Genomic DNA, 144,179 nt, shown 5'->3' with positions numbered 1-144,179 from the left:
GAATACTGGCCTGACGATCCATGTATATAATAAATTTACAGCTAAATTATTTATTAACCGATCAAGTAAGTTATGTACTCCATCTCTTCCGGAAATTTGCTTACGGACATAATTCCGGTATATAAAACGAATTAATCAAAAACTGAATATTAGTTCGGTTGTAACACCGAAAATGAAATATTGAAAGCAAGAAATCAACCTGATTAAATAGTAACGTTAATTACTGTTATTATTAACGTAGTGAATATATTTTGTTATTTTTTTGATTAATTTAATAAGAAATTAAAACCACGACGAGGTCTTTCTTAGCATTTTAAAATAAAAATTACTAACGGTTTTTCTCATAAGACATTTAAATATCAGTGAAAGAAGTGAAAAAAAATATATTCGATGTAGATGGTTAATTTACTTGAGACCGTTGAGGTTTTTGTCTATACTTGGCTGAACACCAGTAGGCCCATACGTTGTAGGTTAGAAGCTAAGTTCTCTACTACACACACTGCATAGAATGAACATATTCACGTGCCGTTATCATTTCCATCGACCCGTGACTCGTCCAACTACTGGACTCTTGTCTATTGCCGTCAGTTCAGACCAGTATCCGTTTTCTTTGTTCTTTTTTTAGTTTAGATTCAAGAAAGACGTCGTTTTTCTGTAATTACATCCTTATTATATTAAACCGTAAAAGAAGAAATATATCAACTGAAATTGAATTCTATTAGGCCTATGTTTTTAATTCCTTTTTTTTCTACTTCAACGTTTTTTTCCTATTTCAAATTATTTTTCGCTTATTATTTACAAACATAAATTTTTATTTTAAAGACAAATAAATCAGAACTTATAATAACTTATAAAATCCAAAATATTCTCAAAAGGTTATATCAGATGAAACTTAATAAATAAACGTTTACTGATAAATTAGTTTGATAGATTTCTATATAGTACGTATTTTACTCAAATGATTTAGTTGAGCCAAAATCATCGTAAAACTATCGACATTGATACGAAAAGTAAACTGTTTCATTGTTTAAAGGAACTGTCAATTTTGAAGCGTAATTTATATAAATAAATAAAAACAACTGTATTATTAATTATACTAGTGGCCCCTTGCTGCTCTCCAACGTTATTACTTCAAAGTAATGTTATATATTTAAAAAAAAAACGACTAAAAACTTATGGATGTGTGCTGCTCTACTGGGTTATTATTGCAAAGTAGTATTATACGTTATATATTTAAAACATCGGCTGAAATCCTATTCAATTTACAACACATCTCAATCTCCTTGTTTTCCCTGTTCTTTCCAACCACAGATAAAATGCGTGCTCAAAACCTACTTTCCATCGGGCTGATTTTTGTTTTTTATTATTTTGTTCGGAATGGTTCGCAGATGTCATCAAGTATCGGCGGCCCTTCGAAGTGATTTTCCTGTTAGTTATAACCTCAGAAAGTTCCTTAATTAATGAATAAATATGGATTTTTTTAAAATTAGGACTCTTGTTTGGGGCTCGATGACGTTTGACGACATATCTGTTAGTCACTCAGGGCAAAATAAAAGAAATCAGACCGATCCGTCCAGTAGAACGTCCACACCGACTAGAAATAGGTTATCAACCCAACTTTTATTAATATACACTGTTTCTAAAATGGTGGGCTAAATTATTATATAAAAATAACAAAATGGTGGACAGGGTGAGAACGAAGGAGAAATTGCCATTTTTCCTAAGGATATTTTTTGTTTAGTTTTACAAGTAGAATCCCAAAAAGTATAGCCAGTCCAGCATTTTAGAAACACTCTGTATAAGATTTATAAAATTCAGAAGTATAACACGTGACAATCAACCAGATTAATTATTTTTGTTAATTAATTAATAATTCAGATAAATGAAGATTAATAATAGATTAACACAATTTATACTGACTGATTTTTTTCAAATTAAGATTCTTGACATCTCTACATTACAGCGTTTTTGATTCGGAGACTAAAAAATCTGTATCCCTTTCCTTGTAATGACTAATATAATTGTAGCTTATTACATCTATAAATCGTCTGTCTACGATGAGACGTTAATTAAAACCTAACTACAGAATTGCGGTATGAAACATTATCAAAGGATTCGTCAGTACAATTCAACCTTCCTTTTTTTGTCTAACCTTCGGGACCACCGTTAGGTATTGCTTCAGAGGATGAGATAAATGATTTGTAGCGTGTGGGAAAATGCCATGCCATGTGTGGGAAAAACCCGGGAACTCCGGATGAAAGGCCGAGACGCTACCAGTCGCGTCAAGGAGGCTGGCCAACCTTCCTAGTTAGAAGGAAAAAGCTACACGTTTGTTCTATTACCGTACTTTATCCAGATCAAAACATAATTATAAGTTATATAAATCATGTGATAGATGTAGTTTTCTGCGAATAACAAACAAAACCTACTCCGACATTTCCTGGAAATTTCATGGTCGTCTTTAATCAGATCAAATACAAAACTGAAAAAAAAAATACAAATGGATTTATTTATTTATACAATAAACAACTGCAATACTATAACCAGTTGAGTTAACTTGATGGCAATGATGAGAAATAATTTACTTGGTGTGTGAAAAATTTCTAAGCCTTACTGGGAAATTTAAACCCAGAAACATCTGCATGAAAAACAGAGACTTTAGTATTCTTCCACCAAGTTCAGACCGCATTAGTAAATAAACACAATAATTTTGAGACTCGCGAGACCTCAAAAAGATGAAAAATACAGAACTACGGCATTAGATACGTTATTTATTAATAGTAATACTTTTCACTATTACATTTGGGATGGTAAAATTCATAATATGCGGCAAAAATATTTTACATACAAGTAAAAAATTTATAATAGATGTAATTATTTATTAATCAGATGATTTATAACAATGAGCAGGCGTTATTTGTTTTGAAATTTATTTGTTTAAACCAGTTACGTTTAAAAAAAAAAACAGTTACTTCTAACTGGTTCAGATACGGTTTGACAATATATTAATTTTTACATTATTTTAAGCCTAGATCGATCTGATTTTTGACATATATATTATACAATCCTCATCCTCTAAAAAAGTGGTTAAAATCTACACTTACTGCTACAAGTTCCACTTCTTAAAATGGTCATTAAATTAATAGTTACAACTAAACTGGAAACGATTCTAAATATAAAAAAAAAAAAACAAATAAAATAAATTTGAATTTAAAACGGAACAGAATTACGAATTTTTGATAAGCTGATTAACATTTTTAATCGTTAGCCAAAATAAAAGTTGTGTTTTTTTAAATATGTACAGATATTCACTTGAATTTATTTGTATAATAAAATTTATTATACCTCTTTAATGTTTTTTTTTTTTATGTTTGTAACAAATACAATTCTACTTTTAGAGGAAATAAGTATTAATATGTAAAAATTATTTAGGTTGGGCCTATATTATCAAGAATTAAAGTAGATGAATAATTTACTTATCAATTAATTACGATGCAATTTATAACAGATCTTTATTTAAATTATATAGATAAATATTAACGATAAAAGAAAAGAAGATTTCCTTTAATAGCAATTAAGTTTTATTTTGGTTAGCAATTTTAAAGAATTTATAAATCGATTGAAGAAACCCTTATATTATATAATCGTTAAATCTTCCGTATCAAGTGTGAATTAATTTGTTTTTCTTAGAACTAACAAAAGTGATCAAAATTAACTACAGGTTACATGAACGAACATCACGTAAGAAATCATCAATACACCTGGCTAATTTAACTTAAGAACTACGTTAGTTGATATATATATATTTTTTCTAATTTTTTACTATAATATTAAATTTTTTTAAATTTTATCTATGAAAATTTAATTTTTATGAAATTTTTTATGTAAATAGAATTTAAACTAGATATTATCAAATCTCAAAAGAAAAAAATAGATACACTATAATTTATACCATTACTAAGATAATTTTATGGGCAAGAGATCATTCGTGTATTCTATTAGGTATATCTATCGCCTATATAACGATATAGTTTTCTACGGATAACATAAACCTCATAACGGAGACGGTAAAGGTAAGAGCGACGGGATAGGGCTGTGAGTTAAGTGATAGATCATTAGTACTTGATGAAGAAAAACTAGAAGTATATTATATGCGTACATTTGGCTCAGAGAGAAGGTAATGGAAACTATTTCTCTACTAAGCCTGGCATGGTATGCTTACTATTCTTGAAAAATTACATTATTTTTGAGAATAACTTGTGAATTACATGCATAACGGTTTATATCCTAAGACTTGAAAAAAAGGAAAGTGTTTTACTTTTTATTTCGTTTTTGAAATCGGATTATATTATGTAAAAAGAGAATGAAAATAGTTTCTTTTAATTTGAGTCTTTAATTATTTTTCCTTTGTTTTAAAGAAATATGTTCGTTTATATTATAATATTCGTTTATAATATCCCAATTATCTGCGATAATAACCGGGAAGATGATCGCGAATAATCCAAAATCATAGCAAAATCTTGGTTGATGCAAATATTTAATAAAGTAATATGTGTTAAAATTACCGAATACTGTGCTGCAGAACAGTATTTACAGCATTAACAGTATTTTCTGTGAAGTCCATTAAAGCTTGACTTGAAAATTATGTAAAATCAAATTGCAGAGTTTTGCAATTAACTTAAACGTTTTTCGTATTTGATCAACAGATGAAATAATAGATTTTGTCGCATTGATTACCTATATCGTAAGTGACCTATTCTCCATTATAAATTTTAGAAGTTTTTTTGTAGAAGACTTAATACTCTTATGTTTGTACAATGCCTTTGAAAAGTGACTATATGCCTATATAAATACGATTATATAATAATCATATGTTGAGAATTCCATTTCGTATTCGCCAAATAATGATTTCTACAAAGCTTGGTAATTCTGTGTTATGTGCGGTTTGCTTCCGCAAGCCAGCCCAGGCTGGTGATCATGAGACGTGAAGGTGTGTCTGATTCTTTGTTGCCCATTTTATATTCGTCGCCTTTGAATGATTGAGACTATGACTTTACAAATGCGCTAAAAATGATGTTAACTTTAAAACAACGAATATTTCTTGCTGAACACGTCTTTGATATGCATACTGAGTACACGCAATGACATACCAATTTACTGTTAGATTTCCAGGTACATTGGTTTCTAATTGATATAATGTAAGAGCGCTAATAGAGAAATTTAGAGTGACGGGGTAGGGCTATGCGCTAAGTGGTAGATTAAGAAAAACTCGATGAAGAAATACTGGAAGTCATATTATATGCGTATATTTGGCTCAGAGAGAAGGTAACGGAAATTATTTCTCTATTAATCCTGGCATGGTATGCTTACTATTCTTGAAAAAATATTATTTTTGAGATTAACTTGTGAAATACATCAGAACTTACATCGATAATAGTTTATATCCTAAGACTTGAAAAAAGAGACGATTTTTATTTTTTATTTCGTTTTTTATTATTAATTTTTAATGTTTATTTTATTATGTAAATTTTAATATATATTTTTATGTTTCTATTTACTTTTCATTAGTTTTCTTAATAAATGTATTTACTTCATTATGTGGAAGGAGCTAACACATAAAATAGAATGCTTTTAATCTTTTTTTTTTAAATAACTAGGAAAACCAATTATCCACTGTTATTTTTTTTAATGAATTTATAATGATTTGATACAATTAAAATATTAGCGTATAACTATTTAAATAGAATTTTTCATGATTATAATTATTATACGTTTCTTATAAGGAATCCAAAAATGTTTTAATATTTAAAAATCAATGGTATAATATTATAATCAGGATATTATTACCATATTAATAAGATTGTAACATAAAACAATATTAATTCAAAATGAAATCTGGGAAAGTAATAATAATAATGTATAAAAAAGAAAGATTAAAAAAAAAGTTGTCCTATTTTGTCTCAATTTATAAGACCAGGAAGTTGATGTTGTAGAAGGTGGATGGCCCAAGTCCAACAAGAACCCGACAGGTTGGTGAGTCGGGCAGATGTAAGAGTGGCCGATTTAACTCAGGTGGGACCCGCCAGCGGCGAAAAGCAAAAAAAAAAGAACAAGTAAAAGAATAGAGAGGGAACATATAGGGTGTACTTTTTCATGCATCTTTCTTATAAAAAAAAGATTGTTTTCTTGCTTTTTTTTTGTATATGAATAAGGAACGGACCTGAGGTAGCGAGGGGACATCTGCTCACTTCGTAAATTTCCGACGGTATTCGTGACTATTCGGGCACGTGCCGGCGCGTGTATCTTGTGGTCCTCTCCCACTTAGTATTAGACTAGAACGTTTTCTTCTTTTTTATTAATATGTAGTCTGCATATTTTGTTTCATTTTTTTTTTTTTTAACTAACTGTTTGTAAGTCCCCTTGATTGTATATTAATTGTGGTTAACGGAAAATATTATTTAGCTTTTCTTATTCTAAATACATTATTCAAAGATATATTTTAAGACAAATATGTTTGATAAGATGCATTAAAAATATATAAATTCATTCAAAAGTGTTCGTATACTTAATTAGCTAACAGCAATGTTCTGGGTGTTTTTCTGATTATAAATTACTTCCGCAATTATTTATAATTAGTTTTTTATCTAGCTTCAGATAAAAAAAAGGTTTATCGTATGCTATTAAATTAGTAATTTAATTTATGTAATTATTTAAGGTTGTAAAACTTGAGCCAAATTAATGTTCTGCAGTTAAACTTGTTTAGTTTCAGGCTGATCAATTACGAAAAAGTGCCATTGATTTAATTGTAGTGATTACACTACACCTGCAACATAGGTGCAAATTAAATACATACATAAATAGAAAATTTAAGTCGACTGTCTATACATATTATATGATTAAATTTAAAAATTTTATTTATTAATCTTTTGTTTTTTGTCTTTCAAATAGCATAGTAGATTATATCATATTTACTTGTTTGGGATGATAAGATAAACAATGTAAAATACCATACTTGTCCTGGGAATCGAACTCATTAGTTATAAAAATAAAAAGGCTGTAAGGTTACCACAACGACAATAACTGACCGGTTAAGTTGATGTAACATCTTTTTCTTCGATAGTTAATATCTTTTGGAAAAAATTTAATTTGAATAAAAGATAATTTGTTTTTTTACGTAGAAATAAACAAGAAGAAAACATGGATGGTGAGGAAACTTTCTTTGGAAACGTATTGTACCAAATGAAAAAACTGATAATTAAAAATTAAGAATTTTTAAGAATATATATTTTTTTAATTTAGTAATTTTTTTTTATTAGAAAAATAAAGTGAAAGGATTTAAAAAGAAAGTTAAAAATACGACAGGAATCGAAGATTAGAATAAATGTGTATAACAAGAAATTCAAAAAGTAAAATATACCCAAAGTATTTAAAATGAATGGTTAGAGGGAATATAAAGGAAACGAAAGTTGTATAAAATCATTAATAGCTTTCATTTTTAATACCTAAAAACTCGAATATTTGAAATTTATTTCGTTTTTATCACCAGAAAATGCACTAAAAAATATTTTAAAATATTTAAAAAGTATATAAATAAATATTTTTAAAAAAAATATACGAAAAATATATTGAACTAGAAGTGCAGTTTGATTGTTAAATAAAATCATTGACGAGTAAAGAAGGCTATAAATAAATAAATAAAATGTAAAATAAATAAAATAAAAATTTACAAATAAAATTAAAAAAAAAAAATTAATAAGTGTTTTAAATAATTATTATTTTTGGGAGAAGTACAAACATGTATTTCAAATTGTATTCATAAAATTAAAATTTTAAAACTGTTGACTTTACTCTAAGAAGTATTGTTTTTAGGCATTCCAAGTCAGAATAGAAATGTTAATACAGTTAATAGAAATGTTAATACAATGTTAACAGAATAACAAATGTTAATTTGATACGATCTAAACTTCACACTCGGACTAGTTAATCTGAATGTACATAAAGTGAAGGAATAATTTGAATTTTTAACCTTAATTTCTGCTACCGAAATAGAATAAGATATAAATTCTTGTTTTAAAAATATAAATTACAGCAATCATACGTACACCACTCTCAATCGGTTCTTAAACGGTCATGAATTCAACATTTTAGTGATCCAGACACAGACACATACATATATATATATATATATATATATATATATATATATACGCGCACCCGCGAGCGCACGTACACACACACACACACAAAACAAAATTATGTTTTGTTTTTTGCTCATATTAAACAAATATGAACTTAAGATTTTTCGAAAACTTTTTTAACTGAAATATACTAAAAGTGCTTAAAAAAATAATCGGCATCAAATATTTTTATATTCACAATAATCTTTATTCTCATCTTTTAATTGGAAAATAAACAGAAAATAAATAATCTTCTCCTTATTATACACTTCTAAGTGTATTTTAAAAGTTTCTGTAATAGACCAACCAAAGAACCTTTCGTGAAATAGTTTTCTTTTACGAAAATAATTTTTTCTACGACTGTATTATAACGTTTGAATTACGCGGTTCAACCGCGTAATTCGGTCTGTGTTCTACCGATCTATAAAGTCTATTATTTTCAACTACTGACCAATCAGAATCGGGTATTGTTTTATCAGCTGTTTTTACTTCCTTGTACGAAGTTAAGGAAGTACTGTGATCGCGAAAAAAGTCGGTTTTCAAATTTTAACGAAAATATCCATTTTGACCATCCCTGAATCCATTTTGACTAGTTTCGGTGGGACGTGTGTACGTACATACGAGGTGCGACAATAACGTAATGAGACTGATTTTTCTTTGCAAGATGTGGCAACCCTACAGCTTGTGTAGGCACACCATCTTTGACCTTGGTCTATAAGCTAATCCAAGCGGCACATTGATGCAACTGCTCAGTCGTGAGTTGTGCTGTAATAAGTGAACACGTGTTTGTGTCTCTCGTCACAGAAATGAAACCACAAAATATTGCGCAACGGTATGCCATTTCTTTTTGCGTTAAATTAGGTGAAAACGCGACGAAAACTTATAGTAAGCTTCAGAAGGCTTTTGGAGAGGAGGTTATGTCAAGAGCTCAAGTTTTTCGGTGGCATAAAATTTTTAGTGAAGGCAGAACGAATGTTGAAGATGAAGACCGCAGTGGACGACCATCAACCTCACGGACAGATGTCAACTTGACCAGGGTGCGTGAAATCGTACGATCTGATCGAAGATTATCCGTGAAAATGATTGCAGAAGAACTCAACATCGATCGAGAAACGGTTTGTCTAATATTAACTTAAGATCTTGGTATGAGAAAGATTTGTGCAAAAATGGTCCCTAAAAATCTCACACAACAGCGAGAAACACAGAAAAATGTGGCAGCCGATCTGTTAGAGCAAACGGAAATTAATCCAGATTTGTTGAGCCGTGTTATCACTGGCGATGAAGGTTGGTTTTTTCAATACAATCCAGAGACAAAACGCCAAAGTTCGCAATGGTGCTCAAAGGGATCACCCAGACCAAAAAAAGCTCGCATGTCAAAGTCAAAAGTGAAATGCATGCTTGTGTGCTTCTTCGATTCCAAGGGAATTGTTCATAAAGAGTGGGTGCCTCCTGGACAAACTGTTAACCAATATTTTTACAAAGTAATTTTAGAAAGACTTCGTAAACGAGTTCTTCGTGCCCGTGCCAACATTGCTGATAATTGGATTCTGCATCACGATAATGCCTCATCCCATACTGCTCTGTCAGTACAGCAATTTTTAACCTCAAAACAAATTTCAGTACAACCACAGCCACCTTATTCACCAGATATCACTCCGTGCGACTTTTTTCTATTTCCAACAGTCAAAATGGCGGTCAAGGGACACCATTTTCAAACAACACAAGATGTCCAATAAGCTGTGACGAGGGTCTTGGAGGATATCACAGAAGATGAGTTCCAGAAATGTTACCATCTATGGCAGAAGCGCTGGAATAAGTGTGTGCAATCAGAGGGGAACTACTTTGAAGGAGACAACACTAAACATGACTAAAACGGTAAGCAACATTTTTTCTCACATCAGTCTCATTACTTTATTTTCGCACCTCGTATGTATCTCGCATAACTCAAAAACGAGTAGTAGTAGGATGTTGATTTAGGATTGTTGTAACATCTAGTTGTGCATCTTCCCTTTTGGTTGTAATCGACTGAACCAAAAGTGTCCAAAAAAGCCCAAAATCCAAAAAAAATCTGGATTTTGGACTTTTTCTTAACTGCAGTATCAAGCTCTTATTGAGAGCTTTTAAATGATATATCATAAGTGGTACTTATTTCCATTGGTTCCAAAGTTATAGCAGAATAAAATTTTAATTAATAAAATATTTGTATCTTACAACGGGAAGGCTACATCGGTTCGAATCAGACTTCATCTTCTTTTTTTACCTTTTTTTTAAAATTTAAATATATTGATTTATTAACGTCTGATTGTAAATAAAATTTAGGATAAACAATAATTCAGTGATAACAAGAAAAAAAAATATCAGAAGTTATTAATGAAATAAAATTTTATACACTATTCATTTTAAAAAAAAAATGTGTATATGTAATTTAATAGGCGTACAAGGAAGTCACGTAGTAGCACATCAGATTATTTTTTTACTTTGATTTAATCCGATTTAGTAATTAGTAAGCAGAGATTAATTTGAAAGTACGGCAATAAGTAACCAAGTTTCTATACTACACTTTTTATCCTTTTGTTAATTATGTCGGATTCTGAGGAATAAATATCTTTAACTTCGATCTATTTTAAAGAAAAGGTAGAACTTATGACTAATAACCTATTGCCACAGAAATATATTGTTTAATGTATTTTTTTTTTATTAAAAAAAAAAATATTCTCATAGATTTAAATCAATAATCGCAATATTTTCTCATCCGTAAAAAAATACGGTATACAACTCTCTATAATGGCCTCCTCTTGCAAAGTTTACCACACTCGCCAAGGCTAGTGTCGTAACTTATTTCGCATTCGTGCATTAATGGCTATCATTATAGAATCGTTGCATAATGTTCTAATAATTGATTAAAACCCTATAATAAGGATGATGACATAAAAAAAAGATGGTTTATGCGAGTATTATAATAAATGTTCAAAGTAATTAGGAGTCAAAGAAAATAATCATTCGATAAGTTATAAGGATAAGTCACACATCTTGGTGAGATGGACTTACAAATAAACAAAATAAAAAAATAATAAAACAAAATAGAAATCTAGTGGATCAACATCGATAGATATATGTTAAAGTATTAATTTTTTAAAATATTTATTTTAGTTTTAAGGAAGATATATTTAAAGAATGTTTTGATAAAAATATAAAGTGTAGTTCATGACAAAAATAAAAAAAGACATAAATAAATTAACTTAAAATAGCTAAGAATAAAGAGTAAAATTATTTGAATAGTTTCCTAGCTGGCAATTTACCAACGAATCTAAGAAGTTTACATTATATCTTTGAAGTTGTTATCTGTTCACTTCGGTAGGATCCGATATTGTTTATTTACCGATCAGGTTTGTGTCAGTGATAAACGTACCAATTTTTTTGAAACTGAATACCACCACCAACGAAACATTTCTATTTTTGTAATGCACTTTCTGATGAATGCGTTATGTTTATTTTTATTTTAAACATTGTATAAATAAATAAATATATATATTTTTTCCTACTCAATAATAACTATCTATTTTTGATAATATTCATTTATATCTTTATAAATAATATTTAAGTAGGTTAATCTAACTATAAAATTAAACACCGAAAATAATTATTAATTAACTGTACAATGAAAGATACACCGACTACTTTCATTTTCATTGAAATAAGTTAGCATCTCTAGGCTCAAACTGGTTGGTCCTAAGATATTTAAGCATTATTATCGTTTAAGCATTATTATCGTTTAAGCATTATTATCGTTTAATTATTATTAATTATAATTAAGCATTATTATCGTTTAAGTATTGATCTTATTTAATAAAATTCACAATTAAACGTTTCCGTTCAACGTCGTGTGATATGCCACGAGTTAAATTGTAAATAAAATAATACGTAGTAATAATAATAATAAATAAAATGGATAAACTATTGTTTATTCATCTTTTGAAGATAACAATGAATAAGAAAATTGATAAAAATTATAAATAAATAAACCATATCTTGTGTATTTTAATATAATTAGATCTGATCAAACAATAAAAAAAATATAAATAATGTAATTATATGGGTATTATATTTTGTTATAAATGACAGGATAATTTCCTTTTAAATTAATTCCTTTAATTCCTTTTAGATTATTAGTTTAATAAATAAAATATGAAATATAATAAAATTCAATAATAGCGACGCTAATGAAATAAATTGAAATAAATAATTCAAATATATAGGTACAAAATTACAGGACGGATATATCTAAGTATGATTAAAGCGTCAAGTGATTTGGTTATTATTTGAAAAGAATAAAATAAAAAAAAAGGGACATAAGGTGATGCAGAAGGAGAACAGCTGTGCGAATGAGAGCAAAAGCAACAGTGGTAGCTGTAGTAAGTTGAGGGATATTATAAAAAAGAAAATATAAAGAGGCTTGACAGATGGTTAAGGAAACAAAAGAAATTTGATGTAGCATCTTCAGCTGCAATATGGCTCAGTAGTCATTCTAGACTGAATATACATTAACGTACTTCAATATACAGAATATATATATAACCAATATTCAAAACAAGAAGGAATGAAGTGATTGAAGTTCTGAAGAAACCAACAGATAATGGAGTTTTTATTTTAGGTTCCTGTGAAATAAATAATAATAAATTGCTCCTAAAATATTCGCTGACGGATGTTTTTATTATGAGAACTGATCTTGCTTTGACTTCACCGGCTATTATAAAATAAAGGTAATAGGGTATTCAAATTAGATTTTTACGTGTCAAAATTAACTTTCGTTAGGTAAGTCATATAAAAAATAGGAAAAATTCAGTAGAATGGAATGAAATACTTTTCCACCCTCTCATTTTTCCGCATAATTTTCAAAATGGTTGCGTCCAAACTTGCCGAAATACAGTTTTTTCGTTTTAAAGAAAAACTAGACGTTATACAAAAAAAAAAATTTTTAAATATAAGTGCAGAACATTTAAAAAAACTTTTAAGCTCTGCCCGATGTCAATTGATCAACAAATAAATTAGTTATTGCAACAAAAAAACCGCTAAAAATAACGTTTTCTTCAATTATTAATATCTTCAAAATAAAAAAGGATTTTTTGACGAAACTTCCAGAATATGTCCTTGGTCCTTGGTGAGCGGAATAAGTATCTTTTTTTGACTTATGCAAAATATTCAATTGCTTTTGCAAAAATCGAGTTTTTAAAAAAAAAAGTTTTCTTAATATTCGAGTAACTCATACTGTAATGCAACTACGTGGCCCATCTGGGGCTTCAAACTTACTTTAAAAATTGTACTAAGCTGTGGAAATAGTGCGCGTATTGCAAAACAATTGAAAATATGCGAAAATCGATCAAAACATCAACTTTTTTTTCGGCTTGAAAAACTTAAATTAGTTTTTTAAAGTTGGAATTCCATTGAAATAACATTATTGCCAGACGATAGCTGCTATTTTTTCGACAATTAAAAAAAAATGTCTCTACTACTTACTGGAGCCAAGATAATATTTTTTTCATTTGTCAATATTAAGGTCTGAAATTTTCACACGTTTTACTCGAATACTTGTACTTTAATATAAAAATTATTCCGCAGCGATCGATTTTGTTTTTTTCACTGTAAGCTGAATTATGTTTGACCCTGTAAAATACTTATACCATTCGGCACGTTGATGCGCGTGGTGGGCAGAGAAAGACTTCGACTTGGTTGACAGACTGGCTAAAGACTTAATTTTGGCAAAAATACGAGGTATTTTCGACAATGTGATTGGCCTAAAAAGAAATTAGCTTGTTTCAATGATAATGATATAAAACACATGTAAATCACTTTTACTATTACGGTATCCAGATAAAAATTTAATGTAAGGAATGATAATTTTTGATGCACCATACATTTTATAAGAAATAAAAGAAAATAAAGTTACCGGGTTCATATCGCATTGATTAACCAATTATTATTTTTTTATTAAAATGGATTTTATAGTAGTATTTTAAATAATAGCATCCGTACTGTAACAAAATGATTGTAGGTAAATTGGCATAAAACAGTCGAAAATATATTTATGTGTTGTCAAATCAAAAGAAGGCTGTGACGTCAATTTTTGGGAAGATTAGTATTTTACGTACCTAAGTCAGCGTTTCTCAACCTGGGGGGTCACGACTACCACAAATTTGCGGTGATGTGTAAGGGGGTTGCGAAATTAGACTACAACTTAAACATTATTAAACTTACATTATTGTTTACACGTAAACAATAAGTCATATCATAAGAAAAAACATTAAATATTATAAACATTTTACGTACATTATTTTATAAGAAAATAAATTAAAGAGATGGTTGCATTTGTTTATAATTTAAAAGTTTCATTCATTTGTTTCGTTCATTTAAAAGCAGCCCGCTGAAGGTCACTGCTGTCAGTTGGTAACTGGGCCCCTTACATTTGACTCAATCATAGACTGTATGTTGTCAGTGGCAGAGAGGTTTCGTGCGGTAACTGCTTTTGTGACACGGATACTCCAGCACAAAGCCAGGGAGGATGGGTCAGCGTACGGTTGAGGGACAGCCCCCTGCGGAGTTGCCGTTTGTCTGTGCTTGCACAGATGAGCAGCAGTGATAAGGCACTGTGACTACTCACTCATCCTTTCGTGAAAAACATCAAGACCCGGTGTGAATGTCCTACAGAGAGTGCTCTCACTAGAGGCATTGGTGTCAAGACCGATTCCCGGTTTCTGGAGTGGGTGCAGGAACGACATAGTCGGGCTTGGATACCTCATCCTAGTAGTTAGAAGCAGGCAATGAAAAGATCTAACTAGCGGGCTGACCTGTTGAACAGTCCGACGGGGTTTTCATTACCTGCCTCCAACTCCTATGGCGAGGTAAGCCCGACTTATGGCCGGTGGATGGAGAGGCTCGTTTGAGTAGACAACCATCTGGGCTGTGCTTCGTTGTGGAACCGGCTCGCAGGGTGAAAAAAAAACCAAGTTTCATTGGGTTGGGTGGTCGGAAATATTCGTTATATGTTTTATTTTTGGGGGGGGGGGGGTGGCGTGGAGCTAAGGAGGTTGAAAATCGCTGGCCTAAGTTAACTAGAGATAGATTTTTCGTTTTTTATTCACTTGCAGTGTGCCAATTTCCCATTAAAATCTCTTGTTAAACTATTCAATATTGTGAGTTTAATTAATGGTAGTTTGTGTAGGTACAGACATGGTTTACAGAAGCATGGATAGAGCTAGTTATTTTTTTCTTCAATTGACGAAACGTGAGTTGATCACTATGAGCAAGAATCGAAACGCCAGAATAAGGAGTGAAATACTCGAGATTTCCAACGAACAAAAACATTCAAGACTAAGTCATCAGTGGGAAAGATTATGTAAATCGTTTTTTGAGACGCAAAAGACTTTACTGTAAGACTTCATGGAAAAGTGAATTACATCCAACAGCAAGAATTTGAAAATAACCTGAAGCCAGCAATTCGCAAAAACCTTCATCCAAGTTCTATTATCGAGGAAAGTGTTGTTGCATGACAACGCCCACACCGTTCAAACCATCAAGTTGAATTTTGAGGTACTGGAACACTCTCCGTAGAATCTAGATCTTGTCCCTGTAACTTTCATTTGTCTGGGCCGTTTACGAATGTTTTGCGAAATTATCGATTTTCGACAGACTTAGCCGTGTAGGAGGCGGTGGAAATATACTTGGCGACCAACCGAAAACCTTCTTCTTGGAAGGAATGTGGACCGCTGGACCAAGCGCATTGCCAAGGGAAGTGACTTTGTAGAAAAATTATGTACTTTTTAAACCCTACCATTGTGTAAATAAATTGTAGAACGAAAAGTGTAAATAGTTTTTCACTCGCCCTAGTATATATGACTTTCATAACCTATTCTACTCGTAAAAATAATGGAAACATTTTATACAAACGTATGTTTGTATAAAATTCCAGCATGACCTCATTTCACCAGGGTAGCTGAAATCCAAGTCAAATCTTTCACTAGCCATAACGCGCAGACGAAGTATTTTAGAACATATGTTTATATGAAGTATTTTTTTTAGTTTGAAGAGTAGAATAGGTTACAAAAGCACCGGGAGAACTTCGTGATACACTCTGTATATTATACAGAGTGTATATAGTATATATGTAGTGATAATAATTATCACATTGACGTATATTGTTATATACACTGACATATTTTACGGTTTTACTTAATTCTTTCTTCCGTTTGTAAATATTCATTGAATTATTATCTCCTATACTTATCATTTTTGTCTTTCCTAACATTCATTTTCATCTCATATTCTATTAAATAATTTTCTTATAACATTTGCTAATGTTACCGTATAATTAAATTTGTTTGAATGAAGCAAATATGTGTTATCTCAAATGGGAGAGATACTTCTCTCCGAGTATTGCAAATCACTATTTGATAACGACACATTATATTTTTTTCTACTAATACAGGATTCTAAAATTAATCTTGATTCAATATAAACATAAAATAGGCCATTTCCGGCCTTTAATCAAATTGATATCCATTATTAAAAGAAAATATTGTGATGGAATTCTATGAAAATACATAACTCATAAATTTATAGCACTGCAGATGATAGCTGTTAAATAATATTTGTCTTGTATTCCGCTGTTTTGATTACCTTGATGTAGTTGGAATAAATATTTTACGTAACAATATTATGCTTTACTTTATCGTCGCTATTTATTTAAATATTTTATTGCTCCCGATTTGTGAAAAATGATATACTTTTAGTGGTATATCAAATGGAAAAGATTAAATAATTTGTTGTATATGCAACAATTTTTTTTACGTCGTAGGACGGGAAAGCTCTACCAACTTCCGCTCGTCGATTAGTGAAAATAGTGCTAATTTTAATATTTGTAACAATTCCATACACGTAAGATGACTTCACTACACATGTGTGCGAGAGAGAGGTTAAACTTTCGTCTAATATTAAAATAAAAATTACATAAATATAAAAAAAAAGTATAATACTGTTGAGCATATATATATATATATAAAATACAAAGAGAAAGAGAGACTACACAAAAAATAATATAAGAAAAATATCTGCAAATGGGAACCAAAAATTAATACTTTGAAATACTCTCTAAGCTTATCAGTAACATTTATGATGTGCAGAATTCTCACTTTACGCAACAAAACATATATATTTCTTTTGAATTTTATTTCGGTATACTTCTATTAGGAAATTATTATTATGGTTTTTCATTTTCGATAAAATGTCTAAATTAAGTGTTAATTGACTCTGAGTTTAACTGATATTAGTAGTCGACCATAATAAATTCAAATTTCTTATTCAATTGTTTAAATTAATATTACAGGAAAAAATCAACGTGATAAAAAATGAAGATGCAGCAAAGAGTGTAAATGGTTGAACAGGAAAAAGCTTCAAAGTAATGAACGGTTTCATCAAATTAAAAGTAAAATTAAAATTAAATTCGCAAGTTCCCAGGAATAAATTCCTGTTTTAGAAACAGGAATTTATTATACAAGAACATTCGACCGCCAAACTTAGCAAATGGTGAGAATGTTATGGAAAAAATAAATTCAAAGGTTCGAATGGGTGGCTCAAAACCTTTAAAAAACACATTCGCGAAATCAAATTTGTTTCAGACAAGCGATATTGATGCAGTAATAGTGGAACAATAAAGTTACTGTCGCTACAATACGAAAAACCTTGATGATAAAACCTGATTATTTTTTAAATTAACGCTGTTCAAATCTTTGAATGAATGTCTGTTTACAAACAGGAAATACTCCAGTATTTCCTTTCAGGAAAGAATAACATGACCATACAAAAGCATGGAAATAGTCTTTTACATTTTTATTGAATAATGGCTAATTTTATAATGTTTTTTTTTTTTTGGGAAAAAAATAATGTGGTGTCAAATTGTGCTCAGCAAGGCTGGGAAAGAATTGTCACTCAGATATTTACTTTATTCAAACAAATTAAATTTCCGGTAAATTTGTCTCATTTCTACACTTTACAAAGGGAAACGTACTAAAAAAAGAAAAAAATTAGAAAGGCTAATCGCTTCCGCGTTGAAAGTTTTTCGCTTTATTAAGGGATAAATTCTTTTGTGAAGGGAATCATTGTTCGAAGAAGAATAAATCGTATAACGTTCGTTGATAACATGGTTTTTTAGGTTATGAAGCATAATTTATTGAAAAAATAATTAAAATTTACGAGAAAACGTAGTAAAGTTCAAAATTAATTTTTTATTTTCGAAAATTAGGTAATACTATATTTTTATAAATATACGCTATTTTTAAATTGATGAAAAATTTTTTTTTTTTTAATAAGTAAAAATTATTTTAACAGCCGAATATCACTGATAAACTAATCAAACTGCAGTGATATTTAAAAAACTATTGCGCGGTTCTGTGAAAAAATACCGATTTTTCGTTTCCGATCTCCTAACTATCTCGCACTCAGAAACGCACTGATTTTCAGAATACAGTGCACTACATACGTTCATTAACCAGTAGACCTTACACACAAGCATCAAATTTCAACTCACTCACCACTGTGACTCACTGCATAAGGGTGTATGAAAAATTCACCACTACACAGTCAACATGACCTCAATTTTTTTTTACCTTAAACTGAGCGTTACTGAAGAACGACTGAAAACATTTTCATCAAATTTTCACGTTCACAATTTCAGATAAAATACTATAGCATATCTAAATTTTAATTAAATTTATCTAGTAATTTTACATATTTTAGAGCCATAAAATTTATACATAAATGGTATTTCGTATTCTTCATATCTCAGAACGTAAGACATCAAAACGTCTGTTTTGCTACAATAAAAGATCGATTTTTAAAAGTTTTTATTTACTTTTTATTAGCTGTATTTACAATAATTTTCTTAAAATTAAATTCTCTACAAGTTTTTAACTAAATCTTCCGCATATATTAATCATTTAACAAAGCTATTGTACTACAAACCTAGAAAAAACTTGTTTTTCATACCGAATTTTGTGTATTATGTCGGAAAACCTTATAGAGTTACAGTTCTGGGACGTATTTTATCCTATTTTTGATCTCAAATTACATAAGATACCACCAACTTTAATCCTTAATTTTGGTTCCAAAAATTACAGTAGGGCTTCTTTTTATTAGAACTGAAATCTGAGCGAAAACTTTCTAGTCATAACTAACTCATAAACAAAGCGTTTCCATATCCTTTTTTACCTGTTTTTATTTCCTCCACTAAATGTAATAAAAGTTATTAATAATAATAATTATAATAAATTAATAAAAATTATCAGTTCTCATTATGCTGCAAAAGCGTACTGCCGGATTAATTGTCTGCAATAACTCGACTGTTTGTCAAAGGATATTTACAAATGAGGTTTCATTTTGTTCAAAATAATATGCTTAAGAAATCTTGTAAGTAAAAATTTGATGAAATAAATAATTACAAAGATATTGAAGATTAAAAAGATAAGTTTGCCGCCATTTTTAAATTTCTGAAGGTGATATTACGAAAATGTTTTATTTTGTAGAACAGACATTAGTTTTAGATTTTCAAAATTTAATTAAAATAGATTTACCCGTTCTTGAGAAAATATTTTTTGTTGAAAATCATTACATGATGTCCAGACGGAAAACAAAGCAAAATAGGATTTATGTTGATTCGAACTTTTATTCTCATTTCGGTGTCCTGAATCAGTATCTGAAGTTCAGGGAATACGTCCCGGAACATTCTGTATATATGTATATACTGGGAAAGTCCAATTTAAGTGAATGATATTTTCGTACACTTCATACCTCAAAACATAATGAAAATTCATTTTCACCCCTCATTTCCACCATTGAAAGTAATTCCGTAATTTACTTCAAAAGGTCAGTAAAGAAAAATACTACATATATATATATATATATATATATACAATACTATTATATGAATTAATAGATCCTTTTTAACGTACAACCTGCCAAAGGAGAAATATTTGTAATGTTGCAATGGCTTTCGTCTAAGGAATAGACTAAATAATAACAGAAATACTAAGAAGAAAAACTGATTGAAAATATTCTTCTGAGGGACACAGTTCAACGATTAAAAAAATAAAAGAAAAAAATATCTATATATTTTGCGTGTTCTATTATGAAAAGATGAATTTTAACCGACTGTTTAATAAAAAATTGGCCAATAAAAATTATCTAGTTTTATGGATGTAAGAAAAATTGTTAATTTTTTTAAAATTTTTAAAATGAATCTTCTTCCTTTTTCCTAATCCCTTTCAATGAACTGATAATGTTAGTTTAACAATAGAAATAGGTAACCTTTTATTAGGTTAATTTTTTTTATCATTTTTTAACGTTTTCTATGTACGATTTTAATAAAAAAAATATGATTTCAAGGAGGGACACGTAATCCTTAACCAGTAATGATAAAATAGTAATTTTCTTCAGTATACTACAATAAACTTCTCTCTCACTTCTAATCTTGTAATCTGAACAAGTTATAACAGAAGCTTAATGAGTTATAAGTATAAAATAATTAGCAAGAATCATACATTTTATATTGTGTGAATGAGTTATTGTAAGAAAAAAATTATTTATTTCTAAATATAAATGATACGTCATAATAGCATCTTTGAAATCAACAAATGTATTTTATATAATTTTCTGACATTGTTAACAATTGAAGGTTATTCTCACAGATGAATTATTTATATCACACTATTATAGTCTTATTATTACAAGAAACTATTAAAAAGTTATAAAAGATGAAAAGAATAATAATAAGAAAAACAAAGTGTAATTAAATAATTATAATGATTATATAATTTTTTTGTCATAAGCAAATTAATTTCTAATGACGCATTATTATACATGAAATTAAATATTAATTACTTTAAAAAAGTTGTCAAGTAAAACCTACGTATTATGTAACAATAATTTTAGTTTACTCTTCCTTTTCTTTACAATCTTTTTTTATCATTTTTTAAAGAATTAACTGATTAAAACATAAGTAGATTAGTAAAATTGTTTTATTACTTATGAATTTCTTTTTTTAAAATTATTTATTTAAAATATGCATACCAATAATCTTAATTTATTCGTAAAACATCCAGTTTTTCTTAATCCTTTCTCTCTCTCACTGTCTTTATTTTTTTATGATTTTTTTTTTAAAAACACCTAAATCTTGAATACATTTTTACTTCCTGGTACGAATTAAGTATTGTGATCGCGAAAAATATCGGTTTTCAGATTTCAACGGAAATATCCATTTTGACCATCCTTGAATCCATTTTGACTAGTTTCAGCATGACGTCTGTACGTACGTAAGTACGTATTTGAGTATGACCGAACCAATGACAATCCAAAAATATTTTATTTTGGACTTTTTCGTAACTCAGAAATAAGCTTTCATTTAGAGCTTTTCAACTATATATCATACATGTGCGAAATTAATGTGCTCCTTTTCGGTGATATAATGCAGCTACCTCCATTGGAGTTTTGTTCAACCTCCTTGGTGTAAAACATTAATACATTTTCGGCATCAGTTTTCAGCTTAGATCGTTTAGTTTTAAGTGATTTAGATCCACGTAAAGTACTGAATAATCCACACGATAAAAAAGCACTTGCTGAGATTGTAGGGGATTCAATAATGTGCTATACCTCGGTCAAGGCGTCGCTACGTTGAGTACTAACGACATATCAACAGTGTTAATTTAAAGAAGAAATATAGTTATCCGACCTTACGACAGACCGCAAAAGACCGTGTAATGTGATGCACGTACAAAGAATTATAAGATTTCCAAATCTATATATATATATATATATATATATAATGTATAATGGATCTGAAAGTTTTAAGACGAGATATCTCAATTTATATTCATTTTATTAATGGTGCTATATATCTTGTGAAGAAACCCATATAACCTGCCTTACAGAACACCATAAAAAATCAACTAACGTCACGCATTCATATACAATATCAGGATTCCCACTGTCACTACCTATTTACCTGACGGTCGATTTTCAGATATATTTTTTGTGTCGAAAACATTTTTAAACATCACGGTACCAACCACGAAGCGATCTGTTTTGAAGTGGGCGCTCAGTGGTCGCTTAGCGCAGTGGCGTCTCCTAAGAAGATTGTCAACGAAGTCGGTCTGTCTAAAGTGGAGAAAGTGGTGAGGAAACGACTGAGTCATCTTGAGGTAATATCACCCAGTATCCTGATAACGAACTGTCGAAGGCCTGCGAGGAGAAGCTGGTTAAGTAGCAGTCGTTTCAATTGACGGTTCTATTGGTGGACAGAACGGGTAGCTGAGAAGAGGGTGGTATGTATGCGTGCCAGGAGGAAATTGCAACGTGCTAACAGGAGGGATATGGTTGAAGAGGTGACATTGGTAAGACGGGAGTTATGAAAGAGCAGAAAGAAATATAAATATGAAATACTGGATAGCAAACGGACGAATTGTTTGAGCGCCTGAATAGTGACATATATGCCTTCAGGATTTTGAGTGGCAAATTTGGCAAAAAAACATCATGGTACCACTGTAAAAAGCAGCTGCATTGATAGAACAAGGTTTATTTCAATCGGATTAATAAGAAAGAAGTTATGTGCGAACAAATATAAACAAAAAATATACGGGTCGAATATATAACCTCCTTTGCTGAAGTCGATTAATAAAAAGAGTTCATCTATGAAGTAATAGCTAGCAATCCTTACCGAGTAGCTCAGGAACTCTTCAATTTAAGGGCCACAAACTGCCACCATACCGGGATATGATCATCAGAATATTAGAAACATTTTACTGTTCAACAGTTAAATTTGCATTAATCAGAAAAAATATATGTGGAAACAAAATCTTATTTTCCCTTGCAAATTAAAGAACCATATGTAAAGAAGTTAAGTCTTCCTAAAGATACGCTCTTTCCAAACTACATTCATTTATATCATAAATGTTCAATCATATTTCTACGAGAGAGTTTAAATTGGAGTATTTGACAAGGTTATTATTGGGCTTGTTAGGTTAAATTAGTTAATATCTATCAAAGCAGCTCATTAATACTTAAAAAAATCAGTGAATATCCTAGATATCACTTTAAACTTAATGTAAATTAGAAAATTTGTAAAAACGACTTTTTTTCAACAAATTTAGTTGGAATAAAAAATATTAAAAACATTTAAAAAACAGAATAAATAACCTACAAATTGATTTAAAGCAGAAATTTAAATTATATTTAAGTAATACTTTTGGAAGCTAGCTAAAAGAAACAAAACCTAAACGAAACCTTATGTCTCATATATAATAAAGCAATATCTACCAACTACTAATCCGGAACGGTAGCGTCTCCGACTTTCATCCGCAAGGTTTTGAGTTCGATTCACAATTAAGCTTGAAATTTTTTCACACGATACAGAAATTAATTTCTCATCTATCATGCAGAAAATTATAAAACAGCAACTCTAATTGGGCTTGTAGTTTTTAGGAATAAATAATTATATAAAATTCTTAAACAAACGGATGTAATGGAGTGAGTGAGTTAGAAAATAAAATTCATGATTAAACCGGAAATCTCCGTAATACTTACGAAAACCTTTACTTACTTAAGAGCATTACCATACATGTCCTAATTCTATACTACTTCCTTGTTAATAAAAGGACAGTTGCACATGTAGCTACTCCAACTTACTTCTAGGAATGTTTAATAAGTGCTAATATAAATTCGCCGGGTAAAGATTACAACATCCGAACAAAAAAAAAAAACACCTAACTATATTACCTTTTCTATGTCAAGATTTTTATATTTTAATCAAAATTTTAAAATGTAACATTTTTCGTTTTACACATTACCTGCAGTAAATGACAGGCTATCATAAATTTCAATCTACCAATAAGATTTTACGAAAATTAGTAACATTTCTATTACGTAATAAAAAAATACGTATTCTAGCCAATTGGGGGTCGTGGTACAGATAAAAATAATATATACACAGAGTGTACAAAAAAGAATGGGGATTCTAATTTCTCACGGATAAGTTTTGTTTTTTCTGACCGCAAAACGAAGTATTCGTTTTCAGTGCCCGGACAAGATATTTATATAGTAATTAAATAAATATTAAATACAAAATTGTTCAAAAAAATTAAAAACTAAAAACAGGTAATACAAAATCACAGTATAAATGGAAAGCGCCTATTACGTAAGCTAAAAGTGAAGTAAAATCACAATGAAATATTACATAGATAATAAATTAAAACATTAAAATAACCATCTGCCAAGCACGAAATGGCTTAAATAGCTGAAAAATTCTACAAAACCTCAAATACTTGAATATAAGTGGATGGCTCTATGAAATAGTAAAATTTTCCATGAAATCGCCTCGTTGTTTTTTGGATAAGGTGTTCAGTATTTAATTAAAGCTAGAATCAAATTGAAAAAATGATAGTTTAGATGCGCGCACGGCTGTAAATTGATTCACCTTTTTTCCACTTGACAGCGCTTTAACACAAAATGGTGACTCCTGAACAAAAATCTATCTGCGTTTTACAGGTCGTTAAACGTGAGTCTGCAGTTACGCTTCAACGTGTGTTCCGTAGAAAGTTTAATTGTAATCCTCCTAGTGAAAATAATATTCATCGATAACACAATCGTTTTGAAACAAACGAACGTCTATGTAACGGGACGACCAAGGGTGCCTAAAGAAAATAGTGAAAATGTCGAGGAATCTTAATGCGTAGTCCTACAAAATCTGAAGAATGCCGGTGATGACAGAGTAGAGTGTTTTAAGGAGATACGTACGTACGGGTCGATATTGTTTACAACTATTACAGGTTTTGAAGCCAAGCGACTGCGGTTAGCGTACCGACTTCGTGATCAAAATGTTGCAGTATGAAGATAATGACTCCTTTGATCTTACTGTGTTTAGTGATGAGTCAAAACGTAATCTTAGTGGAAAACTTAACATACAACGTACGTATTTGGTGGTCAGAAAATCCCTATGAACTCTTTCAATGCGAAAAGGACTTTCCTAAATTAATTGTTCCCTGTGCAACATTCCGAGGTAAATTTACAGGTCATGCGCCACAAGAGTTCCTTATTTGGATATTCTCCCACGTGGGTATTTCCTCGACTGCAAAATGGACCAAAGAATTTTATTTGGAAACAAGAAGGTGCATTTCCTAATTGGCATAACTTTGTACGGGATCGGTTGAATGAAGTTTTCCCAACCGTTGGATCTATCGGCAAGAATCCGGTGACAGAGCTTGTTTGCGGTGGCCTCCAACATCACTCGATCAAAACCAATGTGGTTTTCTTCTTTTGGTATTTTATGAAAGATCGTATGTATCTCCACACATTCTTTGAATGCCCGGAATATAGGACTCATAGGAGCTCTGCTGAGACAGCACACGGTTGCCTGACACTGTACGAATTGTGGTGTCATGCAAGGAAGCCAAAATGCTTGAATTTCAGTTTCAGGTCTTCGCTTGAAACTGAGAATGTTGGCCAGAGTCATCCGAGGGAGACAAGGAGCAGTCCAATGAGACTAAAGGGATAAATAACGACACCCTTAAGTAATGAAAAAGGGGTTCCGGGGTGGTAGCTAGAGAAATGAAGGTGGGTAGGTTGAATACGGAGTCTCACACACCGAGGGACCTAAAGGTGCTAAAGTATTTTCCTTTCCTTAAAAAAAAACCTTCAGATAATCAAACAAGACAAAATAGTAGTACACCTATTTTTATTATTATAATTAAATGACATTTTTTTATTAATCCATGTTGAAAATATAACTGAAATATAGAGAAGAGATGTACTTAAAATTTATACAAGAAAAAAATAGCACTTACACGAGTTGAAAGTTGCAGAAAAAGCAAACTCATTCAAAAAACATGAGACAAAAACGTTGAATTGATTTTTAATCAGTAAAAAGAAGAAAACATTACAGGTATTGAGAAAAAAAATTTAGACTGGCGTAAATATCCAAAGAGAAAAACATGACTGTATATTAACTAGAAGTTGATTAGAACAAAATTCTTGATGACATGGATTTACTGCTAAAAAGAAATTTTGTTCAGTAACAAATAAGAATAAAACAAAGGTAACAAATTGTGATAGAAAAGAGAATAATTAGGAAATAAATATTAAAAGAGGAAAACATAATACCCAAGAAATTAAAATTTTTCTGCCTAGAAAGTGAAACCACAATGGATGAAATAAGGTAGAGAAAACAGATTGGAACAAATAAGAAACAGCTTTCATGCAGAAACATCATATCTACTATTATAAAATATAGATCTAAAAATGTTTTTAAAAATAAAATGATACTCTTAGAAATATTTATGTGGATTTTACTGATTTACACTAGAAACAGTTTGACAATATTGGAAACAAAAAAGACAAGAATAGGAACCTCTGATGTATGATAATAAAGGAAGATATTGAAAATTTTATGGAAAAGAAGAAGTCTTAAAACTTTCGTTTTAAGACCTCTTAAAACGAAAGAGGGGTAGATTGAGGGTAGATTTCTGGTAAAATCTTGTAAATCGGTATACTAGTTTGTAATCCATATGTTAAGACATCTGGATTAGTAAATTTAGTAATAAAAGAATGTGTAGGGAATAAAAAACTGTAGAAGAAGACAAAGGAAATCGGAATTTATAAAACAGATAAGAGAGAGTAGTGATAAATATAGTGAGGATAAAAAATTAGCACAGAACAGAAAGGGGGGGGGGGGTATCAAATCAGTTAAATAACTAACGAATAAAAAAAGGATGAATTAGTAAACTAATGTTTAAAATCTCTAGGAACTGGATTAAAGAAATTTAATGAAAATTAACTTTTTTTACAAGATATTAAATGAAAATTAGTGAATCACCTAAGCTATTATTAGCTTTGAATTAATCTTAGAATGTGATTTAAATGAGAAAGAAAAATTTTGTTCTAAGAAATCTCTGAAGGGATAGTCTAGCGTTTTAAATATTTTTCCCGAAGAACAGGAAACTTTATTCTTTGAAGTCAGAGAATTATTATAAACAATTCGTTGTTATTATTTGTGTTTGTTACCGTATATTACTGAAATAATATTAAATTTTAATATTAATATTCAGATTGAGTATCAAAATTAGTCTATTTAAATGCGACGGGGTGAAACCACTAGTATCTTTTTTAATTTACATTGAAGTGGCATTATCAAACACCACTTCGTATTAATTTCCAATATTCCTTCATATCTATTTACAATGTAAAAGATCATAAGGTAGAAAAAAGGACAAGAAGAGCAAAAACGAATTCAAACCGAAAAATTAAGAAATACTTGGAAGACGAGAAAAGAAGCTTAAAAATGACATTTGTCTGATCACTAAGTTTTTCACATTTTTTTTTGCAAATAAAAAAACAGCTTACCAATATATTATTTTATTTCCTCAAACGTTTTCGGCTATTCTACCATCAAAAAGTGTCACAATTGTGACACTGTTACAAAAAGTATGCGATTATTTTAATTTAACTTATGACTTAAACATTTACAAAATTTATCTTATGAGGATCAATTGTTTTGTCTCTAATTTTATTATATGAATTTTATATTTATATTATATACTTTAATTCTAAATTATTATAAATTCCTTCTGAAGATGGCAGAGTAACTGAAAACGTTTGAGAAAATCAAATAATTTATTGGTAAGTTGTTTTTATATTATATTTATAATAATTATATTTTACCAACGGTGTTATGTTTGACAAACTTGATTTTAGAATTGTCATGTTTCAGAATTTTTTTAAAATTTATATTATTATTACATAGCTTTAATTATTTTATTATTATTATTAATATAACTACACAGCAACTTTACAATCTGTTCAGCAAGTTAATTGAACAATAATTAAATAAGATCTATATTTGAACTAACATTAAGTAATTAATGTTAAGGTATCAAATTCGTTGGATCGGCACCCGAATTATTTGGCGGTCAATTTATTGAATAACACGATCAGTGATTTTTCAAGATTGCTAAGGAATAATATTCTTGGTTCGCCTTATCGTTTCAATTAGGTACCTTTATGATGTGGCTTTACGGAGTGCTCTTCTATTTCATTTCGTTGTTATCGTTAAGTCACCAGCCGCTGGGCCTGTGAATACTTTAAAAATGAAGAAAGTTTTAGATGAATCGAAAACAAAATAAAATTGTTATTTTATAATATGTATTCTACAGTTCTGTAAAATAAAATTGTTATTTTATAATATGTATATATCTATTCTACAGTTCTGTTTATTGTGGAAGCAATAAGAGATTTGAAAGAGCTCAATAACTTAACAATAAAACTACTCTCTTAATAATAATTATTTATAATCCGAAAGACATGATGTCTCATATTTCTCCCAGGAAGATAATATGACTTGCTTGTGACCAATTATACAGTGAAGCTTACAGAATCCATTAATTCAGTAACGGAAGAAGGAGTGAAAGATAAAAAATAAAAAAGTAGGGGAGATAATGATTTTTGCTGTTAAGTCATCCGATTTTTTTGTTGTTTTACTTCATTCCATTTTATCATGTGCTAATCTCTCATATCACTATAATTACTAAATCCTACAGACAAAAAATAAAAAAGGTAATTGAGGATGTAGAATGGAGAAAGTAAGAACTAACAAGTACGGGGATCCATCCAACCAGTGAAATGAAAAATGACATAAAAATCCTTAAAAAAATTAGCCCCGCATCCAGTAAAAAAAAAAAAATAAATAAACCAATAATCAGATATAACAACAAAATGCAATGAGTGACATAATATAATTATATTATAATAATATAATATATTTTACTAAGATTTGAATTAGTGATAAAGCAAAAATAAATAAATCAATAGTTAATTAATTGCGTAAAAATGGAAAGTTCCAATAGAAAAACAAATCCTGCTTCAGAAATGTAAATAATAATTCTAAACTAATTTATCTTAAGTCAGTGTATAGATTGAACACAAAGTTCGCCTCTTAAAACAAAAACAAATAAATAATAAAAAAAAATAATCTGTGCTGAACTAAACATTAAAGGTCTGTATCTGTATAAAGAACTGCAGTGGCAAGTTCAATTAGATTGGCTGTAAAGTTGTTTACGATATACATAATAATACTGTCCTGAATACCGGACAAGAATTTTTAATTTAGTGACTTATTTGAAAAAAGTAACCTAGCCTAGTTAAAAGTTAGTGAATTAACACTTATAACCGATAGACAATTTATTTTAAGTTTTTAATCGAGGTAATTTTATACTGGGAATTGTTTGATTAATCAGATATTTTATTTAAAATAAAAACAAAAATATTGATACCATTTATTTATCCCTGTTTTAAAATAAATTTTATGACTGAGCAATAATAATTTTCTCTGAAGAAGAATAGAATTTATGATTAATAGATAATTAACATAAAATAGAGTTAATATTACAGAAGTTACGGAGTCATCAATATTTGTTTCTATTGTGTTTTTTTTTTTTTTGAGTAATGAATTAATTCACTGCAGAAGCATACAAAGAAGCATCTTGGGCATATGCTTCTTGGGCAAAGAAGCTCAATTGGAAAAATGAAAATGGAAATTTGTAGCGTATGAAAAATGCCATACCTGTTCGGGATTCAAACCGGGAACCTCCAGATGAAAGGCTGGGATGTTACCACTTGTTCTGTCCTAGCAATTTTCAGCTTAAGAATTTTTCTTTTACAAGATGTTAACAATAATATTTAACAAATATTAATTAAGTCTTCGTTTTAATCGCTCCATTATAACATGAAACAAAATTTGGTAGCTTTGCTCCAATTAAAATTGTTGTTACTGAGATAATAATTACTATAAACGTTTCTACTAAGAACACTATAATTTCTATATTGAGTACTGTTTACTTTTCTTAGCTTCATTATTTTATTATATATCTTGTCTTTAAAAAAAAAGAACATACGTCAATGAAAATGGAAAAATCAATGAAATTAATTCACAAATATGTTAAAGGAACATTTTAGAAAATTTAGACCTCTAAATTAAAAAGTAACAATAAAACGATCATAAATGAATAGATCAACAATCAAGCGGATGTCCTTTTCAAGAACTTCAATTTATTGAAAACCGGAAGTAGATAAATAAAATTAAAAGATACATATAACCATTAGTAACAATAAACAAGAAGAAGGTCAGGTAAGGCACGGCGTCAAATAAAAGGAGGAGCGTTAACTAAATGCTATTAAAGATTAACAGAAATTTAAAAGTACTAGTACAATAAGTTTTGACAATGGAGTGGTTCGGAAACCCATCAACATATAACAAAAGAAGAATGAAGTTAAGAAAGATAAACAATACTCAAAATAAAATTTATTCCATTTAAATTCAATACCTAAGTTTCATGTGTTTTTTTTGTTACTTTGATGTGTCCTTAATAAGTTTCCTGTAAATATTTTTCCTAAAAGGAATAAGAAAGAAGTAGGATTCATGGGTTTTTATTCTGAAGAGCTTTGTACATTAAGGAATTAACTATGTGGATTTGCAAGGGCTGATAAAATAAACTAAAGAGGAGAAGATCAGAAAAAAATTGTTAAAAGGTATTTTTATTATAAAAAAGATTGCATAACGTCCCGGATTTTCTCTTGCTAGATTTTTATTACAAAGCAATAGGGATTTAAAATATTAATAAATTAATTCATCCAGTATTAATAAAACAAAAAAATCAAAATTCTCAAAAGATTTATATATACGTGGCACTGATTTGAAATTCCAAAGTTTTATGTCGATTTAGAGGTATTCAACATTATTTCTAAAAGATTTTTGCCTCACATCTCGAAAAAACAATCAAAAAATCTTTGAAAATTATTTAAACTGAAGGGAGATAGAGCAAAAGAACAAAGAACATAAATTTAACGTTTAAAATGTAGGGGTCAATTTAAAAAAAAATAGTATTTTTTTGTTTTTATATACACATTGTAGGTAATAAATTTGATTTAATAATGTTTTCTCCAAAATGCCTATGAAGAAAATCGAAATTGGTTTTTCTGCAATGTACCCCTGAATGAATTTTGAAAAAAATTAATATGATCAATGTCTCGTGTGTATATATATTTGAGCCAAATTTTAAGAAAATCAGTTCAGTCAATTCTGAAGTATAAGGCCAAAAGCAATGTGACACATGTGCATATATATGTATGTACAATACTCGTATTTTTTTTTTGGCCATATTTTTATAAATATATATATATATTTTTTTTGTTTAGATAAAATTAGTTGGACCCTACATAAAAATTTGTAGAAAAAATTGATACCCCATTTTCGACACGATTACCATACTTTCTCTATTAATATATATATTTTCTATATATATTAGTAATAATTGCCCGGAAGGTGAAAAGGTATTTACAGTTTTACGTCTTACTGATATAATGTTACAACTCATTTTAGCTAAAGAAAACTCTAATATTATTATTATCTATCAACATAATTTTCAAAATTTTCCTTCAAATTAGATTCAGTTTCAACAGTTTTCCTATTGTAAATTTATCGCTTCCATTTGCTACTGTCCATAAGAATATTTTAAACAAATTCTTTAACCTATGTTTTATATAAGAAAATCTGTTTTCCTCATAAAAGATCTGTTCTCTTTTATCATCTTCACTTTATCAATCCTTTATTAGCTAACTTTATTACCTAAATAACAAAATTTTCTAACATCTTGCATTACAATATATTCTACTTCGGTAACACTGACTCTTTATTTGCCTCCTTTCCATGGAATTACATTGTCTTAAGTATAACATTTCTTATTTATTACTAAATTTTTGGTATAAACATGTATGATTAGTTTTTTTAGCTTCCGGGACCGTCGTTAGGTTTTGCTTCAGAGCATGAAATGAAATGGCAGTTTTTAGCGTGTAAAAATGCCATGCCTGACCAGGATTTGAAGCCGGGAACTCCAAATGAAAGGTTGAAGCGCTATCACTTCACCACAGAGATCGGCATAAACATTTTAAAACACATTCATAATAATCTACAAAACTAAAATAAAAAACAACATTTTTCGTAGATTCAATTACTGCGGAAAGTATTTGAAAGACAGTACATTACACGCTTTGGTGGTACACACCTTTAGCATTTATTATTATTATATTATACTAGCAGACCCGGCAATACTTCGCTATTGCTATATATATGTAGAGAGAGAGAGAGAGAGAGAGAGAGAGAGAGAGAGAGAGAGAGAGTGAGAGAGAGAGAGAGAGAGAGAGAGAGAGAGAGAGAGAGAGAGAGAGAGAGAGTGAGTGAGAGAAAATTATAAAATTGAACTTCACAAATTTTACCTTTCACTTATTCTCCTTCCCCTTTTCCCTTTCCAACTTTTCCCTTTCGCCCCTTTTCCTGCACCCTTCACCACTCTACCAGTTTCTTACCAGTTCCCCAATTTTTTACCCTTTCCCGTTTCCCCCTTTTCTCTTTTAACCTTTTCCCCGTTTTCCATTTTCCCCTTTTGCCTGCGCGTAAATCGGTACATTAGTATTTTGGTCTTTAGCGGACACACATACGAACAAGCCGTTTATATATATATATATATATATATATATATATATATATATATATATATATATATATAGAATAAAAAAGTCTGTATATTTGTTTGTTTGTTTCGTAAATATCTCGACACCGGTCCCACCTAGCGGGTAGAGTTTTTGCAAAAATATTTTCTTTTCACGTAAATAATATTCATATTCTGAACATGAATCAAATCGGTGATAAATGTAATTTTTCGAAATATCTCGACGCCAGCGCCACCTAGCGGGGCCAAACTAATTCAGAAACCTTTCCTGGCATGCGTCCAACCATTTCCCAAAGTTTCATCGCATTCGGATAAACGGTTTAGGAAGGTATAAGAGACATACAGACAGACAAACATTCATTTTTATATATATATAGATTAGTATTATATATTATTATATTATTTCGTTAAATTAATATTTATACTAGATAAAGTAACTGACAATTATCTGTAGATAATTACTTATTAATATTATAGATAACTGAGGATTTTGAATATAATATATACGAGCCCATCATGTGACAAGTTCCGTCACTGAAAAATTCTGGCCACCTTTCTCGAATCCAAGTGGACACAACTTCTTTTACCTCATCATCGGTGGTGTAATGATTACCTTTGAGATCGCACTTGCGATGAGGGAAGAAGTGGAAGTCGCTTGCGGAGAGCCATCAGAGAGTTTGCGCGGTACCCTTCGTGGACAGATTTTACGGTACCCTAATTTCTCAAAAATATTGCCTACTCGTTCATTAGATATACCTAACTGAATAGCGATGCGTTGGGTGTTTCGCCGGTCAATTTGAAGCAAATCGTCAATCTCATTTCGATGTTTCTCATCACAGAAACTAATCATCCGCTGAAAGGTGCGCCCTCAATTGTCGCTTTATCAGCTTTACATTCGCAAAATTTCAATACCCACCTATTCACAGTACTTCTGTCAACAATTTCACTACCGTAAACCGCTTTTAAACGATGAAAAATATTCGTAGGATTCACATTTTTTTATGTTAAAAATTTGATCACTGCGCGCTATTTTAACCGTATTGACATATTGGCTGTACTCGACTTCATTTTAACTGCAACTGAAAACAAACCGGTAAATGGATTTCAACGCATTATCGCAGGTTTGTAGAAGGGATTTTAGCTATCATGCGCTGCCACGCCCAACTCGATAGTACCTTTTGTCTCCGTGTAGCACGCTAGTGTACAAAATTTATCAGCCGAGCCGCGTATGTTAAAGATAAAAAATTAGCATAGAACAGGAAGGGATGGAAAATAGCATTAAACCAGTTAATAAAATTTAATTTCATAAGGATTAATAAAAGATTTTTACGTTTTTAATAATAACAGTAATAAATATTTATTATTATTATTATATCATGAATTAGGTTTTTTTTTGAAAATAAATAAAGTAATTATCTCATAGACCGTAATATTTATGATGTAAGCTTATACAAAACTTGTTTTCAACATTAATTACGTTACATATAAGAAATATTACAAAATAGTATAATTATAACTTTTTTTTATTTTTAAAACAAATATTCGAAAGATGTTTTCTTAAAATTAAATAATTGTATAGATTAGAGAACACTTATTTATTTATCAAGATGAAATTACAGTCTAATTATCTGTTCACGCACTCCATGGTAATAGTTTTCTTCCCTTTCATCGATACCAAAAAAAAAAAAAAAAAAATACACGTAACGGTATTCTGTAAGCAACTATACATAAATGATATTGCAGGTGTCGTGTAAAATTAATAAATAAGTAAATAAAGTATAGGTTATAGTAGAAAGCCGGCTTAAAATTTTACAGTATATCTAAGAAGGTATGTTAGCTTAACTTATACACGTTACATCTGGAAATTGATTCTATTATAAAGTTTTAACTTCTTATACTTCTTTTCAGAGTGCCTACAACTACAACTTCTCTTCTTGATCATCTTTAGTAGCATCCTTTCACCGGTTAAACAGTTGCTTTAATATACTACCAGTAAACCTAATAGGAACGATTCCTCTCCATGCCATTCCACAAGTATTTTATGTTGAAATATCTTTAGCCTTTAATATAAAACTAGTATAATATTAGCATAACGCTATCAACAAAACATAATGAACAATCCTGAATACTATAACGACAAATATCACGATTTCATCTTTAATGGTTTGAATAAAATTTGTATATTTATATGTGTAATACTGTTATTGGTTTATATATAACTACTTCTATCGTAATTTATTATTAATTTGAATATTAGATATAATTTATTCATAAAATGTAGGAAAACTTTCAGATATTTCTTATGTGTATATTAAAAAAAAAAATTATATTACTTACTTATATTTTATGAATAAAATTTAAGATGACTGCCTCAATGGTACAGGCTGCTTGCCAGTTATAAACGAAATTCCTGGGCTGGTTTCCCGGCTAAAATTTGGATAATGGAGTAGAATATGAGTTTTTTTTCAAAAAATTAAAGCTTTTTTATCATTATTTGAATAAAACTAAAAGTTTACAGTGATTTGGTTAAGTGATTATATGAAAATGAAACTACAGTATTAGAGGGTAGGGTTCAGGGGAAAGAAAGAAAAAGTTCGACTGTTTCTTATTTTTTTCCTGAACAGTATAACACAAAGTATTTACACCAGCAACATTAGTTGCTGGTATAAATAACTTGAAGAATCGGGGTGCTTATGTAAGGGGAAGAGTCAAAAGCTACCATGCACTTCAGAGGAAAATGTACAACGAATTCAAAAGGCTTTTCAGTGGTGACCGAAAAAGTCCCTCATATGAATTTTTGGTTGTGTTGAGACGACAATTGTATTTCAGACCATACCGATTACAACTGGTACATGTTCTTTGTGTAAATCATAAAAAATTGTAAAGATTTCTGTGCTCTTTGTTGATATGGAAGACAATAAGTTCTTTCAGCGGTTAATTTGTAGTAATAAGCATCATTTTATTTAAGCGGTAATGTTTTACGTCACAAATTTTCCATATGTGGCCTTAATACTCAAAGCAGTAATAATATAAATAAAAGTAATAACAGAAATAAAACTGATTAGTTTCAATTTTTATAGCGAACAAACAATTTTAACGATGTATTGGACAATATTTCCTATACCGATAAGGCAAGTTTCCATTTATCAGGATAAGTTCATACTCAGAATTCACGTTTATCGACCACCAACCATTCATGTTGATCGACTAACAACCAACATGCCGTAATACATAACCCACGTAACTCCTCTACGTAACTAGTGAATTGAAAAATGGATTGCAATATCCAGAAAAAGATTACTTGGCTAAATATTCTTTAGAAACAATAAATTAGCTCATTATTGTAAAATAATTTTCAAGTTCACTGAACAGCTAACCGAAGACGAAATTAACAATACTTGGATTAAACATGAAGGCGCGGTTGTATATACAGCCAAGAGGTTTATTAAGTTACTACAAGAGATTTTTGGAGATCGATTCATTTTTAAAGGTTCCCCCTCCTTCTTTGAACTTAAGCTCACAGCATTTTTACTCCTCAAGTTATGCATTAAGTAATATTTATAGAGGAAACATCCTTCAGGAACTTCAACCTTCTATTCATAATTTTAACATGTAAATTTCACGTGAACAACTAGTGATAGACTCCGAGAACAAGAAGAAACGTGTGCAGATAAATCTGGATATTCATGGGACCTTTTCCAACAATTACTGTAAAGTAAATCGATGTAAAGTATTGTTGTACTTTTGTATGACAGATGTATAATTACTTTTTTAACGCAATGCATTACTTTACAAATCGCATTATCGTCAGCTGCAATTAAAAAAAAAGTCGGCATAGTCAAGCTTACAGGAAAATGGTTGGAGTTACGACCAGAATCCCTTCAACACTCACTACTTTGACAGAACCCGACTCAAAGTTATAATAGCATCAATTTTCCATACGTAGAAGTTATCATGGAAAATTTTAAGCTTTTTTTTCCAGCTACACGCACGCGAGCACACAAACACATTCAAACATAATTTACTCATCTTTTTTGCATTGTTTTTTATGCATACTGGAAAATTAAATTAAAATCATATGGCTGAGAAATTTTATGATTTGGACACCGATGAATGACAGATAAAACAGATCATCGGTTGATCTCTTTGAGAAACCCTGACTATTCTTCGTAGATCGTTGGTTTTTAGAAAGAAAAAAATTATTTCCAACGATTGCTTGAGGGTGTGAATTGGAATATGTTTTAATATAAATTATGATTTTATCATCCAATATTTAAAACTGAGTACTACATTTAAGATTCAATTTTAATCTTCTTCAATCAATGTTTTAATAAAACTTTAAAAAAATGCCGATTTAAATAATGAGGGCGACTGCACTTAAAAATATTTATTTTAAATATACTTTCTGTCTTCTTTTTCATCTTTTCTGATACACAAGTTTATCAATGATAAAATGTTATTTTATCGTATCAATAGTTCTTAAACAGTAACAAATAGAGGAGAAAAACAAAGATGATACGAATTTAAGATTGTAAATTTAAATGTTTTAAACTCAAAATTATCATGTACAGACAAATATTTCAATTTTTAAAAAATCTGAGAATAAAGTTGCAATACTTTCTGGAATTGCTTATTTATTCTTATATTGTGGAAATATAATTATATATCAAAAAAATTGCCTAAAATTTATTTTTTTGTGTGGGGTAATTTATGATAAAGTTTAATCGTAAAATTATCATTGTATGTTTCAATAAACCAAAAGAGATTAAAAAATTCAAAGATTCGGTTTTTTCTGCTTCCCTTATTCCAGAATCAACTTCCAAGAACTTTTTTTTAATTTTCTAGATTAACTATGTTAAATGGGAGAAACTTAAAAAAAAATCCACCGAAAAATGTACAACCAATAAAACATTACCAAGATTTCTTTTTGGAGGTGAGGTGAATTATGATGTAATGTTATAGTACTGATTTATTGCATTAGTACAAACGTATATTTTCCACATTTTTTTTTGTTTTTTTGGGGTTCGTGGGTCATGAAACGACGAAAAATGAATAAAAACCATATCCCCATTTTTTGACTGATTATAATTGTTTTTTCTTGCAACATAGCTCTAGAGCTATGATGCCAAGAAAGAAAAAATGTAAATTAAACATATATACTCTAGGAAGTTCTAAGAAAATATGCACACTAATAAAAAAAGCTCGTGTGTATTTATGTACGCAGGTAAAAATTTATATTTATTTGACGTGAAAAAATAAAATCTTTACGCATTCAAACAAATTTGAATACCACGAATAAAAGTTTGAATAAATAATACCTAAATTAAATTCAATAATATTTATTTTTTACAGTTTAAAAAGTATTGAAGTATTCGTTGTCATATAAAAAAAAAATCATCGAATATATTTCGATTAGTTTAGTTCTATTAATTCTTCGAATGACGACTGAATAGGCACGAGGGTTATCAGCGGCTTATGGTATGAAAAATATGATACAAATAGTTTTATTTTCAAAATCAAAAATTTATCTGATATATGCTAGTTTCTTCATTAAAAATATAATTTTACTCATAAAAAATAATATTTACTTAAATATACCTCAAATCTTGATACGCAATTTAAATAAAAAAATAAAAGTTAATATACACTGCAATATAAATAAAGTTTTATGAATATGAACAACAATATTCACAGTTTCAAATATCCGTCTTCAGAAATTCGTATGTATAAATATATATTTATTACGACTCAATATCTGTTATGCTTACAACACGTGCTAGTCACTTAATTACATTGAACGATTGACTGAATTTGGCACTACAAGCGTGTGCATGCAAAATCCACTTGGGCCTGCGCAAATCTTCATGGTGTGTTACATCGGCGCGCGCAACTTCCGTAACTTGCTGAAAATACGATCAGTTTCTCCTAACGCGCGAATGGTGTATTGGTGGACTGGAGAAATCGCTTATCTTAGGCAGATTCTGCAAAATAAACGACGAATTAAGCAGATGCTCAGAATAGCAGGTGGACTGAGATTTGAAGAAGTTTAACATAAGATACATAGAGGCAAGAAGAACACTAAATAGAACAATAAGAAAATAAAAGACAGACCATTGGGCAAGGCTATGTGAAGAACTCGATAAAGATCCCTGGGGCATGGCTTACAGAATAATTACCAAAAGGTTCGGTAGGATTCTCCCTGTAATTACAAAAGAAGAAACAGAAAGGATAATCCCCAGCCTATTCCCGCCCGATGAGAGAAGACACACTGAATGTGAGAGCAGACGTTTTGCAATGACTGAGCTCTTATGCGCTGGATGTTTTTTAGCTATAAAGAAAAGTCCTGGTCCGGATTATATCCCAGGGGCAATTATTGAAACTTATTAATCAAGCTCCATGGGAGATGCTAGAGGTGGTCAGCCATGGACTAGTAAACAAGACTTTCCCGGAGTGTTGGAAGGAGGCGAGAGTTGTGTTATTACCGAAGAGCACAGATGAAAGAGGAAATATGACGTACAAAGCCTCCTGTACACAATGGGAAAGCTTGTGGAAAATATGCTGGCTGGGCGCATAGTGAGCGAGGTTGAGGAAGGCTTGGGCATAAGTCCAAATCAATATGGTTTCTGGAAGGGGAGATCCACGGTTCAGGCCATCAGTAAGATGATTAATTTGGCCGAAGAGTCTAGAAGAGGTACTTGGCGCACTAGACAGATTCCATTAATGGTATCACTTGATGTGAAGAATGCGTTCGGTACAATAGCTTGGAGACACGTATATATGGCCATGGAAGAGAAGAGAATCAGCTCGTACCTGCGGAGACAAGTTGAGGAATATCTTAATGAAAGAAGGTGTAAGATTAGTGCACAAGAAGATGAAGTACACTTCAATATGTTAGGCGGTGTGCCACAAGACTCAGTACTGGGCTCATTATTATGAATCCTGGTTTTCGATGGCATACTTAGTTTAAAGTATCCAGAAGGAATTCAGCTCATTGCTAATGCTGATGATTTAGCCGTGCTCGTACAAGCTAAAACAATGGAAGAAGTTAAAGACAAGACAAACCAGTTACTAGAAATAGTAGGTAGATGGTTGAGTACAAGAGGGTTACAATTATCTACGAATAAGTGTAAATATGAAAATTATCAAAAGATCCATGGGCCACACCACGGCTTTGAGGTATGGTGTGGTGCCATAAAGGACAAAAAAATGAAATAAACCTCAAAAGAACCACAGGTTAGCCTGACCTGCCATGCCGGTATATAGCCGGTAGGTGGAGAGGGCTAATTAGAGTAACGGACACTCCCCGGGTTGACGTAATACCATCAAGTCGGTCCGGCTCAGGAAAAAAAAAACGCGCCAAAAGCAGCGCAACTTAAAAAATTTTCTTTAATTATAAAACCTAGTATTCGTATAGTTAAATAAATTTGTAATTCACAAATGAATAAAGTGTAAACCATAACCAATGCATTAATTTTTACATAATTTCTCCTGTCACGCCATTAATGAATAATTATTATTATTATAAAAATTAATAAAAGTATTTATCAGATTGATTTTCTTCTATTTAATAATAATAATAATCATTGTTGTTAATAATATATAAACACTTTAAGTTGACTTAGTTTATTACATAAGGAAGAAAATAATTTATGGAACACAATTAAATAAATAAAAAAACAATTTTTTTCTATCTACTAAAATTATATAAATACCTTCAAGGTTTCACTTAAATGTTTTTCATATGTATTTATATACATATAAATATATATATCATATTGTTCTGTCCTTGATGTAATTACATTCTTCGTACACGATATTATTCTAAGGAAGTGTATGAATCATACAAGAAATAATACAGGATGATTATGTTTTTACTTTGAATTTTCTGAACTAATCTTCTATTTTAATGAAGATTATTTTTATTGTAAATATATATTAGTGTAAATTATCTCTATTACCAATAATATGCGATCAGTTTTTAAATTAGAAACTTCGTTTAAATCGTATGCTAACATTATTACTTTTCCATAATAACTACAACTAGTATTTTGTAAAATTTTGAGGCTAATTTTATCGTAGTACGATTTCGATATTTTTATTTATATTTTGAATGTAATTTACATGTTTTTATTTATTCCTTTTACTAATCTTAAATTTCAAAGTATAGAATTTTTCAAAAACTGACACGAGTATGAGAAAATTTATTTTATAAGATTCTTAGTATAAGAAATCTACAGATTAAATACGAAAGGAAAATATCGGTAATCATACGTAAAGTCACTTAACGACGTTTTTGGATTCAGGTAACATGAAATATCAATAAAGATAAATGGAAGGGTTAACTCTGTTTGTGTTTGTATGTATGTTGGATTTTTTTTGGTTAATAATTTGGAATTGCTCGGACAATCAATTTTCGAATTCGGCAAATTAACTTCTACATACGAAACAGTGATTCTAATAGTTACGGAGTAGAGAGGAAACAGTATTGGTCAAATCATGTGTTATTTTACAGGAGCTGTCCATTTTTTAAAATGTTTAATTTTTTAATTTTATTTTAATATTTTTTTTAATAAAAACTACCCGAAGTTTCTCCATTATCATTTCTGATTAGGATGAAAAGCTCAACATCTGGAAAATAATTATTTACCGATTGATTTTTTTTTTAATTATTCTTTATTTTCTTTCTGGTTTTTCCTAAACTTCTTTTTAAACACACAAAAACACGATTTATCCCACAACAGTGAAATTTCTGATTTTTTTTGTCGAAAAATATTGTTTTAAATTATATTTCATTATAGTTTCTTTTTTAATTATTCATTATTGATGTAAACTTGTTTTATTCTGAGTGGATACAACTCGTTTATAAAATATGTAAAAAAAATTCCTTAAATTTAAAATTGGCATGAATTATGCCTTGATGAATTATTTGTAGCGTGTATGAAAATGTCATGCCTGACCGGGATTCGAACCCGGGACAAATCTGAAGTTAAAAGTCGAATAGATAACGCACATCCGAATTTATTATAGGTACATTTTGAATTTTAGAGGTACTTCGGTCTTTAGGTTCAATCTTTTAATATCATCCCCACTGTCTAGTAGGTTTACTGCCAAATAATATGTATGGTAGATAGCCGAAGTTTGTATTTTGAAATGAAACATTGTATCTCCTCTCGTAAGAACAGTAATCCTAAATAATCTGAATCTCATTATTCCTTGAAAATCAAGGTGCCTCTGTTATACACCTTGTTTGATTCTTCTGAAACCACTGTAACAGATATCAAATTGTTCCTGCTCACGGGGCCCCACATTACTGATATTTTATCAAAATATTATAATGTTTTAAATTTTTTTTAATATTTGAAAAATCTCTGTTTATTCTTCTTTTCTCTTCAAAAGTCACTTGAACAGAGAAAAGACTATAACCCCGTTCCTGCTAAGTTTTTTGTACATACTCGTACATATATTTTTTAATAGATTAACAGACAATCTATCGATTTGTTATGTACATTTGTACTACCTTTTAAAGAAAATTAAAAAATTAAGCATTTAATCAACGATTTAAAAATTGGCGCGTAATTTCATATTTGTCCTTATATAAGAATGTAAAAGTTGGGGGAAGGCTTGAGTGTACGTTTTCTATTGAGATTCAAAACATTAATGAATAATAGATTTTACTACATGCTTGCACCACGGTAAAGCAACAGCTGGTACTAATATGCATAGTGAATTGATATACACTCGTAAATTTCACGAACCATGCATATGAGCGTGCTGTACACCCTCTCTGAATGGAGAAACTAGTTTTTTTTTTTATTCAACAGTTTTATTGTAATACACTCATAAGCTGCATTAATTCGTAACCAAATTTGATTTTTTTATATAACGGAATAGGCCAGTGTTTTTATTTTTAGTGCAAGCGTATGTGTATCTTGTGCGTATGTTTTAACTTCGTAGACTGTATACATTTTTCAAGTATTATAAGCATAAAAACCAAATTTTGATAATGATTATTTTAGTACAAGATTTCTATGGTTTTAAAAGTAAAAATAAAGTCTGTTTTTTATCATTAAATTTGTGTTAAATAGACAAATTACTATTAATTAAATTTAACCTATTTTTTTCCTGTGGTAAATTTATTCGTTTAAACCAATACTTTTAAGCTATCGCTTTCAACCCATTTTTAAAGGGTAGTAGAGCTTGTTTATTACGTTAGCAACAATTACAACTATTTTATGATAATATAAGACCTTGGATAAAGTTAATATTACTTGTAACTGGACTTTAATATAAAAAATAAGAAACGTAACTGAAATTAAAATTTTGCAAAATTAATAGGTCTGTCGGAAGTTTTCGGTTGGTTTCTTAGTTGCTAAACTAAAACTTGTTAAGCCTTTTTAAGGATATTTGTAAAAAAAATTTAAATTACATAAATTTTTTAAAATCATTTTTCATTTTTATGGTTTTTTTAAATTGTGAATCATTAAATTGTTAATTTTCATTAAGGAAGTTTATATTGCTAATTCTTTAGAAAAAATCTGAGAAAGTGGGTTGTTTCTGATGCACAGATACACACGCGCACACAACTTAATTAAAAATATTTATCATTTTATTTAAAAATATTATTTTTCCGTTTATTTAATTCAGTGATTTTAAATAAAGCGCGCGCGCGAAAACACAGATTTAATTTGGGCGGGTGTGGCCGTACCCATCCCAACCCCGTAGGGGAACACACCCGCCTAGTGATGTTCCGGTCGCCCTGATGGTCTTTAACGGGAGATGCGGCCGTACCAAGGCTAGGTCGGGACAAACTAAACTAATGTAATTTCACAACTTACATAAAACAAATTTTGCTTGTGTGGTTGGCATACTGCATCCGCGAGACTTAACGCACCCAGTACCGAGTCAACCGGGGATTGAGTTCGAGACCCAGCCAGACAGTAACTTTTTACACTAAATATTATTCATTTATTTAATTCTACCGCTCACCTGTGACGTCACAACATAGCAAACGACTACAACAGCATTTTTTTTGGAGTGAGACGCAATTTTGCAATTTTTTTTGTTGTAAATATTGGTATTTTTTAATTGTCAACAAATGTGTCTAAGAAAAATATGACCATAATTAGGCGAAATCTCGAGATACTGAAGGTGACCTTGTTCTAGAGCCTCACCCCTTTGATCTTTTAAGTTGAAAATTGAATGCCATCTATGCTCCACATATATAGAAGTAATCTGACCAATTTCGTTCAGAATCGGTTCAGTAGTTCTCGAAATATAAGATGATTTAGAGGCCAATACCGACCACACACGTGCATATGAACATTAACATCCGGAAAATTTCCATCCGGTTTTTTGGCTTTCTTAGGTGTCAAAACTTAAAGATCCGGTGAAAATCGCATATGACCAAATTGGACAGATTACAATACTTCCCCCCTTTTACAGATATAACTCTGCTATAGCGCTATTTAGATGCAAAATAAAAATCATACGAGATAACATTTTGTCTTTAGTCAAACATAAAACAAAAAAATTATTCAGTATACGATATACAGCAAAAAATAACTTTGCTGCAAATACTTTGAATAAAACTTAAAGTATTTGACGTAATTATACGTACAATGTCGGTTTTTTAAGGCTGATAAAATTAATTTTAATAAATATCTACAAAAACTTATTAAAAAACCAATGCAGCGCGTAAAAATGTATCAATTCATCATTTAACAAGTAAAAAAAGTGAAGTGGATTCCATATAATCTGGAGCTGAGCCCCTGAAATATTCCTTCTCCATCCAGTGAGAACATCCAGCTGAACGATTTATATAGATCACTTGAATACTTCTATTTGTCATACAATTTTAGTGATGGACAAAGATTTCTTTAAAAACTTCTCTTAGATTAGCCCTAACGATAATCTAAAATATGGATTTAACTACACGAATCATATTTTACAAATATTTTTTTAACTATATTAACGTTTTGAAATACATATTTTCAATCAAGACGGTTGAATTATACAAATTTGTAAAAAAAACAATTTTGAACAGTTTTCCAAGAGAAACATTAATAAATAATAACAATAGAAAAGAAAAAAATTCAATGAAAAAATCAAAACTTAAATTTATTAAATATTACACAGAAATTTTCCCACAAAAGAAAAAAAATTATAAGTCAATATTTATTTATCTAATGAAAGAGCATACTGTTAACGAATCTCAGAAACCTATTCCATGTTACTTTGACTCATCAGGAACCATGAATTCTATCCTGTGGTGACTCTACTATCTGGGAAAAAAATTATTCAATAAACAATTGATCAATTATGGACTGTTACTTTCCCGGTAAACTAATCCAGATTTACCACGTAATTATAGAGAGGATAATGGTGACCAGGAGCATACTACTTTACCTTGTTTAATGGTCATATGATTCCTTTGTTAATTACAACCATCCCTTACCTTGATGTATTGTGTTTTCCTCATTTTTATTCGTATTTGTTCATCAGATTAATATTATATTCCTACTATGTTTTTGGTACCTGTAGATTTACTGTGTCCTTGATATTTGTGTGGTTTGTTTACCCGGAAATACAGTTTTTTTTAATCCAGCGGATGTACTGACGTGCTTATTCAGCAGACGGGCCTCCTAATATATTTATAAATCCAGCTGGAACCTTTGTCAAGAATTAGTGAAATGAAATTTTTATACCTAATATTTTACGTTGTACAGGTATTTCAATAACAAATAACATCAATCGTTACGTATTCAGAAAAACTAAATTAATTAGCATATAATGCGAATTACAAATTAGTATTTAAATAGGACAACAGTGTATAGTAAAATAATTTAAAACTATATTGAATGAGCGAAAGCATGAATTTTTTTTATGGTGTACCTTAAATTCATTGGAATTTTTATTACTTTTTCACAGACAATTAAGTTATCGACATATTATAACTAAACCTAGTAAATTAGATATTTATTTTTTGAATGAAAATAATACTATAAAATTAATATCTAATTTAATTATCAAACTAAATATCTTCTGAATAACAATTTGTTTATTCTAAAATATTTCTTACGGTTGAAAAGGAGTTATTTTATTTGTAACGCATTTGTTTTTATAATAAATAAAAACTTTTACGTGTGAAATGAAACACTTAAGGTCAGTCAATTATTTGAATAAAGGAAAAATATAATTAAATAAACCAATCGCATGTAAGAATTATTAGTTTTCGTAAGCTGAACAAAAAAAAATGGATATGGCATGACCTTGATGACGTAATAATTTATAACGATTATAATGGTAAGAATACTGATCTTGAAACGTGCCAATTGTTTTTCATTATATGTAGTAAAATAATGTATTAAATAAGATATTTATATTACTTTAATTTAATAAGGAGAAAACTAAACAAATTTCAATATTTTCCCTTGGCAGTTTTTCCTCAATTTTGCCAGTTTTTCTTTCAACTGGCATTAAAGGAAGCATGAGAAAGAAATAATAATACTACAACTGGGTCACCGATAGGTGCCAAACTTGTAGGCTGAAGTTTGAATATTCTAAAATAATTAAGAGAAAGACTAAAGTTAAATTTACTGAAGTTGATATCTATCCCGGTTCGCTTTATCGTCAACCCGAATGACGTAACATTCTAGTATTGAAATGTGCATAATAAGATTTTTTTTAACTTCTTTTTTTTAATGGTCCAGATTTATAAGGTGATTTCTTTTATGTTAATTCAGTCAAAATGATGTCCATAACAGTAATTTATTTCTTCCAAGGTTATCTCAAGTTCTTTTGATAATTTATTTTACATTTAGTTACATAGTTATCTTACATTTGATAATTTTACAGTATATCAGAAAAGCTAAGAGTAAGTTTGAAAAATGTTATTCAATAAATTTTTAAAAGTAACTCAAAAAAAAAATCATATACGCGGAAATGAATACAGAGTAACATTATATATATATATATATATATATATATATATATATATATATATATATATTTTTATAGGTATATAAAACATGTCGTGATCCATAATTTACGCCCACCTAAAACTACTAAAGATAAATTGACGAAACTTTGTACAAACTTTGACGAAACTCCTTTCTTAGTAAAGAAAGGAGTTCTTGAAATTCCGAGTTTAAAGGATTAAAATGGACTAAAAATGAAATTAAATATATATATTTTTAATTTCCCGATAATAAATGAAGATACCAATTTGATTTTTAGTGTATGTAATCTTCATGTGAATAAAAAAAAAAAAAAAAAAAAAAAAACAGTTTTAAGATTTTTTTTAAATTTGACGTTCAATGAGGTGAGAAGGTTAAAAAAAATGACGACATATATGGTGAAAATTTTCCCTATTTTCGACTAACTAAACGACGCATTTACTCAATTTTGGCTTACAAATACTTTTCAGATAAATATCTACTCAACCAACGCAGCCACTGCTACTGTTACTGTATGTACGACGCGACTGGCTACACCTACCTCCAGTTACTTGACTAAAACACATAAAATAAAAAATAAATGACCGCATCGGGAAACGCTAGTAACCATATAGCGATGGGGATGCTAGTACGTACTATATATATAATAAAATGATACATCAGTTTTTATCAGCTTTTTTCATCGTTTGGTGTAGAGGATATAGTTTTTATTTTTTACTAAAAACACAAACGTAATTATCTTATGACAAATTGTTGTCCTATGACAAATCTGTGGTAAGACAATATCCTATGACAAATATATAGTAAAACGATAATTAAAATTATATATCTGTTTTTTATTAAAAAAATTAAAAATATATAAGTTACAATAAATTAGAATAATCCATGATAATGCATAATTACGTAATTATTATTACTGTAATTCAATAATTACTTAATTTATTATTTAAATAATCAAAACATTGCTGTTAATTAGTCGAGGTTAGCAAGCGAAGCGAGCAAAGAATATGTTTGGTTAAATTATAATAACGGATTTGAATACTAGATCCCGGATACCGGTGTTGTTTGGTGGTCGGTTTTAATTAATCACACATCTCAGGAATGGTCGACCTGAGACCATTTCATTCATACATATCATCCTCATTCATCCTTTGAAGTAATACCTTAACGGTGATTCCGGAGGCTAAACAGAAAAAGAAAAGGTTACCATAACCTGCCGGCCTCCGTGGCGCGAGTGGTCGCATCGCGGCCTTACATCCGGAGGTCCGGGTTTGAATCCCGGTCAGGCATGGTATTTTTACACATAGCAAAATTGTCATTTCATCTCATCCTCTGAAGCAATACCTAACGGTAGTCACGGAGGCTTCAAAAAATAATTATCATAACCTAACCAAACATAAGCTAGGCTCGCTACTTCTGTATGTTATTCTCCAACATTAGGACGATTAATCAAATTCACCGGTAATTTTGCATAATCACCGTACTTTTTTTTCTGCCCCCCCTAGAACGGATCCGCATTTATGCAACAAATCCGCGTCCTAGGGGGTGTCCTTCACCTACCGGCTGTAAATCCGGTATGGCAGATCGGCCTGCCGGTTCTGGATCTTTTCAGTTTCCCACTCTAATGGGTAGACCAGCTCGGCCTACCCACCGGTTCGGGTCGTTTCACATGCCCACTCAAATGAGCAGACCGACATGACCTACCCACTGGTGCGGGTCTTTTCAGTGACCCCGCGCTGTGTAGACCAGCGGGGGGTAAATCGGGCCCGGATATGCCGTTCCCCCCTAAAGTCCAAGCCTAAGTCACTCCTCCATTGATCCGACTATCCATCCCTACCCCTGAGGTGTGACCCTGACTCACACTCCTAGCAGGTGTGAATTCCATAACCGTTGGTGCAGCACATACCTAGTCACCAGTCCGGTGCCCCAAATGACCACAAACCAGACACCTCCTCTGCCCCGAGCACTCCGCCGCCCTTTATCTGGGACTGCCACAATTAAAACACAATAAAGAGGGGTCTGGCTTATCGCAGTTCCGCGATGTTGGCCTGTGCCCCCAACATCTAAAACATCTCATTTCACGTAACCGCACCTCCAGACGGCAAGAATACCATCCCACCTTGACTCCTGATTTGGTTTCCAACAGCTTGGCATCACGGGCCTGAATCAAAACCGTCACCTCTGAGTTGAGCCGAACGACAACTTCATCGCGACGACTCGGACAGGGACAGAAGACCCAACTTCCACCTTAATCGCCGCAGTTACCTTATTGGTAGTGGCATCTATGTCCAAGTCCTTCACACGGTAGAAAACCGTCCTACCACCGTAAGGCCTGCCATCCACCTCTACCCCTGTCACAGAGGAGCTCAGTCGCTTTTTAATATCTTCACGGGTCGACAGAGAGTTAACGACCCTAACCTCCAAGGCCTCAAACCTGTCCCTCGTCACAGAAAGGATGTCCCCAGACAGATCAGTTCCGATGCCTCCTTTTAATTGTGTTAGTAGATCCGCGTAACACACGCCAGCCTTCTTTACAGTAACCACCGACGTTGCCGGCCCCCGAGGAGCTCATCTCTTTGGTCCATGTCCAATAAGGTAAAGCTGCAAATTCTGTTCCGAAGTATTAATCCTTCGGCCAATATACTCCAATACCCGACGGACTTTATCCTCAAATCTGCCCTCCGGCGCATAAAACACAAAGGGACCGTGCTTCATAGATTTGACTCGATTAAACCCACGCACCAGAGCACGAGCTATACCGCCAGCCATCTCATCAACCATTATTACCAATGTAGATTTGCGGTCACCATCCTCATTCACAGGATAGAAGACAACTATAGACTGTTCGTCGTAGAATATAGTGCCAACCTGGATTTTCTCCATTAATTCGAACCGCCTGCCGATCTCTGAGGCAAATCCCCGAAGCATTCTGGCAAAGAGACCAGTGATCTCGCTCATCAAGAAAACTCGAACGCAGTCAGGCGCCATTTCCACACGGATGAATAAATCCTCTGGCCAGCGAAAGCCAATAACACTCTCCACCTCTTCAAGGTCAGTCAAATCAAGGGCCAAACCCACTGTACTCCGGACTTCAGATGCTCGCAATCTCCGGCCGGGCGGACCAACATCATCGCCTCGATCCATTGTAGGGCCCTCAGTTTAGACCTTAGTGTCTATAACTTCTTTCTTCTCAGTCTGAAACTTATCGTCCGCAACTCCTTTCCACCAGCAACTGAACCACGCACCTTACAAGGTGCTAGTAATTTCAGGGCACAATCTCGTATCGCCACCAACATGGAATGCCCGTCTAATTCCGGCAGACACTTATACACAAGCAACAGGAGTACCACAATCGTGGATCAGATTCACTGCAGCCGGACTACCTGTCCCCCGCCGCTTTTTTAACTGGAGTCCGAAGCGAAGCCGAAGACATACCGTCAACCACCGGCGGTACAACCAAAGAGCTTTCACCTGACCCCGACGACGAAGAGGAAGAGGGAGGCCTACGATTCGACGTCTCCTGGATCTCCAATTTTTTTCGGCTCACAGAACTCACTGTCCAACCTGCATCCCCACATCCAGACATTGTGCACTGTTACTGCTTTTCTCTCCTCTGTGCTCTCTGGGAGACCACCATCATGTCCTCCAACATACAAAAATCCTCCTGCCTCCTCTCATCCACTACTGGAGACCCGGCGCTTCGAGCTCCGTCTAAGTGAGTCCCTCCCCATTCCAACGCCTCCTAAACAGCACTAGAACCTACCACCATAGGTTTTTCTTTAAAACTGTTCATCGCCGTCCCACGAGTACTGGTGCACTAGAGGAACAAGAGCGTCGCGTACCGGGGCTAGGGCTGAATACAACTGGGTGCGCCCTGGTTCCCAGAGGGCATCGTTCGATACTCACTAACGTAGAGCCATCCACCCATCAGCACGATGGGTGTACCATGTATATGTACAGTGTGTGCAGCAACCTCATGTGAAGCAGAAGAAATGCTGCTGGGGCTAGGGCCGTGGGATCGCCAGTCCCCCAGAGCTTTAAAGAATGAGATCCCTTGCAGGGGCATAATCACCGGATTAACCAAATTTATCGTAACAGATATACACGTATATAATTATAACATTTGAAGAAACATGGCGATTTTAATTCTTTCTTTTGCTTATGTACCTTTTTGTAATAAAAATTTATATGTAAAAAGTAAATTCAGATTTATAATATTTGGTAAAAATCTATGCTCTTACATTCTCTAGCAAATAAATATATGGCTTATAGGTTTTCTAATGTTTAAAGTTTAGACCTCGATTATTTTACATATTTGTTTATTATTTTTAAATACCTTTATTATATTGCATAATATTTTAAGTGTTTTATTATTAAAAAAAAAAAATGAAACCTTCTTAAATCAAATGCAATCCAAACAACTGCGCTACAGCGGGATCTTAGATAAATTTTTATTTTTTTGATTTTGGCTATATATGAACCACGTGAACAACTTTACGCATGATTTTTAATATTTTTATTCTAGTAATTTTTAATTTTTTTTGTGAATAGAGCTGTTTTCTCTTCTCAGACCACACAGAGTGTTTTTGACTTATTTTGTAGTCCTTGAAACCTACTAAAATTATTAATTTTCTCTTTAAATATTTCTGGTCTTGTATTTCATCATCGGTTATTTCTTGCTTGTCTTTACAAATATCATCAGTCCTTCTATTTTCTTTTGAGTTTTGATGTACGTGAGGTTTTGCTAGTCATGTGATTCACAAGATAAATCTGGCCATAGAATTGGATCTTGCGTTTTCAGATTACATCGGTTGAGTTTTTTACAGTGTTTGTAAAGTTCCTTGTTGGTTCCGAGTTTGTTGTTATCATGGTTTTTCTTTGGGCCTACGGGATTTTCCTGAAGATCCTTTTTCCCTGTTGTAGAAGATTAGAACAAACACCCGACCCGAGAACCCTAGAACCCAACCCGAATACATATAAGCATTTGGGTTGGGTGTTTGATATTAAATTCTTGTTATACATATTTTTTGAGCCCTTGATAATTGAAAGTATATTTATTAAATAATCCAGAGAGAGAGAGGGTGAGACATTACGAATCTAGTTTTATTCTTCAGTACACTTTAATTTATAAAATCAATTACTTATCCGGGCGCATTCTTTTGTTTCGGGCCTAAAATTAACTTTTAACTTTCTTTACGCAAGAATCCATCTTGGGCTAAAAAACGATAGATTAATTCATAACCTATCAAACAAATTGTTTTAAAAAGAATGAATATTAATAAAAACTTAAAAAAATCATATATACCTAAAATTGCCTTGTTGTGTGTGTGTGTGTGTGTGTGTGTGTGTGTGTGTGTGTGTGTGTATGCACAGATTACAATTAATGTGAGAGATGTTTAATAACAAGGAGATAACAAATAATATAAATAGTGATAATACTACAATATATTAATGAATTAGTAGAGAACATAAAACAAAACCATGAGAATATAATATTCCTAAAATAAACTGATGACGTAGAGTTAATGATAAACGAATTAACTAATAGAGGTCTGGTATGTTTAACTGGGTATTAATTTGTTGTATACACATTACAATAACTAATTCAGGATATTTCTATTTAGAAAGAGAAAGGATGAGTGAAAATAAATTGAGCAGAAAGATATGTGAGAAGAAAATATTTCAAACAAACACGTTGCTTAATATGATAAATGTGGGTGCAAAATTGATGTATACAGATGTATACAGAATAAAGAAACTGAAATAAACCATATATCTTTAAAGATTTTTATTAATTATTGCCTAATTATTTTCGTTTACATTTATTTTTTTATTTTCACTACAATTTATATAAATCAATCTGTTATAACGATACAAAGAATTGGGGAAGAATAACTAAAAAGAGGATGATGTATATATATATATATATATATACTTAAGATATGTAAAAATAATTTCATGTAGCTCACCAAATTATTAATTAATTGCAAAACATGATTGAACATAATACAATAAATTTAACTATGGCATTAATTAAATTGAACTGTCTACATGAAAATTAATTTTTTTCTGGATTTTCAAACATTCTTCTTTTACATTCTTATTATAAAGAGATGGTTCTCATTCTTCGTAACTTCCATGCCGATAAATCTGTTATTTAATAACTTTAATACGTATATATTAATGTATTTATGTTTATGTTTAAAATTCATTTATATTTATGAATGTGAAATCTTTATTTAAAAAAAAAAAAACGAAAAAAAATGGTAACACACTTAAAATATTGAGCAGCGGGTATTAAAAGAAAAAGCAAGATGTTGATTTGTCGATGAGTATTAAAATAATAAATAATTATTTAAAAAAATAAAAAATATTATAAAAATTGTTATTTTTTAACAGTTATTTTATTTATTTATATCATTACATACTTTGTTTATTTATATTTTTAATTATTATTGTTTGTTGGGTAACCAATAATTTGATGTTTTTATCCAAAAAAATTTATGTTTTTTAATTATTTTATTAGAGAGTCTTTACCTCTCTGTCATATCAGACAATTAATTGTTTTCGTATAACTGATTATAATACTTCAGCCTACAAGGAAGGACCGTCTTATTATGTTTTAATTGCAATGTTTAATAAATTACCTGCTCATTTAAAAGATCTTCCAACCAGTTTATTTTTAAATAAATTATTATTTATTTTATTTTAATAAAACAAAAACATTTAATACAAACATTCTGGCCTTCGCAGATGATATTGCAATTTTTGCAAGAGATATAAACGAGGCTAAAATCAAGAGATTCAAAAGTTAAGCGAATGTTCAAGCAAAGTTTGTCTTCAAATAATTTTTATGAAAAAACTAATTAGTTTTCCAATGTCAAAGAGAACAGAACTCAACCCCTTAAACTTCCCGACAACAAACAAATAAGCCCAAAAATTTTAATATTTTGGAGAAATCATAACACCGAATATAATTGAAAAAAATTGGGTGAAGAATAGAGTATGAATAATGGGAACCACCTATCATCTCGTGAAGACCATTTACAATAAAAATTATCTGTCATATAACTTCAAATTAAGGCACTATAAACTGTAGTCCTACTACAATAACTGTGGTAGGGCAGAATGTCTGTAATTTTTTCAGAAGAAATAGCAAAAGTAGAAAAAAAATTAAGAAAAATCTATGGACTAAAATATGAAGAAGGGATTTACAAATTGAAAAGTAAAAAATAAATTTACAAACATATAGAAAAAAATAAGGGACTTAATCCGGAAAAACAAAATACACTTTTATGGATATTTATGCGGAATGTACAATCTAAGATTAAATATTTAATTTCTAAATAAACAGAGCCACAAAGACCAATTCGTTTAAAGAATGTACATTAAAATTTATAAGGATCTGTGTAAAAACAGAGATAAATTATTTAGAAAATGATTCGAGAATCCTAATTTCCACAGAGAAAGAACGGGTTTTCTTGATTTATACAGGTAATTCCTTTTTTTTTATCCATAAAGTAACACATTTATCAATTCCTGCCGTGACCTATTTCACGAATTGTCATGACCCATTATAATAATAGTTATTTATTTATCCTATTAAAACGAAATCATTACATGATTTGAGTGTTATTTTCTAATTTTCTCAGCATTCAACTACATTCGTAGATGACGCGTTTTGGAGTACCTTCATTCTCAAAACTGAGTTTTTTAGTTGGGATCGGTAAATAAATAACGATGTTAAGCTCTTCGCACTCATTATCCCTACTGTTATCTGTTCTGATTTGCCCTTCCCGCTTTGATGGTTCTACAAGTTTTTGAAACTAACCTTCTGGCTCTTTATTTTAACAATTTAAAATTTTTTAATTGTATCCTGTCCTTTTAATTTTAGCTTGAATATTTTCATTATTTCTAGAATATTTAAAAAAGGAAAACATTTAAATATTCTAGAAAACATGGAAATACTAAGCTAAAATTAAAAGGACAGGACATAATAAATGAACAAATAGGCAAGCAATACGACGTAATATTTAAAAATTTTTAATTTTTAAAATGAAAACATTATTTTCAAGAAATTTTATACCCGTTAGAGCGGGAGGGTCAAAGCAGAAGAGGCCATGACAGTAGGGATGGTGAAGTGAAGGGAGCTTTACATCGCTATTTATTTAACGATTCCAACTCAGGAAGACACAGTGCTAATAGTAGTTTTGAGAATGGAAGTACTCCGAAAACGTTACCTACGAATTTTAGAGTGACAAAGATTAAGAAGGGCAGAATATAACACTTAAATCAATTTTGATAATCCTAGCGGAAATGTGAAATAGTGTGAAAATTATACGAAATCATTACGGTTGTTATCCTTTGCATTAAACTGAGGTTGGCGTGATGTAGAAAATTTCATGTATTTGTTTTCATCAGAACTCCTAAATAATAATGTATAACCATCTTTTTAAAAAGAAAACAACGGTTAGTCATATTTTCCTAGTAAACTGGGATTGGATACTTGTTATTTTGAAAAGTGGCATTACTATTATCGTGAATACCGGGTATCTCATATCAAATCACTTTAACTGTCTGTTTTTGACACTTTATATATAAAAATTTTTCTCTTGTATTTATTCTGTTATGGTAATATTTGAAAAATAATAAATAAATAAATAAAACAGCCAAGAACCAGAAAGCCATACAAATAAAGAGAGAGGAGTTTCCTTTGGTAGGTACCAAATATATTAGCTACCATTTGATACCTAATGTAGTACGTATAAATAAACACTTACTATGTACTATATATTATATTTTTGAGTAAAAATTGATCTTAAAAACGTACATGAAAAAGTACTTTGAAAGCTACGAAGCCATGGTTACAGCTAATATATTTGTAATATTTCATATAATTAAATATTTTTGTTGTTTAATAATTTCTTTTTAAATTTGTAATAGTGTTTAATAGAAGGTACTATAATAGGTTACCCTATTAAAAATCTTTAACGTTATTAGGTTAGATTAGATGAAACGAATAATAAAATAAATGTAACTACTTCTAATGAGTATAAATTTATTTAATGAGTAAATAAATGTGTAACTATTTAATGAGTAATTATTAATTGGAGTGAATCATATTCCGTGATTAATTTCTCCTGATAAAATTATTATTTTAAATGTGATGATACATTACTTTATTTGCGATCGAACATTCTTATTATGTTTTTAAAAATCGATTATTCTTTCTATTTTCGAGTTTCAAATGAAACTTGCTTGTATCAAGAGAAAAAAGAAATAGAATAAAAATAGTAAAATTCATACACTACTCTCATAAGAAATATTTCTAATCTAAAATTGCCGTTTTTTGTATTTTTTTTTTTTAGAAAACATAACCTGATATAAAAAATGTTGTTACAATTTTTTAAGGAAATTTCATAAATAGCGGTCTGGCCTCACAAGAAATATTTTTTATAGATAATTTACAGTATGAATTTAAAAAAAAATAAAGTATTAGAATAATAAATAATAATAGAATGGGTACCGGGTTCGAATCTCGGTTAGGCATGGCATATTTTCAACAGGATATAACTTTCATATTATATTCCCACGCACGAAGTTTAAGGTTACGTAATGTATTAGTCATCTAAAAAAAATAGGTAGCCTAAAATTTGAAAATTTGTTTGTGATTTTATCTTCAAGTCAATTTTTCAAATAGGTACTCCCCAGTTTTCCACTTGAATTCTTTTTTTATTGATCTATTAATGAAAATATATTTTTTTTTAATTTCAAGAGGCAAGAATTTTTGTTTGCCGAAATCGTTATATTTATTTTCTAATAAATACTCAGAGAAATGGATCGTCAAAGAATACGTTGAAAGTCCATCTCTCTTGAAGAGAGATAATCATTCTTTGTGGAAGGTGACGAAAAAATTCAAGCGACCACCACCAAACTCATTCCTTAAGAGGCATGAATTACGAGAAAAATTTTTTAAGTTGCATTTTCCTGTAAGGGTCGGAATTTTTCATATAGTATAGACATCTATATCATATTCCCCTTCGATAAGTTAATTTCAAACAGGGCATTCGTGGTGAAATTTTGAAAAATCCTAGTTAGGTGATGATTTAACTTACCAAGAAAAGTTAAGAAATATACAAAAAGTTCTAATTATTAGTTTCAGACAGGGGCTTCATCAGTTGTTTTCCACATTAATAATAACTGTTTGATACCATATTATTTCAACAATTAGGATTTTGAAATAATTTTTTTGTCCGTATTGCATTACTTGATTAACAAATTAATAAATATTCAAATACTCATATATATATAAATATATATATATATATATATGAAAATTTGTTAATGTAGTAATGCAATACGGTTATATTTTAATACATTATTTTAGTAAATAAATTTATTTAAGAGAATATAATTGATAGAATTTGAGGGCAGAGAAACTATAAAAAAATACTAATAATAAATTTAAAAAAAATATATAAAAAAATGGTGTAATATTCACTAATAATATTAATATTTTGGTAGAAACTGAAGATAAATTACAAAAATACTGAACTGGTTTATTATAAGGAAAGACTTCAGTTTAGATGAATGAAAATAAAATAAAAAAAAGTAATGAGTTTGAAAGAAAGGAGGAAAATCAGTAATTAAATACTACTCTCAATTTAAGATTAGGAATCAAAATAATGAATGGAATAAGTATTTTATTCTGATTAATATAAATATTATTAATATTACATTATATTTCTATTTTTTTATTTAAGTAGAAAAATTACGAAGGATGGACATAGATAAAAATAAAAAGCAACTTGTCCAAGCAAGGAAACTTTTATGGAAGAAAAAAATCTGCTGGTATCAAATTTAGATATAAAAAATAAACAGAAATTCTGCAAAACATTTATTTGGAATGTTTTAGGATATTGAAACATTACAATAAGTAATACAGAAAAAGCAGAAGCCAGTCAGTCAAATTTGTAATTACTCAAAAAAAAAGCCTACAACACATTTGTTTCTGATGCAGAGCTTACACATACAACTTAATTTAAATTATAATTTCATTTAAAAATAATATTTTTTCGTTTATTTAATTCAATGATTCTAACTAAACCAACTGGGCACGCAACCAACTAGGTTGGTCTAGTAGTGAACTCGTCATCGAACATCAGCTGATTTTAAAGTCGAGAGGTCTAAGGTTCAAAACTTGAATGACAAATGAATAAAGAAAGTTATTTTTACACTACATCGTGGATAACGGTTTTCTTTGGTGGTTTTTTCTTTTTCTGCTTATCTTCCGGAACCACCGAAAGGTATTACTTCAGAGGATGAATGAGGATGATATGCATGAGTGTAAATGAAGTTTAGTCTTGTACAGTCTCAGGTCGACTATTTCTGAGATGTGTGATTAATTGAACCAACCACCAAAGAATCCCAAGCGGGACATACATGCGGCCCTGTTCCGAGATTGGCAAGCTAGGTGGGATGCATCCACCAAGGGCAGGTGGACGCACCGCCTTATCGCGGATATAAAGCCATGGGTCAGTCGGAGGTTTGGTGAGCTGAACTACTGGCTCACGCAATTCCTGACCGGGCATGGTGTCTTCCGCGCCTACTTGTGTGGTAGGAGAAGGACGAATGACCCTCTGCTGTCCTTACTGCGTCGACCCGAATACCTCAGTAGGCTGATTACCGCCTAGCTTGTTCGGCGATTACCAGACCGCTCAGCATGGAGAACATCATCGCCACCATGTTGCGGAGCCCCAAGAGCTTTGACATCATTGCAGGGTTCATGGCGAGGGTTCTTCAGGAGAAGGATTGGGAGGCTCGGGGATGACGGACAGCTCTCTGCGGAGCTTAATGCACCAGGTATCAAGTCAACCGAACGATCGAGTTGGAGACTAAGCTACACCTTTCTCTCTTTCTTTTTCCTGTTTAGCCTCCGGTAACTACCGTTTAGATAATACTTCAGAGGATGATATGTATGAGTGTAAATGAAGTGTAGTCCTGTACATTCTCAGTTCGACCATTCCTGAGATGTGTGGTTAATTGAAACCCAACCACCAAAGAACACTGGTATCCACGATCTAGCATTCAAAAAACTAAGCTACACCGAGTTACCTCTTTTGCACTTTAATAAGTCATTTATTTAATTCTACCACTCACCTGTGACGTCACAACATAGCAGTAATTTTGTTTGGGAGGGGGTTGCAATTTTGTACATTTTCTATTTAAATATTGTTATATTTTAATTATTAACAAATAAGTCTAAGAAAAATATAACCCTTATTAGGTATAACCTCGAGTTACTGAGGGTGACCTTGCGCTACAGACTCATTCCCTTGACGTTTTAATTTGAAACGTTAATGGGATCAGTGCCTTATACACATATAAAAGTAATCTGATCAAGTTTAGTAAAAATCGGTCCAGTATTTCCTGAGATATAAATTGATTTAGACGCCAACACCGAACACACACATACAGTACATACGATTATTAGTAGCCGGAAAATTTCCATCCGGTTTTTTGGGTTCCTTAGGTGCCAAAACATCAACATCCGGTAAAAAAGCTAATGGCTAAACTGGCCCGATTATAATACTTTCCCTTCTAGAACTATAGAGCTGTATAGATGGGAAAGTAAAAGATAAAGTAAACATTCTTTCATTGTTTTATGAAAGAAAATTTTTGTAAAACGAACAATTCAGCGCAGCATCCAAAAATAATAGAAATGCATATTCCTGGTAATTCTCTAAGCAATTAAATAAAGAAATAACTAATCTTACATGATTAAAATGAAAAGGATTGAAGATAACAGTTTAAACAACCGGTTTTAATAAAAATTTCGCTGGAGGTGACCTACAGAAAGACCTGCAACGAGATTGACAGAACATTCAACAGAGCTATTCTTAAGTAGTACAGTTTTTTTTTCTACAGAGGATGAGATGAAATGGAAATTTTTGTATCGTATGAAAATCCCATATCTGAGCGGGATTCGAACCCGGAATCTCCGGATGAAAGGCGAAGTCGCTAGCATTCCCGCCACAGAAGCCGGTGTAATACAGCTTAGAATAGATAAAACGTATATTTGGGCAAAGAGGTTTACTGGTACGTGTTTATTATTGCACAACTACTTTTTTCTTTTTGTTTTCAAAAAAACAAAAAGAACAACGTATTAAACGTATTTTGACAAAGCATTAAAAAAAAAAAAATTGTTAGCGAGCGAAGAGAGGGTAGGTTGTTTATTTAGATTATGTTAACTTCATGCACTGTCGAATCGTACGTATACCAACATAAACTTTCTTTTTTTCCAGTTTAGCCTTCGGGAATAACCATCACGTATTATTTCAAAGGATAAATGAGGATGATATATTTGAATGTAAGTGAAGTCTTGTACAGCCTCAGGTTAACCATTCCTGAGATGTGTGGTTAATTGAATCGCAACCATCAAAGAACATCGATATTCACAATCTACTATTCAAATCCGTATAAAATTACCAACATAACCTTTTCTTTTTTTTGTTTAACCTACGGGACCACCGTTAGTTAATACTTCAGAGGATGAGATGAATAATTTTTAGTGTGTGTGAAAATGCCATGCCTGACCGGGAATCGAACCCGGGACCTCCAGATGAAAGGCCGAGATGCTACCACTCGCACCGCGGTGTCCGGTAAAACATAACGTACGCTTGCTTCGCTCGCTAACCTCGTTTAATTAACTTTAAATAGCGTATAATATGCATATTTAACGTTAACTAGATGTGGTTAGTGAGCGAAGCGAGCGTACGTTATGATTGGTTACGTTATGTTCATATAAGTACGATTCGTCAGTACACGGAGTCAACATAATATAAAGTGTTTTGTAATTTTTATATTTTATTAAAAAATGTAATTTTTCTACCGTATTATTAATTTTCTCATGAAATCTGAAGTTGAATAAAAGACAATGAAGAAAGCGGTACGACAACAAATATGTACTATTTTTATTTAATCAGGATATAGTTATATGTTACATTTTTTTCATTTACGTATCATTTTACAAACAAGTAGGGGGTATATTTCCACTATTATTCTATAAATTAAACTGTACTCCAAAAATGGAGAATAGAACAGAGATATTCGAAGTTTAAATTTGTTTATCTCACAATTACACTAATAATAACATAAATAAAATGTAAGTAAATAAAGGATAAACATTAAGCACTAACTCACAAATAAATTATTAAATATTTTTTGTAGGTAACTAATTACATCCCTGTCTCAGCTTCGCCTGCTCTATATGATTACGTTTGTTTCCCGTCACAGTCAATTTGTTTTTGTTTTTATGTTATTTAGTCAAATAACCGAAGGCAGGTGCAACCAGTCGCACATACAGTAACGGTGGCAATGGCTGTGTTGGTGGAGCCGCCGCGCCATGTACCGTCGCACTCCTTAAAAAAAGTCAGAATTAAAAAAAAAACCCGAAAATTGTTTTTAGATATTTATCTGATGGGAATTTTCTAGCATAAATCTACTGAATATCTTGTTTTGTATAGTCTAAAAAATGTCTAGAAAGTGGATTATTCACATGAAATTACACTCGCCAAGAATCAAAGTGGTGTCTTAAGAAATTAAAAAAAAAAAAATAGCTGCGTTTCAAAAAAAATCAAAAATCCGTTTTAACATTTTAATGTCGGAATTAAAAAAAAAAAAAAATAGAAGTTGGCCTTTAGATACTCACATGAAGATTACACACACCAAAAATCAAGCTGATTTCTTCATTTTTTTACCAAGAAATTAAAAAAAAAATAGTAAATTTCATTGTTATACATTTTACTTTTTTAAATACGGAATTTCATTAAATTCTTTCTTGGTGTGCATTCAGACCGTAAGAAGAACCTGTATACAAATTTTCATCAATTAATCTACAGTAGTTTTTGGTTGACATTGATTATGAATCATTCACGATATGTAGTCTACAATTTCAATGAGACCTATATTGAAAATTATCTTAGGAGCGGATAGCCATTTGAAAGGAATATGAGAATTTAGCTGCCCGAATGAGAAGTGCAGCACCGTAACGGATTATTTATTATTTAAACACTTTAATAAATAATTTTTCATCTAATGTTGCCTATGACACACCAGATTTCATAATGAAGATATTGTTCAAATTTGGTAGCGATTAGTCTAGCGGTTCTTGAGTTTTTTCCTAACATACAAAAAAACGGTTCTTTCTTATATAATCGAAAAATTATAAAAAAAAATAAAAAATAAAATTACTTTTTAACATTTACATAATCTATTTCAAGTTAGAATATAAATTATAATCCGTGAGCTTGATACAAATTAAATACATCATAACATCATACAACCCCTCATTTGAGGCATGGCAAGCAAGGAAGACTGATTCCCAGCTGCCTGGGCGGAGCCTTGTGCCATTCTGAGATAGTTTGAGGCGATGGCATCCCTTGAAACTGAGATTATGTTTAATCGCGAATCTGGCTCCAAGTGGTGGGGAAATAGACGGAGAAAAAAATAAAATAAAATACATCATAACATACCCGTATGAGGTGACTAAAAACTAGAAAAGCAACAACGAAAGATCAATAAGAAAAATATTAATAAAAAGAGTACTTGCCAAAGATTACTATAAAAAAGTCTCCTCAAATAAAAAAAGGAGACTCAAAAGAGATGGGTAAAAAATATGAGTGCGCAGCATAAATTAGTATAAACTGATGAAGTTTGTATAGGTTAATTCATACAAAAAAAAAAGAATCATATGAAAGGTGTTTGAGGACAGCTGCATCCTAAGGCAACAGATTGATGTACGCCGTAGATGTATTTAATGGTTATTTTTCTATACTATAATACAATACTGAGTTTGAATCCTTGTAAGAATGAAAATTTTTTTACCAAAAAATTTTTTTTTTCAAAAACATTAGGGCAGTGGGTAATGAATTAAGTAAAAAGATTAATTTCACTTATTAGATGTTCCATCTAAAAAAAATAAAAAAAACAAATGATAAAATTACCTAAGGTAATTTTATTGTGAGAAAAATATATTTTACCTTTAGAAAAATTTTTTTTTGTGTAGTTTTCTGCTTAATTACCTTTTAGATTATTCTGTGGTAAGTGTATCAAGAATTAAAAAGATAAAATAAGGACACTAAAAAAAAAATAATTATGTTTAAAAACTTAATTTTTTCATATATTTTTTAATATTTTTATTATTTTCCACTATCGTCAGCATAAGAAAATTACAGAGAATGTTTAAGAAACTACTAAATCAGCTGTTTTTCTTTTAACTTTTACTTTATTTATTTTTTTTTTTGAGTTATTAGTTTATTTTTCTCAAGTATTCTTTTTTTTACTTCGGCAAGGAAATTGGTACACGTACAATACACATATATTTTCTAAATTAAAAATAAATCTTATCGTACTAACGTTCGATTGGAGAGTTTCATAATTTTACAGTTTAAAAGGAATTTAATATTTTTCAACAAAATTATGGACTTTTAAAATGAAATAATGCTAACAATAGGGATGAAAAAATATGGTGCTGATTATCCGAGGGGGGGGTTCTAAAATGACGTCACCAGGACGCTACGTCAGAGGGTGGGACGCGTGCCCGCCACCTTGTGCATATGTTAGGATGTGATATGACGATGGGGAGGGGTTGAGCGTACATCTGCCCCTATGCTAATCACAATAATAAGTTATAAGTAGGAGGCCGTATGAAATACTGCTTTCAGTCGAGGGTTGAACTCGGTGAGGGTTGGACGTCTGTAGAATAGTGAAGTCTGGCGGCAGCTGTACGAACTTTTTACTTTCACGTTTGTCCGCTTGTAGCGCGCTACTACCTGTGAGTCGCTTCTACCGTACCGATGAGCAGTCTCTTGTGAACCGTTCTGGGATGAGCAAGTAAAAGATCTGTGCGCATCTCAGCTCAGTGGATTACGTCTGTTGTGCGACCATGGATACCCGCTGCCGAATTCTCTGTATATAATTATCAAAATAATTATTTATTTTATTACCACGCCAGTCGGTCGAGTGCCTGTGCCGGTGTGTGTTTCTACTTTCTGGATGGATAAAGTGTTTTTTAGTGTTGTGTGTTTTAATTTTGACATTTGGTGATGTGTAGTGATCTGTGTATTCCAATGGCCTGCAGCTTATAGCTTAGGCTTGCCAAAAAAGTGTTCTCGTATTGTTTTTTACCATCGACGTTAGTGATTACCGCACAAATACCAAAATGAAGTGGATATCCTCTCTAGTCGTCTTAGCCGTTTTGAATCAAGTAAGTTAATTGAATTTAAAACAAGCATAACTGGGTCATAATTTAATGAACTGTTTAATTTTTTTAATTTTTTCCCATAATGTTTTTGGAATACAACCTAAATTAAAGTTTACCTCGACATCTCGAAGTTTTCTAAATTTCTGATAATGTCATAAATTCAGTTTGATACTTTGAAAATAAAAACTTTATTAAAATAAATGAAAGCTTAAAAAATAAACTCTAAACTCACGTAGATATCGCACCAAAGTGACCTTTACGCATTATGATTATAGTTATTATTGTAACTCTTATTTATTTATAACTACTTAAATTACATATAATAATAAAAAACAAACATTAAAAATCTAGGTCTTTGTTTAAATATTGACAGTACCCGTCTACTGTCTAGACTAAGCTCGCGTTAGTTAGTTAAAAATAGATATTAAAAATAAATTGTGTGCAACATCGTTTTAAAAATGAGTAAGTAAACATTAAGTTTAATTATAACTAATATTACTGATTAAAATTTTATTAAAAGTTATAAAAAACATGAATTATAAAAATCTTCGAGGTTATAAAAATCAGTTTTAAAATTCAAATGTGGTCTGGTCAACAGTTACAAGTTAATTTACATTATAATTTAAAAAATATATATATATTATATGTATAAAAATTTACTTTCTGTTTCAAAGAATTTCATAATTAAATAATATTTTAGGCCTTAATTGAAAATAATAATAACAAAATTAGTAAACTTTTACGTTTAGTAATAATTGACAGTCCTGCGTATTCATGATTAGCAACAATCGTGAGATAGGATATTTAAATTCTGTTAGACGTATAGAAAACATTGTTTATAGGTTAATTAATTATAAAGGAACTAAATTTCATGTACAGATAAGCAAATATTTCTCGTAAAATATCATTCTTTATTTTATTAAAGAAAACTTCAAACTGACTAAGCGCTCTATATTTTATAGAGCGCTTTTTTATATATTAAAAAAAAAGTTTTGGATTACTTCAACTCGTAAAGAAATTTTTAAACATATTTATAACTAATATAGTTTTTATTTTTTCGGTTTTTAAAAAATTGCTATAACTTCATTAAAATTTATTTTTATAAATTAATACTTTTTCATAAAATGTTAGATAATCAGGTATATTAATTTACAATAACTTTGCAGTTTTAAGTTGATTGAAAGTAACAATTTTTACTGTTTATTTATCAAATAAACAAATCTTTATTTATTAATTTTTTTAAAGCATTATAACAGATGAGTACATTTAAAAATTTTAATGCATGCCTTAATTATGATGTACCATTTAACCGGCGGCTATTGCTTCTATGGCGTCCAACACTACCACGCGGTGGCTTCATAGCTTCCCTCATGGTGTTTTTCATGACACAGCTGTCCCTCCGACAGCTGTGGCACGGACTACCGATTGATAGTATTTTTAGAGAACTAGTATACAATAATACATAATGTAGTATAAAATATAAAGTTGGTTTGTGTGGGTACGGTGACTAACAGTGCTTATCTAATTACCACTTTTTTGTACGTTCAACAAGCATTGAATTAGAAATAAAAACGACATAAAAAAATAATACGAAATAAAAAATGACAGTTAACAATAATGGCCTTTAAATATATTACCGTATAAATAATTAATAAAACTGTTATTAAGTTTTTCACCAAAAAAATACATTGAATGAAGTAAAAAAATAAACTTTCTCTTTCATTTCTTTAGCCGTTAGTTCTCAAATGTTTTGCCTTCGAATTCGTCCCGTCTGCGGGTTATTCCTGCCAAGTTTCCGTCACCGGCTATAAATCCACTGGAAGTTCGAACAAACCTACAGTGTTCATTTGGTCTTCTTGTCTGGCATTTTAGTCTTAAAATAAATCTTGTTTCTTTTATACTTTTATTTATTTTATTATTAGGTCCTATGTCCTCATTTTTTATTTATTTATTTTGAAATTTATTATTTTTGATTGAGAAAAGTATATAGTAAGTTTAAAAAGAGGAAGCTGTAATTTTTTATACGTAAAGTAATAATTTAATTGGATCATATTTTATATTTTGATATATTTACTGAATAATAAGTCTATTTTGTATTACCAACTCTTATTTTAAGTTGATAGATATAACTTACAATGTAATTAAAGATTAACAAATTCATACTTTTATTAAGTGACATTCTGAAAATCTTTAACAGATTACTTTTTAATTTACAACCGTTTATGTCCAATAAACTTTAAAAAATTACTCTTTTTCACAAACAATTATTTTGTAATTAATGAAAAAATAAAACTTTAATTTTAAGTTATTCTGACTACTGTTAACGTATTGCTACAATCCGTTAATATTTACCGGTTAGTCCTTTTAAATTTTGTTAATCCTATTCTGATTAATCTAAATTTACAGATTCCAAAATTTAGATTTTAGACTTAAAAAAAATAAATTTCGGGATAGTAACACAGTATTATGTAAAACTAAATTCAGTTATTCATATCCATGATTATTATATGATAGATAACATACAAAAAATTATTTTTTTAAAAATAAATTAGAAATTGTAATAAAATATATGTATGGTCTACATATATATCTAAACAAATTTACTTAAATATTTACAATTAATCATGTAATTATATAAACTAAATAATTTTAATTGATAATTATCGAGACCTTCTGCATTTAACTAAATATATATATACATTATATTTCTATCACTAATAAAAATTATATTTTAATTAGCTAAGTTTTCCGTATTACATATTAAAAGAAAATGCAGACTTATAACATTTACGTAACAGTTTAACGGGATTTCCACAAGTGCGCAAAAATTACATAAATTCTAACAAAAAAAAAATGTACTATAAATATAAATAATGAATTATATCATTCAATGGAAATTACGAGGTATATAATTTTTAAATAAATAGAAAACACTTTTGAAAACATTCATGAAAATCTAGTGAAAAAGGAAACTTTTTTTTTAATAATGAGGATATTATATCAAATTACATAGCACACAAACCTTTTAAAGAAAAATAATAAATTTATTTTTAATAATATTTTTCGAGATACGTTTCTGGGTGTGTGTGTATTTTTTCTTAACCGGATGGTGTAACGGCTTAAAACCGGTTAAGGAAGACAAAAAAAACGAAAAAGAAGAAGAAATAAAGTTTCAGGTTTAGATTGAAGGGATTTAAAAGTTAGGTAGATGATACTTCCCCTCTCCCCTCATACCTCTTCATACTGTATGTTTGTATAATATTAACCCTGTCTGTCCTCTTGTCTATGTTATCTGTATGTATATACTATGTTGTCTAGTACATGAAAACAAGAGCAACTGTGAAATTTCTGTCATCTCTAAACCGTTGAAACAGTAGGATATGTCTGGCATTTTTAGTATACTACATAGAAGCTTTTTATATTTCAGTATAGGTTATACAGTGCGGTATTCTCTGTGTTATTTTCCCGCTATCTATTTCGCATGAGTTTTTCGTATCTTTTTTAAACTTATATTAATGCATACAAAGAATAATCTGTTTCGTAGAATTTGTTTAAATGTTTATACAAAAGTTTACTTTTTATTTACTATAGTGAAATTTTAATGTTGGTCTACTTCCTGTTTCAAGTGTTTTTAATTTATATTCTATTTTATTCAGAATATCTGTATATATATATATATACACACACACATTATCATCATCAATCCGTAATAATGTTATCATTTATAAATATTTTTTAAATAGTTCGGGAATAAAAAAGAATGCTATTTCTTCGTAAAGATTCAACGTACTATTATAAAAATTATATAATTTGTATTTTTATAAACTTGATTCTTTTATTTCATTTGAATCTGATTGGATCTTTAATAACCTTTTTGGAATATTTTACAATATAATATAATCTTATTATACAAGTAATTTATTAACGTAAATTAAAATATTTGTTATGGAATTTATTTAAATACAATTTTATTTATAAATTGATTACCTATGATTGAATTAAATATATACAGCATTTTAAAATAAAACATGTCTTCTATATATATAAATATACAGGACGTTGTCACTGCTGTTCTATGTCAGCGTTAGGTGTGCCCGGGCGGTTGCACAGGGGTTGTGTATATGCCCCACGGATTAGGTCAGGCCCATGTGTGACTTGAGGGGGAGGTTTCTTTAACGGGTGCGAGCCTCGCACTAGCCGTCAGAGCGGACCTGGTGGAGGCTGGTTAAAAAAAACCTTAAAATATATATTTAAATAAAAATTAAGAATAATAATTAGAAAATATGCTATTGTTATGCAATTTAAAATTATATTTTTAAAGACTAATGGAAATATTGAATAAAATGTGTAGGAATAGTTTTTTATAACTAATTAATTTAATGTAATTAAAATAATTTACAAAAAAGTTAAAAACAAAACAATATTAAATTTGAAAAAAGGTTAGTAAAACATTTATAATAAATCATTAAATATAATTTTATAAAAAATAAAATTGACACAAAACTATATTATTTAATTAGTAAGCTAATTTACTGTATAATAATAATTTTTATTAACTGTTGGTATAAAAATATATATTTTTTAAAAATGATTTTAATATAAACTTATTTGTAAATTAATTATAACTTCATACCTTGATGTAAAAACGATGGCTTTTGTTAATTAGGATCAATTGATAAATGAAACTATCTCTATAATTATAATCTAATAATAATATACAATTTAAAAATATTATAGGTGGATATGTTTAAAAATCAAATTATTTTTTTAAATATTATATGAGTATTCTTTTACTCTTTAAATCAAAATTAATTAATAAATTTTAAAATTTATAAAAACAAGTTTATTTATTAAAATAATAAATTAAATATATATATATATACATATTTGAAGTTATCTATTTACAGCAGCATCTAAATTTTATTAGTAATGTTTGATTGTACTACAATGTTTATTATTCATTGAGATCTTTCATTTTATCGATTAAGTTATGAATTTTATTTAAATATATATATATTAAACGCTTGATAAGGTATATTTAATACTTTTGAATAAATTAAAAAATTGGGAAAGCACTCAAGTTAGTTACCGTAGAAATAATTCAAATTAATTTATTAAAAATAATAATTATAGAACAATTTATGTACAAAAAAATGTTCATATTAATTAAAACAGAAATAGATAACAGTTCATTAAATTTAATAAAAATACTTATGCTGCATAATATGCTAAAAAGAAGAAAAAATATTGTTTTTACTTCTTTTTTTGAATAATAGTATAGTTATAATTAATTTAGTTTGTTTAAAAGTACGATATTTTAATTTTAATTTATTACTACTATTATTAATATTGTAATAAAACTGAAAAATATAGTAATTAAAATTAAAAAGATTTAACATCTGTGGAAAAAATAATAATTTTAGCATTTTATGAATAAAACAATATTTCAAGGTCATTTAATATTGTTATATCTTTTCATTATATATTACATTGCAACTGGATAGTATCTTAGTTTATCATAACAAAATAATAAATAATAACTTTAATAATAATAGCTGTTTAAAGGGAAGGTGGTAAAAGTATAATTAAAAAAAAAATAAATTAAAAAAATTCGACCGTATATACATCCACCAACAGTATTATCGATGTTACGTTATGTACATTACACCCGAAATAATGAAGATAACGATTTAACAACTTAATTACTATAGTTATATTTTGTAGGATTAAAAAAAAGTCATTATCTAATCTAAACTGATTGTATAATAAGAAAGGAAACAGAGGGATGATTGTTACATATTATGTTTTACTTAAATCAGTGTGTATTTTAATTAGAGTTTACTAAAAAAATCACCTTATTAAAAATTTATCTTAATTTTAAATATAATTAGTGGTTGTTATTAATATATTACGTAATTTATAATTTCCCTTTCTAAATTATGATATGTTAGATTTTGAGATATTTTACATAAATTGTTAAATAAATGAAAAAAAAACCAATGTAATTACCATAATATATTCCAGTTATTGTGATTAATAGAACAATTAATTAATTCCAGTTATCAGAATTAATTATTTGTCCGATTAGAATTTCCAATTAATATAACCGAATAAATATATTAATTTGTTTATTATCATAGAATTTTATTTAAATTTGACGTTTCAAAAAAGAAAATTAACTTTTAAATGAAAAAAATAAAAAATCCGATTTCATCCTAAAATTAATTATATTAAATAATATTTATTTCAGGTTCAATTATCACTTAGATTTATAGTAGTTTATTATAGCCAAATAATTAGTACTTTTAACAAATTGCTGTAATTAAATTAATATATAATTAACTTTTTTAATTAGTTAAATAAAAATATTATATTCCCGTTAAGCTTTTAATATAAATCTTATGATAAAGTCAATCAAATATACTAAGGATATTTTATGTTAAAATATTCCTTTTTTATGCAGTCCATAAATAAATTTTATAAAATACACATTAGTAATATTAAACCCTTAATATCAAATACATTTCTATTCTTTTTTTAAATATTTTTATTTATAATCGCATCAACAATTAAAGGCATTAGCGACTCGTCAATATTTGTGTGAATGTACCGGTAAACAGACTTAGACCGACCATTTCTGAATGTGTAGTTAGTTGAAACCTAACCTCACCAAAGTAAATTAGTATCCACGATCTAGTATTCAAATCCAAATAAAAGCAACTACCTTTATTAGGATTTAAATTTTACAACTTTCGATTTCGAAATCAGCTGATTTACTAAGATGAATTTTAGAAATAGACCAATTCTATGGATTACATTTTTTTATTTTATAAATAAAAAAAAAAGCATAGAGAATTACTTACATTTATCTTAGAATTTGTTTATAAAAGTTACAATTGTAATTTCTCCGATTGCTTTTATATCCATGTAATTAATGCGAAGCTCAAACATGTATGATTTTATATTATTTGGTTTGATATGTATTTGTTGTACAAAAAACGTTTTGGTTTATTTTAATATTTAAATCTCTTAATTTAATTTTTGAATAATCTTTTTTCTTAAAATATTTAATATATAAAGTGAATATTTAAAAATTCAGTAGGCTGTAAAAATTTACATTGCTATATCTGTGTGAACAAAAATAGAGAAAAATCAATGAATTATTAAAAAAAATAATTTTTTTTCAGAAAGTAGATGAGCATAAAGATATTGGTATGTTTATTGAAGAGGTTTACTTAATTTATAAATCTGTAATATGCAATACACAGATGAATTTAACGATTATATTCAAAACCTTCAATAAAAATATAGATAGTTTGATAAAATTTTCAATTAATTTTTGTCATAGTTAGTTAATAAATAAATTGTTATTTAAATATATGTAGGATTAATAAATTCAAAATTTATTAACATTTAATTCAATATATTTCATATCCTAATGAAAATAAGATAATCTATACTTGTTTATCATCATAAGTTCAATTTGTCTGCCTTAATTGAACAGAAGCCATTTTTCAAATTTACACATTTAAAAAACTATTCTAAGCAACTTAAACGTATCGTGCTAAAAAAATATTTTAGGTCCATTTTAATTATTCTATATAAATTCGTGTTTCTTTTACAAGATAGGATTTGTACTTTAATATTTCACAATTACGGAATTATTTCGTTAATTTAACATTTATTTTATTTATTTTTTGTATATCTATTATATAAAAAAAAAAAATATTTGAATCAATTTAATATATTATTTATTTATCTCTTAAATAAAAAATAATAACTTATTAATTGAACCAAACAGAAAGATTTTAATCTGGTTGTTTTTATCAGCTTTCAACTCTTAATTAATAATGTATAGTAATCGTTATTCCTGATTATTCTTAATATCAGTAAATTTTAAAATTTTCTTAATTTAATCTTGAATAGGTTGATTATCCAATAATCTTTTCAATATGATTTCTTTTTTAATTCCATTATTTTTGACACCAACACCAATGTATTTTAGTTTTCATCATAATTTTTAATTACTCTTGTATATTTTACTAATAATAATTATTTTTTAAATTGTAATATGTTAGATTTTATTTTATAAAGCTAAGAAAATACTAAAGAGATGTAGTAAAGTAGATATTTTTGATCCATCAAGTAAAATCCAATTCCTTTTCCGTTATATTATATTCACAACTAATTTGTTATTGTGATAAAAAGAACTTTAATTCATTCTTGAATTATTATGATAAAATAATTTATCAAAATAATTTTTTAAATACATAAACTTATAATTTTCTAAAAGAAAATTATTTGGCAACAGTTACCGTTAAAGTTTTGTTCAGTATATGTTTAGATTGTAGCTTTATAAGGAAGTGAAACTTGGACGATCAGAGTACTTGAGAAGAAAAGATTAGAAGCTTTTTAAATGTTGTACTATAGGAGAATGTTAAAAGTGACAAACTAAGTGTTGCAACAAATTGATGAAATAGCATTTGGAAAAATATAGTTAAAATAAGAAACAGACTTATAGGGCACATATTAAGGCATCCTGGAATAGTTGCTTTAATATTGGAGGGACAGGTAGAAGGGAAAAATTGTGCAGGCAGACAACGTTTAGAATATGTAAAACAAATGGTTAGGGATGTAGGACGTATGGGGTATACTGAAATGAAACGGCTGGCACTAGATAGGGAATCTTGGAGAGCAGCATCAAACCAGTCAAATGACTGAAGGCAAAAAAAATCATTACAACAGTAATGTTGTTATAATGTTTTATATTATAGAAGAAATTGATTTAAAAAAAAAGATTTATTTGGTTTAAACTACTACAATTTGTTTAAAAATGTTCATTTGTTATTAAAAATGATATACTTATGTTTTTATTATAGATTAAATAAATAGATTTTTTTAAATGTATGTTAATTTATGTTAAAATTATAGTAATAAATATATATATATATATATATATATTTAATTTTTGTTATTTTATACTTATATATTCTATTAATTTTATTTCATTTTCTTTGTTACAGGCGGGTTGTTCGGGGGTGTTTGAGTTAAGACTGAAATCGTTTACGAACGAACACGGTAGAGATAGTGTTGGTCAGTGTTGTTCAGGTGAAAGAACAGATCCTTGTACGGGATCTTGTAAAACAAGGTTTCGTGTTTGTCTAAAACATTACCAAGCTAAAATTGATACCACATCTCCTTGTACATATGGTGATGTAATAACTCCCGTGCTCGGTGATAATTCTGTACATCATTTAGAAAACGGTTCACCTGGTTTTAACAATCCCATCAGATTTCCATTTGACTTCACCTGGCCGGTATGTATATCATTTTAAATATTTTTTCTTGCATGTTAATGCATGGATCTAATTTAATTATAAATGTTATGATTTTTTTTTTTTAATAGCTACTTAGAAGAAAATAGAAGATTATATTATTTTTCTTAAGTGTTTCTTTGAAAATAATTGTCTAGATGACATAAAGGAAATCGTTTTATTTATAACTTATATTTTTGCTTAATGATTCATACTCCACTCATTAATTACAGGAAAACTTATTACCTTGAGTTAACCTTCATTTACTTATGAGTAGAACGATTTGAATATTACCTTCATGAAATATACAGAATTAAACGTTTGTCATCTTAACGTTTCAGTATAAATTTATTAAAGTTTAAACTGGTATAATTTAACTTAAATTTGATTTACCAAATGTTAGAATCAATCACCTAGGTTTTTTCAGTTAGTTTTGGATTCTATTCCCAGCGAACCTCTTTCGTTTAATCATTATTGATTAAATAAATAAATAAAAATTAACAATAAGTCTAAACCAACTTAAAATATAGATTTTTTATTTTTTTATGTTTTGTATAAAATTAAAGATTTATTATATCTGGCTTTAAAATTTAATATTTCTTTAAGTTTTTTTTTAAATTTAAATGAACATTTTTGTAATAAGTTACATTTCTATTAGATAAAGCGTGAAAAAAATCTCATATCTACTTCGTCTATCTTTCTTTCTCTCTCACTCTCTCTCTCTACTCTTTCTTATAAATAAATAAACGTATTTATTTTATATATAGACATATTTAGCAGCTTGGATATAATAAGTTAAAAAAGAGTGGGAACGGATTATTTTTGCTTTTTTTCTTATTATTTAATTTAATTGGTTGCCTGTTCAAAGGAAATTGGGTGTTTGTTTGAAAAGAAACAGGATTGAATAGAATAACATCGAGAAACTTTGGTTAAGGGGGTAGAAATAGTAAGTAGTTTGTTGTGTGTGAACGTGTGTATTTGTGTATAGAATAAGGTTTTGGGGGTTCTAATGAAGTGTGGAGGGTTGCAGGGGTGTAATTGACAGTCAGTCGAGTTCTTTCCCACACCCTCAAGGCCATAAACCAACACCCCGACCTCACTTCTTCCATGTAAGATAAAAAAGAAAGAGGAGGAAACAGGTGCCAGGTGGTGTGTGTAGCTGTCACTTTTCCCCGACCCTGGTCAACGGTCTTTACCTTAACAATATATCAAAGATAACAAAAACAACGACGACGGTAGAAAGAAAGAAATACAATATATACGTACAACAATACTTTTCTTCACTTTGAAATAGTTTTGAGTTGCAAACAAATGTAAGAAACTGTAAAATTTATATTGAAAAATAAATAAAAATATGTAATAAAAAGATTATCTACCCGTTCAGAATATTCATTGCGTTCATTAAAATAGTTTTAATAATGAAGAATGTAATTGAAGAAGAAAATAATTAAAGCATATGAATCAAAATGTTAATTTTATTCTAAAAACGTTCATCTGATTTGGGAATTTAATACAGGACCCTCACAGTTGTAGTTTTTTGTATTTATTTCCAAAATAAGATAATCATTTATATTTGACTATAAATAAAAACTGCCCTATTTTAATTAATTGAAATTTCAGTTCACATTTCGTTTGTGAATGCAGTTATATTAAAATGTTAAATTATTATAAGCTTTAAGTACAAATTTCCACCGTGATATCACTTATTTTTTCCCTCCTTTTAAGTTTTTATGACCATTTTGAATACATATATTAAGCTTCTTCATCTTCAGGAACTATATCAATTTATTGCCTATGATAACTAAAATGTAGAATTAACGTAAAATGACAGCCCACCTGGAAAATATAGTACATTTTTCTAAATTTTTTCTCATATTTTATTTTTTTTAAATCATTAGCCTTTTGGGAAATTTGTTAAAATTAAAAAAAAAAAAAACGTTTAAAAAAATATAGAATGATTCTGCTTTATATTAAATAAATTAATTTTGATATATTTATAACTCATTACTTAAAAAACACGCGAATACCATTTTGAGTTCTTTTCTTTGTTACTAATGATGATTACTATAAAGCTCCATGGTTAAAAAATTTGATTTTGTCTGTTTTAGGACTAAATGTTGTCAAACGTGTAGTATACAAAACTAAACTCAGATCAATAGTTTAGTGTTTAAATCACTTTTGTCAATTTTCACTAGCATTTCTGGAAAAAATGTTTGATATTTTATCATTAAGTAACTTTTATATTTCCTAATCTTTAATTAATTATATAATGAGATAAATTAATAGATTTATAAATAAACGTGATATATTATCTGAAAAAGATTTTTTTAATATTTTATCTAGCTCTCTTGGTGATCCAACATGGCATTGAACTGGATAGTTATGCATTCATTGTGTATGTATAATAGGCATGAATATGTATAGAGTACTTCTTAGTACTAGGTACGAAAATTCGATCGGGTGAAAAAACTGAATGATTGGAAGGGAGGTATAAAGAAAAGTGTATAAGCGAAAACAAGCTTTATTATTGTTATTATTAGTTGGTTGTCATGGCCGGCGACGAATGGTACAGTATATATAAGAATGAGTAAAATTAAAGTTCACAGGCGAAGTAGGGGGTGAAGGGATAAATATTTATGGTGAGGGGATAACTTTTAAGTTGAAGTATACAAGAGCTCAACGAACTTTATAAAAAAGTATAAAAACTTTTAGCGATGTTGCCATCATCATTCTTTAGTTAACGTTTTTTAATATTGAATGTAGGTAAATAGATGGATTGGTTGATTAGGCATATATAATAAACAGAAGACTAAAGACTGTGAGAACCTGCTGCAGTCGAAGTGGACAACAACATCCGGTCTTCCCCTTTCTCCTCCACTTAAACTACCTCTGTCACTCTCCCTAGACGATGTATTCCTTCCTTTTGCCCTATGTTCGTTACCTCTCTTTCTTTCTTATTTTCTGTCCTTTACTTCCCTTCATCTTTAATATCTCCTTCCTTAACTATGGCGCCAGACAAGAGGGGAGAAAGAGAGAACGCATAAGGTCAATGAGATAAAAACAAATAATAATACCTTAATTATAATTAAGAAAATCAACGAAATTTAATAGTTATCAGATATTACTATCAGAATCTAAATTAAGATACAAGATAATAGATTATAAAACACCATTAGGACTACGTTTAGATAATAAATTGAATTTTACATTTAGTTCCCACCGTACAAAACAAAATCTAATATTAGTTTTATACAGAATAAAATCCAGTCTATTAAGGAGTTAAATGATATCCTTTTATTTCATAGTTCCATTATACATTTTTATTTCTCTTCAATAAATTACATTCAAGATAGCTAAGCCTGTTATCTTATCGTTGCTTTTTATTTAAAATTCACTTCATTTTTATCAGCCAAAATAAAGAGAGATTTAGAAACTAAATATAAGGTAGGGAAACTTAAATTATCAAACGTGGCAGATGTGAGGAACTTGACATAGAGGTGATTAGTGATTTCTATATATTGAATTAAACAAAAAAACCACAACTATTTCATACAGTAAGGTTTTACGCATTCTTCCTATAGAAGAAAAATAATTAGAACTATATTATATATTAATAATTATAAATTAAAGCGTTTTTGTATACTAAATGATTTTAATCTTTCAATTTATTAATAACTGATAAATTTTCTGATAAATGTAAAATACCGTAAATCTTTCTGGTTAATTATATACTGTTGTTTTTGGCTTAGAAGACCTGTCATTCTAAAAAAAAATGCTTTGTTTATAACAACTGGTAATTATATTAATGAGGTTAAATTTCTATAAAAATAAGAAAATAGACTTTTAACGATATATCTTCATTAAAATGTAACAATTTTTAACGCTTCATTTTGAACAAATTTGTACGGTTCGTTTATAATAAAAAATAAATAAAATCATTGATTTTTAATTAGTTTATTATTGTTGTAAATTGTTAGATAATAAAATATTATTATACCTATTTCCATGACAGAGTGGTAGCGTCTCAGGCCTTTCATCCGGAGGTCCCTCGTGTTCGAATCCTGGTCAGGCAGAGTATTTTTCATCCTCTACAAAATTCCACATCCATATTCCACGTACAATATTCAAATCTTCTGTGTAATTTCATTAACAGAAAAAAAGAATACTAACTTAAAACAAATTTATTGTAACTTTCAATTTTTAATTGCATTTTAATTTGAATGCAATGTTTGATTTTAATTAATTGAAGTTTCCTTTCTATTTATTTTTTTTAAAACCAGTATAATTGTACGATATTTTATTCATTAGCTTGGAACCGCCAATAAGATTTCCGTAAATTTTTTTTTATTTATATTTTATTAATATATATATATATTTATATATATTTATATATATAAATATTTAATAGATCAATCCTAAGTACAGAATTGAAATAGGTTGACCTACCTTATTTCATTACACAAACAGAAGCGCTTTCGCGAACTTGATTCGCATTATCAGCTGCATACATTTATATATATATATAAAATATAAAAACCATCATAAACTTAAAATCCATGATAACATACCACTTACAATTTTATGTTAAAAATATTTTTAAATCAATTCATTGTTATTAAAAATATATTATATATATATAAGTTCCCATAGACAATGGAATAAAACAACACAAGCAATATGTAATATAGCAAAATACTAACATATATCCTATGATTACACCACAGATCTATCAAACAGATTTTAGAATTTAACTATTTAAATCACCATTAATTTTTCTTTTTTTAAGCAATAGAACATATATGTAATTTTACTATAACACTTAAAGAAGATTTAAAAGTTGAAATTGTTGCTTGTTTTATATTTTTGTTCAACTCATTTTAGAATAAACTAAATAAATATTTATTTAAAATAAAGTTGAAAAATTAATAATTAACAAACTATTTTTCAATGTTTATTTTTTTCTATCAAAAAAAATTAATTTTTTCGTATTTTTTAAACAAATTAATTTTTTGCTATTTAACTTATTTTATAAATAAATAAAACTAAAAAGACAAATGCTAACTGAAAAAAATTAAGTAAATAAAAAAAAGAAGAGAATTCCAGTTTTAAGAATAGTTAAAAATAACAAACGAAGTTTTGCAAAAAAAAAAAAAAAAAAAATAGTTTGAGAGGTGATGACATACTGTTTACTATTTTTGTACAGAACGAATTTTAAAGATTGTGGTTGTTTATAAGTAGTATATATATATATATATATATATATATATAACCTATATATATATATATATATGTGTGTGTGTATACTGCAATATATATGTGTGTGTGTATACATGTACGAGGTGCTCATAAATAGAAAGATTTATTTCAAAGCACATAGTATATTTGATTTAGTTATTTTTAAGGTTAGCTTCCTTTTAGTTTGGTGAGTTTTAGACCTGTTAGACGTTTCATGTATTCTGTACGAGTTTAAATTATGTATACATTGATCTATACATTTCTGGAAGAAGTTACGTTACGGTTTATATGTATAAATTCTATGATAAACGACAAATTGAAACGGTGAAGTAAATTTAGATACGGTACGAATTCTTAAAGCTAGTAACTGGTAATACTTGTCAAAGAAAAGAAATTTTTCTTTCTTCTTTAAATAGTTTTGTACTGAAAATAGTAGTAACAAGTTATGTTAACAGAGATTGTTGAAAAGAAAGAAATAATATAAAAAATGGGGAAAAAACTCTTTTTATTTAGTTAAAGGTAAAATTCTGATATATTGGTAGTTGATAGGTCGCATAGAAATTTTACCTTCTGAGCTACCGTAATGTTATACTGTAGTAGTAGTCGTCCTAATAGACACATAGAAGTACATTTTCAATGACAGATGGAACGAATTGGGGGCACATTTTCTGTTAAAACGGACAAAATGTTATCTCTAACATAACATAAGGTCACGTTGATGGTTTTATGACAAGGGATAGTTTTACACTTTATGACCTGTACATCATCAGTTTGTTAACAGTACAACAGCGACGTGTCCGTTAGCAACATTAAAGGATGCTACTGTACGTTAGTTTTATTATTTTATTGTTATCGTCAGACTAATACTATTACTACTGAATTTATTATAAACTATAAATATCAATACATATAACGAAAAATTCAACGGTTACAGCAATCATTTTTAACTCTATTAAAAAAAAAAAACTTCCTACGGGCGTAAATTATTTTATAATGTAATTATTTATGTAGTATATTTAAGAATACATAACGTATTCGTTATTTTATTTATTTATTTTTCCTAATGTAATCGTTGAAATATTTTCAATTACTGAATAATAAGCACTCACTTACGGCCCGATGAGATGAGGATGATATGTATGACATATAAATGAGGTTAAATGTTGTGCAAACTCAGGCCAACCACTCCTAACCCACCGGGTTGGTCTAGTGGTGAACGCGTTTTTACAAATCAGCTGATTTTGGAGTCGAGAGTTCTAAGCGTCAAATCCTACCAACTTTTATACGGATTTGAATACTAGATCTTGAATACCGGTGTTCTTCCGTGGTTCAATTAATCACACATCTCAGAAATGGTCAACCTGAGACTATACAAAACTACACATTATTTACACTCATACATATCATCTACATTCATCCTCTGAAGTAATCCTGACGGTTGTTCTGGAGACTAAACAAAAAAAAAAGTCAAACATTTATTGCCGGCCTCCGTGGCGCGAGTGATAGCGTCTCAGCCTTTCATCCGGAGATCCCGGGTTCGAGACTCGGTCAGGCTTGGCATTTTCACACACGCTACAAATCATTCATCTCATTCTCTGAAGCAATACCTAACTGTAATCCCAAAGCTTAATAAAAAAAGCCAACCATTTTTGAGACGTGTGGTTAATTAAACCCCAACCACCAAAGTACACCGATATTCATCGTCTAGTATTCGAATCTGTATAAAATAAACTAACTTTTACTAGGATTCAGCCTTAGAACCTCTGATTTCGAAAATCAGCTGTTAAATAATTGATTTGCTTATTCCGTTTTTCCCACATTTTAATAAGTTAAAGATTTTATGTTTTTAATTTGAATTAACAGGATTATATCAATCTCAGCATAAATAAGGATATACTGTATTTTTTAAGTTTAATTCGGATTTAGTTCTGATTAACATTTAAAATGTTTGAACCGTTAAGAACACGATAATACAAGTATATCAAAAATGTAACATGTTTTTTCACGTCTTTAAATCTAAGAGTACATCATATAGCTCAGATTACAATTTTATGGGGCAACTAGAATTATTTCACTGCATATATATAATTTATAAAATATAACCTACCGTGTTAATAATTTCTTAGTTGCTTAAATATTAGTAACTTATAAAAAATGTAATAATAAAATTAAAACTAAAATATCATCGAACCGAGACCATCATTGAATTTATATGTGCTATTATTACTACTATACCACAACCACTAAAGTTTTGATTCATATTGTACTTCTTCCCTCCTCTCTCTTATTCCCTGAATACCTACATCCATACTTCGATTCCATTCCCACCAGTAACTCATGAAGCTCAACCATCCGTGAAATTGCTCCTCGTCGGCTGGTCGGAAGATATCGGATCTCCTAAGAAGTAATTTTGATTTGAAGTTATGTTAGTGCATCGGCCGACCATATTTAGTGGTATATCTTCACAAACTCTTGCTATATTTTTTATCTTATTCTTTTTCAATCCATACTTCTACTATTAGAATTTATTTATTTATTTTATTTTTCATTTTAACTATTATACTGTTTGACATAATATTGTTTTACTTAAAGATAATTTAGAGACGGATTCTGAAATATTTAATTTTTATAATGATTTTATTGTATTAATCATTTAAAAATATATTTATATATTTTGTTATTATCTGAGTCCTTATTTCTGTTGTTATTATTATTATTATTATTCTAAATAACCAAAATTGCATAATTAATTACTTTATTGAAAAGAATTAATCCTTATAAAAAAAAAATATCACCTCTATCAAACCAGACAACAAACAGAATTATTTTCGTGTAACAATACAATTCTTCAACTTAAGAGTAAAGACCATATTATACTTCCGTTCTCATTTTTAATAAATTACCAAACCATTTAAATGATATTTCCAACAATCCATTTAAAAATTTATTAAGCGATTTCCTTTTAAAGAAGAAATATCAAATTTTTCAATTTTTAAATAATATTAATCAAAAATTAAATCATTAATTTTCTCTCCTGAATAATTTTTATTAATGCGTTCTGAATTGTCATTCTATGGTAGTTATTTTACATATTTAGTATAGTTTTTTTTTTTTACAGACCCATCAACAATTATAGTCATTAGCGACTAAAGTAACACTATCATGTGGTATTATATAAAACAATAAACATAAAGAATATACATAGACAAGTAACAACAATAAATACAATATAAAATACCTAAATCAGACAAAAATCACTAAATCGTATTCTTCATTCCAGTGTAGGAGAGGAACGCAATAGACGTTTTACACCTTAGTTCTGGTTTAATAGAAATTTCATATCCGAACCCAGGTCTAAGTTTTGGCGGATGGTTCCAAAGATTGGGCAATCAAAGAGTAGATGGTGCACGGATCATTTGACCTTGCAAGCCTCATAGATCTTCTGAGGAGAGCCAAGTAGATGAAAGTGGGTAAGCCTGGTGTGTCCAATCCTTAGCCGATTTAAGATGACTTCGTCTTTTCTGTTGCTCGGGGAAAGAGGTTTCTTGAACACATTCTCCCAGATGTTTTGTAATGCCGTGGGAGGGCTCAGCAATCAGAACCGATTCCACTGAGTTCGCAATTTTACACTGACTGGTCTTTTGAAGTCTCTCTCACATGTCGATTATACTCGGATGCCATTTATTGCAGCTCTCTTGGCAGCCTCATCGGCCCGTTCCCGAGGATGCCACAATGGACAAGGACCCGTACCAGTACCACAGTCTTATTTATCCTTGAAAGGATATCATGTATAATCTGGACGATAGATTCAAGCTCAAGCTTGAATCAGCTCAAGCTCCCAAGTACACTCCTAGAGTCGGTAATTGCTAGGAAGCTGCCATTGCTACAGGTTTTGATAACTGATAACTTTCAGAACGAAGTAAATTGCAAAGGATATTTAGTAGCTTAATCTATTTACTTTAAACTTATTTCATGTACTTAAATTATTAATATTTATTTAAACGACGTGTAATTAACTGGGTATTTTGTGACGCTTCTCTGTTCAAGATTTTATTACAGTTTCCCTTGATTCATCCAGGCAAAATGATGGAGCATTTTTATGTTTATCCATGAAGTAGTATACCTCCTCATTACTGATGTTAAGGAATGTATCGTTTGAAATTATTATTACGTACCAATCGAATTTAAGATATATACTTTGATAAAAAATTTTAGCTGTAATAAAACTAAGTATTTTTTTTTTATAAAACGTGGTTGATATCAGAATTTTTGTAGTATAGGTCTTTTGTAAATATATATTTTTAAAATGTAATGTAAATATAAAAATAATAATAATAAATTATGAAAATGTAATTTTTATATTTGAGGAAAGTAATCTGTAACATATTTTTTTTATTATTACAGTATTAGACAGATTTTTACTATTTAAAAAAAAAATCTTTAGAACTTAACTGAATAAATTACCGCGTAAATTATACTTTTTATTCCTTTTAAAAATTAGTCTAAAAAGAATCTACTATTAAATCTACCATAAATAATAATTAAAAGAGAATAAAGTAGGGAAAATATAGGTTTAATAGCGATGGGATTCTTTTGTGTTGTGTAAATTATTATTAGGGCGGTTTTTTTAAAGATATAAAATATTACTATATACATTTTTTTAATAACTGTTTAAGGAAAGAAAAGTTTTAAATTTACAACCTTTGAAGTTTCATCTATTTATTTATTTCCGTACAAGTTAAATATGTGAACGTATTAGGGTTGATTATTTTTTGTTTAAAGAAAAAGAAATTAATAACAGGTGGTTTTTGTTTCGAGGCAATTATACCCGGGGCAGTAAACCTGTCACTGAATTCAGTAACTATGTAACATTTTTAAGGTTATAACTTAGTAAAAAGAGCATTGTTTCCGATGTTTCTTAAGTATAAGACCGTTTGTTCACGAAGTTATCTTTTCGGACTCATTTTAGATTCAAAAAGCGCATCACGGTAGACCTTGAACGAGCTAAGAATATATGGTTGATATATAACAAACTGATATGAATTACAATTCATTCTTTCGGCAAGGTTCAACGCATACCGTGAGAAAAGGTATTTAATTGAGCATTTCTGTGTCTGGGTATGCATCGTTATTTCTTTTTTTTTTTTTTGATAAACATTTATCGCTAGTTTTTATTTCATAAAATTTTATGTAGCCTATAATTTTTCAATTAAATTTTTACGTAAGTCTTGTGTATAAATAATGATAAAATTACAATTTATTTATAAAAAAGTTAATGACATTGTCTTTTTTTTTAAATAATAATTTTCACAAATTTATACGCAGCATAAATCAAATTTAAAACATTCTTTACTACATAATTAAATAATTAGCCTATTTTCATTATTCATTCATACAAGAATAAATTATCATTAAATCTTACAAATAATTAATTGTAATTGAAAAGAAACTGTTACGGTAACATAACAGTTGATTAACTTGCTCAAGGGTGTTAAAATTATTACGTAATTAATAAATTTATTTTAACAAACACGTTTGGGTTACAATATACATATATATATATATATATATATATATATATATATATATATATATATATATATATATGATAGAAAGAATTGTTTTAATACTCGATATGCTGATTTATTTTTATGAACTGTTTCACAATTTTTTTTTGTAATTCATATGACTGGCTTGATGCAGTTCTTCATACATTTTCTGTTAATGCTCATATTTTTGACTGCCATTTATGAATTTTTTATTGGTTTATTTTCTATAATACTATTTCTATTTAAATTAACAATTAACCTACATCAGTGTGTAAATGCAGAAATAATTAACCAATCAACAATCAAAATGAGTTAAGAATTGCCAGCATGATTAGTATTTTTTAATTCATTTTAAATCAATGTTAACTTATATCAAATAGTGAAATTTTTAAGTTATTGTAATTTAGTTAAAATTTTTACGTTTATATTTTTACTTTTTTAATATATTTTAAATATCTGGGAGATAAAAATAGTTTATACAAATGATTTTTTTTTTTAAATATGTTTGGAATTTTATTAAATTAGCCAATAAGGTTAAGGGTTTAAAATAAATCAAAAGAATATTAAAAAAAAAAAATATTTTCCCTTTCTTTAATAAATAAATTAATGAAGTCTCAGTTAGTACTTTTGTCTAATTTCAATTTTCATTAATAACATGTCATTTGTAACAAAAAAGGGAGTAAACAACAAATCTGAAAATAGACAAAAATCCGTGTATTTCTACAATAATGAAAATTAAAGTTGAGCAAAAGAAAAAAAACACAAAAACGTAGAGACGTAATAAAAAATAAAATGATGAAATTATAACGTATAACTACATTTATTATTGAATGATATGAAAGGAGGTAATGCTTTACTACCATATTTTTTGATTTAACTCCCAAATCAATGAACCCAAATATTTGTTTACAGTTGAGCGAATTGGAATATATTTTTATACTGTATTTTGAACTTTAATAAAACTAAGTCTTATTAAAATGTAGAATTTATCAATTAGAAATCTAACATTCTTGTATTCGTTTATGGGATAACATGCAGCACAGGGTTTTAGACAACAATAATAATAATATTTTGTGTTGAGTTATACGTTTCGGTTTCCTTAGTTATAAAAATTAGAAAAAAGATATTATGCTATATATATATTTATAGAGAGAGAGTGAGAGAGAGAGAATGAGAGAGAGCAATATAATATAAGAATTTATGTTCCTGAATATTTCTGATGTTAGTAAACGAAGCTCTTCACATATCTTAGGAATGTTGAAATTTGCGTAACTGCTTCGGAAAAAATATACTTACATATAGCCTATATAAATAAAAACAAATTCCAAGTTTCTTTTCTTATAGATATTTCTTTTTCTTTCTTGTTTTAAAACGTTGTCTGACAACGTCTTTTAGGTGCTTGTTTTTTGAAAAAAAAAAATTGGTGGTAATAATAATAGTAAATAAACATTCGTTCTTTCGTATTTTTAAGTGGATTTTTTCTTACATTTTTTTTTAATAGCTTAAAAGTATGAAATAAAAAGAACAGGAAGATTAATTAATTCGTTTTATTACTTTGACATTATATATTTATCTAATTGCCTATAAATATTTTAATTATTTTATAAACTAATCTACATATTATTCAGTTCGAATACTACATATATATCCCAATGACTTCTAAATATGAAAAATGTTTTTGATTCGAAAAAAGTATTGACCTCAAATAGATGTAAATAAGAATTTTTACATTTTTTTACTTTATATTACAATGCCTTGCAATAAATTTATAGTTTGATTGAATATTTTCCAGTTTGAATTATATATAATTTTAAAAAACCCGTTAATTAAACCACAATGAAAAAAATATATTCGCGATGTGAGTGATAATAAAAACTTAATTAAAAAATGTATATATCGTAATTTAATCAACACATAAGCTCAACAAAAAAAATGTGATGATCAAGTCACCATTAAGGAATTTAAATAAAAATTTTGAGGTTGTTTTCACAACAATTAAAACAAATTATATGATTCTAGGAAAAAATTATGAAATTATTTATTTGGCAACTATGGAAAAATAGTGATTAAAGTTTTCATTGTTTTCACTACATTAGAATTAATTTTTGTTTGTTTGAAAATATCTAACTGCTTTCTTCTTATTTAAAATAAATATTATTAATATAAAAAATTTGTTTTAAAACAAAATTTATATAACAACATGAACTTATTATTATATCAATCCCTAATAATACACAGTTTATATTTTTACTGCACTCAATATAATTTTTTTTTTGTCAAAGCAACGTTATTGCATAGTCATATTTTTTATTAACGTGATTTAGTATAAAGTTAACCAGTAATTTTAATAATAATTATTTTAGTGATATAATAACAGCTTAATCATGATATATTTAAACAAGAATAAACTGAATTATCTATAAACTACTTAGGTAAGTGCTGATGATGTTCTAAAAAAAGAAACCGGTTTTTTTTTATTCTTGTAAAATTATAATTTTTATCTCTTGATATTAAAATTTAATTATAAAAATAAATCAAACTATATATATAATTATAAAAGTATATAATATATTAACTAGGTTGATATCACAGCTTTTTTCTTTCAAAACTAATGTACCTGTTATAAAAAAAAATCTTAAAACAAAAAAAACCAACAAAAGAAATTAAGTATGGAATTCCATTGAATGAAAAAGAAAAGAATCAAATAAATACATGTAAAGAAAGGAATAAAGAAATAAGAAGGAAAAATCGTGCTGTTAAAAAGTCGTGAAGAATGAAGTATAACAAAGTAAAAATACCAACAAGTGGCTTATAACAGTGGAAACATAATACAAGAAATCCTCGTTATAAAGAGACATTTAAAACTGACTGTACTAGCAAAACGTTTCTTAAAAAGAACATTAAAACGCGTGCGTGTTTTGTTATGTTATATGTACGAAGCAAGTTAAAACATGCATAACATTGAACAGAATTATAAATGAATAAAAAAATGAATTTAAAACAAAAAAAAAAGAAGAGTTTAGTATGTATGTTGCTTTTTAACTGATAACATCATGTACAATAAAAATTATATATTTTGTATCTGTGAAAAAAAGGTGAGATAAAACATATATATCTTTTTTTCTTTGTTTAAATTGAACCTATTAATTTGAACTTCAATCATCTTGAAAAGAAAAAAAAACTGAAGACATGAATTTTAATTAGCTTTAAAATTATTTAACTTTCTATCGACAAATGGTTCAATGGTAAAAAATAGCTATTATCAGGTAAAATTATGTGTTCAGATTTTTTATACGAATGTCAAGAAAATTTATGAACATCTTCTTTTATCAATATTTAAATCCAGAGAAATAATCTTTCTATTTTAATTTAAATATAATAATAATAACTTTATATGGATCTACAATCATATTCATAAAAATAATAATCTATACCAAAAAAAAAAAAAAAATTAAAACTTTAAATCGAATTGTTTTTATTCATATACCGATATAATTATATATTTTTTATTTTATTTTACATTGAGAATTAATTATTGTAATTCATTAATTATAAAAAAACCTTTTAGGATTGAAATTAGAAAAAAAGAACTGATTTTGTTAAAAAAAACTTAGATAAAAACTTAAAAGTGTAAAGCTGTTGTTGCATTATCACACATAATTTATAAGCAGACATTATAGAACGTATCAACCGATGTGTAAGATATATCCTAAATAAAAAGTTAACTTCTCAGGTAAACATCAAACGGGTTCGCCACGTAAAGGTAAATTTCATGGGTAGATTCTATTAATTTTTTATATGGTGTTTACTTATAATTATTTTATGTTATGTTTGTGTGAGTATAATATATATATATATATATATAGATAGATGGATGTGTTTGTGCGATGAGGACGGATGGAGATTATAATGACTGGGTTTGCCAACAGTGGTTTATGGTTGTCGGTGCTCAGTGGTTGCTGGTTGTGCTTGTGGAACGTACACTCTGTATTCTGCTTGCGCGTGGGAACTAGTAGCGTGCCTAGAGGCATATTACAGGCCCATTCACGGCCCAACTCTCCACTCTTCCCTCCTCGTCATCCTTCTTCTAGAACCCATAATATCATTCTGTCTCTTTCTAATATATTTCTTTCTTATCCTTACCTTCACTCTTTCAATCACACACCACTTCATACCACTATTTCTTTTCTTTTTATTATTATTATTATTATTTTAATCTCATTCTATTTTATCAACTCATTCGTATTGAATTCATCTTTTTCTTTCCCTTCTCGTCAATATTTTTTTACCAAACTTTCTTTTCCTCTCTTTTTTCTTTCTTCTATCTTCTTCTTCTTCAACTTCAATATAAGACCACCAAGAAATAACAATCGCAACATCTCTCCACAGAAGATAACTATGCAGACAATAACAGATAGACAGGTTTATACAATCCTGCATTAAGTGTTGTTGTTTTTTTTATTTTGCATAATCACGACTTATCTTGTTATAAATAGCTGTTTATGAATTGTATTTCATTACTATTACTACAGTTTTTTTAATTTAAAAAATAAAAAAAGTGATAATTATTTCAATTTCGTTATTTATTCTTTAAATTATTTATTCACATTTTTATAAATAGTTAAACGTTTATTTTATGATTCTTGGCCTACATTTTGACTGAGAAAATTATGAGATTAATAAAAATAAAAACCGTTTCTAAAAATTAACTTATAAAAGATTCTCAGCAATATTTAATAAAAAATGAGACAGATGTCTAAATTCGGAATGAAACAATGCTAACTCTAGAAATTTTCCTTGAAAATTTCTTTCTAGATATTTTCAACAAGAATATTTTAATGTTAAAAGAAAAGGATGACAATATCACTTCGACCCATTTTCAATATATGTGTATTTATAATACAAAGTAAGCAATAATATATTTTTATATATTTAATAATTTATAGTATAGTAGATACCATTTATAAATCATTAGAAATATAATAATAAAGAAACTATTCAAGCAATAATAATATTTTTATTTATTTTAAATTTCGTTATTTATAAATATATTTATGATTTCCTATAAACTTGTTTAGTTAAAATTAAAATTTGCATTTTTTACACTAATTATAATATATAATCTAATTAATTTAAACATAACGTAACTTATGAATAGAATGAAAAAAATAAATCAGTTTAATTTTAGGTTAATTGTTTTGGATGTTATTTCACAATAAATTCTACTAAAAAAATAAAAACTCTTGAGCAGTTCTACGCAAAAAGACCGACTTTTCGTTAATCTAATTGGCTTTAATGTTTCTTTAATTTGGTTCAATACTGCGAATAATAGATACCGCAGATAAAGAAACGTCAACATTCCAACTTTCAGCATCATAACGAACGCGGTGGTAAAATTTTTTCTATCTCAAATTGAGCATAACTCAAAAAAGACTCAACCAATATTCATAAAATTTTCACATGCAAAACTTCAGATACACTAATACAGCATACTTAAATTTCATTAAAATTGGGTGTTGCAGGTTTGAAGATTTTCCAGCCTCAAAATGCTTAGGCAGCATAGGCACATTATTATTACATAGCCATAGACATAAGGAAACCTCAGTTTAAGTGAATGTTAATTTCATACTCTTCATAATAATACCATACTTTTCTTCAAAAGGTTTAGAAATAAACAGACAAAAAGCTAAGCCTAATTTATTAATTTAATATTAAAAAAAAAAATTATAAATTTATAATTTTGTTTTATTAATAAAATTAATTGAAAATATTTTTATTCATTAAAATATAGCAAGAAGTCATTTATATGGAAAAGAAGACTGGCCTAGTATAAGATTATATATTGATGTATTATGAATGAAGTCGACTTGAAACCAGTGATAGTATACTAAAAAGAGGGGATCCCCAAAAGTTATCAAGGCAAGATAGTCCATTAAATTTAGGGTGGGGTTAGCTTTTATACCCATATTGCTTTATATACGTTCAGATCAGTGGCTATTTTCAACCTCTGCGGGCGACTTCTGTGTTTCATACAACTACTAACTCTTAATTCCAGTTTTAAAAATCTCAAGAGCCAAGTATAAAAATAATGTTATAATCTTAAAACTGACGCGCCATACATGTTGACTACAAACCTTTTTTTTCCTTTTTATGTTATCGATATTTAAAACGAACTGATCGTTGTATTTATTCTTTTTTTTATATAAAACATTATTATAAATAAATTATAATTAAAAAAAAAACTTAAAAATTAACATACAATTTGTCAAGTATGACAATATCGTGTTTAGGTTTATATTTTCTTTTTTGTAAAAGATTTCTTATTAATGGGTTGACTTATTCTTCAATTTGCTATTCTTTTCTAGCCAATCTTTCAATCTCAAATTATATTTTTATCATATTTAATTTTCCAAAAATCAGCGGTTGGTGATAGAATTTAATTTTTTTCTTCATTACAGGTTTTACTCTTTAAATTTTTTTTTAAATTAATATTTATAAGAGGATGCTTTAAATTGTTGAATTGAAAAAAATAATCTCCTTTTAAAAAGGTTTTCTCAAACAATCCTATTTATTGTAACATTTCTTGTTACTTATAACTTAAGCAAAAAATATTAATTATAAATGATGAATAAAATAAAATTATAGAAAAATGCTTAAAAATGTCAATCATACTTAAAGAGAACCATAAAACTTCGTCATATTTAAGTGAATTATATGCATTTTAATTTTTTTAAATTCTCCCTTTAATATAATAATCTATGATTTCTCTGTGGATAGATCTCTTTAACTGTATCCCTCCTTATTAAGATGATTTATGAGTTAAAGCTGGATCTGTAATAAGATTGCATAATTACTTCACCCTTTCTATTTGAGTAGTTTGTTTTTGGTTGGGGTGGAACTGTCTTTAGAACTTTTAGGGTATTCTTTTTTCTAGCTAATGATTATAGTCCATCAGAGGCTAAGTTGTTTATCGGAAAAAGGGGCATTATAATTTATGTAGTTATAGTAGTAATATTCAAATTTAATTGATTATAATATATATATATATATATACTATCAATACTGGGTATCATGAATTTAAAAAAAAATTTCCCATGCAATGTTAAAAAAAAATATCATAATAATGTTGAACGTAGCAAAAAATTTGACTACAATCAACATACTGACATAAAGGAAGAATATGTTTTTCGTAATTCGATAAAACACGCTGGAAATAACTTCCAACTGGAATGGCAAAGTGACATTTAAAATACCAATTTCACAGATTAAGACTATTAACCAAGCATAATTTTAAATATTAACACAAGTAAAATAAGCATTATTATTTATAAACTTTAAAAATTGGTTCATAATTTTCCAAAAATAATTTTTTCCAGTACTGCAAAATACATTGTTGCCAGTGCTATATATGTAATTTTAAAAAATTAAACGTACTTATATATATTATGAATTAAAAAAAAAAAAAAACATAAAATATATATTTTTTTGGCCTATGTTAAATGATTTTGAATCAAAATAAGTCTTATATTTTTTCTTACACATTAGCTATTTTTTTTTTTTTTTGATTCAATAAAGAACATTTTAATTTAATTACAAAAAGAAACACAATTACACTTGGTTTTCGTGTTTCATTCAGTGTGAACGTCAATTAAACCCACCCTATGTAGGATATACGTGTATATATATATATATATATAATATACATACATACGTACGTATATCCGGTTTTAACGTACCAGCAGCCACATCAGGTTTGGTTCTGGTTCTGTAGGGATTCTTAAGTGTTTATAGACTGGGTGAATTGATGGTACGTATTAAAAAAAGGGGGTGGATGGGTGGTGACGGAGAGGAAAATGGGCGACCGGGATAAGAAGAGGAGTAGTTGCGTTGCGCGTCGTAATGTTGAATGGCCACTAACCGGTTAGAGACTCATTCATCAGGTACCTATCTTTTTAAGTGAATGGTACGGGATGGAAGATGCTGGGTACAACAACTCAGCAGGTATCTTCTTTAATCTTATTATATATGCCTACATCTACAAAAATATTGTACATTAGTTTGTCTAATGATATTTAGAATATTATTTTTATTATTGTAATTAATCTTCAGCTTTTAGTTTATGTAAATTATTTGTACGGATTTAAGTTTCATTTATGATCTGTGTTTGTATTATTTTACATGATAAAGCTCATTTTTAATTTTACTGTTTGTTTCCAAGAGCAGTCTCATAATTGTTATGTGTATCGTCAGAGAATAATTGTTGATTTTACTTATTTTATATATATATATATATTTTTTATTTTTTTGCTCAATAACAATTACAATTACAATCGGCTCTCCTACGAAGCCATACGTAAGTTTCCTGACAAAAGCACGTGATAAGAAGTTCCTTAAGGAATCCCCAAAATAAATAATACACAATAAACAGTTGCAAGCAAACTTAAAGTCAAATATGAAATTTCAAGCTCAGTCATAAATCACAAACCATTAATTTCAGCACCATATAGTTCACAAGAAAAAAAAGAGAAGTAACAAGAAATATATATATTTGAATATAAATATTTACTTTTGTATAGTATTCATACAGTTTTAATAATATGTATATGCTTTTTAAACTAGATCTATAACTGAAGTAAAAAAAAAGATTGATTGAAAGATTTTTACTATTAACTTCGATGTGACAATACATTTTTTTCTCCGTCACTCTTTATTCTATGCCCTTCCTGTTTATTTTATAGCAGAATTAAATGGCCTGTACAACAATGAGAAATAATTTAATATTAAAAGAAATTTGTTAATAGCATAAATTATAAACATTTACAAAAAAATTCCATCACAACCATTTAATTTACGTGATATATTAAACAGTAATATCCTTTAGTATTGGCCGAAACATAAAAATAAAACATCTGTTAAACTCTCACTTCAACCAATTATGTGGACATCCAATTCAAGAATAGAAGAGAATCAATTTTATTTATATTGTACGTATTTATTTCCAAATAATGTTAAATACCTCTAATGAATGAGTCGTTAAATACCATGAGTAATGACAAATGTATATATTAAATACCTAAATACTAACGATTTTTTATTCTCCCTTTAATATTTAACCTAATGTTTACAAAAATGCTAGTAGAGATCTTTGCCAACAAAATTGGTTCCTAATTTATTATTACTAATATCTTCAAAATGAGCCTGGATAATTGAAATTATTTTTTTAATTTTAATATTTGTTTCATTCTAACCATGTTTGTTTTATAATATTATTTAAAATCCATTATAACTGAGTTTTAATTTTTTTTTAAATATATTAATTAATAAAATATTATTTAAAAAATAAATTTTTATTATTGTAATTATAATCATCAATTAATTAATTTTTATTTACTTTTTTTTTTACAGGGAACGTTTTCATTAATCGTTGAAGCTTGGCACGATAATAATTCATCTAGATCGACAGGTATGTGCAATATTTTTATATTATTTATAATACGAATGATAATAAAAGTAAAATAAATTTACTTTTACTATTATCATTATTAGTTAAATAATATATAAAAAATAATATATTATTTATATTTTGATCACCGTGGTGGAGTGGTATCGTATCTGAATTTTATTTGGAAGTTCCGGGTTCGATTCCTAGAAATTACATTTCCCATAAACTGTAGAAATTCATTGTTATTTATCAGTAACAATTAATTAACCGACTAAGCCTATTGTTATATAAATTAATAAATAAATAATTATAGTTTAATGAAATTAGTACTCACCACCTCAGTGTTACGGACGGTAGTGTTATATAGCACTGAAATTTACGGGTAAGGTCTAGCAAGTTTATGACCCCCAACGTAATGACTTAAAAATAAAATAAAATATTAGTTTTATATTATTTTCTAATTACGTATTAACAAAATAAGAAAACGATGGAAAAAAAATCGATGAATCATTTGATTTTTACTTTTATTTTTGTTCAAAGAAATGATAATATTATATTGTGGTTGTGAATTTGGCTTAAATCCAGTTTTTTTTTTAGTCATCTTTATATGTGAGAAAGAAATCTATTCATTTTTCACATGAGTTTATAATGAAATAAACTGTTTAAAATGTATGTTGTATTTTTATTTTACATTATATACATATATATATAAAAAACAAGTTTTTTTGTAATTAATTACAAGTATTTTGTTTTTTTACTTTATTTTATTAATATTGTTACTTGATATGTTGTTTTATAATAGTTGTATGTTAAGTTGAATATACGTTTCAGTACAAAGTTATATATTATTATTTAATTTGTCTTGCTTTTATATTATTATTATTATTAGTTTATAATAGTAGACCTAACTAAATAATTTAATAAGTAAAGAAAAAGCAATAATAATAATTTGGCATTGAACGTAAAAGATTTGTATAGGATCAAGATATAACGATTTAATTTAGAAAAAAAAACTTGCATGCCTGTTATAACATGTTTGTTTTAATATATATATATATGTATATAATGTTAACAAATGAACTGGTCCATTAAAAGTGTAGATACCAGTCACAATTCAGCGTCAAGTCAACACAGAAGCGGTCATTTGTTATTCCACGCGAGCTTTAGGAAAGACTACACCACCACCACCGCCGCCACCATCACCTGTGTACCTTCCTTCCTACCTAGCACTACCCAATCTCATCACTTAACTGAATTCTTCTTATTATTATTCTTCAGTTCCCATGATAATGATTCACTTCACTGGCATCCAGTACTATATACACGATTTTAGTTTTCCGGTCATGTATTATAATATACCGGGCGATGACGGGGGTAGTGTTTTCTGTATTTTTATTATGTGAACTTCAAATTTTATCGTTCATAAGCAACTATTGTAAAACATGACATGATTTTTTGATTTTATCTTAAGACAAAAAATAACTGTAATATAAAGCTAACTGTATTTATATAACAATAATAATAATAATAATTATTAATAATAACGTTAATATTATACCTAATATTGAAAGTAAAATCCTTGTTTAATTACATAAATTTGTATGTATAACGGTGTATTATTTATTTCTGTATTTAAGTCCTGGCTTCGATTTTAACTTATTTTCATTTAACAAATAATTAAAATTTATATAATTTTTTGCCCGAATAGTGATCTAGAAAATAAAATTTTACAGTCGTTATCTAAGAATTAACTATATCAATTGTTAAATTTTTAAACAAAATTTATCCAGTAAAAGAATTATTAAATTTAATGTTTTGTTTTGATGATGAATTCAATAAAATTTTAATCGAATATTTGTAAACGATCTAATACGAAATATTTTTTAAGGGACAACTATGCTTAAAAATAACAATAATTTTATGTCAGTTACAATATACGAAAAAATGAAATAATTTATCATTATTTTTATGATTATTATTATTATTATAAATATATATTTACTTATCGAACCCATAACGTAACCGCTGCAGAATCGGTAGGTTATGTTGGAATGGAATTTTATGAATGATACGGATAAATTAAAACGTAGTTTAAATGTTTCATTTATTTATATTATTGTTAGAAAAGATGTTCAAAATGACCACCTTGGGCATCGATGCCCCTTTGTGCTCGACTGATCATATTGAGAGTCGTCTGACGCACGACGTTGGTGTCAATTGCGTTGATTTCTCGTTGAATGTTTATTTTCAGTTCATCAATATTGTGGAGATTAAATACATAAACTCTCTTTTTTAAGACGCCCCAAAGGAAAATATCGCAAGTAGACAACTCTATCTGCCCACCAACAGTTGCAATAATCAAGTCATTTCGGTGTGTCTGTCTCCTTCAGCTGTAAGACGGTACGATTTCAATTTTAATTCAAGAAGAATTTTAAGACAAGATGTGTATTTAACACCAGATTTTTGGTATAACTTGCGTAGTGATTTTTTTGGATTAGCAGTAATTTTCCTTTCAATATCGGCAATGACCTGTGAAGTCCTAATAGAAGGTAACCTGTTTCGTTTTGCATTTCAAGCCAAACCTGTTGTACGCCATTTTTTACCAAATCGTGTATGCTACTTTTCGCTGGGATACATGAATTCGGAAATTTTTCTACGAATACTTGACGTGATTCTGCAAACGATCCAGAGTGAATATAGACCTCAACTATAGCTATCCTGCCCTGGATTGAATAAGATATTTTACCAAACACAACTGCACTGTAACAAAACGTATACTGCACTGATACGTAACCACCTGACAAACGGCAGCATCAGTAGTAACATATATTTCCATTAGTCGAGCTAGAGGTGTGAGAGTCTTTCATAAATAGCGGTTTCATTATGGGTTCGATTTCATGTTGCTCACTCTATATTATGTTGTAATATTCAGAAATTCATTAATACAGGACTGTTGCTTGATTATTCTCAGTAAACTTACCACTGACTAATATCACTTGCAAATTACGTACAAAGAAATAGAAAAACTAAGAATTGCATAAAACAAAGCAAAAAATATATTTTCTAATTTATAATTTTTAAAATAAAAAAATAAATAATTGACAACTCTTTAGGTTCATACATGGATATAAGTTAAAACTCAATATTCATTAAAAGGAACGATATTTTTTTATTAAGATGATATTTAATTAATTATTAAAAATTCATATCAAATATGGTTAATGTTATAACACCTGTTTTAAACATTTTGGTAAATATTTATTAACTTGATCGGTAACATCTCCAAAATAGTAATATGTATAATTTATAAAAGGAAGCTTGTCCATCAGGTTATAAAGAAGTTAAAAATGTTTAGATTTTTTGTTATATTTTTATAAAAATCTATTCCTTACAGGATAATTTTCAAAAAAAAGAAATAAACGAATTTATTGCAGTGTTAACTAGATAAATGCAGTGTATGAAATTACTGTGATCAGTTAATATCGGTAAGATTTATACAATTTTGAGTATGAAATAGTTAAATATCGTTTTCAACATAAATAAGTATTATTTTTTATGTTTATTGAAAAATTAAAAAAAAAATTACTATAGAATTCAATCCCGATGATTTATTTGTTAAAGTAAGTTTTCATCAGTTGAAATTATCAGGAACTACAAAAAAAAAGTACGATTAAAACAACTCAGTATTTAAATTTTCAGAATGTTTGAGGATAAATTAATACAAAATAAGTTTATTTATTGTTTATAAAAGACATCAAACTCGAAAATCTTAATATATATCTGTTAAATTTTATACCCATATTTGTTTTTAGACGTATTTTTATTAAAAATATATCTTTCATATTTCTGACAATTAAAAAATAACAGTATTTAGATGACCGGAACTTCAGTATATTGCCAAATTTTATTAAAAAAAAAAACACCATGTGAGGTGAAACTTATATTTTCAAGTCATTTATCAGGTAGTGAGATGAAGCTGATGGAGGGAGAGATTCGTTACCAGGTAGCAAAGACCTACTTTATACTTTATTTAACGCATATGGTTATATTAGCATTAGTTAGGGTTTGAATAATATGTATATATATATATATATATATATATATATATATATAGGTCCTTGTATTTTGATAGTAGGGGAAGACAAGTTAAAGGGAAAGACGGCAGCAACAACGGGATTGAGGTTGCAAGAAAGCCATGGGAACGAAATCTGAACCGTAGCCAGGTGTTAGTCATATGTTGAACTTCCTTCCGGACCGTAATAATAGTAGTAGTGGGTGTTATATAGTAATAGTCTATCGACGTAAAGGAAAAGATAGTAAGGGATTGGAGGGTGTCATTTATATCTTGATATTGCAGGTAGGTAGTTAGACGGTACTGTACAGCTTCCGGAGCGCTTGAGGGTACATTCTGTTTGTTGGTTGTTACTGTTGTTGGACGATCAGGATAGAAGGTTCGGAGGTCTGGGAGAAGTATATGAAGAAGAAGAAGAATCTGAGGCAGCAGCAGCAGCGGCACCGGATTCAAGGCCACATCCTTCTTCGAGATAATGGCCGTCTAATAATATAGACAATACCGGCACGACATGCAAGCTATTAATAAAAGAGGTGGGGCAAATACCCTTGCATCGTATACTTAAAGCCACGGTAGTTTAGTTCCACGCCATTCCCTTTTTGCTTTATTCCCACCCTGTTGGTTCCCATCGTCATTCTCATCAACCTCTCGCTGTATTCTATCTTCTCTTCTTATTATTATTTTTCTTTATCATCAACTTCTACTCTTCTATCTTCACCGTACTCATCTGGACACGAACAAATTTTAAACTCTTTTATTTTTTTTCATAAGAATTATCTTCTCATAAAACTCTCAATTAGGTGACCGACTCAAAATGGTGTGTATATATATAGTGTATTACTTTTACGTCTGTCTTTATGATTTAAAATTGCTAGCTTGTTATCAGTATCAACAATTGGTCTTGTTTTCTGAAATTTAATTGTACTGCAACGAAAGAACAACAGTGGCGATGACCATCAATAACAGTCTCTTATGACTGTTAGTAAATAAATATATATATTATACACAATTATAATATACATACCGACAAAACAGAAAAAATAAGAAATTATTGTATTCTTAAGATCTAATTTCGAATAAAGGACGTCGTAAAAATAAAACAGAAAATATAAAGTTGCGTGCGTTGTCTCTGAAGAGAATTTTTAATCTTCAGCATAAATATTTTTGCCTCTGGCGTTACGGATACAGTAGCTGAGTTGTTGTTATCCTTTCTTTTTCTACCTCATTATCCTTTTTTCTATATAATTTATTTATGAAGCTAACACAAATTCTCACCGTCTAAAGAAACTAACCAGCAGTATAATATTTACAATCTTTAAAAATGTTATACCTAATAATTTAATGTAATACTCCACTTATTTTTCACTTTTTACAAATTTATATATATATATATATATATATATATATATTTTTTTTTTTTTTTTTTTCAGAAAATTACAGCGTAATTTAACTTAAGAATCTTTTTCTTTATGTATATATATATATATGCCGGGTGTCCCAAAAGTCGCTTGACCGAGAAATAGAATATTTCAAAAGCTGAAAAAAATAGTTGTGCAATTAAATCATCAATAAATTTTTTATACATATTAAACTCTAAACCTTACGAGAGTTGTTCAAATGCTGCCCATGTACTTCCAATATATTTTTCACAGCGGTTTTTTTTTGCTTCAGAGGATGAGATGAATGATTTTTAACGCGTGGGTAAACGCCATGCCTGACCGGGTTTCGAACCCAGGACCTCCGGATGAAAGGCTGAGACACTACCATTCGCGCCACGGAGGCCGGCACTTGTAACTAATTTTCTACACGAATAATTTATTTCCGTTTAACGATTCAAATTCATCTTCGATTATTTATTTCAACTTTTGAAAATCTCTTGGATTATGAGACAAAACATTATTTTTCAATATTCCCGAAATTGGAAAAGTCTAACGGTGTATGATCACATGATCTTGGTGGACGGTCAGTTTTATTACGTTTTCCGGTCCATTGGTCTCAAACATTTTGTGATGCCTTTAATCGTTAGGCTATATCAAATAGCACAGAAATAAATAATGTGGCTTTGTTTAACATTTTCTTTTTTTGTTAAAAAACACTTGGAGTAACTGGGATATTATATATTCATACTTCACATACAAACCAAATATTCAGAAAAAATATTTAAATACAATTGTTACAATTTTTTTATGCTTTTTTATATGTTATTTGTAAATGAAATCGTATATTAATTTTTTAAATGATAATTTAAAACTGCATCAAAATAAATGCACGTTTATTAGTATCCGCAGATATGCCGATATATTTGTATGTGTATTTTTTAAAAAGTTTGTTATATGTAGAATAACATTTTAACAGTAATTTAATTTTAAAATGTTTTGATTGATTAATGAGTTCGTGGTATAAAATAGTAATGAAAAAATATTGTTACGTAATAATTTGTTTTACATATTTCTACGATCTCTTCGTTGGTTAACACACGTATATTTTGGAAGTTATTTAATCTAATTTGAGCGGAAAGAATATTATTTTATATAAAAAGTTTATAGAAGTTCAACAGAAAAGTTTTAATTATATATGCTTCAAAATAATCGATTTGAAATGTGATGTACAATTTATATAAAACATATAATTAATCATTTCTGCAAGTAGTTTAAGCAAATATTTCTACATCAATAAACTAAACATACTGTAAGGACTACCCTCGTATTATAAATTTAGTAATTTTGTAACAATTTATTACGTAGTAGTTATGAAATATATTACGTGATGGATAAATTATCATGTATGAGAAATTTATCTTAATTTTTATACATTATCATATAGTATTTAATATTATTAAAAATGAATATAAATACAATATTACGTAATCAATATTTTACGTAATTATTCGAGACTTGGTCCCGATCAGCGAATTTCATATTAAAAATAATTTCCCAATTTTTAATAACGGTAAAGATGTTTGAATGTTATTTAACTCATTGTAAAAAATAATCAACATAATTGCCGCATTTACGAAACTAAGGTCAAGCTACTAGTTATAACTTTCATACAATAATTATACTTTGTTTATATATATTTTTTTATTTAAGACTGCATCAGAGTAATATTTATCCATTTATTTTATAAAATGTAAGAATATTATTACATATAATTCACATTAAAAATATACCTTACATTTAATGTCAACGCACAATGTATAATTTACCTGTACCTAATTAATTACGATTATTTAGATATTATATAACTTTTCAAAACGTATTTTTATTTGTGAAAAATAAATTTTATTATAAAAAATATTCCTATAAAAATAATTGCTAAAGAAAAAACAGAACTAGTTAAAAAAAAGTTTAAATAATAAAAGTAAATATTATATTTAAAAGGTTTAATGCATGCATTATTCTTTTAATAAAATACAGGAAGGTAGTAAAACAAAGAAAAAGAAAAGCACGAACGTTATTATATATGTAACAAGTATTTGTTATAGTAAAAAGCAGTGCAGTATCGATGCACATGTACAGTAATATAGTATAACTGACGCTCAGGTGTTTTAAAAACAGGAAATTGTTCTTTAGTTTAAGCTATAAATAATTCTCTCTAAGAGTTTCTAAGGGACAAGAAATAAGGCTAATAAATTGAGAGTAAAATAAAAATTATTCTTTCTATTTCTCTCTCTCTCTCTCTCTCTCTATATATATATATATATATATATATATATATGACAAATATGTATAAACAACTTGTAAGATTATTCCCACGAGCCTCTCTTTTTTTTTATCCTTCTATTTCTATGTATTCTTTTTACTAAGCCAAGTATGTATACACTATACAACATATCAGTAAAAATATGCTATAGATGACACGCTTCTTTCTGTAGTAATGTAAATGCTCGCTCGCTAACTATACGGTACTCAAATGACTTCCTCCTATTCTTAGACGACTACTGTATTAAGTTACGAACGTACGTACGGGTAATTCTTTGTTCAATTCTTTTATTTATTTTATCAATAAATATTGATAATTTGTTATCGATAAAATATAAATCAGCTTATAGTAGTTTATTATTATGAAAGCTTAATTGATAAAACTGGCCTGTTTATTTCTTGTGATATTCCGGTTTTCTAATATTACCAAGTATCAAATACGCAGTCACACAGTTGTATGGAAGACATATTGATAAGATTTCTCTATAGTAGGGTATAGTTTAAAATAAATTGTTTAAAATAAATTATAGTTTAAAATTTGATATATAATAATGAAATTGCCTGTGATTTTCTTCCGTAGAGTGATAACATTATTTGTTGTAACCGAGATATAATCCTTTTTTAAAATTTAAAAGAATTATACATATATATTTTTGGTTTGATTGCACTTTTGTCTTTCTTTTTCATTTTAATAGTAATAAATGAGACCTCTAATAGTTGAAGTAGTATTTTTATGAACAGTATTAACATAAAGAATAGTTTTAAATTTTAACATAATATTAAAAAAATCAAGGGTACAAACTTTTTCATAATTTAATAAAGGAAGGATATAAAAAAATCTTAACGAATATTTATTGTGAAATAATTTTGGAATAAAAGACTTAAAATTGTAAACGAATAATAAGTTAATGATATCTCAAAAAGAAAGAAACTATTTAGTAATAGAGATAAACCGAAATAAATAAAGAGGGAAGTGTAACGATTCCAATCAAAAAAAAAGAATAATTAATTTTTTAATCCTGTGAAAGTCAAGCTAATTGATACAGTAAACGAGTTACATATATATATATATATATATATATACATATATATAGATAAAATATTTTAATTTATTTGTACTCTCTCTCTCTCTCTCTCTCTCTCTATATATATATATATATATATATATATATATATATATATATATATATATATAGAGTACAAATAAATTAAAATATTTTTCTGGGTTCATGGTTTATTAGATGAATCTATTTAATTTTCATACAATAGATTAAATAATACAAAATTAAATAAAATATGATGTAGGATGATTTTATTTTTTAATAAATAAATAAATTATGTGGTGGAGTGTTTTTGTTTGCATGTTTTCTGTTTATATTTAACTGATAGGGTTTATTGAATGATTAAGACTAGTTTTGCTTGTATTATTACGAATGTTATTATTATTACCACACAAATAAACCACAACAAGTACAGATAAAAGCCAATGATTCTTATATCTGCGGCTATATTATGTATGTATATATTATATATATATATATATATATATATATATATATTGATAGAATTCATTTCGATCAATGCTTTTTTAGTCTTTCTTTTATGACTTCCTTAGCAGGCATTATGTATATATAATACATCCATACATATATAAACTAATAAGACGTAGTAGTAGAATTATAAAAGCCGATGGGAGAACGGTATACCTAGTAAAAGAGAATGTTCTTTGATGGTTCGGTTCATGTATATTAGAAAAGGATAACAGCAACACCTGCACTGGTTTATCAGGCAGGCCAAGACGGGTCAAGATTTCTTATGCTACTTCTTCTTCTTTTTTCTTCTTCCTCTTAATGACTTCCAGTGTTTTATTGGCTACCCACACAAGAAAAAAACAACAACTAACATCAACATTGCATGGGAACCAAAAATACCACTAGCTAGCACGACAAAAAAATAAAAACAAAAAACATGATTCTTAATGTTAAATAATATATTTCTGATCAACATAAAAATAATATAATAAAATTAAAAAAGGAAAGCATAAAATTATTTTTATATAATTTATATATATATATATATATATATATATATATATATATACACTCTGTTCGTATCGTTATTTCTTATACTTGACAATTTTACGAAAATAAAAAGTTATACATAAAAAACCGAAAGATAAATATCATTATTGACTATATAAAAACAAAATCTTTATTATAATTTTTGTCTTATTAAAATTTTCTTATATATATATATATATGTATATTTTTTTCAATGTATAATTTATACAATATCTCATAAGAAATTTTTATTCTGTTAAAGGATAACAAAACTGAAGAATATTAATATAACCTAAGCGATTTATTTATTTATTCTTTATCAGATAATCAGCTGCCAATTAGGATTTATAAAATAGAATATTATTTCAAATAGTTTACTGTAACGATAAACACAGCCTTGTTAGTTAAAAGGCATCATTTTCCCAGTTTGTTAATTTGTGATAAAGTCGTATTACCTATAAAATACATTCGTTAGTTATTGTGAGGGGATACATTTTACTACGTTTTGTATCAATTATTATCTGTATTAAATAATATTACGTATTTATTACATTTATATTATTTTATTTTATTTTTAAGAATTAATCACATCACATAAATAATGTATTTATTTTTTTTATTGTTTCAGCTGGAAGTAAAACGCTTATCTCACGACTAACAACTCAAAGGTGGTTGGATGTCGGCGAAGACTGGACTGAAGATGAACACATATCATCACATTCAGTTATGCGTTATGAATATAGAGTGACATGTGAACCTCATTACTATGGAAATGGCTGTGCTAACCTCTGCAGACCTCGTGATGATAATTTTGGACATTACACGTGTTCTCCAGTTGGAGCTCGTGTATGTTTAGATGGCTGGCAGGGAGACTACTGCACCAAACGTAAGTAAATATTATGTATAAACAATAATAATAAAAATAAGTAAATAGCTTTTTTTTATTTATATCACTAATATATGGTATTTTTTTTTGTATCATCTAAGTCACGTGTATGAGAATTATGCTAATAACACAAGTAATATGGTGACAAGAACCCTTTTTAAAAACAAAATATTATTTCAAGAAATAAATGACGAAATATAATATCGAAATCAACTTATAAGAAATGCAATTAAAAGCTTAATTAAATTACTATATTTTAGTTGATTTAATGTAATGTCTAATTGTTTTTTTTATTCAAATAATAATAAAGTGCAAGCGTAAGTTTTAGATGAAAAATATTAATGTCAGCTCTGAAACTGAAAATCAATACATAAAACTAGGTAAATTTCTGAAGTATTATTTGATGTTATAGAAGTTAATACCTGAATAATCATAATTAGTAACATTTAAAAAAAATAATATTTATAATTTTTCAACTAATATTCTATTAATATTAGTTTTGAACGCCACTGCCACTGTTACAGTACGTGCGACGCGACTGACTACAGCTACCTCCTGTTACTTGACTAATATACATAAAATAAAAAACAATTGACCGCAACGGGAATAATGGTAATCTATAAAAGAGGAAAAAAGATTGGTGAAGGTATTTCAGAAGTTCCATTTCAAGTTTAAAAAAAATCAGTTTCGGCACGCCGGAAGACGGAGGTAGATTTCATCGGTGCTATGAAGGGGATAAAAAATATTTCCACCTTAAAGTTAAGAAAACCTTCAAATTTACTCAATACGACAATGGTTGCATGTGAAAAATTTTCACTTGTTTAGCATACGACAAGCCCCATCTTCTTAAAATTACAGTAACATTTTGGTCATCCCTTGCCGTAAGAGTTAGTCATATCAAAAATTGTTTCAGACAAAGATTTTAGGTAATGTTTAAAGAATTAATGACCACTTTAAACCGATTCGATACTGTGCCTATTAAGAAAGGTATGATTTTTTGTCTTCGAAACACCATTTTTTCAACATCCTGGACCAATGGTTGGTGATATCGAAAACTTTACTTAGATAAGTTTTAGGCCCTTATTAAAAAAATATCAGGAACTTTAAACGAATTCTATATTTTACTTAATAAGAAATTTATAGCGATATTTTTTTTTCGACTAAGAGTCATTTCCACCCCCATGGTCCGATTTTCCATTAACAAACCTGACCGAGATTTTGGGACGAGTTTTTTAAGGAACAATTTGAAAGTGATTGGCGGAAAATTACGGCAGTTATCGAGTCCACAAGAAAGTGAAGTACATATATATATAAATTTTTGAGCTGACGGTGGTTTTGGTATTTGGGGGATGTGAAACGCGAAGATATCTCGAAATTTTCCGGAAGTCAATCATGGTACCCATTACAATAGGTAGCTTTCTTATGAAATTACGTAATATATGATAAAAGTTTGACTGAAACTTTGAAACAGTATTTAAGGATGCTGCCTTGAAGTGAAAGCTGAAGAAGGATTAAAGAAAAATTACATTGCTATTTATAAATATTGTTCATAGATATTATTGAGAAAAAAAATTAAAATAAGTGTAGTTTATTGGAAGTTAGCATTTTAAGATTACGATCTAAAAAAAACAACGAAAGGTAGAATATAAAAAATAAAAAAAAAACGAGAAACAAAGCAGATAGGTAAATGTCGAATGATGAGACTGCATAGGTTAGTCATTGACTTTATGGCAAGAAATGTGCACACTGTGCATGCATGTGGTGGTGCATTAATAGGACGACTGGATTGGAATTTTTTTTTTAGAACGAGGGTCAATTAATTATCAAGGGTCAGAAAGGTCGGTCTGAGCACGTTCTAATGATTTAATCGTTGTATAGATGCCGGAGGTCCCGCAGGCCGCGGCCGTGGGAAACTACAACGCCAATTAGAAACCGATGCGCCTTTATCACAAGAGAACTGCATTACAGACAAGCCTAGACACTCACTGTACGTACTACACAAACCAACAACACCGGTCAAGCTGGAACACTCACTGCTTGCTTGCTCGATGACTGTGCAGCCGTCATTTCAACACCAGTTTTACTCTTTTACTAAATCAAGTTATATAAACTTAATCGACTTAACAGTTTTCATATATTTCTTTTGAATAAATTAAAAGGAAAACAACTTTCGTAGAATAAAACGTTCGTAGTATTTAAGGTCATATGTATATATTTATAAATAGGAAATCATATTTAATAATTTTTCTATTCTTAAAATTCTTTTACAAATATGATCTTAAATAAAATAATACTTTTACATAGCAAATAATATTTTCTTTGTGAATGTGTAATTCTTTTTATTATCTACCTCCTTTTTTTAAACTTAAATTTAATTAATGTAAGAGTGCTAATAAAATAAATTATATTCTAAAATGTTCTTTTTTTACAATTTATTTTACAAAATTGACTATTTTCAAAATCTGCTTAAAAATTAAATATGTTAATTAAAACTGTAACCAAAAAATAAAATGCTTTAGAGCAGGTCCTTGTTACCAATGACATCTCTTTTATTCTTATCATTAATATTTCCTGAAATGTAATATTTAAATGCAAACGTTTATGGCGGATCTGTCCGTTTTCAACAATATTACGCGAGAACCAACCAACAGAGTGCTTTCTAAATGTTAGGATATATTTGTGTTATCCCAAGAAAGAATTAAGCTATATAGATCGACTCTTAAAACCTATCTCTTAGACGACTACTTAATACCGTTTTTGAATAAAAATAATGGAATAGCGTTTTATAATATATCATATTTTCAACCTTGATTTCTTTCCCAGATATAGGGTTTTCTAGGGTAACAGAAAAGGGAACCAAAATGTATATGTTCGTCTAGAGTAGGAAAGTATCAGAGCTTTTATGTCATGCATGAGGAAAAAGATCTTTTTAAGCTTTAGCTGTTATTTATCAATATTAATCTCACATACATAAGGAAAATGAACATAGCGGAAATCCTCAGGAGGCACCACCCCCTGGCAAGACGGGTAGTATTTTCTATAATCTTTATATTATTAATTTATTCTCACAGACCATATAAAACATTTATAATTGTTCTACTTTCTTTCTACTCTTGAAAAACGACTTTTATTAATTAAACATTTTTTCTTATTATATGACCTAATAATTTTTTCTTTTTTTTTAAAAAAAAGAAGTAAATATGATCTTTTCTGATTCAATCTCAAAAGAACGGCTTAATTAATTATTTTAACAATCAACTTTTTATGTTTTATTAATTTTTTTTCGGTTTAATTTTAAATCCAGAATAATCATGGTGTAAAAAATATATATTATTAATTTAAAAAAAAGAAAAAACAAATTTATTTATTAAAATTGTTACTTCTCTTTATTATTACTTTATTAGTCTTTTAAAATTAACAAAAAAAATCTATTAAGTTAAAATATTATTTTGTGATAGTTTTAACGGTGAATCGGACGTGAAATTTTATATTTTTTCATTATTTATTTATTTAAGAAAGAACAATTGTTAAATTTAAAACAACAATACAAAACGGAATAATGTCACGACTTCTATTTAATTTCTTAAAAATACCAAACTACAGTATTGTACTTTTATATAACTATAATCAAGCGGTAGAAAGCTAAATTAAAAGGTTGCTTTGTTGTAGCTCTATAATAAAATAGTATATAAATAAAATCATAGTAATTAAACAGCCCAATTTAAAAAAAAAAAAATCGTTATTATATAATAAACATAATGCAGTTCACCGGTTTATTTATAATGAGTTTCTGAAAATATAAATTAATTAAAAAATAATAATAAAGTTTGTAATTTAAGACTGAATTTATCGATACAGCGGTTGTTTCAAAATAACACAATCTACTAACGGAATAAAAATATTAAATTACAAAACGCCAGTAGCATAGTGATGAAACAGGATAGATAACAAACGATATAGTTATTAATAATTATGAAGAAAACGAGTAAGAATAATTGCATGTACATGTATATAAATAAAGAGATCTGTACAGTAATGACTGTCATAGCAAGTAGTGAACTAAGAAGGGGAAATAATAATAATAAGAATAAAGAAGGTATAAAAGCAACAACAACAGACCGTGTTTCAGGCGTGTGAAACTCGGTCCAACGGACAATAGCCAGTGTCTGGCTATGGCCTTCAGTACCGCGATTATGTTTGCTGCTCTGATCTCTTTACACGGAGTATCCTTAGCGAAAAAAGAGCATAAGAGGTATATATGCAACAGCATTTAGCGCCCGAACGGTAGACCCTTTTTTCCTATTTCTTCTTCCTTTTTCCTTTTAACTCCTTCATCTTTTACTTCTCCTTAATTTCTACAATAACTATCTTTTATTTTATACCCATTCATAAACCAATTTTCCCTAACGTTTTAGTATAGCTACTTCTGTTTCTGTTTTCTATTCCAATCTTTTTTACGGCTCTTTAAAAAGTAAGTTATAACTTAACTTTTTGCTTATATATTTTTTTTTATTTACCTCATTAGCGCTAATTTTCAAATATTAAATATTTATTTCAAAGAAATTCATAGCGGTTTGGTTTTTTTTTATTAGTTGTATTTTCTTTTTTTTAAATTGCTTTACATCACGAAATAAACTAATTATTTTCAGAAAATTATTTACTTTTATTTGTGAGAAACGTTTTTCAAAATACTTCCCGTAAATTAAGCTAGAACTTAATTCAAGGTTTGTTCGTTATTTATATTTATTAAGAAAAAATAATAATAAAAAAAAAAAAACAACATAAAATGATGTAGGTAAATTAATTTATATAAATATGGAAAATTTAAACATTACTTCTTTCATTAAAATATTAATATTTTTAACGATAATTAATTTATTCCTACAAATCTTTATAAATTATTTAATTTTTATTATTTTTAATCCCCAGAAGCGGTTGTAGTTAACTGTTTACCCGTTTTTAGACAGCTTTGTTAAATAAAATTATAAAATATTTATGCTCTCATTTACTCAAAAAGCCTACTTCTTTTAGACATTCCAAATTTTATCGTTGGGGTGTCTTATCTAACACTAAAAGTAGTAGACGTTATTTATTGTTACTCTTCTCTCTAATGAACAATCCTATCCAATTAAGTATTGCTGGAAGGAGGTACGATATCCAAAAAAACGCGACAAAAAACGTTTTAACCAATATAGTCTAACTGCGTTAGTATATATATATATATATTTTATTTGCTCCACTTTAATTTATATATTTTTTTATATTGTCATATTAAAAATATATATATATGTATTACGTATGCAATATAATTATGTAGTCGTACGATAACTACATTTTACAATATATGCTATTGTTTAATTGTTACATGTCTCGTTATTATTGAGTATTTGTGCTAACAGGGTAAAGTAACGTAATGTAAGTAATGAAATATTGTTGAATAGGTCTTCAGTTAAGTAAGCAACTAAGTTAAGGTAGCTTGAAAACAGAGAAAGACAGAGAGATAATGAAAGAGTAAAAGGGGAATGAAATTAATTAAAATGCTGGAAGGGAATGGTGGCGGAAGTGTAAGACACACAATGTAGACATCCAGCAGGAAGAAGGAGTGTCCGGCATTTAGCGAAACACGTGGTTGAGTACGGTATAGGGATCGAATAGGCGAGTTATGTCAGTCATAGTTATACGGTATACGTATATATACGTTTCAATAAAGTGTATCGGTAATTAGTAAAAACAAAAAAAATAGAAAAAAAAAACAGCAGCAAACTTCTCCGACGCTCATAATCACTCTACCGTCACTTAGTACTGGCTAAGTACTGCTGTATGTAAAAGTACTATTTATATATACATATCTGGCAAACATGTACGCGTACTAAGCGTTAGTGCTTCTAACCTCGCCAGCTGTCAGTTGTAGTTTACATGCAGCTGTCCCCTTCCTAATATTGCAGTACTTCTTCCCCGACCCTAAATAGTGTATCTGACTACTCTACCCTTACAGCTGGGGTTTAAACTATTGTCAAACACCCTTCTTGCGCAACAACTAACACTCTCCCTTATTTCTTTTTTATTTTATATAATGTACGAACCGGCTGTACAAGTGTCCGCAAAATGTCTGCTGCTGGTTTTAGTACCGGAAATAAAGTAAATACTTATAAAAACAGATATTAGAAATATATAAGTGATGCCTTAAATTTGAATAAAGAATTTTATTAAAGAACCATTTAAAAAAAAATGGTTTAAACATATTTTTAATTAACAGCTATTGTTTCATTTATTTTTTTCCAGATTGCAATCATGTTGAATAATAGTATTAACATGAATATTTTCTTTAAAAATCGAACCTCAGATATAATTAACAAAGAAAACTTAATAATAATAATATTATGATTTGTTTAATTTTAATATTTAACAGTATTTTAAAATATTTTTTTATTTGTGTTTTGCAGCGAAATGCCTTCCTGGATGTGATGAACAACACGGTCATTGCAACAAGCCAGGGGAATGCCTGTAAGTGTTAAAAAAATATATGCTTTTATTATTATAAAAAATTTAACTTATAGTTGAACCAACCGTAAACAATTTTTCTAAATTGTTGTAGGTTTTTTCTTGTCTATTGTAGACTTCATTTTATTATATTTGATAAACATTTTGGATAGTATTGTTGAATGAAGAAGTTTAAATTAACTGTTAAACAAGTAGCAAAAAAAAGGTTCTACTGCAGATGTTCTATCAGTTCTCATCCTAAGAACCTCAGTCAGGTGAACTTTGACCTCATGTAATAGACGTCATTAGTACAGTGCAGAGCCCTGCGTAGGACGGTATTCCATTTAATGTATGGCGTCATCATCATCATCAATTGTTGTTTATTCCCATCTTTCCTTCTGGGTGCATGTCCGCTGTCATCTTAACTTTTTAAATTCAATCCCTTATTAAGAAAAGAAAAAAAAATTATATTAGACTGTGCGAAGGATACTACTTTTAACCCTTCTTCCGGTGCGACATCATGAACTCAAGACATTTGACTGTAAAGTAACCTAATCTAAATTAACTCATAAAATTAGGGTTCATAATTGCAAATAAAACTAAAGAACATGTTAACTTATAAGACATTAAAGTAATTTTATTTTATTAAGTTTGTTTTTATGATTATTTAAAAATTATTTACCCGATATTTTAACCGTTTAGAAACGATCGATTTATGAAAAACCGACGATTAAAACATTAATAAAATAAATTGAGAAAGACGGTATAAAGATTTTCTACATTTTCTTTCTTATTCTTTGCCTTGGATTAATAAATTATATTTAAATGTATATTTATTTACTGAAATAATTGTGAAATAAAAGAAAAAAAAACAGCTATCTTGATTTAAATTGTAGAATTTATTTGTTAACAGAAAGTTATTAAAACCTCCGTGGGACCGTTAACCGTGGAACGAAAGTGAGCTAAAGAAAAGCATGTAAAAACAAAACAGCGATCTTGATTTAAATCGTAGAGTTTATTTCGTTCAATCATTTTTAAATATAATTTGTATAATAAATGTTTGTTGTACAGTTATAATGCTTTAACGGTACTAATAATATGAAGAGGAGTTGATTGTATTATATTTAATAAATAAAAAAGGGTGTAAAATAGGTTGCATTATAAAAAAAAAAAATTAGGGTTAACTGATGGTCTATACTACATAGGCCGAACGCATAATTTAGTTTTTCATCCTAAACTAGTCAAGAACCCAAAAAAAAAAACCATGAATGGATGAATCTAATTCAAGGGTTTTTTTAGGCCCCTGTATATAAAAGGTATATGGTTCAAAATTGATATAATACTCACCTAATAACATGTTTTAAAATTTAATTTATAAACTTACAAAAAAAAGAAGTCGTCAGCTTTAATTTTATTAAACACTATAATTTTTTTAACAGAAATTGTTTTTTTTTCTTTTGTAATAAAAACGTTAAAAAAATAATAATTTGTATCCTTATTTCATTAAATATATATTACAGATTTTGATTAATTCAATTAATTAAATACCATTTCATATTTTTAATTTAAAATTTAGGTAATAAATAGATAGATACAGAAGATGTTAACCTGTAATGTTAAAGTTAAAGGGTTTTTACCGAATTGTTAATAATGGGGCATAATATATTCCAATTCTTTTGATAATCATTTCTCCAAAACGTTTAATGATTCTCAATTGCGGTTGTAGTTAAATGTTCTCTTATTTTTCATCAAGATTAATGTTATAATATATCTGTGTACTCCTTAAAATGTATTGTTTAGGTTTCTCTTTGGTATTCTAAGATTTATTTTTTGTTGCCGTTTTAAAAATTTAACTTCTATTTCTATCTGTGATCGGTCACCTTGATTGTAGGTAGGAGTTTTAAATAACAGAACTAATGTGTACATAAAAAAAAACTCTATACTGAATAAATAAAAAAAAATCTAAATAGAAAAAAAACCTTATTTTTGGTTGAAACCTACTACGAAACCTAGTCATAATTATAAAAACAAATAAAAATGCAACCTCTTTATGCATTATAACTTCAATAGTTGTGGTGGACTTACCTTATATTTATTTTTCATATTAATAATTATCAGCAAGGTGTATTATGCTTGTTACAAGATAGATGGACAGATGGTTGTTGAACAATGGATGTCATGGAAGGGGAGGGAGAATAAACGATCGTAAGGAAAAAAAGAGAGAAAGAGTAACTTGGGAATAAGGAGGGAGAGTTCTCAATTGCGATGCAACAGAGAGAACACTGTGCGCACATGACGTTATGCAGACCTCGCTGGGTTACATTCTCACGCGGACATCGCCAGTCTTATTCTTTCTACCTATCCTTTACCGATACAACTCTCAGTTGCAATCAGTCCCGACTAGCCACGGCCAACTTTATCTCCGTTCATCATCGACCTATGTGTGTATAAACATAAACCTCTCTCCTCCTCTCCACCGATCCAACAACGACTCTCCTGTCGGGCTATCGAGTAGTTACTGTAACTTGAAAACAACGGTTTGGATCGAACATCTACTTGTCTGTAATTCGCGCCCGAACGATTATCACAGAATTTACAGCTGTGATCTTACACGATATCGCAAGCAGTATACGTATATTGATATACGACTATCATTTTCTTAATTCTTTTTCTTATATTCGTTTTTTTTCATCCAAAAAAGGTTCCCATAGAAAAAAAATTTATTCTTTTTTTTTTATTAATATTTATATATTACTTCCCATTTTAAAATATTTCTATCCTAACTCATGATTATTTTTTAGTCCTCGTGAATATTAAACATTTTCCTGATGGAACATTACACTTTTAATTTTAATATTTTTTAATTTAAATTTTAAAAATTTATCACAATTATTCCAAAACAAAATGTCATGTTATATAAAATTTGTATTGCACAGATTTATTATAGGGTCAATTAATAAAAATATTATATAATAAATAACACACTGTTTCTTTTTTTTTAAATATAAACTAAGGCGTTTGTGATTTATCGTATCTAAATTAATCTCAATTATATTTTTTATTATACATTTTATAAAATGTAAATACAAATAATAAATGTTTATTATAAACAGATTTACAAAGAGGAGTAACTAAAAAAATTTTACTTTCAATAAACTTTGAAGATATACGTAAAATTAATTACTTACGATGGTTTTTTCCTACATTTATAAATTATTACTATATGAGATATTGTACAATTAAACCGATATTATTCTTACAATAACATAAAGTATCAGAATGAAAGAGCATAAAATAATTGTATCAGAAAGGCGACAACTATAATTCCCACGCTTTCTCCTGTAGCAGCAAAGCCGCTGTTGCTGTTCAGTTCCCGCGCTAAGATAGCATAATATTATTATTGGATGCGGGTGCACGGTTTTCTAAAACGAAACCACTAATCAAAAAATAACAGCATAATAATGAACTTAAAAGTAATTCTTTCAGTTTATTTATTTTTTTAACTTTCTGTTTAAATATGAAAACAATCAAAAGGAAAAATGTGTATATATATATATATATATATATATATAAACCAAACTTATCCATTACAAGTAGAAAAGAAGTTATTTACCACGGAAAGAACCGTTATTACAAAAACTAATACAAACTGCATAAAATAGGTATCTAATTATACATCACATGTATTAAATAGATTGTGTTAGTATATGTGGGATATAAATATGCTAATTATTTAGTGTAATTATACACTATTTCATGAGAATTGATAGCACATATCAATATAACGGACATTTTTAATAATAATATTATAATATATCAAGGTGTTGTGCAATATTTGTTGATGGATTAATAAACATTCATTTTTTTATAAATTTAATAATGTCAAATGATTTTAAATTATTAAAACTAGCCTACCAGAATTTTACTAGAGGAAGAAAATGCATAGGATTTATATGAAGCCAAATCAGAAATATTTTCCCCGAATGTACTTTTAAATCTTAATGTATAATAATAACAATAGGAGAAATAAAATAAGATCTACTTTCTTAATTTTGTCGATATTATTATACATTCCAAGTTACGTATAAAAACTAGTAATAACAGACTAAATTTAATAATAAAAAAATAAAATCATTTAAATATAAAACATTATGTCAATATTATTATCAATATTTTCTATTATAAATTCTGTATTCATTATTTGTTACAGATGTCATAGTGGCTGGAAAGGTAGACTTTGTGATGAATGTGAAAGGTACCCAGGTTGTTTGCACGGATCCTGCCGTAGACCGTGGGATTGTCTGTGTGATGAAGGCTGGGGAGGTCTATTTTGTAACCAGGATTTGAATTATTGTACAAATCATAAGCCGTGTCGTCATGGTGGGACGTGTTTTAACACCGGCCAAGGTTCATACACTTGCAGCTGCCCACCTGGTTACACCGGTACTGACTGCGAAAGAGAAATTGACGATTGTGCCCATCAGCCATGCTTAAACGGCGGAACTTGCAAGGTAAATAACAAAAAAAAATTATAATTGTATTTTTAATTAAATTTTAAAAAGATACAAAGAACTGTTTATTTTATACTAGGACATATATAGACAGTAGAAAATAAAAACATTTATTGAATCTACTTACAACTGTTTTTTGTTTTTTTTTTTATTTATCTTAATTCGTTATTAAAGATCAGGTATCAATACAGAAAAAATAAATAAGTTTACTTCAAGAGGGGAAATTTTATTTAACGTCAGTTCTATAAGAGCTGTTGATAATGAGAATTTTAGGAGTAATTACAATTAGAAGTATTCAATTTATTATTTTTTACTGAGGAAGCTATTGTAGAAAGCTTATAACACAGAGAAAAATCGTGCAGGGTATTTTGCTAGTTTTTATTAACACATAGATCAATTATTTTTCTGAAATATCGAATGAAATCGTCTTACAGTAGTGTACGTACTGTATTTAAGGCATTCCTCAAATACAGTACATAAAACTTGCCAGTCGTTACTGGCAAGTTGTATTGTTTATTGTTGATAGGAAGTAAATAACATTATGTAAGTTTATCCAATAATTAATTGATTTATCTTATTGTTGTTAGACGGTTTTGAATGTGCAAACAGAATTTTGAGATACTAAATAATCTCATCCAAATATTTCATGATGTAGTTTTATTGTCATTTTATTGGATAGTATGTTCTTTTTCAACTACTTCTAATATTTTTTTTTCTTTTTTGTTATACCGATGGTTATTTCTAATACTTTTTTTTGTTCACAGGATAATGGTACGAGTTACATCTGTGAGTGTCCCAAAAACTGGCACGGTACACATTGTGAAACATCAGCGCAGACATGCGGTGATCTTCCTTGCAAAAATGGCGGTACCTGTGAAGATACATCACACGGTTATACATGTCAATGTCCACCAGGATACGCTGGATCAGACTGCGCTCATCAAGTCGATGAATGTGCACCGAATCCGTGTAAAAATGGAGGATCATGTGTCGATAAAATCGGTGGATATGAGTGTCACTGTCCTGCTGGTTTCAGTGGTAATGATTGTGAAATAAATATCGATGACTGTGTAGGTTCACCGTGTTTAAACGGAGGAAGGTGTATCGATATGGTGGATCAGTTCCGTTGCCAGTGTGTCCCGGGATTTGTAGGGCCAATATGTCAAAATAAAGTGAACTATTGCTTAGCTAAACCTTGTGCTAATGGGGGAACATGTATCGATCTCGTTAACGATTATAGGTGTACTTGTCGTGCGGGTTTTACCAGTAAAGACTGTAGTGTAGATATCGACGAATGCGAATCAAATCCTTGCGCTAATGGAGCAACGTGTGTTAATCGTGTGAACGGTTTCCACTGTGAATGTACACCTGGATTTTCAGGAAAATCATGTCGAGATGAAGAATCTTCAAGTATCGGTAACATTTCCAGACATGTCGCACCGACAGCAGATTCAGGTTTAACGACCGAACACGTCGTAGTGATAGCAACATTATCGATAGCTGTTCCTGTACTTGTATTAGTAGCGGCCGTTGTGGTAATTTGTATGAAACAAAGAAGAAAACGTGAACAACAAAGAGCCGATGATGAAGCCAGAATGCAGAACGAACAAAACGCCGTTCATAGTAGCGTCGCTAAAAGGGGTGACACTCATATGATTAAAAACACTTGGGGTCCCTGCATTAAGGACGGCGGCGGCGGTGGAGGTGGTGGAGGGGGTACTGATCTCTGCTATACCAAACAGTGCGCACCAGTTGTAGATACCACCCCGGTATATACCCTACAAAGGAGTAGGTCGCACAAACAGTTGAACACCGACCCTTCTGTTCATCGGCAGGCCAACAGGGCGTCCTGCAAGGATCTGGAAAATATTGCCAGGTCCGACAAGAGGATATCAGTCCTCTCAGTTGACTCTTCATTATGTAACTCGAGGTGAGTTGAAAATTATTTTTATTATTAATATTCATATTTAAAAATAATTTTTAAATATACTGAAAAACTTAATGAATTAATAAATGTTAAGATGAAAGAATTTAAAAACGAGTTATATATTATAAACAGAGACATTCATAGAATTATAATTGTAGTTTATATAATAAACTCATAATATTATGATTTGGGTATATTATACATTTAATTAGCAAAGAATTTTATAAATATCTTCCAAAAATGTTTGTTACTAAGAAATATAGTAATTCCAACTACTCCATAACTTTTAATCTACTTTACCAATCTAGAAGTATTACATTATAAAGATAATTTGGGAATTTTATAATTTATATTTGGATAAATCATAGTATACATAAGCAAATATCTTTTTTAAATAATAAATTCCTATTATTTCTGTTTTTTTTTTCAATAATTACATTCAGTTTCTTTAATGTTAACATCCATCAAAAAACATCCCTACTCTGTGTTATTTACAATTAATTAAGTTTAGCACAATTACTAATAAACAGTTGCTTAATTAATTTTTTTGGAGTTACCGTGTAAAATAATTATATATATATTATTTAATACCAAATGTGTTATTTAATTTATTAATGTCTAAATGCAATGTAATAGAATATTTTTATATATTCATGGAATTAAAATATATCATTTAAATATTGAATTCTTATAATCGATTATTATTAACCGGTTACCAACTTTAAGGAGCGTAAGGTATATACCGAAGGATAAAGAAAAGTATAATATTTTAGAATACAAAATCCTGAGTTTACTTCCATCCGTAAAAAAAGGCAATAGCCTTATTTTTCTATTTTTATAATGGAACGTTTTAGAGTTTTATAATTTTATCAGTAATTAATTAAACTGTACGCATACTTAACTTAAACCCCATCAACGGAGTTTTTATCAGGTATGGGTTTCACATAGTTTTAAGCAAAACCAAATTTCTGCTGTATTACATAGTGAAAATTCTTTTACAAGAATTTAATCTTTAAATTTTTATGCAATTTATGACTTCTTTTTCTGTCTCTCTTTCAGTGTGTGTGTGTGTGAGCGCGGGCGATTTTATTTTTTGTATATTTCTAAAAAAAATTTGCAATTATTAAAAATATTTTAATTTTTTAAAAACATAATTTTTGCTATAATTTTGTTCTTTTTTTGTCTGTTTACAGTGATACATCACTATTGAAGAGATCACAAGAAAAAGACACCGGTAGTGAAGCATTATCGCCATCAAGTAGTGTGTATCTTATAGATGAACATTATCAGCGCGCTGCGCCGTTACCCCATTCGCATACAGATACATTGTTGGCGACAGAAGTTTAGACATTAACCATCATTAGTTTATTATTTAATAAATAAATATTAAAAAAATAACTTAAAAAAAATAATAATTAATTGACAATATAGACAATTGTCTCTGATCAGTGTGATATATTAAATAATAACTTGTGCATGTATATATTATATATACATATTATAAATATTATATATATAAATATATAAATATTAAGGAAATTATTTATAAACATTGTGATCAATGGTGAAGCAACTAAGTCATGAATGATAATTATAAATAAATTATAATTAAATGTGTAATTAAATTTATAATTAATGGACAAGCTGCAGTCGGCTTCCATTATGACGACTGATAATGTTAAATAACTACTATATATATATATTATATATTAATATAAATATATAGCCTACATGTTATGCATGGCCGGTGTTTTTATTCTGTTTGATTGCTCTGGGAGCAAAGGGGGTTACGTTATTAGAAAAAAAAGAGTGGATGTAATTAATTAATAAAAAAAAATTGATTAAAAAAATAATTAAAAAAATAACGAAGATTCATCTCGTATTTTTTCGAGAATGTTAATTTATTATTGTAATTACTAATTATTAATGTAATATTAATTATTATTATTAATGTAATAAACATAATTATAATTTTGTTCTCATAATGAATGTGATGTTCCTGCTATGTTTACTAAGTCATTTAGTGGTAATTTTTGGGGCCGACGCACTCATATCAGTTTTTCGGATGAAAAAAACAAAATAAAAAATAAATAAATAAAAAAAATAAAATATAATATATCCACCAACTGAAGACTGCGTCACCTAAATTTTACCAAAAAAAAATTACTTTGTCATTTTTTTTGTACTTACAGTTTTTCTGACTAGTTGAAAAGATAATTTAAAAAAAATAATTATTGTAAAGACTTAATTAAAAATTTCTTATATATTAGATTTTTTTTTTGTAAAATACTGTATAGTTAAAAGTGATTGTATTATATTATATTATAACTTGTAAATAATTTGTACATTATAATATTTTTTCATTGTCAAATATTATAATTAATTAATTGACTACTAAAATAAAAATGCGGTTGTTCCTGTATTAATGTAGAATGACGTTAGTACATGTCGTAATCTTTCATTTAAGTCTGATTCTATTATCTATGCGTTAATAAAATTATAAAATATATTTAATTTATATATACTTTTATATATGATAGATCTAAATTTTCTGATTGATTTTTATTCTCTATTATTTTTTTAAATTTTTATTTAAAAGAATCTATAAGTAAAATAATTGAATTATGAAAATCATTAACATTATTTAAACTTATTTCAATTAAATAGATACAAAGTATTGAATTAATTAGTTTTATAAAAAACTTATAGCGCATTAAAAATATTTTTTTTTTTAGCTTCAATGAGTTAAATAATACTGATTATCAACCGAATTTAGAGGGTAATATAAAATTAATTTTACATCAGTGTAGAATTAAAAAAAAAAAAAAAATCATAAAAATTTTTTTGATTTAACGAGACTCAAACGCTGATATAAAATTCTTCGTCTTCCGACCGAGACTTTCTCTTTAATAAAACATTTTGAATACGGTCTATCATATAATAGTATTATTAATTTTCACATAACAACACTAGACATTTTCTTAATGAAATGACGGAATTAATGATTTGTAAATCAATACGTACTTATATCGATCATTGTAACAACTTACTATGCGTCTGTAATAATATCATTTACATTATACAATTTGTTAATTAATTAATAAATAAAACATTATTGTGTAATATTTATTGTATTTGTATCTGTTTAATCTTATTGTCAGAATTAAATGTCGTTATGTATTTATTTATTAAAACTAAAAATACAGTCTTTGTGGTCCTCATGTGCTCATTTATAAAGAAATTATTAAAAGGATTGTACTTTTATATCTAAACATTAAAATATATTTATTATACGTATTTGTAGATAGATATAATTGTTACATATGATAGGCGTATTAATCTTAAAACTTTATGGATATTCTTTAAAAGTTGAATGTTTCTTTTACGAAAAATATTTTATGAGATCACATTAATATTTTAAAAAAGAATTAATTTAATATTTTTACAGAATTTTATATAATATTGAATTTATTTTTTTTTCTTTTTAATTTTAATATAGCTTATAAAAATTATTAAGATGCAAAGTTGGGAAACAATTATTTTATTGTTATGTAAATGAAAAGAATAATTAAACTTATTTTACTTGGAAATTTTATTTTATATTAAATAAAATTGAATTTTCGACTAAAATAGAAAAAATAATATTTCCTTTATAAAAATAGTTATTTATTTAATCCGATAAATACTTACATTTAAACTGAATAATACATTTTTTTGGCATTTAAATAACAAAATGATTTTTTTTACGGCGAAGAAGAATAAATATATAAATAAAATATATTATTGAAATTCATATTTGAAAAATTACAAACTATATTTTTGTATAATGAAAGTTGTTTTTAATTTTTTAATTAAATGGATAGAGATGTACATTACGAAACATTTTTCTTCATCAATTGTGAATATGTTATATGGTAAAACGTATTTAAAAAAAAAAAAAATTGAAAGCCGTAAATTAAATTTTCCTATACTTAATTAGAAAAATAATTATAATGTTATGAGATTTGAACTTATTTCAACAGACAAAATGTCTTCAGTTCAAGTCTCAGCAACAAAAATAATTTTTTTTTAACCATTAAACATTTTTCTTTACATGAAACGTTTGCTCTGTATTTTTCTTTCACAAATTTGAATTTTTTATTTATTTTAATACTAATAATTATATAAAAATAATTCTGTATGAGAATGTTACAATAAAATTATTATTTTTTAATTTTGCATCATTTATTATTTTACAGATTATATAATATTTTAAAGCACTGATTGTATCGTCATATATTACCGAAATAATTTTTTCTTGTCATACCTGCTTGTACTTATTTTATATTTGAAGGAACATTTTTTTAATATTATGAAGCTGATTATGAATACAAATAAGATCCTATAACAATTTTTTTTTTTTATTAGTATATAGATAAATTTATTAAATTTTAAATACAGTTTTTTTACAATTTATTGAAACTATATTATAATAAAAAGTGAGTATATATATAATTCTTAAAAATATTTTCAACTTTTACAGAATGTACCATTTTAATGTATTTATTAGGAAAAATATACTTGAGCAGCTTGCAAATTATGTTTTTAACTATAATTTTTTGAGGGTTTTTTTTTATTTAATAATTTGTGATTATAATTTCTTATATATTTATAGTTTGTCTTTTTTTTAATTTTTGTTATTTTATTGTTAAAAATTATTTTTTCTTAATTTTGGCTAAATCTAGAAAAATAAAAACAATTAATAATGAGAAACCATATAATTTTGTTGCAATATTTGCAATTTAATATAATTTTATTTTATGATTATTGTTATAATAATGTTATAACTAATTTATGAGATGCTAAATTAGCATATTTGTTGTTGTTATTATTCCTTTAATTGTAATTATATTGTTACATTTTTTTCGTTTTGTACAAAAATAAATTTGCAAGGAGTTCAAAACTGACTAAATAAAATAGGCTATTATTACAAGTATAAAGACTCAAATGTAATCAATTAAGTTTTTGTTCTCAAAATATTGTAATGATTGTGTGGAAAAAATGTTAAAATAATTATTGTTAGTAATTATTTATATATTGATCTGTACAAATGTATAAAGTAAATAGAATACTGTATTTAATAAGAATTGAATAAACCTTTTCATTGCAAATTATTTTTATTTAATTTTTTTAAATTTTCTTCCCGTAATTTCAACAAAACATTTTTCACTTACTATATACGTACGTACTTGTGAATTAAATAAGTGTCTAGAGAATTATCTCTAAGATGTGAAAAACTGAGCAGTAGTATGATTTATGGTTGATAATATATGTGTAAAAGGAAAATTCCCATACCCACCCATTTAACTATAATATTGTGCATAATCAATTCGCATGCGAATGCTAAATGTAATGGGCTATCTATTTGACCAGTCACATTTATCATGACCTCCACTGTCTATACAGATTCTGCAGAAGATAGTTTGTAGCGGGATGGATAGTAAAAAGACGTATTTGCCTATATTAATATTTAAGGAATGGAAGACCTATTGGAATCAGATTTTTTGTACTTTTACTACAGATGATCTTCTGTACATACAGTATAAGTTCGGAGGGAGTGATGTCATCCTTTTGTATACTAAGCTTTTTAACATAATAAATTTCAAAATAAACAATATAAAGTATAATAAAAAAAATAAAATTAATAAAATAAAGTACAATTCTTGTCAAAAATAGTCCTATATTTTGAGGTATGCAAATCATCCCGTTATAGTGAACCTCAGATTTAGCTTGAATTGCGTTCTTTAACATATAACAAAAAACATCTAGCTTTAATAATCACTGTATTTTATTGTGCTAATTGTATAATTTAACAAAAATTTAAGATTTTACTTCTAAAAAAAAAAAAAAAAAAAAAAAAAATACCGTGAATAAACTACAAATAACAAATACATTGTGATTGCAATTCAGCAAATATAATAACTTTTTTTATCCATTACAGTCCTACATTTTTTTAATAAACTTATAAGGAGTCATCAGTAAAGTTTTTTAGTAAAAAAATATTTAAAAAACATTAAAAGTGTTGACATATATTTACTGAAATAAAATTCATTTATTTCAGTCACAGACAGTAAACGTATAAATACCATCGCTATAACTACACCATACAAATTATACAATTTTATTTTATATTATACATTTTTTATAATTACTATATAAAGCCTAAGAAACACTGAAAGGAAATTTTCTTATTTTTCTTTCCATCTCATAAACAACTTCTGTAAGTAATAATGATGAATGCTAAATAAGCTAATTATATTTATTTTCAATCATTCATTTTTTCGCTTTTCATTTTCCTTTTTTTTGCATCAGTATTACTAGATGATATTTGCTAACCAGATGATTCGTTGTGGAAATCAAATTATTTTTAATATATAGAAATAATTTAATTAATAATGGCTTCTCAGTTACGATTGGTAAAAATTTTAAATATTTTATATTGAACGAATATATCAGATATAAATGAACTCGTAGTAATATTAAAAAAAACACTTTCAATCCTTTCACAGCGACAGAAGAATCAGCATTTTCCAACCATATCATAGATAAACGTTTATCAGCGTAGATAACAATCCTGATATTTTACATATAAATGAATGAGAATAGTTTCATAATCTGAAAATTATGAAAGATATAAACCGTCAAAATCCTACAACGACTTATTAAACAGACAGCCACGAATGATATCGTTCTTTGTTTCACCATGTTTTAAATACAGGTCCAACAAAAAAACCGCCATTAATAACATCAGCTAATCCCAGGGCGAGAAAGATTAGTAACGTTATCTTCAGCAGCAGTCATTGAAAATAATCGGAGAGATGACCATTTAAAGAACATTTTCAAATGTTGGTTTATTAATTATGGCTTAATTTATCGTGATAACTTTTATATTAATTATCAAAATGTAAGAATCAGTTGCAGTATATAATTAAAACGTTTTGAGATTATTTTTTATAACTTGAAAGTTTAAAGAATTCCATTTTATTGATTAACTGCATTAGCAAATCAGTACTATTTTAACTTAATTATCTGACCTTAAAAATTTATTTATTACATTTAATTTATTTTAAGTTCAGTAAAATAGTGATTAATGAAAATTGAAATGAAGATGTTAAATGAAGACAATTAGGAGTTACATGATTATAATAGAACATGGTTAAACGTGATAATTCATAAACAGAAATATAGCTAACAAAATTGAATTAACAGCGATAAAAAATTACGAATTTGAAATTAAGTCAGACATGGAAATCGTTCAAGAAATATAAAAATATTGATAATATTTTATTATATCGCCAGAAAAAACGTGCTGTGTACACTTTTGTAGGAAGAGAATTCCTCATCAAAGTCCTGCGTTGACAATTGATGATAATCCAATACAATATAAAGACAGCGTAAGGTATTTAGGACTAGTATTGGATAAATCCCTTACATGGGGATTACATATACAGGACTTGAGTGGTAGATGCAAAAGAGCCCTAAACATTATAAAATGTTTATCGAACTTAAATTGGGGCTCAGAAAAAGAGACATTATTGAGATTGTATAAAGCATTGGTTCAATCTAAACTAGACTACGGATGTATCGTATATTCATCCGCTAGAAGGTCGCACTTAAGAAAGTTAGACGTAGTTCATAATAGCGGAATAAGATACGCAACAGGTGCTTTCCGCACAAGTCCGGCGGCTAGTATGATGTCTGAAGCCGGAATAATGCCACTACATTATAGAAGAGAGATCCTCTTGTTAAGATATGCAGCAAATATATGGGCTTTCCCTGCTCATATAAATAATAAATTGTTTACGAATCATCCCATGGCTGCATTATACGAACGTCGTGCTACCTATTCCAGACTAGCCGGAATTAGGTACCACGAATTAAGAAGAAAATATGAAATTGCTATACCAGAGACTCTAGCAATTTCTACTAGAGAAATACCGCCATGGCTCTTGCCAGCGGTAAATACAAGTTTGGATCTCTCTCAAGGAGAAATAAAAAAGAAACCAGCAGTGATCATCCAGCAGGAATTTTTGGCAACCGTCAGTAATTACGAAGAACATATTAGAATTTATACTGACGGTTCTAAAACCGAACATGGTGTTGGATGCTCGATATATGTAAATGAAGAAGCCCACTTTTGGAGACTGCCAGATGTGGCCAGTGTCTACACGGCAGAACTCACTGCAATTCAGCAAGCTCTTCGCTACACTGAACACTATTGCGAAGAGAGAGTGCTAATATGTTCCGATTCATTAAGTGCACTCGTCGCAATTCGGAACAAGAAAATTAAGGATGTCCTAATTGCAAACATCCTGTCCATTTTATACGTACTAAAACAACGAGGACAGCGATGCGTATTTGTATGGACTCCGTAGCATGCTGGTATTACAGGTAATGAAATCGCAGACGAAGCTGCCAGAAAGGCAACAGTCTGCGATGATTTGGATGCATTTCCTGTAAGAGTGGCAGATGTTAAAAACCGTCTAACAAACATAGTAAAAAACTAGTGGAATGCTGAATGGAGGAGATTAAATACAAAATTAAAGACAGTAAAATCTTCTCCTTATACATGGAAAAGCGACTATAAGTTGACTCGCCGTGAACAAGTAGCGGTGACCAGACTTAGAATAGGTCATACGCGATTAACAAATTTATGTTTGTTAACCGGCGAAGTGAGACCAATGTGCGGTGTTTGTAATAAAACACTGACAATCAAGCATCTTATAGAAGAGTGTACCATATATGAGGACCTCAGAAAGAGGTTCCGTTTTAGAAATAATATTACTGCTGATCTGGATAATGGAAATGAAGAAAATATAGTTGTATTTTTACACGCCAGTGGACTTCTTAAAAGTCTATAAAAATGAAAGTTTAAAGCTGTGACAAAAGAAACTTTAAGCGGTAGTTTATATATATATATATATATATATATAAAGAAAAAATGGTATTGATAAGTTTAATTTTAAATGTATGCATATATACATAAGAGAGTCTTGAAACGTGGCACGTATAGTGACGGGAGGTAGCCCTCTTGCCTAGGCCATTTTGGCTCACCTGCATTCAAGAGCAGTGAGTTGGGGTGTGTCCGATGATGGCATGGGGGACCCTCAAGGGTGGATTGAGGGCACGAGGCTGTGGGTGCGCGCTGTGCATGCCTATAGCCTGTTTATAAGAAGGATTCAACTGCCACGGCACCCTGGCGCGACTGATATACTGCTCAACGGCGGTTCTGGTCGCCCCAAGGGTGCTTAAACAAACTATAAATGAGACTCGTAGAAGAAAGAAAGATATGGTAGGATAACTTTTAATTTTAATTTTAATTTAATGGTCTTTTGGGAACCTATCTCAAATTTTAATATTGGGGCCCTTTACACCCCATAAGTGTTTTTGATTGTCCTTGTCTTTATGTCTTAAATGTTTTGTGTAGTTTGTGCTTTTAAATAAAATGTAAGGGCCCTTTACACCCTTACATATGACGATCCAGATGGTGATAGTAGTTTCTTTTAAAGATTGTGACGAGGGCTAATGACCTTAGCAGTCGATGCCCATAAAAATTCAGAAAAAAAAATTGATAATGGTAGTGAAAATGATTTAATAATACTGTCAAATTCAGGAAGAGAAAACATGACTTGTACAGATTTAACGTACATATTTAGTTAGCGAACGAAAACAAATATTTGACCTTTAAAAAAAAAAAAAAAAAAAAAAAATTGCCCCTAATAATCATTGTATCAATTTCAAACAGTTTTTCTTTGCAAAATCATTTTCATATACTCAACCTAAACTAACTACTTGTTAAAATTTCTCTTTTAAAGTGTTTATATAATTTTATGATTTTTTTATTTACTATACAAATTCATAAATATTTATATTTTATAATTAATTAATAATATTTATTGTATTTTTAATATCAGATGAAGACAATTATTTCTACTGTAATTTTTTTTTTATTGACTAGCATCCCTCATCGTGGCTTCGCCGAGGCTATATGGTTATTCACGTTTCCCGTCATGATCAGGTGATGTTTAGCCGGTCACGGCTCGCTTCGCTCGTCCTTCCCGTCTAGGGAAGGCCCCTTGGACCCCCCTGTGATCATTAAAAATCATGCTTGTGAGAATAATAATGATAAATAAAAATTAAAGTCTGTTCAATTAATAAAATCTATCATTGTACAACAATTTGATCAGTACAGGACCCACTAATTGCTTTTTAGATTTCCTGTAGGGGCTTTGTTTGTAAAATATATAATAAAAATTTCAAACATGATATACCACCACAATTTTACCAAATTTCTATCATAATGGTTGATTCAACAACGGTACGTAAAAAGACAAAAATGCTAAAAAACAATTAAGTTTTTCTTTCTCTTAAAATATTAAAATTAAAAAAAAACCAAAAATAGTTTTTAAATATTTATCTGAAGACTATTTGCAAGTGAAAATCGAGTGAATATCTTAGTTTAGTATAGTCGAAAATGGGGAAAATAAGCAAACATTTTTTGAAATATTTTTAGCCTTTTTTCCCTTTCAAGATCAAATTTAAAAAAATCTAGAATTTTTTTTCTAAATTTTCATATTAAGATTACACACACCAAAAATCAAGTTGATATCTTCATTTGTTACCAAGAAATGAAAAAAAAATACTAAATTTCATTGTTATTTCATTTTAATAATTCAAACTCGGAATTTCAAATAAAACACTATTTTAGTGTATAATTATACTGTAAGAACATATATACAGATTCTCATCAATTTATTTTCAATAGTTTTTGCTGGGCGTTGATTTGAATCACTCACATGTTCTTTTGCATATGAATAGAATATAGCCTTAAGTAATCCGAATGTTCTATTAAATTCATCGGTGTGGTTTTAATTAGTTCAGATTACCAGGAGTTTATTGTATTTGCATAATCGAGTTTGTCTTACACATTGATAAAGTTAAAAATAAAAAAATTTTAAGAAGAATCAGAAAAATAAATTTATGAAAAAGTCTTACTAAAATAATTAGTACTAAATTCGCAATATATAAAATATATTGCGAATTTTGGAAACGGACTGTTAGATTTTCCAAATATTTACCTTAAAATTCATATTCTACAATTTTACTTTTATCGTCAGAGCAATCTCTTTGTTTTTAAATATATGGTTTATTATTTGAATTCCGATTAGTGTTTCATATAGGTATACCTACATAAATAGGGTGACGCCTAAAATACATATAAATTTATATAAAATAAAGACTTGGATATAAATAAATCGGACAAAAACGAAATAAATTATCAAGAAAAATTATTTAAAAAATTAAGATGTAAAATTTTTTTTAAAGTTCTCAGTCTTTATATAGTATATATAATTATATAGTTTTTATACATTCATATAAATTCAATGATATTATAATTAGAAGATTTAAACTCCTTAGAAAATATTGATTTCCCAAAAAGGTTTTTCTGTATAAATCATTAAATTGTTGGAAAAATGAAGAAATACTGTTAGCACAGTACAAACGATTTCATATTACTTTTATTTAAACAAAAGAAAAAACTATCTGTGTAGGTATGTCAATCTTATTACAGTTGACAATATAATACTAACATATTTTAAATGTTAAACATAAAATAAGTGTACAAAAATTAATTAAGATATTAATGAATAATGTATACAAATAATTGAATAATTAGTTATAATGTAATTGTAACATGAAAAATATAATACCACATGGTGTAGCATAAATTAGTTTAATTAAGAGTCGGTTAAAATAAAGAGAGTAAAATAAAAACAATTTAAAAAAAAGATCCATTTGAAATCATGACAGAAAGAACGTATATACTCATGTAATTAATTATTAATAGAATTGTATAGAAGGTAAGAATGAAAAATAGTAAAAATAAACAATTGAAAATTTTATTATTGTATGTTTATTAATAGACTCCACCCTTGTCATTTATATCTTATAAAACAATTAAATTCATTACACGTATATAAAAATACTATTATTTCATATTTGGTTTCGGTTGCTTAGTGCTGAGTCGGTAAATAACTAACAAACGTTAGGTTTCAGGTTCTTCTCCCACAGTATTTTACATGAGTTTAACATAGGCCGTATAAAAAAGGGAAAGAGGGTGCTGAACTTTCCAAATAACTTAAAATCTCATCCTTCTTAACAAAAAAAAAACATTTTTTTATTTTTATGATTACTAATTTGTTTATTAAAAAAAAAACAAATTCAAAATTGATTTGATAATCCAGTATAAAATTATAAAAAATTTGCTTAAAAATACGATATATTTTGTAAGTAAATGATAATGGTTGAAAATGATAAAAATCCTGATTTGATCTTATTTAAGTAATCTAACAGGCATTCAGCCTCCATACAAAACCATTTATTAAAATATATATACGTAAATAAAATGAAATGAAGTTTTAAAAGACAATAGTATACATATTTAAAGCAAATTAAGGTTTTTTAAGTACAAAAAAGATTTTTATAACTTTACTGATAGCCGAATAGAATATTTAAAATAAAAATAATAGCCATATTGAAATCTGACTATCCAAAAAATATTAAACGATAAGAAGGTGAAATATTAAAAATGATAAAAAGGATATTTTTTTTGTTGAAGTATTTAATTTACAATCGGTTCCAATTTACTAGAACCAGTAAAGTAAATCTGCAAACGAAAAAAAAAATTACTTGTGGAGAGGGGTTTCCATAGAACTCCTTCAGAGAAATGTATATATATATACGTATATTATATAGTATACATACATATATAATAAGCAGAAATAAGTTCATACAAAGATCAATCAGAAGAATCGATTATGTTCAGAACGTAAAAAGCAAAGGAAACATAAAAAAAAAAGTTTTATCAATTACTCAAAGAATAACTAATTAGACAAAGAAACAGTAAATCAACTCAAAGAACCAACAAAAGTAACTTGCGAAACGAAATTGAGAATTTTGACGATGCATAACACCCTCATTCTATTTAAATTTCGGAAAACTTACAGATCTAATACAATCAATCGCTTTAAGCGCCTAACATCCTGGCTGTTATTAAGGAGGTTAACCTTGAGCCAGTTCAAATATTGTTCATTCTCATTTTGTATCTTGTATCGAATCGCTGTATCTCCACTCAAACGGTTGGCAATCCCAGATAATCGTGTATTTCAATGTTTTTTTTAAAAACCACGGCGCTACTGTTACATTTCTCAATAGTTTATTCTGAAATCGCTGAACAACTTTGATGTTACTCTTGCTTGTCGTACCCCGCATTTGGATTCTGTAGGTCTAAATCTGCTTCAGGAGCGTTGAATACAGCAGTTGCTTGTTAGATCATGACAGTTGCCACCCCCTGCATAAGAACAGTACAACTTCCCGAACTTAATTATATGCTGCGTCCTTTACTCCCTGACACGACTCCTTTACGACAGACGACGATCCAGATACAGTTCTAGGTATTGCATGTTGTTAGCATGCGGGTTGAAAACGCCATTAAGTTAAACTCGCGCGCAGTTACCCCTCCTCATCGCAAAAGTAACATGCGTAGACTTAACATGCCGGATTAATCCTCATCTTTCATCTATCTAGCATTAGATCCAATATTGTATGTAGGTTAGCGGAATCAATGAGAGGCTCAGCATCCACAACCAGGATTGCCATGTCAGCCGCAAACGAAGCAACTGCAATGTCCTCTGGAATCGGAAGGTCCGCAGTGAAGATCGACTTTACAACCGGTGTAAGAAAAAAAAATGGATTTATACATAGTTTAGCTTACGCCCTAAAAATTTTTCTCAGCTACACTGAAGATTAAACAAAGATTGTTTCTTTTGAACGCAAGATATAACTTGATAGATGAACGTTTTTGATTAGGATACTGCAACAGAGACATAATTCTAATATTCTGTAGAAATTATATAAGGCGCAAACGACTAAATCACTTCAACAAAATCTACAATAAAAGCCAATTAAATGTAATTATTACCCACCGGGCTGGTCTAGTAGTTAACTTGTCGTCCCAGATCAGTACTTTTAACAGCTGATTTTCGAAGTCGAGGGTTCTGAGTTCAAATCCTAGTAAAAGTAGGTTGTTGCTTCTATAGGATTTGAGAACTAGTCAGAGGATACCAGTGTACCTTGGTGTTTGGGGTTCAATTAAATATACGTCTCAGAAATGGTCGGCCTGAGCCTGTCCTAGACTACATCTCATTTACATGTCATACATATCATCCTTATCTTATTGGGCCTTGGGGGAGAGAGAGTTGCTTATTGTTCACTATTTGAATAGATTGCAACGTACGCATTAGGAAAAAAAATTATGTAGCTGATTCTTATAGCTCAAAGAATAAATACTCGATATCGATGTCGTTTATTTTCCCTATTAAGATTTCTCAATTAATCTTAGGTAATCATCCATTTAATTTATAACGGAAAGCGATACTATTAGTAAAAATATTAGGATTTTTTTTTAATCCAATGTAAATTGTCTACGTAAATATAAAAAAAATAATAATTTTAATATTTTTATACAAAGAAAGAATAAATTTTTCCTTTTTAATCTCGGAAAAGAAAATTTAAACATTATTTATATAAAAAACCCAAACTACTACAGTATACGATTGTAATTTATAAAATATATTGATTTCAAATAAAAATATAATTCTTAGGAAGATGTGAAAAAAATGGTTTAATTCACTGTACATATTGCAACGGTTGGCATGTAAGAATCAAAAGGAAAGGTTAACTTACGTTCGTAACGTCTTGCGTATGCGACACGCGTGTCGTTCGAACCAGTTCCTCTACAATAGATAAAGAATAAGCAGGTCTGTGGCGCCAGTACAATGTAACCGACGGGACGGGGTCGCGATCTATAACTTAGGAAGTAGGTATAACGTAATTGTAGAAATAAACTTTAAGTTCATAAATGAACTTGAAAGAACTTGAATGAAATGAAGGTTAAATGGTTACATAGTTTATTATATACGACCAAATAAAAATTAATTAATTTAAAAAAAAAAAATCTGATTCGAATTTTATTTTAGTTTCTTTAATTTAAAAAAAAAAAAATATTAGAACTAAATTTTATCTGTAGACAGGATTACAAACTAATAAGCAGGATAGAATATATATGTTAGACAGCAGAAGATGAACCTAGAGTACTCATATTAGAGACACAATAAGAAAAACCGCATCATGAATATTTTATGTGAGGGAAATTAAACATGGAGAGGGAAATATAAATCGATTTATATTTTCTTGAATCTTGATTTATATATTCTTCACTTTAATAGATTACTTAATGGTAAATTTCTTAACCTAGAAATGATTAGGACTATCAAATAATCTTAATGATTATGGAAAAAAAAATTACTTTTACGGAATACTGACGCCACTGATTATGTATTTAAAAGATAAGATATGAGTAAGTTTCATTACCACATGGCGTAATTCAATCTGTATCTGAATCTAATATATTGCAGCAAGATACCGAGAACTGATTCTGTGGGTTTCTCGTGATAGCAGTTTAACTTCGCTACCTGCGTTTAATATTAATGTTTGGAATCTACCGGCTATCAAAAGCGATGTCATTTAGTTCCTGCAACTAGGTGGCATTCTATAGGGAACTATGTCGCAACGGATATGTTATGTGTCTTTTCGAGACTGACGGTGTTGTATGGCGTTGCAAAAAACGTATTTGACGGTCGTAAGTCAATATGCGTGTCGGTACGTAGTCGAAAAATTCGAACCTCAGCTATGTGACAGTTATATACCTTCTACATAGTTGGGCATTCAAACTACCAAGTGTTACTCGGTGTCACCGTGGACTGAGTACGGGTCTTAATATAGTAGTAGATTTGAATAATTTCATTAGAGAAGTGTCTGTTGACTACTCGTATATTGAACAGCACAGGAAAGATAAAATCGGGGGAAACGGTTTGGTCGTCAAAATTACTCTAGGCGCAAAAATCATGCTAGTCGCATCTATCCACAAAAAAAGGTTTCCGGCAACATTTTTTATGAAAAAGGCGAGTTTTCAGTTGTGAAATGTGTAGATAAATAGATTCAAACCCTGCTGAATGCTATCAATGAAATTTAATGACGGGAGCATATTGTAATTTTTTTGATTAATTTTTTCGGATTCTTGGCGTTCCTAACAAACTATTTCACAGAAAACAGAAGGGTTCTGCTATTAAATCTATGAGATATTGGTACCATTTTGCTGATCCTCAAAGTAATACTCATACAATTAAAAACTTATGGCAGGTCGCTGAAATGACGGAATAAAATAACAACACCAGGAAACTGTCACGCACCACGTGGAATCCTATTCACCCAATTCAAGTGGCATCGCGTGACAGAAAACGAGAACCCGTTCCAGGAAATATTCGATGTAATAAAGGGACACCTGGCTGTCGAAAGTTGTCAGGTAGCGGTCAGAACGTGCAATAGCACGTAAATTAACAATGAATAAAGAAATTGGTTGGAAAAGCCGATTTAAAGTGAACACGTAATGGGGCCGGAATTCGATAAAAGTAAAGTTTTTTTTATTCTTTGGATTATGTCGTTTTTGGACACAAAACATAAATGAGTTCTTATTTGGACCAAAACCAAAAATAATGTTCTATTTCTTGGAAAACATTAAGTCTGAATATAATGTAAGATTAAAACAAAATACGATAAAAAGGAGGTTTAGTAAAGGTTTAAATATTTACATTGGTGAAAAGGAAATATAAGTCAAGTGTCATAATCTTATATTTTATAAAGAAGAATTACAAAAGTACCATCAAATAAGGAAGATTTCAAAAGAAAGATTATGCAGACACGTTGTCTACTTAAGTCAAACAGAGATCTTGTAATTACAATATCTTTTTATTTGGTTAATGTTTGTTTGAATTATAACACTTAACGGAAATTTAATGGACGATAAGAGGAAAAACAGAATAAGAAGTGAAAAAAATAGAATCACTTTAATGTACAGTAACTAAAGAATAATGAAAATTATATACACTTATAAAATACGAAATTGAAAGGTTTTAGGAAGTTTAGGTTTTAATGAAGTTTAGTTAATTGTTAAAATAATATTTGTGTTAGAGAGTTTTATGAATTGTAAAAACTGTAATGGGGATTAGATTAGAATTAGAATACATGAATCATATAATTCAGGATGTAGTAAACAGGGAAATTTTGATAATAAAAAAATTAATACAAAACTATAGTTAAAGGAAAAAATGGATCAAAATGGAGAAAGCGTAAAAAAATGAGCTTCAAAAAATGAAATTATGAATTATCAAATTAATAATATCATTACTACTTATTCTGTAAATTGAATATATTGCAAGTATAAAAATAATTAGAACTGAACCACTATATTAAGCAATTATGTTGAAGTAGGTTTGTTTCTAGTGAATAATTATATGCCGGAATTATTTAATCATTTACAGTCATTTATTTAAATTATAATCGTAGTACAAATTAGTACTACGTAAAACAGTATTTCTAGGGTTTAAACAGAATATAAAGTATATATATATATATATATTTTTTTTAATTTAGTAATAACAATTAAAGCCAAAAAAAAGAACCAAAATTGAGAGCCAAAAAAGAGATGAAATAATTACATAGAGATGGGAAATAAATTATACAAAAAGATTTTTTTAATATGTACGTTAAGCTCAAAAAATTTGCTTAATAAAGTTTTCTCTAGATGTAATTCCCTTCAATAAAGGTTAAAATAAGAAAAAGAACGCTATCAAAAAACCTTCTGTATTTTAGGTTCGGAGTTTATAATTAAAAAAAGAAATTGTAGACATTTCTTGATAGCTCTGTATACGAAGTGTAAACTTTAAAAATTCTTGAAGAATATTTAAATCGAAGGGAGGTGGAGCAAAAGAACAAACGACATATACACTTTTAAGAGATAGGTTCTTAAGTTTTTGAAAGTTTTTTTAAAAATTATTATTTATATACGCATTGTAGGTAAAAAATTTGTTTTAATAAAGTTTTCTCTAAAAATCATCAGAAGAAAATCGAAACTGGTATTTACCCGACATCCCTTTACCTTCTGAACGAATTTTGAAAACTATTAATATGATCAATGCCCTATATATAGAAAAAAAATGAGCCAAATTTGATGACAATCGGTTTGGTCAATCCTGAGGTACAAGAACAAACGCAATGCGACATATACATACGCACATACATACATACTGTGGATTTTTCTTTGTCTAAATCAGCGGTTCTCAACCTTTTTAGGTCCACGACCCCCAAAAAGTGAAAGTTAAAGTAAAATTGTTCTGAATATTTCCCGATAACCCAATCCCAACCTAATGAATCAAGTTAAAAGCTATTTAACTGCGTTGACATTGTGCAGTATGAAGTGTACAAACATGAGAAATTTACAGGTTCCAACTTGATGTGTACGTGCTCATGGTAATTTGGTCTGCTTGCATAATATTCGCTGTGAGAGCGTATGTTTTAACATGCAAGGAAATAAAGAATGTCAGTTTAGTTTTGAATGCAAAGCGTGCGTCTGATGTCATTATTTATGTTTTTAAAAACGTAATTTCACTGAAAATACTACTAATAATTGAGGTTTCGGTTTTTTAGTGTGCTGTCAAATAGTGTAAATTTTTTTTTTCAATTAGATCCTTATGCAAAATGAATAAAGTTTTGAAAAAACCTAGTGAGGCATCGATATCCAATGAATTGACTAGCAAAAAGACAATATTTTACAATGACCGTTATTTACATTATGGTCTTACCTCATTGAATGGAAAGCGATAGTGCGTTGTTTGCTTTCAAATCCTCTCCGATGAAATCAAGAAGCAAAAAAAAAATAATTTGACACTTGGAAACTAAACATCCGAATAACAAAAGCAAACCATTTGAACTTTTAGAAAGAAAATTGCATATTTTGAGAAATCAACAAGCTTCTATTTGTAAATAAAGCCGCATTGATAAAAGTACACGTGAAGCATCTTATATTGAACCATTAAAAGATGCTAAGACTTCTAAATCCCATACAATCGCAAAAAATCTCATATTGCTTGCAGCAGTTGAAATGGTCAATGTTTTTATATCTGTGGAAGAAGTAAAAAAATTGAGAAAACTCCGCGTTCTAACGACACGGTATTCAAGGCGAATCTATGACATGGCTGCCTATGTTCATGATCAGATAATTCAGTAAGTGAGTTCAAGTTAGTTTTTTAGTATTCAGTTTGATGAATCAACAGATGTGGCAAACACTTCTCAGTTCTTATGTTTTGTGAGAAATGAATGCGATAGGGACAGATCAATCAAAGAAATTATTGTTTTACAAATCAACAATATATGTGATCATGCAACAGGACAATGTATTTTTGATGGTTATTTTATGAAGTTACTAAAGACTATAACATACAGTGGATAAATTTTATTACTGCATGTAGTGATGGTGCAAAGGCGATAACAGGAAAAAACAGTGGATTTCTGAAAAAAATTAAAATTCGTCTTATTCATTGCTTCCTTCACAGACAAGTTCTTGCCACAAAAACATGCCGGAAAATCTCAAACAACTTCTTTGTAAAGCAGTAAAGATATTTAGTTTTTATTAAAAGCAAACCATTACAGATTAGGTTTTTTGCTAAACTGTAATATGAAGTGGGCGAAAGAAAAAAATTCTTATTTTTAATGTAGAAGTCACATGGTTATCGCGGGGGAAAGTGTTGGGAATTAAAGAATCGTCTATTATAACTTGAAAACAATTTGGTTTTGTGTGTATTCCAAACTTAGATCCAAGTATGGAAAAAATTTAAATGAAAAAGAAACGCAACCATCTCATTAATCATCTATTTTCTTTACAAGTGTACTTATAAAATAAAATGTTTATAATAAATTATTACTTTCTCATAAAATGATTTCATTATTGTTTATGCGTTAAGTTGTGTTGTCTAATTTGCAATCCCCCCTTTCATATCACTGCAACGACCGTGTGGGTTGCGATCCCCAAGTTGAAAAACACTACCCGCAGGGTTGGTCTAGTGATGAACCCGTCTTCGCAAATCAGCTGATTTCGAAGAGTTCAAATCATGGTAAAGGCAGTTACGTTTACACGGATTTGAAAACTACATCGTGAATACCGGTTTCTTAATGTAGTAGAAATAACAAAGATGGACCGCTGAATGTGAAAATAGGAGGAGAAAAGATTATGGAGGTAGAAGAATTTTGTTATTTGGGAAGTAAAATTACTAAAGATGGACGAAGCAGGAGCGATATAAAATGCCGAATAGCACAAGCTAAACGAGCCTTCAGTAAGAAATATAATTTGTTTACATCAAAAATGAATTTAAATGTCAGGAAAAGATTTTTGAAAGTGTATGTTTGGAATGTCGCTTTATATGGAAGTGAAACTTGGACAATCGGAGTATCTGAGAAGAAAAGATTAGAAGCTTTTGAAATGTGGTGCTATAGGAGAATGTTAAAAATCAGATGGGTGGATAAAGTGACAAATGAAGAGGTATTGCGGCAAATAGATGAAGAAAGAAGCATTTGGAAAAATATAGTTAAAAGAAGAGACAGACTTATAGGCCACATACTAAGGCATCCTGGAATAGTCGCCTTAATATTGGAAGGACAGGTAGAAGGGAAAAATTGTGTAGGCAGGCCACGTTTGGAGTATGTAAAACAAATTGTTGGGGATGTAGGATGTAGAGGGTATACTGAAATGAAACGACTAGCACTAGATAGGGAATCTTGGAGAGCTGCATCAAACCAGTCAAATGACTGAAGACAAAAAAAAAATCTCAGGAATGGTCGAACTGAGACTGTACAAGACTACACTTCGCTTACACTCATATATCATCCTCATTCATCCTGTGAAGTAATACCTGACGTGATTCCCGGAGGCTAAACAGGAAAAAAGTTGACTAACGCTGGTTTAATGGTCTAGATGAATTAGTTGGATCTTAAAAGTAAGATTTGCAAGAAATACCTGATACCCCATTTTTGACATGATCACCATACTTTCCCCTTTAATATAGGTATTGTAGGTATAATCTCCAAGAATTTAATCTCTCTCTCTGTGTCTGTGTGTGTGTGTATATATATATATATATATATATATATATATATATATATATATATGTGTGTGTGTGTGTGTGTGTGTGTGTGTAAAGAAACGATCAGCTACATTTTAATAATGACCAGATAGTGATACAGAAGGATTGGGAACTGCTCTTTAATATTATTAGCAATGATAAGAAAACATAAAATCAATTTTTTACTTTTTAAATTCCTTTAGCTAAAGCCTAAAGTTAAGGACTTGAAAAAATACTAAGACACACTATCTTTATTATAATAATAAATAATAATTTTATAAATACTAACAATAGAATGTTACTATATCTAGCCGATTAATTTGACCGAATAAACGCTTATAAAATGTAATCGAAAAATCATCTTCTTTTTATTTTATTCTTTATAAACAAAGAAGTAGATGATGAGTAGCTTTAAAATCGATGAACCATGAATCGTTTTCTATTTTATAAAATAATCGATTTATGATAAGCTATGAGGTACAAATTTATAGTAAAATATGATAGGTCGAATCTCATTACAGTCGCTTCTGTTAACTACAATAATAATAATAAAAGGAGTGTCTGAATGGCAGTAACATCGGTAAATAGTACATTAAATATTTTTCGTGATAGAAATAATAATGATAATAATAACGGATTAGTAAGCAATCTATCTATCAAGGAACAATAGAAATAAAAAACGTGAGAGATTGGAAAGAGTTTAATGTTAAAGAGTGTAGAAAAGAGACGGATGATAATGTAATAAAACAGTGAGATGATTATGATTAATATAATAATAGTACTAATAAAAAGTAAAATAATAAAATATAAGCATTGACATACTGTGGAAAAAGTTATGCAAGAAAAAATTATTCATCATGTATAATCACTTACTGTCTTCAAAGAACTCAGATGAAGTCTGATTCGTTTAAATAACATTACTAACCAATATTATAACCTTCAATTGCATCACATTATATCAAGACGCAACCGCTGTGTGAACATCATCTTCATACCATGCTTAAAATTACTTAAATTATAATACAATTCTTCGGATATCTTATCAGTTGTATTGAAAATAATCTCGGTTGAAATTTTAAAAAAAGCGGACAATAAAGTTGTAATACTTTCCTGGCCATGATTATTTATTCTCATTTATTGGATAAATAACGATACATAAGAATAAACAGAAAAAAATTTTTAAGGATTAAAAAAAAATATATAATTTTTACTTTGATGCCTCTCCTACCACCATTATTGTTCCAAAGTACTTTTTTTTAATACTTTTCACTACCACGATGTTTATGAAGCAATAAAAATAATGCAATAAATAAAATGAAACGTTTTTCAATATTTGGGGAAGAGAAAACATTTGGGAGATATATTTTTTCAAATGGTAAAATTGTGTGTACTAACCGTAATATAAAGTGGGGTTATGTTTGCAAAAATTTTAAAAGATTGAACCCAAAGAAACTAACCGACCCGCAGGAGAGATTGATACCAATGCATGAATCTCTGTGTCAATTTTCATAAATATCAGGTTATCCAGTCAAAAGTTATTAAGCTTCAAACAAGCCAACAAAGGTACATACGAACATTAATCCCCAACTTTACTTTCTGTCGTTTGGAGTTCCTGGATCGTGTAATGTTGAGAAATGCAAAAAATCTACACACTATTTTTTGACAATTACTACACTTTCCTTTTTGCAGCGTAGCTCTAGAGCAATGGTCTCCAAAGTAGGGTACGCGTACCCCAGGTGGTACGTAAAGTGATACTTGGGGGTACGCCAAAGAGGTAATATAAATTATATTATTTGGAGTACAACTTATAATTATTTTTGTCTTAGGGATACGCGATCGAAAAGGTTTGGAGATTGCTGCTCTAGAGCTATGATGCCAGGAAAGTAGAAATATAAGTTACTTATTAATAATATTATATTTTCCGTCTTTTAACAGAAAACAAAGATAAGCTATTAAGAAATTTTGGATGACTTAAATTTATTTTTAGCAAATATATATTAAATTTTATAATATTTAAATTAATAAAAAATATATAATAAAGTATAACTCAAAGAAGGATAAATTAAATATGGAAGTAGAAGTTACATAAAACAACAGAAGATGAATATTTTGTTATTTAATTAGTAAAGTTAAAAAGAATGAACGAAGTAAAGTTAGGATCAAAAGAACGACACTTGCAGAAGCACGAAAGCTTTTATACAAGAAAGAGGTCTGCTTGCATAAAATACGGATTTAAAAATTAGATATAAATTCTTTGAGATATTTATTATAGTGAGCGCTTTGTAATGAAACCACAGAATAAAGGAAAATAGTAGAGACCTTTGATGTGTGATATTATAGACGGATTTTGAATATTAAGTTAGTTGATAAAGTACGAAATGAAGCGGTCTTAAAATGAATAGGGAGAGAAGAAATTTATGGCACAACCTTGTAAAGAAACAAAGAATTTGATAAACTCTATGGATCAAAGTTTACTTAATTTAATAATAGAGGAATTTTTAGAACAAGAGAACTGTAGAGAAAGACAAATAATGGAATATATTTAACGTTTAGTTGATGATAAAGTAACTCAAATTTAAAGATTCGCACAGAAGAAAAGAATAACGGTAAACGACTTAACTATTGAAGACTCAAAAAAAATCTGTTTAGCTTTTCTAAATAAGTTTTTTATTTTCATTTGTTTATAATAAAGAAAATCAAGTATTAAACAAACAAACACACACACACATTTTTGTTTACAACCGTTGTAAATTTATTTCCTATTAATTTTTGTAATAAAATTTATTCTAAACATGAGAAATTATTGAAAAAAAAGAAAATTTCGTCAAGAAATTAGTGTTAAATGTTTTATGTTAAGACATAGATGTTATTTTCAGATAAAATTCAATAAATGAAATTTTTTTTTTCTAATTAAAAAATTATGCTATATATAGCATAATTTTGCTATATATATTTTGCTTATATTATGTATGTGTATATATATATATATATATATATATATATATATATATATATACACATACACTTTGTATTACATACAAAGTTATTATTATATATACATACATAATATACTTTTTTTTGTTGCATAAGAAAAAAATTGTGTAGATCTCCAACCAATTCGGATCGTTCGTTATTGAATCAGAAATTTATATAGGAAAAAATATCGGAAAAACTCTATGAAAAAATAATGATTGTATGATAAGATTAATAATAGTTGTGCACATCGTATTAAATAGTAATTATTTTTTTAAACTGGTGAAATATTTGTTTTTCAGTTATTAACTTAATTTGTAATATATGCTTAATTTGCTTTGTTACTCCGATACATATATTTATTGGGTACTCTATACTGTATTTGTAACAATGAGAATATCCGGTACAAATATAATAACAATTTTAGTTCGAATATACCTGAAAAACAATTTGGCTTAAAGTTATTCAAAACGTTTTATTTCATGTTGAAATAACGTATCTTGTACGTACAATAAAAATTGAATGTAACTGCTATAATAACATGATTGTAAAAATACACCTGGAGAAAAAGTGTTGATAAAATTGGTTAAATAATTTAATTTAATGCCTTCTTTACCGAATGATTTTTTTATTAAATTATTGCTATGTAGGGAGAAAAGACGATAATAAAGAAAGATAATCGTTTTTGTAAAGTAAGAAGCGAAAGGAGTTACATAACGCAACGTTAGCTACAAATTTAAACTTTGGTTTATACCTATTTAAATTTTGTTAGTAGTTTTATATTTTCTTACCTTGTTATCAAAATGCTTTAATACTTCTTTGAATTTTAACACATATTACGCATAATTATTTTGACGTAAATAACATTTTATATACACAGGAATAAATATTCTAGAGGTAACATCACTTATTACTACTACGCAGTTAACTGATGCGTTTGTGCCTGTCTGAACTCGTTCAAATACACAGGCAGAGTAGTCGACAGGCATTGCGCACGCGCTCTAGAGAGTAACGTCAACGCATGCAGTCAACATCTTATCTTATCTGTTATCGGTTGCAAAACTGTACGGTACGCTTTTCTGTAGACTGAAGCAAACATTTAAAAACGTTTACCGCTATAACAAACATTTTTGTTATTGCATTTAATACATTTTACGTAGTTTTCAATAATTTTATTAAAAATAAGAAAAATATATATTTTTTTTAATTAATCTGTCATGATAATTTTTTTACAAATTACATATTTCTTCACATAATAATAAATCATGCAAAGGGTATTCATAATAGGGAAAGAAACTAACCACTCCTAATCCCGTAAATTCATTTTTTACTACACCTTTGCAATATGGCGGCCTTTTACACTGATAAATGTAATATCAGCAAATGCAGTGTATACATTTTAGACTTGATATCTAGTGATACGAGGATTAAATCAGCCTCCTTTAAGGTTGATAAAAATTTACACATAAATTTGAAGAAAAAAGATCTTTAAGAGTTTACATTCTATTCATAATTTTTCTATTATCATCCTTCAGAGTAAATTCTATCCATTTTGAAGTTTATAAAATATCTAGAACGAACAGTAATAATTTCTTAAGTTATTTCAAACCACGTTTTTTTTTTCATTTCTTAAGTGTTAGTTGCAATAATTTTTACTGCATTACATCAAAAAAATTACTTGTTGCAATAAAAAAAGAAGAAATACAGTCTCATACTTGGAAAAAAAAATAGAAAAGGAAAAGGAACGTGCGAAACAAAATCATGATAGATGCCTCACGATTATTATTATTATTATTATTATTCTTTTACATCACTGTTGAAAATCACCGAATATTACAGCATAAAAAATAGGTTAAATTAAACTATTTTTAACACCGTATTATATCAATCACTGGAAATATTGTTTATTATTATGGTTACTATATACATATTTTTATTTTAAAATAAGAATTGTTTTATTTATATGTAATAGGAGGTGATTCTTTGGATAAGAAATCTTATTTATTACCCGGTAGGAAAACTTGAATAAAATTCAAAATAATAATTCACACATAGAAAGTCGTATAAACTTTTAATTGCTGTATTTATTTTCTCTTGAAATCTTTTATTAAAATTCTTCCAAAGCGAATTTATACAAAAAAAAAAAAATGTTTCTGGTAAACTTGTGGGTGGGGAAGAAATTCCTGTATGAACTTTTAAAACGTTTTCTATTAAATTTATCTAAACTTTTATTTCCTTTTAATTTTCTGCTAAAACTGCATTATCAGTAACTAAAAAAAAAGAAATTGATTGATAATTGTAAAACAAAATCATATTTTCAAATTGAAATGCAAAAGAAAACTTTGTAAAAAAGTTGTTTTAAATAATATTTTTGTTCGTAAACATTTTTTAATAAAATAGTAATATGCGAAATAAAAAAAAAATTTTCGCTAACGAAGCATTTTAAAACCTATGTTTGTATGAACTTTCTTCTTTATTTTCACCTTAGAATATATCATAAAAGTTTGTTACATTCTTCGTAAATAAATCTGTATAATACAAAGTCAAAATTTGCAATGAATATTTAAATAACTCTTCTACCATACAAGTAAAGTTATATTCTCTATTTAGTCGATGGTATCTCGAGTAAAGTTCACCAACATATATAATGAAATATTAAAATAAACATCAGCCTTTTCCCTAATTTTTCCTTCTGGAACGATATATCTATTCCTTATATAATGTGATTTAGTCAGCTACTCAAAATATTACTAATTTAAAAATTACGCTCTAAAATCTGACATCTGTTCAACTAATAAATAAATAATCTAATTAAATTTTAGCCTAAATCTTCAAAGGATATAAAAATAATCATTCATATCAGTCCAAGTGTTCTGAGAATTTTTTTGTGAAAAATGGTACATGAATTTATATATAAACATAGTTACTGGTAAAGGA

General features: G+C 28.6%; 1 protein-coding gene across 1 annotated transcript; it reads left to right on the top strand.

Moving 5' to 3' along the window:
• The first annotated feature begins 63,515 nt into the window (after positions 1-63,515).
• Positions 63,516-119,652, top strand: Delta (neurogenic locus protein delta). Its single transcript, XM_075370625.1, has 8 exons — positions 63,516-63,985; positions 73,006-73,299; positions 93,486-93,543; positions 103,984-104,241; positions 110,685-110,745; positions 114,932-115,232; positions 115,997-117,162; positions 118,353-119,652. The coding sequence occupies exons 1-8, from the start codon at positions 63,941-63,943 to the stop codon at positions 118,504-118,506; spliced, it is 2,337 nt and encodes a 778-aa protein (XP_075226740.1). The 5' UTR covers positions 63,516-63,940; the 3' UTR covers positions 118,507-119,652.
• Positions 119,653-144,179: the final 24,527 nt, after the last annotated feature.

This window comes from Lycorma delicatula, chromosome 7 (assembly GCF_047948215.1).
Source record: "Lycorma delicatula isolate Av1 chromosome 7, ASM4794821v1, whole genome shotgun sequence".
Classification (NCBI taxonomy): domain Eukaryota; kingdom Metazoa; phylum Arthropoda; class Insecta; order Hemiptera; family Fulgoridae; genus Lycorma; species Lycorma delicatula.
The sequence above is the reverse complement of the archived record's forward strand: the minus strand, read 5'-3'. Positions and strand labels throughout refer to the sequence as shown.

Excerpts from the sequence above, each read along its gene's own strand:
- Delta (XM_075370625.1), top strand. The coding sequence starts at position 63,941 with ATGAAGTGGATATCCTCTCTAGTCGTCTTAGCCGTTTTGAATCAA. Across the intron at positions 63,986-73,005 it reads TCTTAGCCGTTTTGAATCAA|GCGGGTTGTTCGGGGGTGTT; the intron begins GTAAGTTAATTG and ends TCTTTGTTACAG. Across the intron at positions 115,233-115,996 it reads TAAACGGCGGAACTTGCAAG|GATAATGGTACGAGTTACAT; the intron begins GTAAATAACAAA and ends TTTTGTTCACAG.